At 46.8% G+C, this 133554-nt stretch overlaps 2 protein-coding genes, 3 non-coding genes and 1 pseudogene across 9 annotated transcripts; 5 read left to right on the plus strand and 1 right to left on the minus strand.

The window, feature by feature from the left end:
• The first annotated feature begins 213 nt into the window (after positions 1-213).
• On the plus strand, positions 214-22562 carry DDX27 (DEAD-box helicase 27). 2 transcript variants are annotated; one of them, XM_012467423.3, is made up of 21 exons: positions 214-370; positions 3057-3203; positions 4189-4248; positions 4500-4665; positions 6476-6519; positions 6641-6727; positions 7656-7761; positions 9120-9293; positions 10871-11021; positions 13380-13479; positions 13641-13782; positions 15007-15160; positions 15915-15996; positions 16102-16279; positions 17524-17630; positions 17814-17916; positions 20783-20877; positions 20973-21096; positions 21486-21573; positions 22197-22271; positions 22394-22562. In XM_012467423.3, exons 1-21 carry the CDS (start codon positions 278-280, stop codon positions 22410-22412), a joined length of 2295 nt encoding a protein of 764 aa, XP_012322846.2. In that variant the 5' UTR covers positions 214-277; the 3' UTR covers positions 22413-22562. The 2 variants fall into 2 exon arrangements, with proteins under 2 accessions (XP_012322846.2, XP_064238576.1); XM_064382506.1 differs by lacking the exons at positions 20783-20877; positions 20973-21096; positions 21486-21573; positions 22197-22271; positions 22394-22562 and adding an exon at positions 18035-20775 and having other exon boundaries at positions 237-370.
• A 1686-nt stretch (positions 22563-24248) lies between these two features.
• Positions 24249-55208, minus strand: ZNFX1 (zinc finger NFX1-type containing 1). Of its 4 annotated transcripts, none has more exons than XM_012467427.2 (14): positions 55143-55208; positions 52987-53095; positions 47721-49529; positions 43576-43707; positions 42161-42309; positions 40557-40706; positions 37802-37916; positions 35905-36152; positions 34307-34446; positions 33309-33463; positions 32808-32953; positions 31820-31930; positions 30419-30514; positions 24249-27877 (listed from the first exon to the last, which is right to left on the minus strand). In XM_012467427.2, the coding sequence occupies exons 2-14, from the start codon at positions 53045-53047 to the stop codon at positions 25430-25432; spliced, it is 5760 nt and encodes a 1919-aa protein (XP_012322850.2). In that variant the 5' UTR covers positions 53048-53095; positions 55143-55208; the 3' UTR covers positions 24249-25429. The 4 variants fall into 4 exon arrangements, with proteins under 4 accessions (XP_012322850.2, XP_012322852.2, XP_012322848.2 ...); XM_012467429.3 differs by lacking the exon at positions 55143-55208 and adding an exon at positions 53690-54747; XM_012467425.2 differs by having other exon boundaries at positions 24250-27877; positions 52987-53135; positions 55143-55206.
• On the plus strand, positions 54637-62119 carry LOC105727374 (uncharacterized; annotated as a pseudogene).
• Positions 56354-56447, plus strand: LOC135277125 (small nucleolar SNORD12/SNORD106). Its single transcript, XR_010344724.1, has one exon. It is a non-coding gene; the product is annotated as a small nucleolar SNORD12/SNORD106 (small nucleolar RNA).
• Positions 57393-57483, plus strand: LOC135277124 (small nucleolar SNORD12/SNORD106). Its single transcript, XR_010344723.1, has one exon. It is a non-coding gene; the product is annotated as a small nucleolar SNORD12/SNORD106 (small nucleolar RNA).
• LOC135277123 (small nucleolar SNORD12/SNORD106) lies at positions 57748-57837 on the plus strand. Its single transcript, XR_010344722.1, has one exon. It is a non-coding gene; the product is annotated as a small nucleolar SNORD12/SNORD106 (small nucleolar RNA).
• Positions 62120-133554: the final 71435 nt, after the last annotated feature.

Consider the following 133554-nt stretch of genomic DNA (forward strand, 5'->3'; position numbering starts at 1 on the left):
TTCTCACCCCTCGCATCCTCCTAAAATATTCCCACCTTTTTGAGGCCGGAGACAATGGAATTTGCTTACCTAAAATAAAGCCCTGCCCCTTGATGTCGTCACACGAAACCACGCCCCAGATTGTTGCCTGCGCACTCTTAAGAGGTCGCACCGGGGAGAGCAGCAGGGGCTCTCGAACGGAAGTGACGCATGGCACATGCGCAGTGACGACGAGGAGGTTGCGAAAACGGCCTGACTGCCTGCTGTGCTCGCTTCCGGAAGTTGCTTCTGCGACAACATGCTTGCGGAGCTCGGCTTAATCGGTACCATAGGCGAGGATGACGAGGTGCCAGTGGAGCCCGAGTCGGACTCCGGTGACGAGGAGGAGGAGGTATGAGCACGGTTCTGGTCCTTTGGGTTTCTTTGACTGCTTCCTTTCCCCGGGATTTCTCAGGTCCCTGTCCCCGAATCCTCATCATCCTCTGCCAGCCCGGGAAGTTTCCCGAAAAGGATTTCACCGGGACCCCATGATCTTCCTCAGTTTTCCCGCCACTAGCTTTTCTCCACGTCCGCCTGCTTCTTTGGCTGTGTTGTTCCCTGTCTCCATGTTGAACTCAGTATCCATTCACTGAAGAGATATTTAACCATGTCCTGTGTAGAGCCATAGAGTGGTGAAGTCAGCCCTGGTTCCTGCTCAGGGAGCCATGGTTGTCTGTCATATGTTCATCGAGCCAGTGTTTATTGAATACTTACGCGTGCTAGACCCAGTGTTAAGCGTTGGGGACGTAGCAGTGAACAAGATGAGTGACAGTCTCCTGCAGCGCGTGGTGATGTGGGGACTTGCAGACATTAAGCAGTATGGCAGTTAAAGAGGGATCAGTGTTCTGAAAAAGATGCTTGCCCTTCAAACATTCAGCCCAGATGTTGTCCCCTCTGCACTCTCATCTGTCCACTTGGTAGGTTTATTGGGATGTCCCACGGCCTCTACAAATTCAACTCCTCTGAGGCTGAACTTGTGTTCAGTTCACTGTTACCTTGTTCGCTTTTCAAGCCAGAAACCTTGGAATTGTTCTTGACAGATTTTTCTTCCTCACCGCCTCCAGTGCTCTGCAGGCTAGCTCATGAATCACTCTTAAGCTTCTCCCACCTCTCTCCATTCTCACTGGACCCACCCTAGCTCCGGCCACTGCCATCTCATGCCTACACACGTGCACACTTGCAGTCCAAACATACCTCATCTTCATCTCTTTCTCTTGTCCCCTTCCAGTGTATTTTTTGCTTTATTTATTTATTTATTTATTTTTTGAGACGGAGTTTCGTTCTTGTTACCCAGGCTGGAGTGCAATGGCGCGATCTCGGCTCACCGCAACCTCCGCCTCCTGGGTTCAGGCAATTCTCCTGCCTCAGCCTCCTGAGTAGCTGGGATTACAGGCACGCGCCACCATGCTCAGCTAATTTTTTGTATTTTTAGTAGAGATGGGGTTTCACCATGTTGACCAAGATGGTCTCGATCTCTTGACCTCATGATCCACCCGCCTCAGCCTCTCAAAGTGCTGGGATTACAGGCGTGAGCCACTGCGCCCGGCCACTATTTTTTGCTTAACAGCAGAGGGATTTCTTTGTGATACAGTCACATTAGAGACCTTCCTTGCTTAAAACTCTGCAGCCTGCTTTCCCATGGCTTTCAAGGTCCTTCACGATCTGTCCTTTCCACCTTGACTTTCATTTCTTATGTCTCTCCTCTTCATGACCAACACTTTAGTCTCATTTACTTCATTTTTTTGTTTTTGAGATAGAGTCTTGCCTGTCACCCAGGGTGGAGTGCGGTGGCACGATCTTGGCTCACTGCAGCTTTCACCTCCTGGGTTCAAGGGATCCTCCTGCCTTAGCATCCCTAGTACCTGGGACTACATGCATGTGCCACCACTCCTGGCTAATTTTTTTGTATTTTTAGTAGAGATGGGGTTTCACCATGTTGGCCAGGCTGGTCTTGAACTCCTGACCTCTCAGGTGATCCACCCTCCTCAGCCTCCCAAAGTGCTGGGATTACGGGCATGAGCCACCACACCTGGCCCAATACATTGTTATTAACTGTAGTCACCATGCTGTACATTGGATCCCCAGAACTTGTACATTGCAAAACTGAAGAGTGTATACCCTGGGACCAACATCTCTTCATTTCCACCACATCCCAGCCCTTGGCAACCACCACTCTACTGTCCGTTTCTATGAATTTGACTTTTTTTTTTGATTCTGTATGCATTCTGTAGTGAGAAATGCAGTGTTCTGTATATGTTCATTGGGATGAAGCTTTATTTATTTATTTTGAGATGGAGTCTTGCTCTGTTGCCCCGGCTGGAGTGGCAGTGGCATGATTTTGGCTCACTGCAACCTCCAACTCCCAGGTTCAAGCAATTCTCTGCATCAGCCTCCCGAGTAGCTGGGACTACAGGCGCGTGCCACCACGCCTTGCTAATTTTTTTGTATTTTTAGTAGAGATAGGGTTTCACCATCTTGGCCAGGCCAGTCTTGAACTCCTGACCTCGTGATCCACCCACCTCGGCCTCCCAAAGTGCTGGGATTACAGATATGAGCTACTGCACCAGGCTGGGATGAAGCTTCCTAACTGTGCTGTTCAAATTTTCTACAGATTTACTTATTTTTGGTCTGCTTGATTTATCAGTTGCTGAGAGAGGTGTGACTCTCATTTCCTTCTTCCTATTTTTTTTTTTTTCTTGAGACGTTGTCTTGCTCTGTCGCCCAGGCTGTAATGCAGTGATGCAATCTCGGCTTACCACAACCTCTGCCTCCTGGGTTCAAGCAATTTTCCTGTGTCAGCCTCCTAATCCCACCTGGGATTACAGGTGTGCACTGTCTCACCCAGCTAATTCTTTTGTAGAGACTGGGTTTCACCATGTTGGTTAGGCTGGTCTTGAACTCCTGACCTCAAATGATATACCTGCCTCGGCCTCCTAAAGTGCTGGGATTACAGGTGCGAGCCACCAAGCCTGGCCCTTCTTCCTTTCTGTTGTTCTTTATCTCTGCTCCAAAGTCACTCTGTCTCTTACTTTTCCCAGGGGCCCATTGTGCTGGGCAGACGACAGAAAGCCTTGGGGAAGAACCGCAGTGCTGATTTCAACCCTGACTTCATTTTCACCGAGAAGGAGGGGACGTACGATGGCAGCTGGGCCCTGGCTGATGTCATGAGCCAACTCAAGAAGAAGGTGAGACTGGCAGTGATGGACAGTTCCAGACCTTGGGCTAGTAAGATTGGACAGTGGGTTTCAGGGCCTAGCCCTGACCTGACTGATCATCTGTTTACATTCAGTAGATAGGAGAACTCCTTTGAAAATATCTGGTATCTGGCCAGGTGTGGTGGCTCACGCCTGTAATCCCAGCACTTTGGAAGGCTGAGGCAGGCAGATCATGAGGTCAGGAGTTTGAGACTAGCCTGATCAACATGGTGAAACCTGTCGCTACTAAAAATACAAAAAATTAGCCAGGCATGGTGGTGTGCACCTGTAATCCCAGCTATTCAGGAGGCTGAGGCAGGAGAAACACTTAAACCTGGGAGGTGGACGTTGCAGTGAGCTGAGATCGCACCACCATACTCCAGCCTGGGCAACAGAGCAAGACTCCGTCTCAGAAAAAATAAAATATCTGGTATAGTTTTGATGAGATGGGCACACGGACCACAAATGACTCACTGTCCTTATTTTTTTTTGTCTGAGTCTGCTTGCTGGGGAAGACTCGTCATCTTGATCGATACCAAACAGAGTATAAGCACTTGCCAGATGGTGTCCTGTGGTGTCACTGTGCAGGGTCCCTGGTTCCCACACAGCACAGCCAAAGCTACCACAAATGTCATTGTCATCTGCTTGTTTGCCAAGAGTTCATGGCTTTCTGTGAATCTGGTTAAACTAGGAGACGCATCCAAGTTATTTTCCATTTCATATGCTTCAAAGAGAAATATTGCCTGTCCAGAACAGTTTAATCTAGGCTCTGCTGGTCCTTATTCTGATTGAAATAAACTAGTATTGCCTTTTCAAGATCATCTGGAGGAGATTTTAAAATTTACATATATACATATATATATATATTTTCAGAGAATGACAGATTTTTCTTTTTCAAATTAATTATGAAGTATTTGTTCTCTTATTCGATGTTTCAATGAAAATTTCTTTTTCACCTCTTTATTTTTATCTGCAGAGAGCAGCCACTACATTAGATGAGAAGATTGAGAAAATTCGAAAGAAAAGGAAAACGGAGGTGGGAAGAAAAGTGGCTACTTCTCGTTGTTATGCCCCATACTTTACTCTCACTGTGACCCCAGCATCTCTCTGGAAGCCCTTACAGAGCTGGGGGTGGCTGGGCCAGGCACGCTCTTCTGTGTGTTTGCTGTGAATCTGTACTGAGAATCCCCACAGCCGTCCATTCAGGCTGGAGAGCTTCCTATTGCTGTATTTAGGTTCTGGATTTGTAGAAGTTTGTCATCACCCTCACTTTAATTTTTTCCCCAGGATAAAGAAGCCAAGTCTGGGAAGTTGGAGAAGGAGAAAGAAGCAAAGGAGGGCTCTGAACCAAAAGAGCAGGAAGACCTTCAAGGGAATGATAAGGAAGGCTCAGAAGACGAAGCCTCAGAGACCGACTACTCGTCGGCTGATGAGAACGTCCTCACCAAAGCAGGTAGACGTTACAGTGGAGATGTCAGTAACCGGATGGGAGATCAGAAGCCATGCTCCGTTACTTTGTAGAGTTTCTTCCACTCTTCTGCACAGTTCATCTTAAGATATTCTGCCTGCTATATTGAACTCCTTTCTTTTTTTTTTTTTTTTAAGAAATGTTGGTTGGGCACGGTGGCTCATGCCTGTAATCCCAGTACTTTGGGAGGCTGAAGTGGATGGATTGCTTGAAGTCAGGAGTTTAAGACCAGCCTGGGCAGGCTGGGCGCGGTGGCTCACGCCTATAATCCCAGCACTTTGGGAGGCCGAGGCAGGTGGATCACAAGGTCAAGAGATCGAGACCATCCTGGTCAACATGGTGAAACCCCATCTCTACTAAAAAAAATACAAAAAAATTAGCTGGGCGTGGTGGCACACGCCTGTAGTCTCAGCTACTTGGGAGGCTGAGGCAGGAGAATTGCTTGAACCCAGGAGGCGGAGGTTGCAGTGAGCCGAGATCACGCCATTGCACTCCAGCCTGGGTAATAAGAGCAAAACTCCGTCTCAAAAAAAAGAAAAGAAAAAAAAAGACCAGCCTGGGCAACATGGTAAAACCTCATCTCTACTAAAAATACAAGAATTAGCCGGGTGTGGTGGCATGTGCGTGTAATCCCAGCTACTCAGGTGGCCGAGGCACAAGAATCACTTGAACCTTCTTGGGGAGGTTGCAGAGAGCCGAGATCTTGCCACTGTACTCCAGCCTGGGCCACAGAATGAGACCCTGTCACAAAATAAAACAAAACAAAACAAAAAACACAGATGTGGAGTGCAGTGGTGCAATCGTAGCTCACTGCAAAGCTTGAACTCATGGGCTCAAGTGATCCTCCTGCCTTAGCTTCTTCCTAAGTAGCTGGGTCTACAGGTCCATGGCCCTGCGCCTGGCTCATTTTTTTTTTTTTTGTAGGGACAAGGTCTTGCTTTGTTGCCCAGGCTAGTCTCAAACTTCTAGACTCAAGCAGTCCTCCTGCCTCGACCTCCAAAAGTGCTGGGATTATAGGCGTGAGCCACTGTGCCAGCCTAATCCTTTCTTTTAGGTTCTCTTTTCTCTTGGGATTTTGTTTGGGTTTTTGTACTTTGTAGGTAGTTTACTCTTCTCCCATCTAGCCCCACGCGGCTGCTGGATGCCTCTATGATACAAACTCATTTGGGGTGATGTATTCAGATGGGTCTAGCCACATAGTGGGTGCTCAATAAGTATTTTTTTTTTTTTTTGAGATGGAGTCTCACTCTGTTGCCCAGGCTGGAGTGCAGTGGCACAATTTCAGCTCACTGCCACCTCCGCCTCCCCAGTTCAAGCAATTCTCCTGTCTCAGCCTCCCAAGTAACTGGGACAACAGGCACACACCACCACACTTGACTAATTTTTGTATTTTTAGTAGAGGTGGGGTGTCACCATATTGGTCAGGCTGGTCTCGAACTCCTAACCTCAGGTGATCACCCGGCTCGGCCTACCAGAGTGCTGGGATTTTAGGTGTGATCCACTGTGCCCACCCTGAATAAGTATTTCTTGCAGAAATATATGGTAAAGCATCATAATACAGTGTAGTGATCGAGAGCCTGGTCTTTGGACCTGAGTCACTGGGTTAGCTTTCTCTCTGACCTTAGGCAAGTCATTTCACCACGCTGCCACAAAGTGTCCTCATCTGTGAAATGAGGCTGATGATGGTCACTCTTCAGAGGCTGATGTGTGGCATTGGCACTTAGGACAGCGTCCAGCAGAATGCAAGTGTGTTGTAAGTCTGAGCCATGCTCATCAGCTGTATTTTTTTCCATAGATACACTCAAAGTAAAGGATCGGAAAAAGAAGAAGAAAGGACAGGTGAGCTTGGGCCTGCAGGACAGTGTGCAGTGCGTTGGCAACCTGAAAGGAGTTTAAGGTCATTTGATTTTCTTGGCCCTTTTTGTTGAATTCTCATCTCTCTTTTGGTTTTCTGGTATAGGAAGCAGGAGGATTTTTTGAAGATGCATCTCAGTATGATGAAAACCTTTCGTTCCAGGACATGAACCTTTCCCGCCCTCTTCTGAAGGTAGCAGCTTCTTGTAAAAATTTTTTTTGCAAAAGCAGGGTCTTGCTATGTTGCCCAAGTTGGTCTCAAATTCCTGGCATCAGGCAGTCCTCCTGCCTCGACCTCCCAAAGTGCTGAGATTTGAGCCACTGTGCCTGGCCAGTAGTGGCTATTTTGGCAACCAGGGGATTATTGCAGCCACCCCTAACTGGATTTTCTGCTTCTCTCTTTGCCTCCCTCACCTCTCTTGTCCCACAGTTGCCAGAGAACTCTCTTCAGCAATGAGTTCCATCACGTCCCTCCTCTTCTCTTAAGTCCTTCAGTACCTCCCAGTCTCACTTGGCCTAAAAGCCCAAGTCCTTACATTGACCTACAAGGCTCTGCCCCTTCTGGCCCCCTCTGATGACACCTCCAGGCACTCATTCTGCTCTGGCCACACTGGCCTCCTTGCTGGCCCTCAAACAGGTCAGGCCTCCTCTTCCTCAGGGCCCTTGCACTTGCTGTTCCCTCTGCCTGGAAGACTCTTCCAGAAATCTTTTGGGGTGCTCTCTAACTTCCTTCAGGGTTCAACTCAGTATCCCTTGCTCAGTGAGACCTTCCTGGGCAGCCCTACTGTGAATTGCACTCCCCCACACCCCCCTGCCCCGCCCCTCTGACAGCTGCATTATTTTCCACGGCATTTATCTCCATATGATGTATGTTTGGTTTTTGGTCTGTTTCTACCAGACTGTAAGATTCCTGAGGGCAGGATTTTTATTTCTTTTATTTACTGCTGTGTCCTCAGTGTCTAGAACAGCACCTCACACGTAGTAGGTGCTCAGTGAATGTTTGTGAAATGAATGATTGGTGGGGATTGGCGTGATTACTGCTTGTCTGGAAACCTGCCCTGTTTGTGTTATGCTGAGACCTCCCCTGCTCAACCCTGTCTGACCCAGTCTTTTTTCCTCAGGCCATTACAGCCATGGGCTTCAAGCAGCCCACCCCGATCCAGAAGGCGTGCATACCTGTGGGTCTGTTGGGGAAGGACATCTGTGCCTGTGCAGCCACTGGGACAGGTAAAAAAGGATAGGGACCCAGGGTGGGTGGAAGGGTGTTACCCAGGGCAGGGCTCTAGGTTGACGTAGCAAAAGGCTGGTTTGCTAAATATTCTTGGTTTCTTCAACCATTTTGTTTTGATTTTTTTATTTGGTAGAGATAAGAGCCTCACTTTGTTGTCCAGGCTGGTCTCAAATTCCTACGTTCAGGTTTAAGCGATCCTCCCATGTTGGCCTCCCAAAGTGCTGGGGTTACAGGCATGAGCTACTAGGCTTGGCCATTACATTTTTTTTAACACTAGAAAGATACACTGGTACAATTGAGAGAGTAAAAACTTTTGAATTTTTAACCGTTTTATTTTGAAGTATTTGTAGATCAATGGCAAGTTCCAAAAATAGTGTATAAGGTCTCTTGAATGGTTCAACAATGGTGACATCCCACATAGCTGTAGGATAAAATTAAAACCAGGAAACTGGCAGTGATATAACAGTATTTTCTAGACTGCAGAGTTTTTTTTTGAGACAGAGTGTTACTCTGTCACCCAGGCTGGAGTGCAGTGGCTCAATCTTGGCTTACTGCAACCCCCACCTCCTGTGTTCAAGTGATTCTCCTGCCTCAGCCTCCCCAGTAGCTGGGTTTACAGGTGCCCACCACCATGCCCGGCTAATATTTGTCTTTTTAGTAGAGACAGGGTTTCACCACGTTTGCCAGGCTGGTCTCAAACTCCTGACCTCAAGTGATATACCCGCATCAGCCTCTCAAAGTGCTGGGATTACAGGTGTGAGCCACTGCGCCCGGCTGTATTTTTTTTTTTTTTTAGACAGAGTTTTGCTCTTGTCACCCAGGCTGGAGTGCAGTGGCGTGATCTTGGCTCACTGCAACCTCCGCCTTCTGGGTTCAAGCAGATATCCTTCAGCCTCCTGAGTAGCTGGGATTACAGGTGCCCACCCCTACGCCTGGCTAATTTTTGTGTATTTAGTAGAGGTGGGGTTTTACCATGTTGGCAAGGCTGGTCTCGAACTCCTGACCTCAGGTGATTTGCCTGTCTCGGCCTCACAAAGTGCTGGGATTACAGGCTCCTGCCACCATGCCCGGCTAAGTTTTTTGTATTTTTAGTAGAGTTGGGGCTTCACTATGTTGGCCAGGCTTTTCTCGAACTCCTGACCTCAGAGGATCCACCCGTCTTGGCATCCCAAAGTGCTGGGATTATATATGTGAGCCTGACCATGTGATTTGAAAGCAGAAAAAATATTCTGTGAAAATTAAGTTCCTTCATCTCACCTGACCAGATATGTAGTTTTTCTGTGCTCTGGTGAAAACCTAACCCTGGAGGGAACCGAACGTCTTCTCGTTGCTTCCTTGCTGCCCTTCCCTCCAGGTAAAACTGCTGCTTTTGCCCTTCCTGTCTTGGAGCGTCTAATTTACAAACCCCGCCAGGCTCCAGTCACCCGTGTGCTGGTGCTGGTTCCCACTCGGGAGCTGGGCATCCAGGTGCACTCTGTCACCAGACAGCTGGCCCAGTTCTGCAACATCACCACCTGCCTGGCTGTGGGTAAGTTTCTGGCCAAGGGCTGCCAGCCCCTGAGGGACCGTGGTGGGATGGAGGATGGATGTGCCCTGCCATCTGTGGGTGACGGGTGCCAGGATAGGCCTTTGTATTGATTGAATCCACTTAAAAACTGGAAGACATGTTTTCTTTTTTTTTTTTGAGACAGAGTCTCACTCTGTCACCCAGGCTAGAGGCAGTGGTGATCTCTGCTCACTGCAACCTCTGCCTCTCAGGTTCAATTGATTCTCCTGTCTCAGCCTCCTGAGTAGCTGGGATTACAGGTGTGTGCCACCACACCCAGCTAATTTTTGTATTTTTAGTAGAGATGGGGTTTCACTATGATGACCAGACTGATCTTGAACTCCTGACCTTGTGATCCACCCGTCTCAGCTTCCCAAAGAGCTGGAATTACAGGCATGAGCCACGGCGCCTGGCCCTGAAGACATATTTTCATAGTGCTTTAGGCAGGTGAAATTTGATTGAGACTTAACCAACCTTGACAAATGAAACCTGAAAACTATGAACATTTTTTTCTTGGTACTGAACAAATTTGGGATATAATTTGTGCTTTGTGAGAATAATGAATTAAACATTATTTGGGGCAGCGTTTTTCTGATGGAGTTATATGATACTGTTGCGTAGCCTGCATTTTGCCCTCCTTGTACAATTGGAAGTCAGAAGTGATCTCTGTCTCCCTGTAACCGACTTCATCACTTTCTGCAGCTGCTTCTCTTAGTCCTTGGATGTTTCAGGCATTCTCTTCTTTGTTTTTGAGAGGAAGTCTAGCTCTGTCACCCAGGCTAGAGTGCAATGGCATGATCTTGGCTCACTGCCACCTCTGCCTCCTGGGTTCAAGTGATTCTCCCACCGCTTTCCGAATAGCTGGGATTACAGACATGTACTACCATGCCTGGCTAATTTTTGTATTTTTATTGAGATGGGGTTTTGCCATGTTGGCTGGGCTGGTCTCGAGTTCCTGACCTCAGGTAATCCACCTGCCTCGGCCTCCCAAAGTGCTGGGATTACAGGCATGAGGCACTGTGCCCGGCCCATGCATTCTCTTAAGTTCTTTTGTGTCATCACCATTTTTTATTTTTATACTTACCACAGTTGTACTTACATAATCTGTCTCTCCCATTGTATTGGGAAACCCAAGTGCTTGGGCCTTTGTTTGTCTTTTTTTTGAGAGGCAGTTTCACTCTTGTTGCCCAGGCTGGAGTGCAATGGTGCAATCTTGGCTCACTGCAACCTCTGCCTCCCTAGTTTCAGCGATTCTCCTGCCTCAGCCTCCCGAGTAGCTGGGATTACAGGCATGCGCCACTACGCCCAATTAATTTTGTATTTTTAGTAGAGACGGTGTTTCTCCAGGTTGGTTGATCAGGCTGGTCTCGAACTCCCGACCTCAGGTGATCTGCCTGCCTCAGCCTCCCAAAGTGCTGGGACCACGCCCGGCCTTTTGTTAGCCTTACTCTCTGCAGTTTCCTCTGTATCTGGCCTGAAGCCTGGCCAGCAGCTGATGCTCAGTCAACACCTGTGAACAGCTGACCTGGCCGCCTGATGGGGCTCTGTCCTCTTTGCAGGCGGCTTAGACGTGAAGTCTCAGGAAGCAGCTCTCCGGGCCGCGCCTGACATCCTCATCGCCACCCCAGGCCGGCTCATTGATCACCTCCACAACTGCCCTTCCTTTCACCTGAGCAGCATCGAGGTGCTCATCCTGGACGAGGCCGACAGGTGCTCTTCACAGCGTGGGGCCCTGGGCACTCTCGGGTTCCAAGGCCCACAACCGGCATGTGGACCTGCCACACCACGTTAGTCTTTGTGGCTCTGTGCGTGGTAACAGATCAGCCGCTTGTGCTTGGACCTCAGTCCAGCATTAGCCCATGTTTTCCTGTTTTTTCTTTCTCTCTCTATTATGGTGGTCAAGTGATAAGGCTAGTCAAATATTGGCTCTGCCACTTCCTAGGGAGATTTGGAAATGTTTAGATTCTCAAAACAAAATCTCTTCTTGTTTGTAAATGGGAGATAAGCACATAGGCATGTGATAGTGCTGAGGAGGGAGGAAGTGGAAGTGCCATCGTGGCTCCCACCAGGGCCTCAGTGACTGCGGCAGGGACTCCCTCTCTCCCCCAACCCCCAGCTCTCTGTTCCTCTCATACGTGTGCCATCTGCTTACCTCTTTGCTCCAGGACTGAACAGAAGGAGCTCTTCCTGAACTGGACTGAGGCTGGAAGTAGGGCAGGGGAAGGAGCTTGCAGACAGCCCCAGGGCATGCTAAGGCTGCAGGCCCTTTAACTGCCTGTGATCCTGACGCCCCTCCCTGACTCTTCACCAGCTGGGGGAATGGCAGCTCCATCCTTCCAGCTGTTCCAAATTCCTTGCATGTCCTCTGGTTTTCACAACCCACAGCCCGCCTATAGGCACCGCCTGTCCACACGCCCCCACTTTGCAGCCTCTGTATTTGCCATTTCCTCAGCCTTGGAGCCATCTCCTGCCCCTTCAGGTTTCTCTTCCAGTTGTCACCTTGTTAGCGGGACCTTTGCTGGCCGCCCTGTGGTGGTCCTGCCCTGCCTTACTCCTCCCATCTTGCCTGCGTTGTCACTGAGTGTTCATGGAGTGCCATGCTTCTCCTCCCTGCCTCCCTAGGACACAGTATTTATGAAGGGGTTACTGCTGTATCCCCATGCACAGGGGCGTGTTTAGTATATAGCAGGCGCTCAGTAAGTACTTGTTGAATAACCGATTGGCTGGCTCCCCTAAAACAAATGACCCATTCCTGAGGCCTAAAGGATGAAAAGGAGATCATTTTAAGCCAAGGGGATGCAATCTGGTTTAGGTTTTAAAGGGGGAGGAAAACTATTCAAGTATATCAGTATTTCAAAAGACCAAAAAAGACTGAGGAAGTGTTTGAGATTTGGAAGACTAAGGAGACACGACAGCTCCGTGTGACACCTGGACCTAGACTGCAGCCTGCACTGAAGAGAGAAATGCTGTAAGGGGTTGGGCTTGCTGAAACCATGGAATCCCAGGAATCTCACAGATTATCATTATGTATAAAGAAAAAAAAGGATCTGCTACAGTGGAGTGATCTGGCAGACACCATAGCCAAGTGACCAGCTTCACGCTCATGGTTCTGAACAAACCGTCTGTCAGTGTCTCGTGATGGAGCATGAGTGCAGGGCATAGCTGTGTCCAGCAGTGCTGCCCCCATGAGAATTTCTCTAAATCCAGTTACCAGGAAATAATTAGACAAATCCAGAGTGTGAGAAGGATGAAGGGCCTTTTTGTTCTTTTTTGTTTTTGAGTCAGGGTCTCGCTTTGTCACCCAGCCTGGAGTGCCTTGATGCGAACACTAGCTCACTGCAGCCTCTACTTCCTAGGCTCAGGTGATCCTCCTGCCTCAGTCCCCGCAAATAGCTGGGACTACAGGCACATGCCACCATTCCCGGCTTTCTTTCTTTTTTTTTTTTTTGAGATGGAGTCTCGCTGTGTCACCAGACTGGAGTGCAGTGGCATGATCTCTACTCACTGTAACCTCCACCTCCTGGGTTCAAGTGATTCTCCTGCCTCAGCCTCCCGAGTAGCTGGGACTACAGGCAAGTGCCACCACACCCAGCTAATTATTGTATTTTTAGTAGAGACAGAGTTTCACCATGTTGGCCAGGATGGTCTCAATCTCTTGACCTCGTGATCTGCCCACCTCGGCCTCCCAAAGTGCTGGGATTACAGGCATGAGCCACCGCGCCTGGCCAGTTGAAGGAATTTGAATGTGGCCTGTACTTTAGAGATTCACCCACTCGCAAGTCTTGGGTGTGTTGATGATATAGTTTTGTAAGAGAATGTCCTAGTCCTTAGGAGTTGTGTGCTGAAATATTTTCGGTAAGGTGTTACGACGCCTCAACTGACTTGCCACAAAAAGACAAAGCAAATGTGGCAAAATGATAATTCTTGGTGAAAAGATAAAATAATAAAATAGATGAATCCTAAATGTAACCAATGACAACAGAACAGCAGCCTGTATGCCATCCTGTGTCCCTCACTGTGACTGAAGAGCTCTCTACCCATTTCTGCCGTGTCTTTCCCTGCTCCCAGGATGCTGGATGAGTACTTCGAGGAGCAGATGAAGGAGATCATCCGAATGTGTTCCCACCACCGCCAGACCATGCTCTTCTCGGCCACCATGACAGACGAGGTGGGCTGAGGGACTTCTCTGTGGCGGGTGGAAGTGTGCATGGAGGGGGCCGTGCAGAGGACCCTGGCTGGGCTTGAGGGGGTTTGCCTAGGGTGAGCACTGCTGCTTCCTTCCCCACCACCTCGCAGAGAGCAGAGCAAACCCAGCTTTGTGCTTGGCAGGTGAAAGATCTGGCTTCTGTCTCCTTGAAGAATCCCGTCCGGATATTTGTGAACAGCAACACGGATGTGGCTCCCTTCCTACGGCAGGAGTTCATCCGGATCCGGCCTAATCGGGAAGGAGACCGGGAAGCCATTGTGGCAGGTGGCAGCTCAGGGCGAGCCTGGGCAGGGTGGGCCGGTCAGCTTCCTTGGGCTTGTGGTATCCACGCTGAAGTGCTTGGTTTTTGCCCCTGTGCCTCTGCTGTCCAGTCTTCCTAGCGCAGAGGCTGCACTGCGCTCTTGATCATCTGCTGCCTCACTTCTCCATGGGTCATTCCTTTGCTTTATCGCCTCACCAATCCTCCTTGTGTCCTGTCCAACTCCCAACCACCTGGCACCAGCTGCGGTTGTGCCCCTCAGTCCAGACCACTGTCCTCTGTCGCCTGGATCGTTGCGCAGCCTCTAGTTCGAGCTCTCCGCTTCCACTCAGCCCTTTGTGACTCTGCATCGCAGAGCATTTATGACGATTGCTTGCACAAGGCATTAGTACTTGTTATGTCCTTATTTGAACACCCTGCGGTGGCTTCCATTGGTCTTAGACTAAAATCCAAACATCCTAGTGAGTCTTTTAGGACTGTTCAGGCCTGGCCCGTGCGTGCCCAGGGTCCCCAGCCGTGGAGGCTTGCTTATGGCTTCAGCCACATTTGCCTGCTTGTACTTTTTTTTTCTTTTTTGAGGCAGAGTCTCGCTCTTTTGCCTGGGCTGGAGTGCAGTGGCATGATCTTGGTTCACTGCAGTCTTTGCCTCCTGGGTTCAAATGAGTCTCGTGCCTCAGGCTCCTGAGTAGCTGGGATTACAGGCACTCGCCACCACTCCTGGCTAATTTTTGTATTTTCAGTAGAGACAGGGTTTTATCATGTTTGCCAGGCTGGTCTTGAACTCCTGGCCTCAAGTGATCTATCCTCCTTGGCCTCCCAAAGTGCTGAGATTACAGGTGTGAGCCACCGCACCTGGCTGCCTGCTTGTACTTCTCATTTTAAGCTTGTTCCTGCCTCCGAGACTTCATGTTTGCCATTTCCTCTGTCTAGAATCTTCTGCTGGATCTTCCCATGGATCATCTGCTTTGTCATTCAACCTAATCTCACCTCTTCAGAGAGGCCAGCCCTTAGCTGCTTCGCCCTCCTCCCTGCACTCTGTCTTATGACATTTTTCACCCCCCAGGAATTGGCTTCTCTGTATCCACCCTGGAATTTGAGTTCCACAGGACAGGGACAGTGCCTGTCTCTCCAGTGCCAGGCACAGTGATCACACCTTGTGGATGAGGAGAGGGTACATGTTGAATAAGAGCCTAGAAACAGCTGCCAACTCAATCCTCTCTTCCTGCCAGCTCTGTTGACGAGAACCTTCACTGACCATGTGATGCTATTCACGCAGACCAAGAAGCAGGCCCACCGCATGCACATCCTCCTAGGGCTCATGGGGCTGCAGGTGGGCGAGCTCCATGGCAACTTGTCACAGACGCAGCGGCTGGAGGCCCTCCGGTAACATTTGGGGTGGGGACTGAGGCTCCCACCATCCTTGTGGGGCAGAGCAGATAGAGGGAAGAAGAGGACCCTGAGCATTCTATTAGAGCATTAGAAGGAGACACACAGGATGATCTTGGCCTTCAACATTTTAACCTGACCACTGTGAGGTCATGTCTTGGATGCATTTAGAACTCTGACTTCATAGTCAGAGATGACCCTCATGCCCTTGGATGCTTGTCCCTAGCATGGGAGCTATTGTGTGGGGCCACAGAGGAAGCTGGCTTGGAAAGACAGCACATGGTCTCTTCCCTGAAGCTTCCTGAGAGTGCTGAACATTCCTGGGTCTGATTGAACAAGATTTAGAGTCAAAGTCAGCAGCCATGACTTAGCATCTACTTTGCCAGGCATTGTGCTGTGTGTTTTCCGTGTGATTTCTTGTTTAATCCTCAGAAAATGGCATCATGGTGGTTGGCAAGGAGGAACCCTTTAGAACTCTCCACCTATCCTTGTTCATCAGAGGAGTGCTGAAAGGTGTTTGTTAAAGATAGACGAATTTAAACTGAGACATCTGCCCATGCTGTTAGCAGATACAGAACTATGTTTGCTCTGCATAATTGGTTGTTGAAGAGTGGGTGTAAATACCCCATGTGCTCACATTTAGAATGTATCCCCATTTTAATGCCCTGTTCTGTCCTCTGCTGGCTCAGGGTCTTGTGGAGCATTATTGGGGGAGGTGTCTGGATGAACAGCTGTTTGTGACTGTTTCTAGGCGCTTTAAGGATGAACAGATTGACATCCTTGTGGCCACTGATGTGGCAGCCCGTGGACTTGACATTGAGGGGGTCAAAACGGTGAGCAGACCCTATCTTCCTTGGACTTTTGGTGGAAGTCTTTTTGTCTCTTCGCACCCCTCTTCCCCTGCCAGACCTGACTGATGTTCATTTTTGACCTTCTAGGTAATCAACTTCACAATGCCTAATACCATCAAACATTATGTCCACCGGGTGGGGCGAACAGCGCGTGCCGGCAGGGCTGGGCGCTCAGTCTCTCTGGTGGGAGAAGATGAGCGGAAGATGCTGAAGGAGATTGTAAAAGCTGCCAAGGCCCCTGTGAAGGCTAGGATACTTCCGCAAGGTGAGCAGGCACCGCTGTGGCAGTGCAGAATGGCTCCGGTGGGTGGGTCAAGGGCAGAGAGTGTGATATGGCTGAGAGCGGATGCTTTACAGTTCAGAGCCAGATTTGAATTCCAACCCTGCTGCTTCCTTGCGGAGTGACCCTGTGCGGGTTTGGCCTCACCTCTCTGAGCTTGCCTCCTGTGTGTAGAAGGCAATAGTGACAGAACTGTAAACACAGTGCCCCCACTTAGGTGTAAAATTGGGAAGAGAAGGTTGCTTGGGGCAGAATTCTCAATAACCTCGTCCTCCCCTTACTGTTGGTGGAGGAAGTCAGAGATAGTACTCATTCCTTTTGGGTCCTTTCATTGATTTTGTTCTTCTGATCTGTAGGGGGTCCTATAAAGCATGTCCTCTTTAAAGTATTTTGTTTTGTTTTGCTCTTGAATTCCTAGGCTCAAGCAATCTACCTGCCTCTGCCTCCCAAAATGCTGGGATTACAGTAATGAGCCACCAGCCTTAAAAATTTTTAAAGTTATAAAATATTACATATTTAGCCTGGGCATGGTAGCTCTTGCCTATAACCCAACACTTTGGGAGGCCAAGGCAGGAGGATTGCTTGAGGCCAGGAGTTCGAGACCAACCTGAGCAATATAGTGAGACCCCTGTCTCTAAAAAGAAAAAATTACCTGGGCATGGTCGTGTGCGCCTGTAGTCCCAGCTGTTCAGGAGGCTGAGGCAGGAGGATCACATACATCCAGGAGGTTGAAGCTGCAGTGAGCTATGATTGCACCACTGCACTCCAGCTTGGTCAGAAGTGTAAGACCCTATCTCTAAAAAATGAAATAAAAAGTACATATTTATTGTTGGAAATGTAAATAAAAAAGGCAAAAATGTAATTCCATGTCCAAGAGCTCACCACTGATAGCATTTAGGTGTATTTTGAGATGGTGTCTTGCTCTGTTGCCTGGGCTGGAGTGCAGTGGTGCCGTCTCAGCTCACTGCAACCTTCACCTCCTGGGTTTGAGCAGTTCTCCTGCCTCAGCCTCCCGAGTAGCTGGAATTATAGGCATGTGCCACCACACCTGGCTGATTTTTGTATTTTTAGTAGAGACGGGGTTTCACCATGTTGGCTAGGCTGGTCTCAAACTCCTGACCTCAGGTGATCCACCTGCCTTGGCCTCCCAAAGTGTTGGGATTACAGGTGTGAGCCACCATGCCCAGCCTGCCCTTATTTTTAAATCCTTTTAATTTTCTTCCCTTGAGATGTTGTCCTCAAATTCCGGGACAAGATTGAGAAAATGGAGAAAGACGTGTATGCAGTTCTGCAGCTAGAGGCGGAGGAAAAAGAGATGCAGCAATCAGAAGCTCAGGTGAGGCTGTGAGGAGGGATCTTGTTCACAAGGCTGCTCAATAAACAAGTTGCCGCCACGTCCCTGCTGGTACTGCCCTTCTGAAATGTTTCTCTCATCAGAGCCCCAGGCATTTGCAGGCAGTGGCTTCCTGTGTTAGTAGATACAGGTTTCACGGCACGCATCCTTTTGTTATCACTACAGATCAATACAGCAAAGCGGCTCCTGGAGAAGGGGAAGGAGGCAGTGGTTCAAGAGCCGGAGAGGAGCTGGTTCCAGACCAAAGAAGAGAGGAAGAAGGAGAAAAGTAAGTCAGGGAGGTTCCACAGAAATCTAAACACAGAATTACCCCATAGGATTCAGAAGTTCCATTCCTAGTTCTTTTTGTTCTTTTTTTGAGACGGAGTTTCTCTCTTGTTACCCAGGCTGGAGTGCAATGGCGCGATCTTGGCTCACCGCAACTTCCGCCTCCTGGGTTCAGGCAATTCTCCTGCCTCAGCCTCCTGAGTAGCTGGGATTACAGGCAGGTGCCACTATGCCCAGCTATTTTTAGTAGAGACGGGGTTTCACCATGTTGACCAGTGGTCTCCATCTCTTGACCTCGTGATCCACCCGCCTCGGCCTCCCAAAGTGCTGGGATTACAGGCTTGAGCCACCGCGCCCAGCCATTCCTAGTTCTATACTGTAAAGCAGGGGTCCCCGACCTCTTTAGCACCAGGGGCCAGTATTGTGGAAGACAATTTTTCCACATTCAGGGTGTGGGGGGTGCATTAGATTCTCATAAGGAGTTCACACCCTAGATCCCTCGCATGCACACTTCACAGCAGGGTTCGTGCTCCTATGAGAATCTAATGTCGCTGCTGATCGCACAGGAGGAGAAGCGCAGGTGGTAATGCTCCCTCATCCGCCGCTCACCTCCTGCTGTGCAGCCTGTTTCCTAATAGGCCGTGGACTGGTACTGGTATGCAGCCTGGGGGTTGGGGACCGCTGCTGTAAAGGACTGCAAACAGGGACTCAGATACTTTAGATGCCAGTGTTCTTTGAAGTACTGTTCATAATAGTAAAAAGGTGGAAACAAACTATGTCCATCAATAGGTGAATGGATAAACAAAATTGGGGGGTTTGTGTACACACACAATGGAATATTATTTAGCCACGAAGTTCTGATAAATGCTATAAGAATGAACCTTGAAAATATTAAGCTAAGTGAAATAATCCAGACACAAAGGGACAGATATTGTTGGATTCCACTTACATGAGATACCTTGCTGGGCAGATTCCATAGAGACAGAAGGAGATTACAGATTACTTAGGGCCAGGGGAAGGAGGGGAAGAAGAAGTTATTAGTGGCTGCAGAGCTTCTGTTTGGGATGACGACGGTGAGTAGCCTTCTTGTTAGGTTTTGGAAACAGATAGTGGTGATTGTTGTACAATGTTGTGAATTTAAGTAATGCCACTGAATTGTATACTTAGGATTGGGTAAAATGGCAAGTTTTGTTATGTGTGTGTGTGTGTGTGTGTATATATATATAAAAAACTATAATAAAACATTTTTTTAAAGGTTAGGAAATTCTTAATATAGATTTACTCTCCATCTCCCTTTAAAAAAGACCCAAAACACTTAGTTCACATTATTCTGTGCCTTGCCTTTTTCAATTTTGAAGATATGTTTTATATAGGCCCATATATGGCTGCCCTTTTTATTTTTTTAATGGCTTCATGTTCTTCCATCATATGAGTTGATTTTTCTTTTGAGACGGAGTCTTGCTCTGTCGCTCAGGCTGGAGTGCAGTGGTGTGATCTCGGCTCACTGCAACCTCTGCCTCCCGGGTTCAAACAATTCTCCTGCCTCAGCCTCCCAAGTGTCTGGGACTGACTACAGGTGCGTGCCACCATGCCCAGGTAATTTTTTGTATTTTTAATAGAGACAGGGTTTCACCGTGTTAGCCAGGATGGTCTCGATCTCCTGACCTTGTGATCTGTCTGCCTTAGCCTCTCAAAGTGCTCGGATTACAGGTGTGAGCCACAGCGCCCAGCCAATCATCATTTATTTAACTAATACCCTGTTGAGGGATATTGAGGTTGTTTACAGCTGTTTGCCATCCAGCCTGGGCAACATGGTGAAACCCTGTCTCTACTAAAAATTGAAAAATTAGCCGGACATGGTGGTGCATGCCTATAGTCCAACTACTTGAGAGGCTGAGGTAGGAGGATCACCTGAGCCTGGGGAGGTCAAGGTTGCAGTGAGCTGAGATTCTTCCACTGCACAATAGTAGCCTGGGCAGCAGTGAGAACCCTGTCTTCAAACAAACCAACAAATAAAAAAAAACCCAAAAAACAATCATTTGTCATTACAAACAAGGCATGTAGTGAATAACCTTGTACATATGCCCTTTTACAATTAAGCAAGCATGTATTTGGCTTGCAGGATTGATTCCTAAAAGTGGAATAGTGGGTTAGAGTGTATTTGTATTTCTAGTTTTGTTAGAGGTTGCAAAATTACCCTCCTAGAAGGTATACCAGCAGTTTTAGAAATATTATTTATGTTTGATGGGACAAAATAAGGGTGTATATATGTTACATTTCAGTTAGAAATAGAGTCATAACTGTATTGGTGGGTAAAGTAGTATAAGTGACCTAAATCTTCATCTTTCATAGCAGCAGGTTTGTAATGAGGATCTTAAATGGATTAATTGAGAAATAGTCAAAAAAAAGCATGTTATTTAGTGAGATGGAGGTAATCAGTGGAAGAAGTGCTTGCTGCTTTTCTTTTTTTTTGAGATGGGGTCTCTCTCTGTTGCCCAGGCTGGAGTACAGTAGCGCAATCTCAGCTCATTGCAGCCTCCACCTCCCAGGTTCAAGCAAGTCTCTCTTTTCAGCTTCCCAAGTAGCTGGGATTACAGGTGCACTACTATGCCTGGATAACTTTTGTATTTTTAGTAGAGACAGGGTTTCAGGCCAGGCTGGTCCTGAACTCCTGACCTCAGGTGATCCACCCTCCTTTGCCTCCCAAAGTGCTGGAATTACAGACCTGAACCAGCTTGCCTGGCCAAGAAGTTCTTGCTGCTTTTCATTTTAAGCTGTTATGTACCAATTTAAAATAGGAGCACTTATTGTAAGCTTAAAAAAAGATAAAATCATCCCTCAGATCTTATGTTTTCTTCTCATCCCAGTTGCCAAAGCTCTGCAGGAATTTGACTTGGCCTTGAGAGGAAAGAAGAAAAGGAAGAAGTTTATGAAGGATGCCAAAAAAAAGGGGGAGATGACAGTGAGTGGCCTCCCTTTTGGAGTTTGGGTCCACTCAGTGGAGTGGGTCAGAGTGGCCTGGTGTGTTCCACACTTACCCCTCCCCACTTCCCCCAGGCAGAGGAAAGGTCCCAGTTTGAAATCCTCAAGGCGCAGATGTTTGCTGAACGGGTAGCCAAGAGGAATCGCAGAGCCAAGCGGGCCCGAGCAATGCCCGAGGAGGAGCCAGTGAGAGGCCCTGGTAGGTGGATGGGGAGCCCAAAGGAGCTTGTAGGGAGATTTTCCCTGAAACCTGTGCTTTGGGTCAGGGAGAAAATTTGAGGGATGATGACAATAGCCCACATTATTTGGGTAATTAGTATGTACGAATGTGTACAGCTATCCCTTCATTGGTCTAAGGGGTGTAGTGACCCTGTGGGTGGTGAGGACTAGGATTTGAACACCAGCTTTTCTGACTCTGGAGCCTAAGTCCTTATCAGCTGCTACTTGGAGGAGCTGTTGAAGATAGAATGAAGATAGTCTTTGGATGCCAGAGCATCCACTGAACTTGGAATCATTAGCCTGAACTTAAGGGGATTTAGGAGCTTGGGCCAAAGAGAACCATATCTAACCCCTTCTCTCTGTGCACAGCCAAGAAGCAAAAGCAGGGGAAGAAATCTGTATTTGATGAAGAACTCACCAACACAAGCAGGAAGGCCCTGAAACAGTATCGAGCTGGGTAGGATTTCAAGTCATCAGGGAGCCCTTGGTATTCTAATGGAAGCTATGAGTCTTCTCCCTCCTTCCCTATTCCCATTTCTCACATACCTATAGCTTTATAATATGTAAATTCAAGGGTACCTGTCTGTTCTCCACCCCCCACCCCTCTCAAGGCCACCTGAGGATCCCAAGGTGAGAACAGGAGAAGGATGTTAAGCTAGCACTGTTTCTGCCTTTGAGGTGAAACAGTACATTGTTGGGTTCAGGAATGGAGCTTTCCTTCAGGGGAGTGATAACTCTTTCATCAGGTTCCATCCTACACAACCCAAACTGGCTTGCTCTCAGGAATATGTTGTCCCATGCCACTTTCCCCAGCCCAGGGTTGGGGTAGGGGCAGACTAAGCTCCCAAGAGGTTGTATATACATAAGAAGGGCCTCTTCCAACCTCGTTTTAAAGTTGGGCCCTGAATTCCAAAAACACATGTTGTCAGGTGGAAACACACAAAGGCTTAGAACTTGGGCCCTGAAAATGATGCATCCCAGAGATGCCACTGCTTCATGTAGGAGCTGGGTAGGGTGGGGGTGAGACAACACTGATTTGTTCAACAGCTTGCTCATTTCAGCATCTCATCTTTTTCACAGCCCTTCCTTTGAAGAAAGGAAACAGTTGGGCTTGCCCCACCAGAGACGAGGAGGAAACTTTAAATCTAAATCCAGGTGATGTTGGCTGTTTTGGAGGGCCACAGGTTATGGCTGTTTGGGATTAGAGATAAAAACCTTTCATGGAAAAGGAGCTTCTCCATCCTCATTCTGGTTTTAACTCTCTGATTTCCTTATAGATACAATAGGAGGAAGTAGCTGTTGTGACCTGAAGAAATTCATGGGGGCAGCCCTTAAATCCCTTCCCTGTGGGAAGTTATCCTGGCTGGTCTGTCTTTTCTCCATTTGTTTTTTTTTTTTTTAAATTAAGCCTGTCATTTGTGCATTAAAAAAAAAAGTTTGGGTGGTGGTGGTGGTATGTAGCTCTTTTCCTAAGCCTGTCTGTCAATCTCCCTTCTTGCTGAGTAGCTTTCCTATAATGACTATACTAAATGGAGGTATTTTGGGGAAGAAGAGAAGCCAATCTAAGTGTGTATCTTATTACTCTCTTCCTGTCCCACAGTCTACTAGCCACAAACAACAGTTGGAATGCAGAATCTTTATGCCTGTAGAGGAACTGGGTATGGAGTGAGGAAACTCTTGTTAGAAGTTCTCTTCTACCCTGGGGAATATAGTGAGACCCTGTCCCTCCTGTCTCTTAAGAAAAGTTATCTTCTGTTGATATTCTAGAACTAAGAGCTAAATGATAGCTCAAGAAGTTAGCTAAATGATAGCTCTTAGTTCCAAAACATCAACGAGAAATTTAGCATGAATGCCAACCATGCACCAGGTATTTTGTATGCTGAATAGAATCCAGTCAACTCACTGCACTCCTGTGAGGCAGGCAGTGATAGCCCCATTTTTCCAATAAAGAAACAGAGGCTTAGAAAGACCAACTTTCCAGAGTTGCACAGCTGGGAATTCAGGTTTTCAACTAACATCTACTTGAACCCACACCCCACCTCTTACTGCTCTACTGTGGAAATGCTGCTGGAGAAACAGAAGCCCCAAAAGGACAGAAGGAGCCTTGACTCCGTCAGTTAGTTACTTGCTGCAAAAACCAGATTCCCTTGTGCCCAGGCTGGAGTGCAATGCTGCAGTCTCGGCTCACTGCAACCTCTGCCTCCCAGGTTCAAGTGATTCTCCTGCCTCAGCCTCCCAAATAGCTGTGGTTACAGGCACCTGCTACCACACCTGGCGAATTTTTGTATTTTTAGTAGAAACATGCTTTCACCATGTTGGCCAGGTTGGTCTTGAACTCCTGACCTCAGGTGATCCACCCACCTTGGCCTCCCAAAGTGCTGGGATTATAGGCATGAGCCACTGTGCCTGGTAGAATGTTGGTTCTCCTTTTCTGACTCAGAATGAGATGAAGGCTGTGGGGCCCACCTGGGAAAAGTGTGTATAGTTTATAATTTCAGGGAGTACTTACTGCCCCACCCCCAGCTTAAAAATGGTAAGTTATCCAGTAGCACATACCCTAGATACTAAAAAGTGTGTTCAAAGCTATTCATTCAGGGTGCACGTAAGTCACCAACAGAGGGTCCAATTCAGAAAATGATGGCGCAACTGTGTGATGGAGTCCAGTTCAGACTTACTGTCTTAATACATTTTACAGAAAGGTCATTAGGCTAAAAAAGCCAAGTATGGAACTAGTTTTCATTTTGAAGCAGGGTCTCACTCTTGCCCAGGCTGGAGAGCAGTGCCTTGATCACTGCTCACTGTAACCTCAACCTCCCCAGGCTCAGGTGATCCTCCCACCTCAGCCTTTGGAGTAGCTAGGACTACAGATGTGAGCAACCACACCTGGCTAATTTTTGTATTTTTTTGTGGAAATGGGGTTTTGCCATGGTGCCCAGGCTGGTCTTGAACTCCTGGGCTCAGGAGATCTGCCCACTGAAGCCTCCCACAGTGCTGGGATTACAGATTTGAGAGCCACCGTGCCTGGCCCCAAGGGATATGTATTGCATGTGCATAAATTATCTCTAGGAGGACTCAGGGAATGAACAGTGTTTGCTTCTGGAGAAGGAAACTTCAAGTATACCCCTTTGTACAGGTTAAAGAAATGTTTCTTATCGTGGGTAAAAATGATTAATTCACCAGCTAAATAAAAGTCCTGTATCACAAAAACAAAATCACAGCTTCACTGTAGACAGTGCCTGCCCTATCCCCGTCTTCACTGTCTTTGGCCATCTGAGGTGCTTCTTCAAGTTGAGGATACACGTGGACCACCGATTTTCTCAATCATCGTTTTAATTGGCTTTACAAGCTAAAGTGCATAGTAAAGACAAAAAAAGGAAATACATACATAGGAAAGGGACACTTAGAAAGGACCTGAGATACCTAAATGTCTGTTCTAAGGAACACTGGACTGAGGGGATGCAGATGCAGGCAGCAGGCCTGGGTCTGGCTTCTGGCCTGGGTTTGGAGCCTGCAGAAGCTGCTGGCATGCTAGCCCTACCCAGGCAAAAGCTGCAAGAGGGAGTGTTGGAATGAAGGATCACACTTGGGATTTCAGGGCCTAGGAGTAACCAGCAGTGCTACCAAACCTGTCAGAGAGCAGGTAAAGAAACCTCCACCATGCCAAAGTGCAGGTTACAGGAAATGACCTGGGCCTGCTGCATAAGCCCCCAGATGTGGGCTGTCATATTTTCCCCACTCTGTGACTATGTAACTGGGTCGGGGTGAGTTGAAATCTTCGTCTTATCACATGCCTCCATTTCCTAAAGACAGGGTGCCCAAGGAGGAAAAGAGTGGGTCTTGTGCTCCTTTAAGGGATAAGCAGTCATAAGTAACTCTAGGTCTCTGTTTATTATAATAATAAGAGTTAGGCTGCAAATTAGGGCCTGGCAATTAGAATCGGTCAGTGTCAATGAGCTCATACTCTGTTCCTGGGGAACACTGTAGAAGACATATCTGACCAAGTAAAGACCCAGAGATAACACTAGGTGGCTGGCCCTAGGTGGAAGCCCCAAACATCTTTGAGGGAGTATGTTCACTAATTTGCAGGAGAGAAAAAAGAGGCGAGATCTTTGCTCTTAGTTCTGGAAATAAAGTGCTTACTCTAGCGCAGGGGTAAATCTAGAAACAAATGTGGGCAAGCCCTAAAAGTGGATCCTTAAATAGGTGCAAAGACTAGAAAGGATGATGATGAAAAACAAACTTCAGTTCCTTCATAAGGGAGTTGGCCCCAGTCATTCAGTGGCCAGGGCAAAAGGCAGCGGTGTACCATCTTCCTACATCATCCTCTGGATCTCCTCAAAGTTCATCAGGTTGTTGGCTGTGTTAGACCAGGCAGCGTGCTGGGCTCCATCCATTTCAGAAGCAAGCTGGTTGCTTCTTTCCAGAGTGTGATTTGTGCCACCAATTACTTCCTTACACTCAGGACACGTGCCTCTCTCCATGGCTCCCCCACAATCGCCAATCACATAGATATGGCCATTGCGGCACTTGAACCAGTGACCGCGAGGATAACCTATGGCACTGACAATCTGCACTCGCTCTTCCTCTGAGATGCCCAGGCCAGAGCAGGGAAAGGTGGCTTTCAGAGCTTCCATCTTCTCCTGCACAAGCTGTTCATCCTCTTGGGTGAACTTACATGTTTTCTCAAGGATATTCTGGACACTACAGACCTCTACTGCTATGCTATCTTTCACCTTCTTCCCTGTTATCTTGTAGCGGGTCAGAAGGTTCACCAGGTACGTGAGCCTCTGGATTTCACTTCGGAGGTCACTTAGTTCCTGGCTAGTGAAGCTCAAGCGCTTCTTGGCCAGCCACTCATGGACCTGCTCTAGTCGAGTCCTCACTCTTTTCTGTTCTAAGACATCCATCTTTTTCAGGGAATCCCACAGGCTGGCCAGGTGGTCATAGAAGCTGATGTAATTCTCAACCAGAACCAGGTCCTTCACCGACAGATTTTTCTGGGCTAGCTTCTCCTTTATCGTCAGGAAGTCTTTAGGAAGCAGCTGGTGGAGGAGGCTCTTCCTCTCCAGCAGGGCCTTCAGCCGTTCCTGGCTGGTTGCTATCTCCCCTGCTGAGCCCTGGATCTTTTCCTTGATGATTTCAATCTCTTCTAGCCGCTGTTTTATGCTAGTTCCATACCTCAGGTTTTTGCGGATGGGCACCTGGCAGATAGGGCAGACTTTCAACTTGATGGCAACTTCATCATTCTTTTGTTCATTCATGTAGCGGTCTAGAGCTTGCATCTCGAAGATGTGGCTGCAGTCTTCCAGCTGCACAAAGCGGGCATCAGGCTCATCCTCAAACCCAAAGAATATTTGGGTGACCTCATCCATGTGGCAGATCCGGCATTTATTGGGGCATGGCTCCCCACAGAGACCAATACAGGGGTGGCCACAAGCTAGTAGCTTAGTACAAGGCACACAGCATGGGGGTCGGTTGCAGGGTTCAAAGCAGAGTTTGGTGCACTGGTAGTGCTGGCAGCGCCAGACACAGGGTTCCACACAGGGGCTGCACAGCTCCCCACATTTCTTCTTGCACTGGCTGTGGATACAGCGGTTCTGACAGGTCCGCTGGCAGGGTGGGCACTCGCCGATGCATGGTTCCTGGCACTTGTGTGAGCAAATCAGCAGGCGCTTGCAGGGCTGCTGACAGCGTTCATGGAAACGCCCTTCGAAGCAGCTGTGGCAGGAGCCTGGGCAAGGATGCCCACAGTCCAAGATAGTGCCACACTTGGTGGTGCACTTGGTGGTGACTGGCAGACCATACATGAGGTCTTTCACATAACCACATTTTACCTGTTGGCTATGCCCACACTTAAGTTTTACGGTGACCATTTCTGAACACAGCTGCACACAGTCCTCACCACATGGGTGGTTGCATCTGTGCCCACATCTCAGAAACTTGGAGCAAGGCTCTTGGCAGCAGAAATCTGACTCAGGCACAGAACAAGGGACCATTTGTTCATGGCCGCACCGAGGAATGGTTTTGGGCACCTTCACCTGACAAGGCTGACACTCCTGGAAGCAAACAAGGGGACACCGGTGCCCATCCTGGCAGATAACCTTCTGGCATGGCTTCATGCACTGGAACTCCTTGTGTGAAGAGTCATAAGGGTGGCAGGCACGGGTGCAGACGTGCCCACAGCCCAGCCGGAACTCGCAGGGCAGGCTGCAGCCTCCTTCGGGTACTTTTTGGAAGTCAGAAGCTTTGGATACTAAGGTGTGGGTATCAGGGTGGTTCTGGCAGCAGAGCCGGAGCATGGGGCCTATTTGATTGTTCTCTCGAAGTGTATGAATGATCCTGCTCCACAGGGGCACCTTGGCCAGCATTTGCATGTTTCCAATGCAGTACATTCCCTTCTTGGCTCGGGACAAGGCCACACAGATGCGGTTGGATATCTGCAGAAAACCCACCTTGCCTTCTTGGTTGCTTCGAACTAGTGAGAGGAGGATGATGTCATTCTCTTCCCCTTGGTATTTGTCCACAACATGGACCCTGACGCCAGCAAATGTCTTGGCAGGCATCAGTTTGCGCAGGCAGAAGAGCTGCCCAGTATAGGTAGTGAGGATGGTGATCTGGGAGGGCAGGTATTCCTGGCACAGGAAGTACTTGCACAGCTCTACCACAAAGTGAGCCTCATGCTGGTTCTGATGGCTTTTGCCCTCTTGGATTTCTTGTTCAGGAAAGTTGTGTTCTACAAAGAAAAGGTTGGAAGACACCCCCTGACAGGGAAAAGAAGTGACAGGTTAAAAGGTTCACTCATGGTACTTGTTTTTCTTCCTCTCTTCACACGTACTGGTCACTGTCTCTGCTCCAGAGAGAGACGTTGGAAGGCTTTCTGTCCCCTTAACATCACTATCTTTAATTCTTTTTTTTTTTTTTTTTTTGAGACGGAGTCTCGCTCTTGTTACCCAGGCTGGAGTGCAATGGCGCGATCTCGGCTCACTGCAACCTCTGCCTCCTGGGTTCAGGCAATTCTCCTGCCTCAGCCTCCTGAGTAGCTGGGATTACAGGCACGCGCCACCGTGCCCAGCTAATTTTTTTGTATTAGTAGAGACGGGGTTTCACAATGTTGACCAGGATGGTCTCGATCTCTCGACCTCGTGATCCACCCACCTCGGCCTCCCAAAGTGCTGGGATTACAGGCTTGGGCCACCGCGCCCGGCCTCTTTAATTCTTTAGTAAGTCACTGTGTGATTTGTTTTGGGGCCACAGAAAATATGAAAATAATTATGTCTACTTCAGTTTTCAAGATACTTGTTTGATATTATTTAAAACAGCCAGCTGGGTGCAGTGGCTCACACCTGTAATCCCAGCATTTTGGGAGGCCAAGGTGGATGGATCACCTGAGGTCAGAAGTTTGAGACTAGCCTGGCCAACATGGTGAAACCCCATCTCTACTAAAAGTACAAAAATTAGCTAGGTGTGGTGGCTGGCACCTATAATCCCAGCTACTCAGGAGGCTGAGGCAGGAGAATGACTTGAACTCAGGAGGCAGAGGCTGCAGTGAGCTGAGATTGTACCACTGCACTTCAGCCTGGGTGACAAAGTGAGACTCCGTCTCAAAAAAATAAATAAAAGATAAAACAGGCAACCGCAATCCAACCATCATAGCTGAAAGAACAAGCAGTGATACAATGATGATGATGACGATAGAGCAACTAACTTACTGAGCACTCCACTGTGCTGACTGCTTTATATACATTACTTCCTTCCATACAGTAATGGGATATGGCAGGAGCCATTATTCTTATTGTCCAGAAGAAACTAATATTCAGAATTTAATTTTTTTTTTTTAAATAGAGACAGTCTTGCTATATTGCCTAGCCTGGTTTTGAACTCTTGGCCTCAGCTGACAGAATTTATTTATTTATTTAAGATGGGAGTTTTGCTCTTGTTGCCCAGGCTGGAGTATAATGGTGCAGTCTTGGCCCACTGCAACCTCTACCTCCTGGGTTCAAGCAATCCTCCCACCTCAGCTTCCTAAGTAGCTGGGATTACAGGGTGGCTGCCACCACACCCAGCTAATTTTTGTATTTTTAGTAGAGATGGAGTTTCACCATGTTGGCCACGCTAGTCTGGAACTCCTGACCCTCAGGTGACCCGCCTGCCTTGGCCTCCTGAAGTGCTGGGATTACAGGCATGAACCACCATGCCTGGCCAACAGAATTCTTTTTTTTTTTTTTTTTTTTGAGATAGAGTCTCATTCTTGTTGCCCAGAATGGACAGTGGTGCAATCTCGGCTCACTGGAACCTCCACCTCCTGGGTTCAAGAGATTTTTTTGCCTCAGCCTTCCGAGTATCTGGGACTACAGGTGCGTGCCACCATGCCTGGCTAATTTTTTCGTATTTTTAGTAGAGATGGGGTTTCACCATATTGGCCAGGATGGTCTCAATCTTCTGACCTCGTGATCCACCCACCTTGACCTCCCAAAGTGCTGGGATTACAGGCATGAGCCACCACGCGTGGCCAGAATTCTTCTATAACTTGCTTAAAGTTACATGGCTACTAACTGGCAGAGTTGGAATTAAAAAACACAGGTCCGCATTTCAATTTCATCCTAGTAACCAGCTTTTAAAAAGCTGGCTCTATTCCCTTCTGAAAGGCTTTTTTTTTTTTTTTTGAGACAGAGTCTTGCTCTGTCACCAGGCTGGAGTGCAGTGGCGCAATCTCGGCTCACTGCAACCTCCGCCTCCTGGGTTCAAGCAATTCTTCCGCCTCAGCCTCCCAAGTAGCTGGGACTACAGGCGCGTGCCACCACACCCAGCTAATTCTGTATTTTTAGTAGAGATGGGGTTTCATCATGGCCAGGATGGTCTCGATCTCTTGACCTCGTGATCCGCCCACCTCAGCCTCCCAAAGTGCTGGGATTAAAGGCATAAGGCACTTTTTTTGAGAGGGAGTCTCACTCTGCTGCTCAGGCTGGAGTGCAGTGGCACAATCTCAACTCACTGCAACCTCCACCTTCTGGGTTCAAGTGATTCTCCTGCCTCAGCCTTCTGAGTAGCTGGGAGTACAGGTGCCTGCTACCACGCCCGGCTAATTTTTGTATTTTACTAGAGACAAGGTTTCACCATGGTGGTTAGGCTGATCTTGTACTTCTGACCTCAAGTGATCCGCCCACCTTGGCCTCCCAAAGTGTTGGGATTACAGGTGTGAGCCACCGTGCCCGGCTGCTGAAAGGCTTTTTTCATCTTGAGGAAATTACAGCCTTTTTAGGTTGCTGAAACCATCCAAGAAAGATTGGGTAAGACAGACTCACCTTAATCTTCTCATACTTAAGAACAGAGGGATGATTCTCCAGATCCTGGTAAATGTGGGGGGTCAAAAGGCGGGCAATTTCCGGGCGCATGCGGTGCTGAAACAACACATGTATGTCATTAGAAAATCTAATAGCACCTGCTTTTAGATTGAATGTGGGAGGTGAAAGCAAGAGGAATCACAAGAGGACACACGGACAATTTCTTTAAACATGAGGTTGCTGTTAGAAAATTTAGGGAAGGCCAGGCATGACGGTTCATATCTCTAATCCCATCACTTTGGGAGGCCAATCACGAGCTCGGGAGTTTGAGATCAGCCTGGCAACATAGTGAGACCTAGTCTCTATTTTTCTTTTTTTTTTTGAGACGTATCACCAAGGCTGGAGTGCAGTGGCACCATCTCAGCTCACTGCAACCTCTGCCTCCCGGGTTCAAGCGATTCTCCTGCCCCAGCCTCCCAAGTATCTGGGACTACAGGCGTGAGGCACCACACCAGGCTAATTTTTTGTATTTTTAGTAGAGATGGGGTTTTGCCATGTTGGCCAGGCTGGTCTCTAACTCTTGACCTCAGGTAATCCGCCTGTCTTTGCCTCCCAAAGTGCTGAGATTACAGGTGTGAACCACTGCACCCAGCCTCTACTTTTCTTTAAAAAAAAAAAAAAAAAGAAAGAAAGAAAATCTAGAGATAGAGATTATTATTTGAAAAAAGTAACTGCCCAGTCTGGAGTGCAATAGCGCAATCTCAGCTCACCACAACCTCCCCCTCCTAGGTTCAAGCGATCCTCTTGCCTCAGCCTCCTGAGTAGCTGGGATTATAGGTATGTGCCACCATGCCTGGCTAATTTTGTATTTTTTTTTTTTTTTTTTTTTTTTTGAGACGGAGTTTCGCTCTTGTTACCCAGGCTGGAGTGCAATGGCTCTATCTCGGCTCACCGCAACCTCCACCTCCTGGGTTCAGGCAATTCTCCTGCCTCAGCCTCCTGAGTAGCTGGGATTACAGGCACGCGCCACCATGCCCAGCTAATTTTTTGCATTTTCAGTAGAGACGGGGTTTCACCATGTTGACCAGGATGGTCTCGATCTCTTGACCTCATGATCCACCCGCCTCGGCCTCCCAAAGTGCTGGGATTACAGGCTTGAGCCACCGCGCCCGGCCTAATTTTGTATTTTTAATAGAGACGGGGTTTCTCCATGTTGATCAGGTTGGTCTCAAACTCCCGACCTCAGGTGATCCACCCCACCTGGCTTCTTGTGGTGTTTTAAAACAGAAAATAAAAGGGTGACAAGAGTCATTTTAGTACTATATTATTTTTATTTATATGAGACCTCTTTTGCTGGCAATTGGCAGCTTTCCAGGAGCTTTCCCCTGTGCATTTGGTAACGACAGAGGCCCAGCTTCTCACCTGGTAATTCAGACGGACAAAGGGAATGTTTACTTTCACTAGCCGTTCAAAAAGGGACACCTCAAGGTTGAAGTTCTTGGCCAGATCATACACGTTGGCACTGGGGCGCAGCTGAGAAGAGAAACATGGTTGAGGATTCTCTATTGATAAAGTCTTTTAACCATCCATACTTCCATCCATCCAATCAATCATCAAATGTTTTTCAAGTGCTTCCTGTGTGCCATGCACTATTCCATGTACTCACAGTTTAAGGATTAATAATGACAAGGGTTAAGGATTAGTAGAACTAAAGGTGATATGACAGAGTGCCCCATGGTGGGTTTTTTCTAGCTAGGCCTCTGACCAGTGACATCTGAGTAGACACTAGCATGAAGGAGGTTGCCAGTTCTTCAGTCATTTGAAAAGCAAGCCATAAGGGGGAGTGGAAAGGACAGAGTGGGACACCATGAGCAAATGGGATGAAGTCAGAGAAATAAGCGGAAGCCTGATCAATAAGCCTTTGTAGGCCACTTTAAGGAGCTTGATTTTTTTTTTTTTTTCTTTGCATTTTAGTTTGGGAAGAAGCTTGATTTTTATGTAAGTGCAATGAGAAACCACTGGAGGGTTTTCAGTTGGAGTGTGATATTATCTACTTTTTTTTTTTTTAGATTCACTTTGGCTCCTTTATGTAGAGTGCATTACAGGGTAGCAAAAATGGAAGCAGGGAGACCGAGGAGCATACTGTTGTAATACAGTCCACTTCGAGAGGCCATGGTGGACTAGGTAAATAGCAGAGGAAATGGATGAAATAGATGATGTTGCCTCTAAAATATACCCCAAATCTAATAGCACCTGCTCTTAGATTGAATATGGGAGGTGAAGGCAAGAGAATCACAAAAAGCTACAAGCTTGAGGACTGTTGAAGCAGAGGCCAGGGTCCTCCTTTATAATCCTACCCCCACAGAGAGCCAACTCATCTTATGGGGGATAGGGGGGACTTCTGTTTTACCTGCTGGTGGTCCCCAATCAGAATGAGGTGCTGGCAAGCTTTGCTCAATGTGGCAATGGTATGGGCCTCAAGGACTTCAGCAGCTTCTTCCACTATGACAATCCTCGGCTCTACCTTCTGTAGGATCTGGCGGTATTTGGCAGCACCTCAAGTGAGAAAAGAAGAGTAAGACTCCTCTGAGCTGAGGCAAAGGACCCACAGGGATTCCTCTGGAAATCCGCTTTTGTATTTTCCCTGAACCTGGATCAGTGACTAGCCCTTGTAGTGTTCTGGGTGGTCTCCAGAACATTAAAGCTGTGTTGGTCATTGTTGGAGTTTCAAACTCAGCAGGAGAAAGCGAGTGAATTTCACCAAGAGTTCTCAAAATACAGGTGCTTTCAGTAGCTTTTCATGGTATTTTCCTCTAACCTTCTAACGAAGCTTCTCTTTACCTGTCCTTAGATAACCTGGCACAAGAAGTGAATTTAGACGCAATAGGTAAATTCCTCCACACTTTCTTACCTGTGGTTGTCATTCCTACAACCTGGGCATCTTTAAGAATGTGCAGGTCTTCCTGGAGTCTCAACTCGGCCATTCTTTCTGCTGATGTGCGGTACTGGCGTTCATAGCTGAGGATCTTCCGGCGGGTGTCGGCCTGGTACAACTGTAGCCACAGCCTGGAGAATGGGAAGAACCAAGGAAAACCACAAGATCTTTGAGAAGGTGGAAGAACCCCCTTCAGTATGCCCAGTATATGAAGTGAACCTTGGACCCTTGAGGAACATAGTGACAAACAGAGAGATATACAGAGAGACAAAGAGATCCAGATATACAGGGACCCAAGAATCCAAAATGCTCAACAAAAAGATGTGCAGAGTGGCCAGGAACTAAAGAAAGGGGTGAGATAAAGAAGAAAGGTTAACTATGGGAAGAGAATAAAGAGACATCAAAAACTTCGGGAAGAATTTCTCATAAATTCTCGCTGCACCATCCCTGCCTAATTTTCCTCCTCCTCTAATTCTCCATAGAGTGTTTGTTTTACTAGCAAAATTGATGATGTCACTAATTGCCGTAAAACTTTCCAATGGCTATTACTCTTTTCAAAAAATTTTTCTGTAGAAATGAGGTCTCACTATGTTGCCTAGGCTGGTCTTGAACCCTGGGCCTCAGGTGATCTGCTAGCCTCAGCCTCCCAAAGTGCTGGGATTACAGGTGTGAGTCAGTCACTCTGCCTGTTATCTCTCTGTTCTTTCCTTTCTGACTTTTTATGCCCATTTGTAACTTTTTAATTTGTGGAATTATGTGATTAATTTGTTACCCTGGATAGGCTCTAAGCTCCATGAAGGTAGAGCTAATGTCTATTCTATCCCATGGCTGTATCCCTATCACTCAGCTCAGTGGTGGTGCTCAATCAATAATTAGTTAACATCACTGAAGGTCTTGGAAGTGGACAATGTTCCAGGAACAGGAAAAACTCCCTGGGGAAATTACATGGGTTGGCTGGGTGCCAAACACAGTACCTATAAAGCTGCCAGCGAGAACTGAAGTCCAGCTGCCAAACATCCTCGATCTCACTGGCCTCAGCCTCAGTCATGGTGTTCAGTTTGCGAAGCTCATCCTTCACCCTCTTTTTCATTTTCTTTTTCTGGTTGCGCTGGGTCTGCAGACATTAATACCATCAATACCAATACTGCCTGAGCAGAGGCAGGCTTGGTTTTAAGCCCAAGGTAGGGGCCATAGCACATAAGAAGAAGGGCTGCCATCTCTGATTAATGTCAAGTGTCTTACATTCTCCCCACAGTTCTTCCACTGTAGTGGTAAACAAGGACTCTGGAGCCTGTTTGCCTGGCTTCAAAGTCCCACTCTACCTCTTACTAGGTTGTGGGACCTAAGGCAAGTTACCTAACCTCTGTGTCCCTCAGTATCACCTTCTAAATAGTATCTCTTTATAGAATTGTTGGCTGGTCAGGAGTAAATACATGGAAAGCATTTATACTAGTGTTAGCACTAGTTATCATTAAACAGCTTTGACCATAGCCTGTTGCTTGTTCCTAAAATGTATGCCATGAACATCAACGGGGTTAGGATTTTCTTGTTGAATGCTCTACAACCAGTGCCTAGCAACTGGTGCTTCGCACAGTACTTGGCACAGGGTCTGCTAAAACGGTCCTAATGCCATCGGATCAACACAGTACCTTTAACAAGTGGGTGGAAAGCACCACAAGTGGTGAGAAAGCACTCTTTTCTGGCTGTCACTGAGCCTGAGGCTATGAACCTTTAGAAGAACTGGCAAGTCAGACAGATGTCACTACATAAAGATCTGCCCCCCTCCCCGGCTTCAAAACCAAACAAATTAACCTTTCCTGATGCCCCCTGGGAGATGCTCAATCCATGTTTCTAAGAATTGAGATCATGACTCCACTCACCACATATAGTGATGCTGAACCGAACTAGAAGATCAGGTGCAAAGCTAGCACTCAGGTGAAAACTGCATCCAAAGTTGCCCTTGAAAGTTCTTAAATCATTCATAAGGTTTACAAATTCTTATTTTGAGTCTCTAATCCTCGATCATCATAGTTATGCATGGTAAATACCGAGGACCACTAGGCTCTACCAGAAGGAACAGAGGGAAAGCTATATGAAGACATCTGGGAATTCATAAAATTCTGGCTTTAAGAGAAGTGTCAAATTCCAAGGTGAGTGAAGGGGGAATATTCCAACCAGCCTGGAGGTCTTGATTCATTGCTTACTTTAATCCTCTAAAATCTTGGTACATGTTCACAAACTCATTTGAAATAAAGAAGGTAACACTCCTGAAGGTATTAAGTGCTGAGACTGTTTGACCTGACTCTTATATGCTACATTCTTCCCAGAGTTCTACAGAAGCACTTGGCTACCTGCTTCCTGTCTTTCTAAGTTGGCATTTCTTGCCAGAGGCCCTCTGAAGAACTGTAATATTTATATCCTTGGGAATTACACCCATCTCATACCAGGTGTAGGCTATAATATGGGTACTTAGCTAATTGTAATGATGAAGTGAATATACTGTATTAGAAGTGGGGGGAAAAAGTGGTCAGAACACTCTCAGGCCAGTTTCAACCCAAGGAAGTGAGTTTACCTGCCACTCTCCTATTGCTTGCTCCCGTCCAGCTCCTGTCCCAGGGCCACAGTGGTCTAGCCTCATGGCCAGAAGCATTTTAGCCAGCTCCTGGTCTGCTCCACTCTCTTCCTTTTTTCGCCGCCGAGGCCTCACCACCTCTTCCTCCTCTATTACCCGGTCTGCTTGAATCAGGTCAGCTTCCTCTGCAATCTCGATCAGCGAACTCTCTTCCTCCCCTTCTTCTTCCTCCTCCCCTTCTGCCTGGGCTAAGAGAGAGAAACAGGCAGAACAAAGATGGAAACTCTTGAAGCTAAGGGACAGAAGACGGCACCTATAAGAGCTCAGATGCATGAAGACACTATCAAGGGTTTATGTGAGTGTTTTTGAGAACAGAAACTAGAAGGAATGAGAAGAGAGTTAGGAAAGACTTAGGTATCCTTATATACTTCTTGTTTTACATTTTAAAAAAATCATATGAATGTATGCCTTTCAAAGAAAGGTTTTAGCTGGGCGCGGTGGCTCATGCCTGTAATCCCAGCACTCTGGGAGGCCAAGGCGAGCAGATCACCTGACGTCAGGAGTCTGAGACCAGGCTGGCCAACATGGTGAAACCACGTCTCTACTAAAAATATAAAAATTAGCTAGGTGTGGTGGTGCACGCCTGTAGTCCCAGGTACTCAGGAGGCTCAGGCAGGAGAATCACTTGAACCAGAGAGGCGGAGGTTCCAGTGAGCCGGGATCTTGCCATTGCACTCCAGCCAGGGCAACAGAGCGAGACTCCATCTCAAAAAAAAAAAAAAGATAAAATAAGAAAGAAAGGTTTTACTTAAAACAAATACATATACAATGGAGGGCATACAATGTAAATATGTAATATAAAGGATAATAAAAATATGTAAAATGAATACCCAGGTACCTTCCACCCAATTTAAGAAGAAAACTACCGAATATTTTGAAGACCTTTGTGAGTCTTAACCTGAATTTTATATTGCTCATTTCCTTTTTAAATGAAAACAATGTTACCACATTTATACTGTATCTCTCTAACACATTGTCTAGTATTTATTTTTCTGTAACTTGCCTTTTTTTTTGAGATCATGTCTTGCTCTGTCACTCAGGCTGTAGTGCAGAGTTGCAATCATGGCTCACTGCATCCTCAACGTCCAGCTCAAGCCATCCTCTCCCCTCAGCCTCCTAAGTAGCTGGGACTACAGGCATGGACCACCACACCCAGCTAATTTTTTTTTTTGTAAAGACAGGGTCTCATTATGTTCCCAGGTTGGTCTACAACTACTGGGCTCAAATGATCCTCCTGCCTTGCATTTTCAAAGTGCTGGGATTACAGGCATGGACCACCATGCCTGGCCAATTTGCCTTTTTCATTCAGCATGTTTTTGAGATTCATATATGTTACTGTATATGCTATGATTCATTCCTTTCACTGTTGTACAGTATTTCATTATCTGAATTGACTTAATTGATCTATCCACTGAAGAAATGTTGACAGACATTTGAGTTCTGATTTTTTGCTATCATAAAGTGGTTATGCAAATTTAAATATCCCCAGCAGCAGTGCATCAGAGTTTCCATTGCTTCACATTCTCATCAACATGGGGTTATACCAAACTTCCAATTGTTGCCAATCTGGTGCATATGTAATAGTATCTCATTGTGGTTTAAATTCCTCTAGTTTTTAATGAGCACTTTTCATGTATCTATTGAACAGTAAGATTTCCTATTTTGTGATGTGCCTGTTAAAAATCTTTTATCTATTTTCCTTATATTAAGCTATTTGTCTTTCTCTGAATGACTCACAGGTCTTTATTTATTCTGGGAATTATTCTGAAATATCACTGTTCTGGTCTTTACCATATTCTACCTAAGGTGTGATTCTAGGAAGACATGCACTTCTTACCTGTATTGTTAGGTCCTGCTGGAGAAACACTTTGGGTGAAAGAACCGACACCAAGACCTAGCCACTCCAGCATCATGGAATGCTTCCAGTGCTGGAAGCAAATCCATTCACTATCCTAAGGAAAAAAGAATGATCATTTGTGAGGATTCTATGACAACCAATGTGAAGGCAGGGCCTCTTCAAAGAATCAAGAGCAGGTTGGGGCATGGTAGCTCATGCATGTAATCCCAGCAATTTGGAAGGCAGAGTCAGGAGGACTGCCTGAGCTCAGAAATTCAAGACCAGCCTGGGCAACATGGTAAGACACCATGTCTTTAAAAAAAAAAAAAAAAAAAAAAGACCCGGTACAGTGGCTTACACCTATAATCCCAGCACATTGGGAGGCCGAAGCAGACAGATCATCTCAGGTAAGGAGTTCGAGACCAGGCTGGCCAACATGGGAAAACTCCATCTCTATTAAAAATACAAAAATTAGGCCTGGCGCGGTGGCTAACGCTTGTAATCCCAGCACTTTGGGAGGCTGTGGTGGGCAGACCACCTGAGTTCAGGAGATCAAGACTAGCCTGACCAACATGGAGGAAACCAGGAAACCCTGTCTCTATTAAAAATACATTAGCTGGGCGTTATTGCAGTCTCCTGTAATCCCAGCTATTCAGGAGGCTGAGGCAGGAGAATCGCTTGAACCCAGGAGGCGGAGGTTGTGGTAAGATGAGATTGTGCCATTGCACTCCAGCCTGGGCAACAAGAGCAAAACTCAGTCTCAAAAAAAACAAAAAGCAAAAAAAAATTAGCTGGGCATAGTGGTGCATGCCTGTAGTCCCAGCTACTTGGGATGTTGAGGCAGGAGAATTGCTTGAACTTGAAAGGCAGAGGTTGCAGCGAGTGGAGATTGTGCCACTGCACTCCGGCCTATGTGACAAAGCAAGACTCTGTCACACACACACACACAAAAAAAAAAGGCTGGGTGCGGTGGCTCATGCCTATAATCCCAACACTTTGGGAGGCTGAGGCAGGTGGATCACTTGAGGTCAGGAGTTCGAAACCAGCCTGTCCAACATGGCGAAACCCTGTCTCTACTTAAAATACAAAATTAGCCGGGCATGGTGGTGCATGCCTGTAATCCCAGCTACTCGGGAGGCTGAGGCAGGAGAATTGCTTGAACCTGGGAGGCAGAGGTTATAGTAAGCCAAGATCGTGCCACTGCACTCCATCCTGGGCAACAAGAGCAAAACTCCATCTCAAAAAAAAAAAAAAAAAATTAGCTAGGTGCGGTGGCATGTGCCTATAATCCCAGCTACTCAGGAGGCTGAGGTGGGAGGACTGCTTGAGCCCAGGAGACAGAGACCGCAGTAATCTATGATTATGCCACTGCCCTCAAGCCTGGGCTCAAGACCCTATCTCAAAAGAAAAAAGAATCAAAAGTAATTTCCTTAAAGTTGATAGGCTGTACTATTCACAACAGCAAAGACATCTAATCAACCTAAATGCCCATCAGTGAGGGACTGGATAAAGAAAACATGGTATATATACATCATAGAATACTATGCAGGCATGAAAAAGAACAAGATCTCGTGTCCTCTTCAAGGACATGAATGGAGTTTGAGGTCATTATCTTTAGCAAACTAACGCAGGAATGGAAAACCAAATACTGCATGTTCTCACTTATAAGTGGGAGTTTTTTTTTTTTTTTTGAGACAGAGTTTCACTCTTGTTGCCCAGGCTGGAGTGCAATGGTGCCATCTCGGCTCACTGCAATCTCTGCCTCCCGGTTTCAAGCAATTCTCCTGCCTCAGCCTCCCCAGTAGCTGGGATTACAGGTATGTGCCACCACACCCAGCTAATTTTGTATTTTTAGTAAAGATGGGGTTTCTCCATGTTGGTCAGGCTAGTCTTGAACTCCCAACCTCAGGTGATCTGCCTACCTTGGCCATAAGCGGGAGTTAAATGATGAGAACACATGGTTACACAGAGGGGATCAACACACACTGGGGCCTATTGAAGGGTGGAGTGTGGGAGGAGGGAGAGCATCAGGAAAAATAACTAATGAGTACTAGGCTTAATATCTAGGCGATGTAAATCTTCATGACACAAGTTTACCTACGTAATAAACCTGCACATGTACACCTGAAATCAAAATAAAAGTTAAAAAAAATTAAAAAAGAAACATAGTGCTTAAAAAAAAGTTCATAGGCTGCAAACTGGCATCCCCCTGGGCAACTGGAACATTTAATATGACTTGCATAAAATTTTAAAAATTAAAGGGCTGGGCTGGGCACAGTGGCTCACGCCTGTAATCCCAGCACTTTGGGAGGTCGAGGTAGGTAGATCACGAGGTCAGGAGTTCAAGACCAGCTGACTAACATGGTGAAACCCCATCTCTACTAAAAATACAAAAAAACAAAAAAAAAAATCAGCCTCCTGAGTAGCTGGATGTGGTGGCAGGTGCCTGTAATCCCAGCTACTCAGAAGGCTGAGGTAGGAGAATTGCTTGAACCCAGGAGGCGGAGATAGCAGTGAGCAGAGATAACGCTACTGCACTCCAGAGCCAAGCCCAGATTAAAATCCAGCAGGCTGGTTCCAGAGTTTTGTTCCTGACCAGTATACTCAGCTGCCTCTTATCACAAAACGGAACTTTGCACACTGTGGCAGCATCAGATTATCAAATAGCTAAAGTTTTGAACTGATGCTTGTCCTGGAGGCTCCCTCAAAGTACTGAGGCCAGAGACATATTTGTGTTCCCCAAGATGACCCCTACCTGCACTGGACCATTCATGAGACTTTTCCAGTGCTGGGGTAAAATGTACTTCTCCAGGTACTGTTCCCGTAGGACACCATGCATGGTGCACTCCAGGGTCTTGGCTCCTTCATGAAGCTCTTGCTCCGACTCCTTCATCTGTGTCATGATCTGCCAAGAACAGAGGGAAAGAAATGATGAGGAAATATCATCATCCCCAAAATCAGTAGTTGCTTTAAGGGAAAACAAAGCTAAGACAGGAACAATAAGGAGGGAGAATAAATGAGTAGACTAGTCAAAAAACCAATTTCCCAAAGCACACTATTGTGGTTTTGAAACCAAAGAATTAGTATCAGCCAGGTGTGGTGGCTCATGCCTGTAATCCCAGTGCTTTGGGAGGCCGAGGCAGGCAGATCACTTGAGGTTGGGAATTCAAGACCAGCCTGGCCAACATGGCAAAACCCTATCTGTACTAAAAATATAAAAATTAAAAATTAGCCAGGTGTGGTGGTGAGTGCCTGTAATTCCATCTACTTGGGAGGCTTAGGCACAAGAATTGCTTGAACCTAGGAGGCAGAGGTTGCAGTGAGCTGACGGTGCCACTGCACGTCAGCCTAGACGACAGAGTGAGACTCTGTCTCAAAGAAAAAAAAAAAAGAATTAGTATCCAAAATGTCTAAAAGACTCCTACCAATCAGTAAGAAAAGAAAACAAGTAATGCAGGTTGAGTATCCCTTATGCAAAATGCTTGAGACCAGAAGTGTTTCAGATTTTGAAATATGTGCATTTATACTTACTGGTTGAACATCCCAAATCTGAAAATCCAAAATATGAAACAATGTTGGGCAAGGCATAGTGGCTCACGCCTGTAACCCCAGCACTTTGGGCGGCCACGAGAGGGGGGATCACCTGATGTCAGCAGTTGGAGACCAACCTGGCCAACATGGTGAAATCCCATCTCTACTAAAAATACAAAAATTAGCCAGGTGTGATGGCAGATGCCTGTAATCCTAGCTACTCAGGAGAATCGCCTGAACCCAGAGGTGGAGGTTGCAGTGAGCCAAGACTGTGCCACTGCACTCCAGCCTGGGTGATGAAGTGAGACTCTTATGTTTTTCTTTTTTTTAAAAAAACCACAAAAAAAACAAGAAATAATGTTGGCACTGAGAAAGTTTTGGATTTTGGATGCTCAACTTATACAACAGAAAAACAAACAGGCCAACAATACTGTGGCAGAGACTTCAAGCCTTACAATATCTGTTCTCTTTCTTTTCCTTAGTAATAAAAACTCAGATTTTTGATTGGGCACATTGCTGCCCAGCTAAAAGATGACATTTCCCTGGTCAGTTTGCTCTACCTTGAGGTGCTATGGATGGATGGTATGGGGGAAGGAGCCTTAAGGCATGGTGGGGAGGGGCAGTGTGTCCTTGTCTCTTCTCCATCTTGGATTGTGAAGGCAAAGGTCATACCAAGGGATTAGCAGAATAGAATGCTGAAAGAAACCTGGACTCTCGAGAGCTTTGAGAAGCCTCCACGTCTACCCTGGGCTGCCTACCCAGAAAGCCACTCCTATCTTGTTTAGGTCCCTCTTGAACCACCTCAGATATTTCAGAGCCGGGACTTACACTCATGTAGGCCCTTCGGAGGTGCATGGGGAGGTTTCGGCGGAATTCCCGCTTGTTTCTCAGCTCCCTTAGGGTGAATTGCTTCAGGATTTCACTGTTGCTCCTTCCACCCACCCGTACAATGCTGGTCTTCTGACACCTGTAGATGCCTGTGGAGCAAAGTGGAGCACGGCAGGGTTGAGAGGAGCTATGCTAGGTTCTCTCAGGTGAGAGCTGTGTGTATCTGGGATCAAGTCAGGTCCCTTAGGGAACAAACTTGTGCTTACAGGAAATTTACCCCATTAATGAGTAAGAAGATCCCAGAGAAGATGTGACCTGCAGAACAGTAAAGCGTAGTACAAGTAGAGTACAGGTTCTGGAATCAGACAACTGGGGATCCAACTCTTGACTCTACCAGTTATTGCTGTGTAACCTGGGGCAAGTTACTCAGTTTCTCTCTCTGTGATTTAGAGCTGGCAATATCTCCCATGCGGGGTTACAATCTGGATAAATGAAAGAGCATCTTTAAAGCTCTGAGCTAGGGCCTAGCACAAAGCAAGCACCCAGGAAATGTTATATATTATTCACTCTGCAGGTTTAGTGATTGCTCATATGTTCTAGGCACGTGCCAGGTTCTGAAGATACAGCAGTAGAAACACAGGCCCAGTTTCTGATTTGTTATCATGTCTTTGTCTCTGGCAGAGAAGGTACTCATTAAATAATTAATACAACAGCAATAAATGTAATGAGTACTGGTAGCAGGGGACCTTACCTGGTCTGGGTGGCGTAGGGATCTATTCTTAAGAATCTAATATTTAATCTCCGACTCTAAGAATAAAGATTTATCTAGGTGAAAGTGGGGTATAGAAAAATGAAAAAGAAAAAGCTTGTATGCTTGTATTTATTCATTCATTAATGTTATTTAGTATTTTTTTGAGCGCCTATTATGTGCCAGGATATGTGACTACAGCAAGAAAAGGATCAATCCTCGTCTAGGGTAGAGATACATAAAACAGATTATAAAAAAATAAAAAATGCAAAAGAGACTTCACTTTGTTTGGGGCAATAGAGAATGTCCACTTGAGAAGAGAGATTTAAAGCGGGACTAGAAGAATGAGTAGGAGCCAGCCAGGTTGAATGAGCTCAAGAAGGAGAGGGAAAAAACTATTACAAGCAGGAAGATGGAATGGGCCAATGGAGGACCCAGAGGTTTTCATGGAACTGAAGATAACCAATGTTGCTGGAATTAGGGAGAACAAGGTAAGAAGTAGGAGATGTGATTCACAGTCCAGCTGGGATAGATAGATCACAAATGGCCATGTAAGTGATGATAAGGACTGTCGACTTTGTTCAAAGAGCAATAGAAAGCTACTGAAGCTGCTGATGGTTCAATCATCAGCATCTCGATAGAGAACAAACTTGCCTATAAATATTACCTTCCAGAAACTGGTCCAAAGCATGATTAGTATAACACACAACCAAGATGGGGAACTTCTGGGAGCTAATTTGCCAAACGGACTCGTTGGTCAGGAGGGCCTGAACAATTTTTAGACCCACATAGGTTTTGCCTAGAAAATAAGGAAAAAGGAATTTAAAAATTTAGACATTTTCTAAATAAAGCAATTACTTGGAGCAAAATCTTATTTTTTAAAAAAATAATTAATACATTAAGATGGTTTAAAATCTAAGAAGCATAAATGTTATATTGTGAAAAGTCCCTCTTGGACTTCTGTCACTCAGTTATCTGGGTGGAAGCAACCAATGTTACTAATTTCTTGTGTAACTTTACAGAGATAGTGTTTCTATGCATATACAAACAAGTACAAACGTACATTCTTTTTCTAGCCTTCCTTTTTCTTAAATATGAATAGTGACAGACTATTTTCACCATTCTGCATCTCGGTTTTTTTCACCTAATGTATCTTGAAGGTAGTTCTCTATCAATACATAGGAGAATCCCGACCCCGCCCTCTTGTTTTCTTTTTACAGCTGTAAGATATTTTTTAGCCAGTTTTCTATTGATGATATATATGCTGTTTCTAATCTTGTGGAAAATTCTTTAGAAATACTTTTTATATACATGGTAGATTTGCCTTTGTGACAGGAGGGGAAAACTTACAGAAATCAACATTGGAATAAGAGTTATGGGCTCAGTAGTAAATGGCTATTCATTAATTAGGCTACAAACTGCTAAATTTTTTTTTTTTTTTTAAACAGAGTTTTGTTCTTGTTGCCCAGGCTAGAGTGCAATGGTGTGCATCTCGGCTCACCACAACCTCTACCTCCTGGGTTCAAGCAATTCTCCTGCCTCAGCCTCCAGTGTAGCTGGGATTACAGGCATGTGCCACTACACCCTGCTAATTCTGTATTTTTAGTAGAGACAAGGTTTCTCCATGTTGGTCAGGCTGGCCTCAAACTCCTGATGTCAGGTGATCTGTCCATCTTGGCCTCCCAAAGTGTTGGGATTACAGGCGTGAGTTACTATGCCTGGCCTAAGTTCTTTTGTTTTTCTTTTTTTTTTGAGATGGAGTCTTGCTCTGTCACCAGGTTGGAGTGCAGTGACTCGATCTTGGCTCACTGCAACCTCCGCCTCCTGGGTTCAAGTGATTCTCCTGCCTCAACCTCCCAAGTAGTTGGGACTACAGGTGCATGCCACCACACCTATATAATTTTTGTATTTTTAGTAGAGATGGAGTTTCACCATGTTGGTCAGATGGTCTCGATCTCTTGACCTCATCCACCCGCCTCTACCTCCCAAAGTGTTGGCATTACAGGCATGAGCCACCATGCCTGGCCTGCTAAATTCTTACATTGTTTCTTTCAGGCTGGTAAGGCAGACACTGTCCCCAAAAATCTCAAAGTTGAATGAGGAAGTAATATAAGATAATCAAAGATTTCAATATAGCATGTTAAGTAACAATTTCTTCCTTCTTTTTTAAGGCCCTATGTTGCCCAGGCTGGACTGCTGCAGGGGCTATGTGTACTGCAGTCTTGAACACCTGTCTTCAAGGGATCCTTCCACCTCAGTCTCCCAAGTACTTGGGACTACCGGTATTCGTCAAGACGCCCAGCTTTACATGAAGATTTTTTTTTTTTAAATCATGAGTTGCCATTACTTTAATCAGTGTTTTTTAAAGACTTCTTCCTGTTTGGGTTTTTTTTTGTACATTTTTTTTTGATAAATTTACTCTCCTTTTGGGAGAGTAATTTAGTAGTAGCTATTTTAACTGTTAATGTAAATTCCCACTTCTTTTTTTTCCTTTCTTTCTTCTTCTTTTTTTTTTTTTTGAGATGGAGTCTTACTCTGTTGCCCAGGCTGGAGTGCAGTTACGTGATCTTGGCTCACTGCAACCACCGCCTCCTGGGTTCAGGCAATTCTTCTGTCTCAGCCTCCCAAGTAGCTGGGGGTATAGGCACATGCCACCATGCCTGGCTAATTTTTTTGTGTTTTTAGTAGAGACAGGGTTTCACCATCTTGGCCAAGGTGGTCTCGAACTCCTGACTTCGTGTTCCGCCTGCCTTGGCTTCCCAAAGTGCTGGGATTACAGGCGTGAGCAACCGTGCCCAGCCTAAATTCCCACTTCTAATAATAGTTATGACCCCAGAGTAGAATTAGAGAGTAGCACATGGGAAGAAGGGTGTAGGAAGGTATAGTTCCATGAGAAGTACAATGTGGCAGATAGGAGTCAGGATTATACAGCTAGACTGCCTGAATTCATTTCCTAAACTTGTCACTTAACATCTGTGTGAACTTTAGTACATACTTCCCACCTCTTAAATAAGAGGCTATTTAACCCTTCTTTGCCTTAGCTTTTTTCATCTTTAAAATGGTTTTAGTAATGGTTTCTATTTCACAAGATTGTTGTGAGGATGCAATTAGTTAACATATGTAAAGCAAGTAAAATGGTGCTTTACACATAGTGCTATTACATATTTGATATTATTTAATTTAAAATAATATAAAATTGAACAAATTAATATAAAGCAGAGATAACACATCTCACTACATTTAACCTCTACCAATCTTGTATCTATTACTATGCATGCCAATGGGTTCCTACTGGAAAATCCCTATGAGCAGCTACTTTATAAATAATTTTTATGCCCATTTTGGGAGGAATGTTATTAACTAGACATTCTATTGCAACAAAACCAAAAATTGATAAGTGGTACCTAATTAAACTAAAGAGCTTCTGCACAGCAAAAGAAACTGTCAACAGAATAAACAGACAACCTACAGAATGAAAGAAAATATTTGTAAACTCTGCATCCAACAAAGGTTTAATATCTGGAATCTGTACGGAACTTAAACAACCCCATTAAAAAATGAGCAAAGGACATGAACAAATACTTCTCAAAAGAAGACAAACATGTGGCCAACAAGCATATGAAAAAAATGCTCAACATCAACAGCACTGATCATTACAGAAGTACAAATCAAAATCACAATGAGATACCATCTCACACTAGTCAGACTGGCTATTACTAAAGAGTCAAAAAACATAACAGATGCTAGTGAGGTTGCAAAGAAAAGGGAAAGTGTATACAGTGCTGGTGGGAATGTACATTAATTCAGCCACTGTGGAAAGCAGTTTGGAGATTTCTCAAACAACTTACACTTAAAACAGAAATACCATTTGACCTAGCAGTCCCATTATTGGGTATATAATGGGAAGGAATAGAAATCATTTTCCCATAAAGACACATGTATGTGCATGTTCATCATAGCACTATTCACAATAGCAAAGATATGGACTCAACCTAGATGCCCAACAATGGTGGACTGAATAAAGAAAATGTGGCACATACATACCACGGAATACTATGCAGTTATGAAAAAGAACAAAATCATGTCCTTTGCAGCAAAGTGGATGGAGTTAGAGGCTATTATCCTAAGCAAATTAATGCAGGAACAGAAAACTAAATACCACATGTTCTCACTTATAAGTGGGAGATAACATTGAGTACACATGGACACAAAGAAGGGAACAGACACCAGGGCCTACTTCAGGGTAGAGTGGGACGAGGCTGAGAACCTAAAAACTACCTATTAGGGCGGGGCGTGATGGCTCATGCCTGTAATCCCAGCAATTTGGGAGGCTGAGGCGGGCAGATCACCTGAGGTCGGGAGTTCGAGATCAGCCTGGCTAACATGGTGAAACCCCATCTCTTCTAAAACCACGAAATTAGCTGGGCGTGGTGGCACGTGCCTGTTAATCCCAGCTACTCAGGAGGCTGAGGTAGGAAAATTGCTTGAACCCAGGAGGCGGAGGTTGCAGTGAGCTGTAATCGTGCCACTGCACTCCAGCCTTGAAGACAGAGTGAGACTTCGCCTCCAAACAAACAAAACAACCAACCTACCTATCAGGTACTATGCTCATTACCTGGGTGACAAAATAATCTGTAAACCAAACCTCTGCAACATGCAATACACATGTAACAAACCCGCACATGTATCCCCAAACCTAAAATAAAAGTTGGAAAATAAATAATAAGACATTGTAGAAACCTAGAGCCAAGGTTTTGTCCCTTGCCTATCTTACAGAGCAGATCTTATGTACTCTGAAAAATTTTGTCTTACCTGTTCCAGGAGGTCCTTGAACAATAGCCAGTTCCCTTGTGAGAGCAAACTGCAAGGCTTCCATCTGGGAGTCATCCAGCTTCAGGGCTTCTTTTGAGGGCCACTGGCTAGGATCTAATACATTAATTCTGGGATGTCTCAAGCCCTCAAAATTTCTTAGAAATTCCCCAGTGGCTGAAAGATTCTCTATTAATGGGGTAAAGTCATATCTTCCCCCCATTAGCAAGTACCTTGGCTCCTTCACATGAGAGTCACACTCCACAATATTCCTCTGGAAGGGGACATCTTCTTCCTGGACCTCCTGGAGTCCTTCCAGGACGTGCCTGTAGGCCTCAAAGTATGCAGTTGTCTCCACCATGAGGAAAGAGTCAGAAGGCTGGACCTCTGCTAGCAGCTGTTGGCTCTGCTCGTTGAAGCAGAGCTGGACAATTCCTCGGCAGAGATCTTCCTGCTCCCGGTTAGATACGGTGGCAAAAAGAAATGTCTCAAAGTTGTCCTTGGACATGCATACCAAAGACCCATAGAGCAATCGTTTGGAATTCTGCCAGCGAACAAACTTCAGTGGTTTTGTGTCAAACTGTACCTTGTAGACTATGCCTGATGATGAACACATGGGGGTGATAATCCTGGTGTCAAAGTAGATTCGGATGTCATCAAACTTTCTCTTCCTCAAGCCCTGGTCTTCAAAGCTTTGGAGAAGTTCCAAAATGCCTTCCCGCAGAGGTCTGACAAAATCTTCTCGCAGGAGTCGGAAGTGGGTATCCAGATAGACAGCAGTGCTGTCATATTTTCCAGAAATGATATTGGGGCGAAGGAAGGGCCTCTCATCCAAGTGCACTTCATTGTATGTAGGGTAAATGGGCATGGTTCGGTAGCTCTCAACACGGTCTTCTGCCTCAGGCTGCACTAGAGTGTAGGTGTCCACTCTCAAAGTGCCCTCTCGCCTCTTTTCCTGCAGATGTTCAATGATAGTCTGTACTTTTTCCAGGTTCTTTTCTGTCTCCTCTTCTATGTCAACACCAGAGGCTCTCAGAGCATTAAGAGAGGTTGGCAAGAGAGAAACCAGCATGGAAGTTTCTTGCACAGAGCTAGCAGGGAAGACACTGACAAGGTCCTGGAGGAGGGAGATGATGTTGCTTATATGCTCTGGATACTGGTTTCGAATGTCAGGGATGGGTTCAGTGATCATCCCTACCACATAAGCAGGCAGGCAGACTTTGAGAAATTTGGAGTTTTTCAATATGCCCAGTACATGGAGAATACTCTGGCGATCCATTTTGGAGCTGCAAGCCTTCCGAAGAACCTGGCAGATGAGCTCAAGGAAGTTAGATTTCATGGAAGAATGAGAAAGGAGCTCTTTCAGCCCTAAACTTGTAGCAAGTGTGATGACCACCTCAGATGGGTCTTTCTGCAGAAGACTTTCTAAGAATTTGTAGCCCAGTTTCTTTGTCTGCTGTGGCTGCTCTGTAGGCATCTGGTGGGGGGTCCGCCACTGCTGGAAGTTGTCATTGGACCACGGTGGTCTGCGGTTCCTACACTCCTGGTTGCCATTTCTCCACCTGGTGTCATTCTCCTGGTCATGTCTTTGGCCTCTAGCTTCGTCACTGGCATGCCCCTCCTGGTTCCTCCTTCCTTGATGTATGGGCCTGCCTACGGCCCAAAATCTCTGTTCCCTCTGCCAGTAAGGAGCAGGATGGTTGTTGGCCCTAGGATGCCTTCCAGCATGGCTGGCTCCTCCTCGGAGAGCATTGGTTGGTGGGTTACTGGCCTGATTTCTAGCTCTTGGTGGTAACTCTCCATCCACAGGCCCTAAACACAATGAAATATTAAGTAAGCACAAGAACCAAGTTCTGTTGGAAATTCAACAGAATAACTAAAGAGCTCAGGTTTTATATGATGAGAAAAAAGGTTTCTACCAAGTCATGTAATAAATGAAAGATAATTATTATTGTCATAGAGGTTAGGAAAATATTATTCTTACAAAGGATGCAAAAGGGAAAAGGAATAAACATTTGTCGAGTACCTGATACATGTTAAAAGAACAAATACATATAGCATGTCTCACTGCTTCTAATCTCATGTCAGTACCAACTAACAGTCAGAATGTGAGTTTAAGGGCCAAACTGACTTGGTTCAAATCTTGGCCTGGCCAATTCCTTACTATATAATCTCGGCCAAGTTGTATAATTTCTCTAAGTCTCAGTTTCTAGGTTTTTATAAAGATTAAATGTTTATAAAGTGCTTAGTATAGCACTGGATACACTAAAAACTTTCAGTAAATGTTAGTTATTACTAGGAGCAGTAATTGGGAATACACTATTGATTCTAAGGGGGCCACTGGTTCTACCACTAAACAATTATCACAGCCAACAGAGACATTAAGTGAAATAAAATTATAACAGGAAGTATTACCCGAATGCTGTCCAGCATTAGCAAATGCAGTTTGAATGGGAAAGAGAAAGGTGGGCTTTCCTTTACCAAGATGTTTTTGAGCTAAGAGACTGTGAAAGAAACTGAAAAACGAAACTCCAAGTTTTCCTCCTTTCTGTAGCATGACTTCATCCCTAAAGTACTTACCAATTACCAATCCTTTTAGGAAGCAGGAGGTGAAGAAAGGAGTGGTGAGGGCATACCCAGTACACATGAGAAAGTTAGTATCACTCTGTGGATGAAGCCAAACTTGTCTTCCTTGATCTGCCCCACATATCATAAATAACCTTGCACAACATACCGAAAGTCCAGTTTTTTTTCACTTTCCTTCCTGCTAAAACTGATTCTGGGGCTGACCCAACTTAAGATGTGGAGATTTTAAAAACAAATAAATGATGACTGTATGCAATGATTTGATAAAAAAGTTATAAAAACTTTAAATGCATGTTATATTTGAGATGATTATATAATTTCCTGACATCAGATACTAAATCCATTTATGTACACTTTTCCTTGTTTTGCACTTTGTAGAGAAAATTTTAATGTGACCACATAAAGAAATATCTGATAAACTATAAATGATGTACAACTGAACTTTAAATTTTTATAAATGTTAGTTACATATTTACTTTCAAACTATCCCCCAAATCAGAAAAAAGTACTACTTTCAATTTTTTTTTTTTTTTGAGACAGAGTCTCACTTTCTCCCCAGGCTGGAATGTAGTGGCACGATCTCAGCTCACTGCAACCTCTCTACCTCTCGAGTAGCTGGGACTACAGGCATGTGACACCACGCCCAGGTAATTTTTGCACTTTTAGTAGAGATGGGGTTTCACTATGTTGGCCAAAATGGTCTTGATCTCCTGACCTTGTGATCCACCTGCCTTGGCCTCCCAAAGTGCAGGGATTACAGGCATGAGCCACTGTGCCTGGCCTACTTTTAATATTTTTATCTGATTAGAAGACTCCATGTCTTGGAAGAATGGAAAATTGTATCACTTCTTATTCTTTCAACATTCATGCCCAGGCATGGTGGCTCATGCCTGTAATCCCAGCACCTTAGGAGGGCAAGGCAGGCAGATTGCTTGAGCTCAGGAGTTTCAGACCAGTCTGGGCAACATGGCAAAACCCCATCTCTACAGAAAATACAAACATGAGCCAGACAGGATGGTGCATGCCTGTGGTCTTAGCTACATGGGAGGCTGAGGTGGGATGATTGTTTGAGCCCAGGAGGTCGAGGTTGCAGTGAGCCAAGATTGTCCCACTGCACTCCAGTCTGGACAACAGAGCAAGACCCTGTCTCAAAACAAAAAAAACCAAAAAACAAAAACCATTCACGTAACTCATAAGATGACACAGTTTTTCCTCATTTGTCCCACAGAGCTAAAACTCTTTGAAAGACACGTTACAAACTTACGGAAAAACAGGAATCCATTTGGTTGTTCAGTTTTAGAAAGCTCTGAGTAAGCAGAATAATTCCTTTAGTAGAGTGATGCTCTTGGAACTAATTTGGCTTTGGTGACTAGGACTCATGACGTGCACTATCCAATACAAAGCCATCAGCCACATGTAGATGTTATGTTTGTGAAATGTAACTACTCTGAATTAAGACATGTAAAATACACATGAGATTTTGAAGGTTAGTACCAAAGATTGCTAAGTATTACATTAAAAATTTTTATGTTGATAATATCTTAAAATGAGTATTTGAGGGAAATAAAAGTAGTATGTAAATTATTAAAGTATTATAAACTATATTCAATTATTATAATCAAATAACATTTTGGTTATACTGCATTAAATAAAACATTAAATTACTAAATTTTATTAAATTGTCATTAAAGTTAAAAAATAAATTTCAAGGCCAGGAGCAGTGGCTCACGTCTGTAATCCTAGCACATTGGGAGGCTGAGGCAGGTGGATCACCTGAGGTCAGGAGTTCGAGACCAGCCTGGTCCAACATAATGAAACCCCGTTTCTACTTAGAAACACAAAAATTAGCTGGGCATGGTGGCAGGCACCTGTAATCCCAGCTACTCGAAAGGCTGAGGCAGGAGAATTGCCTGAAATTGGGAGGTGGAGGCTGCAGTGAGCTGAGATGGTGCCAATGCACCTCAGCCTGGGCAACAGAGTGAGACTCCATCTCAAAATAAATGAATAAATAAAATAAATTTCATCTGTTTCTTCTTACGTTTTAAAATGATGTTTCTAGACAATAAAAAATTATGCTCTTGGCTTACATTGTTTCTGTTAGATGCTGCTCTACACCATGTGTTATTTCCCTTTCTGAAACTCTATCACTGTTTTTGTTAAAGTGAACTGTACCCATTCATCAATTCTCTCAGGAAAAGTGGAGGGCTGGCTGTTTTTCAGAGTAATTCATGCTGTAATTAAGAAGTCATCCTTTCTTTTTGAGACAAGGTCTCTTTCTGTTACCCAGGCTGGAGGGCAGATCACAGTCCAGGGCAACCTCTGCCCTCTGTACCCCACCTTCCTAGGGTTCAGGGGATCTGCCCACTTGAGCCTCCCAAGTAGCCTAAGTAGCTGGGACTAATGGCACACAGCACCACACCAGGCTAATTTTTGTATTTTTTGTAGAGACAGGCTATCGCCATGTTGCCCAGGCTGGTCTCAGTCTCCTGGGCTCAAGTGATCCTCATGCCTTGGGCTCCAAAAGTGCCAGGCTTATAGGTCTGAGCCACTGCATCCAGCCATAGTCATTCTTTACTTGAGAGATGCAGACAATCTTAGGTAGGGCCTGCTCATTCATAGGGAGGCTGATTTCCTTCTCTTATTACTAGAATTTCCTTCTCATTAGGTAGGAAACCTTGCTTACCTCTGTGGTTGGTATGGGGATTCCTGGGCCTGGCATCCAGATGAGGTCTTCTCTCCTCCATGTCTGAGTCACCCAAATTCTTCCACGTTACTTTCTGTTATCTGGAAAACTGCACATGTTGAATTATCAGTGTCCTTGAAACACAGCATCTAGCAGGAAAAACCCAAACACCATCAAGCCAGTCCTTCAGCCTTTGTTAACATATTTTGTTAACTAAGGGTTAAATGCAGATTTTAATCTGGAGCACAAGTGCTCAACTCTGTGAATGCTCAATTATGATATAAAATATTAAGTTCACAATTTACCTGATTTCAAGAGATCAAATTCCCCTTTCTTTTACCCTTGCACTTTCCTGGGGTAGAGGAAATGTCATCAGTTCCCATTCAAAACTGCTGTTTGGTTTACGCCTTTAGCCAAGTTACTTAATCAGTTGCTAGGTTTCATTTTCCTCTCCTAAGAGGCGGAGATTTAGCAAATATTGTTGCCAGGGCAAAAAGGTTTTGCCAAGGTTTTGTTAATCCAAAACCATGTACTCACCACCCTATCTGGCATTTATATAACATATCTGCCACTTATATAGTACCCAATAGGTTGCAGTATCCTATAGTTTATAAATAGTGAGCAGTTATCCCCTTATCTTATTTTTGTAATGGAGCCAAATGATTAAGCTCTCCGCTCTACTGAATCAAGAGAAAGAAATTACATGTTTCAATAATCAGGAGGTTTGGCAACTATGAGGTGCTATTTCCTCAGGACCAGCTAGAATTTGCAATTCGTTCTTCCTCTTCATTCTTCTATCTTGATGATTTTTGACACTGGTCCTACAAGAGGAAGAGGAAGCCCCTTTAAGGGAACTTCTCAACCCAACTCATACACATTGTGTGGGCTGGGGCTCAGGAAACAGTGGGTGACTCAGAGTCCTCAGGAAAGGGATTTTTGAGACTGTCCTTACTGAGTTTTAAAATATTCATACTTGGAAACTGTGACTACATTTAGCATTATATGACGGGCAGCTTTCATTCTCATCAGAAAAAGGAGTCCCTTTTCTTCGCCCTGGGAATATTTCTCACGAGTCCCTTCCCTCATTTTATCAAACCCAGCCCTCCTGGCGCAGGCTCAGTATTTAGAATTTGTTTGCTTATTTTTAATTCTCCGAGGGGAAAATTCCTTCTTCCTCTTGTTGAAAAATATTAAAATAGAAACCCTAGAAAATTTAAAAGAAACTAAAGAAAGGAAAAAAGAAATGTTAGAAAGAAAAGGCAAGGAAAGGAAGGGAGGAGCAGATAGGAACAGGAAATGCGGGGATCAAAAACAGACTGAAGTGTTGTTTTGGGGGGAATCAAGGCCTAAAGGACAAGAAGAAAATCGGTGATGGTCAAGACGGCCTGGGGTCAGAATGAGAGGGGCTGGTTATCACCAGGGTGGGATGCAGGAGGCTGAGGCCGGAGGTAGGGCTGGGTTTGGGGAAAGTCTCCAGGGTCCTGGAGGAGTCCCTGACCCAGGGGGCCCACTTTCCCCGATGGAAATATGACGGGGTCAGGGAGCGCCAAGGCTGTGAGGTGGTGGGGTTATGGGGGCCTCCCGGAGAGGGTGGCAGCGAGCAGCTGGTGGTGCTGAGTGGGGTGCCAAGGTGCTCTGTAGAAGAGGGAGATGGATAAGGTGACAGGAGGTGAGGCCAGAGGGATGAGGGGGGGTGAGAGTGGCAAAAGAGAGGGCACAGAAAGGGGAGGGGGCAGAGGAGACAGAGGTGGTGAGGGCAGAGGCAGTGATGGTTTCGGGGGTGCTGGGGGGAGCGACGGGCCAGCTGAGGGGACGGGGACGCTAAAGAGAGTACAGGGAGCCGAGGGGGCGACAGGGCGCTGAGAAGGGCCAGGGGCTGAGTGGGTGATGGAAATCTGGGGTTGGGGGTCTGAGGGGGCGATAGGGCGCTGAGAGGCGCTCTGAGTGGGTGATGGGGGCGCCGAGGGCTAAGAAGGTGACAAGGCTCTGAGTGATGGGGGTCGGGGGGTTGAGGGGGCGATGGGACGCTGAGGCGCCAGGGGCCACTCGGGGCGGGTGACGGGGCTTCTGGGCAGAGGCAGTGGCGGGGGGCGCGGCGGGGCAGGGCAGGGCAGGGCAGGGCAGGGCAGGGCAGGGACAGTTGCGGGGCCACTCACCCAGCTCCAGCGCGTCCACTCACTGCCGCCGGTGAGTGCTGGGGCTTTGGCCCAGGCAGGTCGGTGGCCCCGCCCGGCGCCGCGCACTTTCGGTTTCCGTTCCCCGCAGACCCTGGGCGGAGCCGGGCGGGCAGCCCAGAGAAGAAGGAGGAGGCGGGAGCCCCGGGTAGCAAGCGCGAGGGCCTGGCCCAGACACGGCCGGCGCCCCCGCCCTCGAGGCGGGCGTCACCTCAGCTACCCCCGAAGGCGGGGCAGGAGGGCTCAGGCGGGCGCGGCTGAGGTGAGCGGACCGTGGTAGGCGGGTTGACTGCGCCCAAGGTCTTTGCAGGCCTCGGCCGGCCCCGGAGGAAGGGGGACCCGGCGAAGGGTTTAATGAGTGTTAAGCGCGACATGGCGGCGAAGCAGACCAACCCAGGCGGCCCAGCGTGTACGGGGAAGAGGGCGGGGCTAGACGCGGCCTTGATAACTACTAGAGCGCCTCGAGCTGTGCGGCTCGAAACTACGTTTCCCAGGGGGCCCGGCGCAGAGCGGGCCGGAAAGAGAGCGCCTCCGGGTCCAGTGCGCAGGTGCAGGAGCCATAGCTGGTTATATAAAGGAGGTCCAGGGGCAGTTCGTTCTTTTGCGTCTGCGGTGCTCGCACAGTGGTGGTTCTGTGGGTTGCAGCCACGCTTCATACACCATCGTCTTGCCCGTGGGTTCCCGTTTTGTGTGTGGTGAGTGGGAATTCCATGTTCTTAGTCCGAAACTTCTGGTCCTTCTTTTCCTTCTTTGTGCTGTCGCCTCTGCGGCCGACCCTGGTCTCCCTCTCGTGGCTTCTCCGGCTCTGACCCCAAACAGGCCTTAAGGGTGTGGGAGAGGCCGGGCGCGGTGGCTCACGCCTGTAATCCCAGCACTTTGGGAGGCCGAGGCGGGCCGATCAGGGGTCAGGAGTTCGAGACCAACCTGGCAAACATAGTGAAACCTAGTTTCTACTAAAAATGGAAAAAAAAATTGGTTGCAGGCACCTGTAATCCCAGTTACTCGGGAGGGTAAGGCAGGAGACTCGCTTGAACCCGGGAGGCGGAGGTTGCAGTGAGCCGAGACTGTGCCATTACGCTCCAGCCTGGGTGACAGAGCGAGACTCTCAAGTAAAAAAAAAAAAAAAGGCTGTGAGAGAAATGAGTTAGAGCTAGAAAAGCCAATGCCTTCTGCACAGGCTTGAGAAGCCTTTGGCTGGTGTAAATGATGACTTTCCACTTTTTTCCCCATCAGATCGACAATGCTGAAGTCTTAAACCATTTGGCCAGTTAGTTCTGACACACCGGCCTCAAAAGGCCCCGCCTTGTTCATTTCTGACCTTGGGAAGATGGCGGTTGACTCCCTTTATTTGTTGGTTCACAGGTTAGAGCAGCCAGAGGAGACAATGGATTTTGGAGGAGGGGGTCACCACTGGGCCTCCCAGGAAACTACCTGCAGACATCTACAACCTTCGATCTCCTGAGTAAGCCTTAGTCTCCTATGGGCCTATTGTAGAAAACACGTGCTTTGAGAACCTTCTAGGTAAAACGTGGGATTTAACAAATTAAAGCATTTTCTATTGAGCACCTGTTCAGTATTTTAAAAATTGTCCTGAATGTTTTATTCTCGCAGTTTACCTATTGGACCTAGGTTTCTGGTGAAGAAATAGGTTTAAGAGGAATGCCTAAAGTGGAAGAACCTTGTTAGTGAAAAGATATCTTAACATTTTAATGCCACTTAAGCATATTTTTGGATTCCATTCTACCTGTGTGCTTGGGCACTTATATTTCCAAGTGGATGATATATTGACATATTTTGGAAAGCCAAATGTGTTTTTCTGTTGAACTATCCAACCAATGTCCTGCTGCACAACTCTTTTTGTGCTGGAGTCCAGGAGTGAGGCATTTAACATCTGGACCACATGGGAACACATTTGAAGCTTACTGTTCCAGATTGTTCTTTTGTCAGCTGTTTGTGGCAACTTGTGTTAAAATGCAACCTTTTGGCACTTGCTCACTTAGCAGCTCAGTAAATGCCAACTACTTCCTCAGCTTTATCAGCCACACTGGCTTCTATCATGGGCCTATACTCAAATAGAATGTAGGCACCAAAGACAGGGGTGTTTGTTTTGGCTACTAAATTATTGCCAGCTGCAGGATAGAACACAGAAGTGCTCAAACACTGAATGCACATTGGCAGATATGAAGCATACCAACCAAATCTTACTCCTCATTCAGGGCTTTCAAAGAGCTTCCTGGCATATATGATGACTGAACTTTTTTCCCCAACAGATCGACCGTGTTGATCTAACTTCTCTAAGCCAGTTTCTGTCTGATATGCCAGCTTGAGCAGCTCTTCTGTCCCAGCTTCCCTGGGCATCTAGCTGACGGGAGCTCATTTTTCTGTTTTTTCATCTCAGGTTTGCTGTTGGCCAAAACCAGGCTTTGATTGGACCAGGATGAATCTGGGTGTGGGAAATAGAATATATATGTAATTGGTAAGTGGTGCCAACCATCTTGCTTGGCTGACTAGGCATAGGCTCTATGGAGGGGGGTGGTAGCTGCTTTTCAGTGTGGGTTTGTCACCCTACTTGTGTGACTCAAATGTGGCCTTTGCAGCTGATGACACAGCTTTTTTCCCCGTCAGATCGACCCTGTTGATCTCTACACTATTGGCCAGTTTTGTCTGATGCATTGGCCCCAGTAATAACTTTTCTGCTTATCTTTATCAGAGACTTGCTTCTTGTTCATTAGAATTGGGCTTACTCTATTTTTTTCTACCATTCAGGTAGCTTATTTTGACCTGTTATCTTTCTATAGGTTGAGCCACGTGTGCCAGTGTGTTGTCAGCTTGATCTTTGCTTGATTCATTCTGCCTTGTAACAGGTGAGGTTTCTGTTTTCTAGCTGTCAACCCCAGCCAAATGTGTCCAGTTGGGCCTAACTTCAGGACCCGGTTCCAAGTTGGATGTAAAGCTGGGAGAATAAGTCATTGGCCTGTTGGTACTAACAGGTCTTTGTTGGAAATAAGAGCTCAGAGTTGCAAAGAAAAGCACTTCAACAAAAGATTTCTCAGCAAGGCAAATTTGCTTCTACCAGAGGGTGCACTCCTGGCCACAGAGCATGCCGAACAAAGGAGGGAAGGGGTTTTTACCCCGAAAGGAGAACTATTCCCTGCTTCTGTGTCCTATCCCCATTGGTTGGAGTGGGACCACACAGTCTAAATTAGTCCCGATTGGCTATTTTAAACAGGAGAGGTGTAGGCTACAGCAGCAGAAAGGGCAGTTTCTGCAGGAAAGTGGCAAGTGTTTACAGAGAGTGTTGCTAGGAGCGAGGGGGACTTTTCCAAATAAGGAACAGATGCAGGTTATAGGTTGGGATTGGTGGGAGAAGTTTCACTGTTTTTAGCCAGGATGGTGTTGATCTGCTGACCTCAGTTGATCCACCCACCTCAGCCTTCCAAAGTGCTGGGACTATAGGCATGAGCCACTGTGCCTGGCCCCATCTTATTACTTTACAGGTAATATCAGGGTGTTAGGCTTTAAGCCTATTCTGCCCTCTGGGGAATGGGATATTGGTTTTTTCTTACCATTTCTCCTGGGTTCCTTAACTGTGTATGAACTGGAGTGACTTGAAGTCTTCCTCAATTTTTTTCCTACGCATACATTGGGATGAATTATTTTTCTTCTGCGGTGGTAAGTACATTTAAGGAAGTGAGGAATCCCTTTGGGCCAACATGTAAGACAGCCGCTGACCTCCCTATTCTTCTGCTAAGGCTATAAGTGAGTGGCCTTCTCTCTTTCTCAATCAGAGCATTCTCTTTTGAAGTGACCCACTCTTCTGCATGTGAAACATTTGGTTTTCCCTCTTTGTCCTGCACTGTGACTTCCAGGTTTCATTTGCCTATTCCCTGGTATATGGTTTAGTTGCTGGTGGCCTAGAGGATTTATTAAGTTTTATTTCCTCGTGTCCCCTATTGCAGAGTTCCCTGTTGTAAGGTGGACAGCATAATTTTTGCCCTTTGTTTCTGCTTCTCTTTGTCCCTTCTTACGCTTTATGAACGTCTAAGTTTGTCTATGGGATGGTCTTTCCAATTTTCTGTCTTATGTAGTTTTTTTAGAGATGTCTGGCCAACTGTTAGTAACAGAATGAAGCTTTAGCATCCCTTGCCCCAGTGGGTCTTGCATCTCTAAACATGCTTATTTTCTCATCTGTTCTTTAAGCCTATTTAGGAATTCCATGGGTCCTTCTTCCTTCCTTATAGTTGTTGAATGCTTGGGAAATATTCTGGGTACTGACTCACAAATTCCCCTATTATATCCCTAAGGTCTTAACATTTTCTCAGTGAGCTGTATTGTTACTGTCCCATTGGAGATCTTTGGCCAGGAATTTTTGTTCTGTAGCAGGAACATTTTGACCAGGAGGCTGTTCACGTTCCCAGACTACCATAGCAGCCCTATGGAACGTGGTGGTTCTCTCAAGAAGAGAATGCCTAAAATGGACATAAGCTTGGCCCAAGTATACAACTGGGATCCTAAAAATTGATCAATTTGATCTGCTACCCCATAAGGGTCATCTCATAAGGGCTTGAGTTCTTTTTTTAGATTTTGGACTTGGTTAAGGGGGCATTTATGAAGCTGATGCCTCTTCTGGGAAGCCAGTGCCTCATTCCCCAAGGGGCACTTCCCTTGAGGGGAAGAGGGTTGGGGCTGATTCCTTGGAGGTGGAGGGGAAAGGGAAGTTCAGAATATCCTTCTTACATTGTTCCTTTGTCGTATTTCATGCTCAGGTTCCCCTGAGGGAGGCACATGCTTGAGTATGTGGCTAAGGGAATGTGGGGCATTGATTCAGGATTCTATGGGGTAGGGACTGAGTAGGGGCATCTTGTATGCCTGCTTGAGGCAGGGGATTTGATGGAGTCAGCTGGTCTACCGGGCCCCATGTTAGCAGGCTGTTTGGGGGTAGAGACCTTACTCCTTTAGAGGAGCTGGCTTCTGGAGATTTCTTTCCTTTTCCTTTCTCTACATGCTCAAACTACCCCCCAGCCACTGGAGGTTTCTTGCACTCTTCTCCTTTTGCTTTATCGTTCTCTGACTGCTTCCCTGGAGGGAATATTTCAGGTCCCTCTTAGCGTTGGTGTGTTGGTATAAGCCCCAAGACAGGAATCCACCATAAGCTGTATGAGGTGACCACAGAACTGGAGATCCAGACCCAACACTCAATTGTGCATCTCACACACTTCAACCTCCAGAATGTCCCAACCACCAAGAAAATACTTTGTCGTCCCCGTGACTTTTCTTACCTTAGTCTGTGGAGAGTGACCTGGTCCCCATGGTATGTGAGGATCCTTTCTGCCTGTGTTGTTGAGGGTGGGACCCAGTCTGTTTGTGAGGCCACCACAACAAGGTAGTGGGATGCCTCTCAAGAGAGGTGGTCACTGGCCCCTCCTGACGGAGAATGGGGATCCTGGATGGGCCGCCAATTTGTTGGACATACGAGCTCAGAGTTGCAAAGAGAACGAGCACTTAGACTTGAAAGATTCGTCAGCAAGGCAAATTTACTTCTGCCGAAGGTTGCTGCTCACACTGAACAAAGGAGAGAAGGGGTTTTTATCCCTAATGCAGCTAGTCTCTGCTTCTGTGTCCTATCCCCACTGGCTGGAGCACACAATCTAAAGTAGTCCTGATTGGATAATGAACAGGTGGTTTACAGGTTAGGATTGGCAGGAGAGGTTGTTTACAGAATGGGTAACTAGGAGCAGGAAGGTATGAGGGTTAACCTTGAGAACAAAGAATAAGGAAGTTAAAATTTGAAGAGAAACCCATTATATAATGGTCTTGTAAAGGATGACAAAGTGACTGAACATTGGGTGAAGCTAATTTTCCTTGACAAATGCACTTAGTAAGATAAGGAGCTCAAGTTTAAGTTGGGATTCAATTGATCGTACTTGTGTACTTGTATAAGATTTGTCATACTACTGCCATGAGCCACCCTCAGCTCCTGGTTACATGGCCTCTTAACATGGCAGCTTTGTCAAAATGAGCAGACTCAGGAGAGACGGACACAGCAGACAGGTGTTGGAAGTCTACACCTTTAAGTCCTTTAAGAGAAAGTAGCACTACTCCTTTTCTGTGTCTCTTGGGGACACTTACCTCTGTCTGGTCACATGTCTGGAATTTACAGCAGATAAGCATACTGTGGTCTGAGTCACCATGATTGTTTCTGCTGACCTTTACAATAAGTCGTGCTAACACAAAAGCTATTTTGCCAAATCTCTGTGTTGCATCATCCTCCAGTTTGCATAGTGTCCTAGGAAGGGGAATAAGCAGATTAATAGGTGTGGCTCCTGATAATTCAACTTTTATAAAAACTAAAACCTCAAAACCCACAGAAATTGTAGTTCATGTCGGTCAATGATGACTCATCTTAGAAGAATTTTTTTTTCTTCCACCCTCCCCTCAATAATTTTGTTTATGGATGTGTAAATGTGCATAGTTCCCTAAAGTCCAACATTCATGACTTCTTGCATATAACGATCCTTATGAAGTCATTTTGCGATAAAGGTTAAAACATTTTGACAGCACAACATGGGCTTCAGTAAAGTACAGACTTAAAGTTGTCTTAGACATTGGAGGTTTCCCAGCTCCTCTGATCAATATTTTATTGTATACCAAAGTGGATGGACTTGGAGTGACCAGGTCTTAGCCACATACATGTTTTCATACCCTAAACAAGAAGCACTATAGTCCAGAATGGAGCACTGATAGCTTTTCTAGAAACTGATGGTGGAATATGAGAGGAGGCCTCTGGAAAGAAAAGGACAGACCTGTGCTTCCATGAAAGTGAAGATCTGGCTGAATCAGTTCGACAAGGTTGTTGTGGACATAGCTGTGCCCACCTGGAAGAATCAGTCATTGTTAGATCTTGGGGAGATTTCTAACTTCTTACCTGGACAAAGAAAATAAAATCTTTTAAATCAAAATGCTGTTGTGTTTGTTCGTTGGAGATAACCATTGAACAGGGATAACAAATAGCAGTTAGATATTTGCAGTTTCATTTGGTTTTAGGTTTTTGAGGGGAGAATTGCTGAAGTGGGCAGTTGGTTTCTGCAGGCAAAGCATGGCATTCCACAGGTGTTAAGTGCCTTGTGATTGGCTTCTGCATTGGAAACCTAAGAATAAGCAAGCACACTTGGGCTAGAAGTTCAACTCCAGGTGCAAAGAAGCAGAGGATATGCTTACACCTGCTCAAGGTTGTATGTGTTATCATGGGTATTAGACCTGTGGTTGCATGAGGTGAATAAGGGTGATTTGGGCTATGCTATTTGTGTTTATAAACTTCATAGGAAATTGCAAAAACATACTGCATCATTTATCAATATGTGCTGAATATTTTGGTTTTATTTAATACACATTGAATAATTTTTTAAATACCTTGAAATACCACCTCAAAGATAGGACTGTCAGTTTCTAAAATGGCTCCTGGTATTGACTCAGAATCCCCTCCCCTTAACTAGTCTGGACCTAGTGTAACTTCTGAGACTTGCTACCTCTTTTTCTCATTCTTGGCTTGCTCACTTTTAATTAAATGGCTATGTCGGGAGAAGCCAATGTAGCAAGCAACTGAGGGTGAGCCATTAGTGTGGGAGTGAGCAACCATGTGAGTTTGTAAGCATATTTTTCCAAAGCGGAGGCGTGATGACAACCACCCCAGAAAACCCCTTGAAGATGCCCGTGAGAAACTGAGCAGGACCCGCCCAGACTCTGCTTGGATTCCTGACCTATGGGAAATGTATTTCAAGCCACTACGTTTTGAGGTAACTTGCTACAAAGCAGTAAATTCTGAATTCCATAATGAAATCCCCACTCTAAAGGTCTTGAGAGCATCTCTATTACCTAAGTAAGTCAGCTGACGCTTCTTCAGTTTCTCAGCACAGCATTCAAAGCTGTTGGTTGGCTGGCCAACAACCTGCATTTTCAGACTTGTGCATTTGACTTAACATTTCCAAAGCTGAATGCCTGATCCTTTACTCCCCTAACCCCAATCCCTGCAAATCTGCTTCCTACAATCTTCCCTCCCCAGGTATTGGCAACACCAGCAGTCCAGTTGGTCAGGAGCTGTACAATCAACCTCATGTACCATGTGAAACCCTTGGCTAATCCTATTGGTTCTATCTTCAAAATAATCTGAAACCCACACCCTCTTAGTGTCTTCATTGCTGCCATCTTGGTCCAAACAATCATCAAACAGGCTTTGCTCCTGTAATGAATTCAGAGGCAACCAGAGCGATCTGTCAAAACCTGAATTAGGTTTGGAGTTCTCTGCTCAGTAGCCTCCAGTGTCTCCCCACCTCACAGGAAAAGCCAAAGTATCAGGTCCTATGTGATTTTCCTCTTCCCTTAACCTCTAGCTTCATCTCTTCCCTTTCAATCTGAGTCAGCCACATGGGCTCCCTGACTTCTCTATTCCTTTAGGATTACTCCAACCTCAGCATCTTAGCACTTGTTTTTCCCTCTGCCTGGAATGACCTGCCCTAGACCCCCAGAGCTTTGCATGGGCCCCCTCCCTTGTGTCTTCAGGTATTTGCCCAAATTGCCCCTCTGGGGACCTATCTAGTCATCTTCCCTATCACTTTCTATTCCCTTACCTTGTTTTTGATTTATGTTTTTAAAATAGAGACAATCTGTGTTGCTCAGGCCGGTCTCAAACTCCTGGGCTCAAGTGATCCTCCCTATTTGGCCTCCCAAAGTGCTGGGATTACAGGCGCAAGCCACCGTGCTGGCCATGTTTTTCTTCATATTACTTATTGCTTCACAAGTATGACCTGTGCATATACTATATACATGCATGTGTATATACATATATGTTTGTGTGTGTATATATATATAGTGTGTCACACAGCTGGTAAGTGGTAGAGCCAGCATTTGATTCTGTCAGTCTGGCTCTTGTAGTTGTTTTTTTTTAATTTTGAGACTGAGTCTTGCTCTGTTGCCCAGGCTGGAGTGCAGTGGCGCTGTCTGGGCTCACTGCAACCTTCGCCTCCCAGGTTCAAGCGATTCTCCTGCCTCAGCCTCCTGAGTAACTGGGATTACAGGCGTCTGCCACCGTGCTCCTTAATTTTTGTATTTTTAGTAGAGGTGGGGTTTCACCATGCTGGCCAGGTCTCAAACTCCTGACCTCAAGTGATCCACCTGCCTCAGCCTCCCAAAGTGCTGGGATTACAGGTGTGACCCACTGTGCCTGGCCTGGCACTTGTATTTGTAACTCTTGGCTTAATTGCAGCATGTTACTTAAATGCAGTCTAATGGATACAGGAAGGAGATAATTTCTCACTCTTAAAAGCTCAAATGCTTTTGCTGGACTTCAGAGTTGAGATACCACTGAGGTCACAAATGGCCCAAATACCTGCCAGCTAGGGGTCAGAGAAGCCCCCTGGAGAGCTCCCAGCCACACCCATAGTCTTGGCTTTGCTGTTTCTCTGAGCTCCAGAGGCAGTTGTAGGCCTCTAATGATCAAACCACTTGCAAGCCATCTCTCTAGCTTCAGCTCCCACCAGTCCCACCAAACATTTGATGCTTTAGTCTCATTTTACCTCTTTGTCTTGGCTGAAAGTTTCTTTCCTTCTATAAGCTTCAGTTTCCTCATCTGTAAAATGGGGTTTATTGGATGCTTGACACGTGCTGATATTGTGCTATTATCTCATTTAATCTTTACCCCAACTCTTATTACCCTATTTTTTTAATTTGAGACAGTTTCGCTCTTGTTGCCCAGGCTGGAGTGCAAAGCCGTGATCTCAGCTCACTGCAGCCTCCGCCTCCCTGGTTTAAGTGATTCTTCTCCTCAGCCTCCTGAGTATCTATCTGGGTTTACAGGCATGCACCACCATGCCCAGCTAATGTTTCGTATTTTTTTTTTTTTTTTTTTTTTTTTTTTTTTTTTGAGACGGAGTTTCGCTCTTGTTACCCAGGCTGGAGTGCAATGGCGCGATCTCGGCTCACCGCAACCTCCGCCTCCTGGGTTCAGGCAATTCTCCTGCCTCAGCCTCCTGAGTAGCTGGGATTACAGGCACGCGCCACCGTGCCCAGCTAATTTTTTGTATTTTTAGTAGAGACGGGGTTTCACCATGTTGACCAGGATGGTCTCGATCTCCTGACCTCGTGATCCACCCGCCTCGGCCTCCCAAAGTGCTGGGATTACAGGCTTGAGCCACCGCGCCCGGCCATGTTTCGTATTTTTAGTAGAGATGGGGTTTCTCCATGTTGGTCAGGCTGGTCTTGAACTCCTGACCTCGGGTGATCCGCCCACCTCGGCCTCCCAAAGTGCTGGAGTTACAGGCGTGAGCCACCATGCCCGGCTACCCTATTTTATAGATAGGAAAACTAGGCTCAGGGAGGTGTAGTGACTTCATATACCTTGAAGGTGGTACTTGAAAGCTGGGATTTGAATTAGTCCTATCCTAGGCCCCTAATTTGCAAGACCTTTGCTTAAGACCTTGACCAACTGCATGGGTAAAAGCACAAGCATGGCTGGGCACCGCAGCTCACGCCTGTAATCCCAGCACTTTGGGAGTCTGAGGCGGGCAGAACACGAGGTTAAGAGATCGAGACCATCCCGGCCAACATGGTGAAACCCCATCTCTACTAAAAATACAAAAATTAGCTGGGCATGGTGGTGCGCACCTGTAGTCCCAGCTACTCAGGAGGCTGAGTCAGGAGAATCGCTTGAACCCGGGAGGCAGAGGCTGTAGTGAGCCGAGATTACACCACTGCACTCCAGCCTGGTGACGCAGGGAGACTTTTGTTTCAAAAAAAAAGCAGAAGCATTTCTGGGAAGCTGTGGGAAACAAATGAGATTCACAATGTCTTCCAGAATTTTAGCTGAGAGGTGGTGATATTGTCTCCCCTGTACCTCACTACTCATTTTCTGGGAACAGAGCAGTTTTACAAATGGTTTGGAGCTTGGGCTTAGTCCCAGCTCCTGGCAAAAAACAGTAACTTCCGCAGATCTCCTATCTATAAAGCGGGCATACCATGTCTTTCCTTCGGGAGTTGCTGTGAGGATCCAATGAGACAATGTGTCCTCTAAATGCTTGGCTGCAGGGTAGGTACTCAATCAGTAATAGCCATCTTCATCTGAGTGAAAAGAAATGAACTAGTGATTGCGAAACAACTTGGACAAACCCCAGAGACACAATGCTAAGTGAGGGAAGCCAGCCTCAAATGGTTACGTGCTGTGTGATTCCATTTATTTGACATTCTGGAAAAGACAAAGGTATGATGATGGGGAGCAGCTGATGGTGTTGCCAGAAGTTAGGATGGGTGGCAGATGTGGATGTAGAAGGATCACACAGAGAAGTGTTTGGTGTATCATGATTGCAGTATTGGTTACATGAATGTGTACATGTGTTAAGATTCATAGTACTGGGTCAGGCACAGTGACTCAAGCCTGTAATCCCAGCACTTTGGGAGGCCAAAGCAGGTTAGGCCAAACCTGAGGTTAGGAGTTTGAGACCAGCCTGGCCAACATGGTAAAACCCCATCTCTACTAAAAGTACAAAAATTAGCTGGATGTGGTGGCCAGCACCTGTAATCCCAGCTACTTGGGAGGCTGAGGCAGGAGAGTCGCTTAAAGCTGGGAGGTAGAGGCTGGGCAACAGAGTGATCCCTCTCAAAAAAAAAGAAAACAAAAACAGATTCAAAGAACTGTACAGCAAAATAAAAAATAGTTCTGTTGTATGACAATTTTGATTGATTGATTGATTGATTTTTGAGACAGGGTCCGCTCTGTCACTCAGGCTAGAGTACAGTGGCGCAACCACAGCTCACTGCAGCCTCGACCTCCCGGGCTCAAGCAATCCTCCCACCTCAGCCTCCTGAGTAGCTGGGACTACAGGTGTGTGCCACCACACTCAGCTAATTTTTAAATTTTTGTAGAGCTGGGGGGTTTCACTATGTTGCTGGGGTTGACCTTGATCTCCTGGCCTCAAGCGATCCTCCTGCCTCACTCTCCCAAAGTGCTTTTTAAAAATGTTAAAAACAACATAGGTTCTGAAGTTAGACTTGGGTTCAAATCCTGGTTCTGCTATGTATTAGCCATTGGCTCAATCTTCTTTTTCTTTCCCTAGGTATTGCCTGCCTGTCTTCCTCTAGTAGTGGCGACAATTGCCAGAGAAGATGGAGCAGGTCCCCCCAGGACTTGCAACTCCAGCCTGTGTCTGCAGGCTGTAGGTACTGATTTCTCCAGCTCATGGCGAGAGGCCTTCCTCTTGGGCCCGGAAAGAGGGAAGTCCAAGTCTGTCTGGCAGAGGTGTTGCAGATGGGCAAGTTTTTCAGACACTGCAGCTAGCACTTCTGGGGCTGCAGCAGGTACGGGCTTCTGACACTGTCACTTCCAGACTCCTCATGCAACAAATGACCCCTAAACAGATTTATCGACAATCTCTCCATCCTAAGAAGTCAGTGATCAGTTTTCACTTTTGCACATTCCCTTCTGTCCCCATTATTTTCCCATAGTAGGGCAGCTACTACCTGCATGGTTGGAGCTTCCCATATATATTTTTTAAGACGGAGTTTCACCATGTTGGTCAGGCTGGTCTTGAACTCCGGACCTCAGGTTATCCGCCTGCCTTGGCCTCCAAAGTGCTTGGATTACAGGTGTGAGCCACTGCGCCCGGCCAAGCTTCCCATTTTTAAAGAGGCCAGAAATCTTTTAAAGTTCTTTAAAATGTTGGCAGCCTGTTCCAGTTTTATAAACTGAAGACTGAGCAACACACATGCATGGGCCTCATATGGTCTGGAGGCCACTAGTTGGAGACCTCTGTAGCTTGAACTGTGTCTCTTTCAGCACTGTTCTTGTCATTCCTGAGCTGAAATGCCAGCTGAAACATAGAATGCTCAGTTAAATTTGAATTTCTTCTTTTCTTGGAGTCTTGCTCTGTCGCCCAGGCTGGCACGATCTCAGGCCACTGCAACCTCCGCCTCTCAGGTTCAAGTGATTCTTATGCCTCAGCCTCCCAAGTAGCTGGGATTATAGATGTGTGCCACCATGCCCAGCTAATTTTTGTTAAATTTGAATTTCAGATAACAAGTAATTTTTTAGTGTAAGTATGCCCCATGCAATATTGGGGACATAGTAAAAAGTTACTTGTTTACTTCAAATTCTGATTTAACTGGGAGTTGTATGTTTTTACTTTCTAAATTGCCCCATTCCCAGAGCACCTAATTTGGGATGATGGCATTCATTTTTTTTTTTTTTTTTTTTTTGAGATGGAGTTTCACTCTTTTTGCCCGAGCTGGACTGCAGTGGTGCAATCTTGGCTCACTGCAACCTCTGTTTCCCAGGTTCAAGTGGTTCTCCTGCCTCAGCCTTCCAAGTAGCTGGGATTACAGGCGTCCACCACCACACTAGGCTAATTTTTGTATTTTTAGTAGAGATGGGGTTTTTCCATGTTGGCCAGGCTGGTCTTGAACTCCTAACCTCAGATGATCCACCCACCTCGCCTCCCAAAGTGCTGGGATTGTAGGTGTGAGCCATTCTGCCTGGCCGAGGGCATTCATTCTTTAAGATGCAGGCTCCGTGGACCTCATACCTTAGTGATTTCCATATTATTTGCTGACTTGGGTTTTTCCTGCAAAATTGGGGGAAATTGAGGTTTGTGTAGTTTCCTGATGGCTAGTTTCCCTGGCTTCAAAGCCTGGGTGAGTGGAATTGGCAGAGTCTGCGGCCCACCTGACCCATCCTCTGATCATAATTAATCACAGGTATTAATCCACATATTAATTAATCACAGGTCTGTTTAGAAGGTGGCAGAAGCAGACCATCTTGGGCTTATTTATATCTTTTTTTAAAAGAGAGAAAAGGAGAAATCTGGATTCTTTCCCTTGTCAGCCTCCTTTAACCAAATGGTCTTTTGCTAAAATAGACTGGCCCGACTGTGTAGGTGGGAAGGGTTGAGATGGGAGTGGGCCAAGTGGGCGAGAACATTTTTTTTTTTTTTGCCCTGATGTTAAAATTGCAGCATATGCAGTCTTCTGCCTCTGCCCAGGTTGACCTGATGATTTTAGAAGCAGAGAGGCTGCTTGTTGAGTGTGCTGGTATTTATAATAGTGTACATCAGGCTGCCTCAAACATCCCTCACTGTCGTACCTTTTAGCCCACTCTAATGTACCTCTCTCAGTCTGATTTCTCCCCACTTGAGTTACAATAATAATAGCAACGACTGCCTTTTAAAAAGGTTCCTACCAGGCTTCAGGGTAGGTACTTTACATGTTTTATTTTTATTTATTTTTTGAGACAGAGTCTCACTCTGTCCCCCATGCTGGAGTGCAGTGGTGTGATCATGGCTCACTGCAGCCTCGAACTCCTGGGCTCAAGTGAGCCTCCTACCTCAGCCTCCTGAGTAGCTGGGACTACAATAGCTGGGACTACTACTGCACCTGGCTAATTTTTCTATTTTTTGTAGAGATGGTGTCTCCCTTTGTTGCCCAGACTGATCTCTCCTGGGCTCAAGCGATCCTCTTGCCTCAGTCTCCCAAAGTATTGGGATTACCGGTGTGAGCCACCGTTCCCGGCCTTATACGTTTTAAATAATTTATTCCTCACCTCAAGTAAGTGAGGTAACATCCCAATTTTACAGACAAGGAAACAGATTGGGCAGAGGAAGTGACTTGCCTCAGACACATAATAAATGGCCCTGCCAGTGTCTTCCTTAGTGCTTCCAGATCCCCTTCTCACCCTTGTCCTCTCTGCTCCTCTCTGTTCAGTGCTTCTGGAGCATGAACTGCATTAACAGTTCCTTGTCTGGTGGCCTCAAGGTTCCCTAGGAGGCAGGGAGTGTGAGTCTGAGATACGTGTTCCCCTTAGGCACATTCCCCTCTGGCTGCCTTCCTCTGTCTAAGGCCACAGACCCTCAAGAGCTTCCCCACCTGACTTTCCAGGCTCTGGTAACTGCTTCTTGCCCACCCCATCAGGTGTTAGGGGGTGCTTTATGGGTCAACACTAGCTTATGTGGTTTCCTTATATTCTGGCCGTACCCTTGTTATTCTCAAATTACACTCTGATTGACCTATTCTCTATCCAGTGGGTTGTGACTATCTAGAGGCAGAGTTGGGATTTGAACCCCAGGACTTCAAAATAAGCTCTGTGCAAATGGCCTCCCAGAGCTGCCTGCTGCTTTCTTCTGCCAGGCCCGGCATCTCCATTCTGGCATGGACCATGGTCTGCTGTCATTTCCACAGCAATTGCAAGAAATTGCCAAATGCGTTCAAACAGGTGAACGACCCTGTTAAAAATGAAATAACAACAAAAGCAATTTCTTAATTAAAATTACAAAACAGCTAGGCGCGGTGGCTCACGACTGTAATCCCAGCACTTTGGGAGGCCAAGGCGGGTGGATCACGAGGTCAAGAGATCGAGACCATCCTGGTCAACATGGTAAAACCCCCATCTCTACTAAAAATACAAAAAATTAGCTGGGCATGGTGGCACGTGCCTGTAATCCCAGCTACTCAGGAGGCTGAGGCAGAATTGCCTGAACCCAGGAGGCAGAGGTTGCGGTGAGCCAAGATCACGCTGTTGCACTCCAGCCTGGGTAACAAGAGCGAAACTTCGTCTCAAAAAAAAAAAATTACAAAACAGAAAAAAAAAAGATGTCACTCTTGGGGGAGGCTGGGTGAAGGGTACTTGATATTCTACATAGTATTTTTGCAGTTCTCTGTGAATCAATAATTATTTCTAAATGTTAAAAAAATTTTTTTTTGTTTTTCTTTAATTTTTTTACGCTCAGTATAGAACTCAAAAAAACTTTATTACTAAAGCAGAAAAAAACAAACAAAAAACAAACAACAACAACAAAAACCAAAGCAGAAAATGTGGTCCACTGTTGAAGGAAGTACAGAAGGATAAAAATAAGAAAACATTGACACAACTCACTCCACTGTTGAACCTTATTTTGTTTTATATACTTCTAGGTCTTTTTTTTTTTTTTTTTTTTTTTTTTTTTGAGAAGAGTCTTGCTCTCATCTCCCAGGCTGGAATGGAATGATGCCTTCTCAGTTCACTGTAACCTCCGCCTCCCAGGTTCAAGCAATTCTCCTGCCTCAGCCTCCCAAGTAGCTGGGACTACAGGTGCCCACCACCACACCCAGCTAATTTTTGTAGTTTTAGTAGAGATGGGGTCTTGCCATGTTGACGAGGCTGGTCTTGAACTCCCGACCTCAAGTGATCCACTTGCCTAGGCCTCCCAAAATGCTGGGATTACAGGTGTGAGCCACCATGCCCGGCCTATAGTGCTGTTTTGTAACATCTCTCAGTTAACCATCTCCATTTTTTCACATCAGTAATTTCCCATTTTTCCTCAAAAGTCCTGTACAGCTGGCAGGGGATATGTGTGACAGGAGGCCATTTGGTCCTTCAGGTTCTTCCAACCTAGCACCACCCTTTCTTCCCCTTTACCACAGGAGCTTGTCCTGGAGAATGCCACACCTTCTGGATTCATCTGAGTGTTGCCTCCTGGGGGTGTTATTTCATTTGTTCCTCTGTATCCTGCATCTTCTGTAAATTGGAGAGTCAATCTAAAGGCTTGTTAAGATCAAGTTAAATATTTTGGCAAGAAAGCATCATAGATGATGATGCTGTGCGTATCAGGTGACATCACATTTTATATTTAGTGGACAAATAAAGTTGTATATATTTATGGCATACAACATGTTTTGAAATATGTACACTGTGGATGGCTAAATCAAGCTAATGAAAATATGCATTACTTCGCTTTTTTTTTTTTTTAAGAGACTGAGTTTTGCTCTTGTTGCTCAGGCTGGAGTGCAGTGATGCAATCTCTGCTCACTGCAACCTCCACCTCCCAGGTTAGGTTCAAGTGATTCTCCTGCCTCAGCCTCCCAAGTAGCTGGGATTACAGGAATCCACCTCCATGCCTGGGTAATTTTTTGTATTTAGTAGAGATGGGGTTTCACCATGTTGGTCAGGCTGGTTGAACTCCTGACCTCAGGTGATCCACCCGCCTTGGCTTCCCAAAGTGCTGTGATTACAGGCGTGATACTTCACATTTTTTTGCGATGAGAACACAAAATCCCTAGAGCAATTTTTAAGTACACAGTATGTTGTTATTGACTATAGTCACTGTGATGTACAATAGAGCTCTTGAAGTTACTCCTCCTCTTTAACTGGAATTTTGTACCCTTTGATCAATATCTCCTGAACACAATTTTTTCTGCTCCTCTCCATGACTATGACTTATATGTGTAGATGCCACATAGAAGTGACATCATGCAGCCTGGGCAACAGAGTGAGATTCTGGTTTTGTTTCTTTGTCCTTTTTTTTTTTTTTTCTTTGGAGACTGTCTCACTCTGTGGCCCAGGCATGATCTCAGCTCACCGCAATTCTGCCTCCTGTGCTCAGGTGATCCTCCTACTTCAGCCTCCTGAGTAGCTGGGATTACAGGTGTGCACCACCACACCCGGCTAATTGTATATTTTGTAGAGGTTGGTTTTGCCAAGTTTCCTAGGCTAGTCTTGAAGTCCTGGGCTCAAGCAATCTGCCTGCCTCGGCCTCCCAAAGTGCTGGAATTTCAGGCATGAGCCACCATGCTCAGCTGAGACTCTTTCTACAAAATAAAAAGTAATAAGAAAATTAGCCGGGCATGGTGGTTGCCTATAGGCCCAGCTCCTCAGGAGACTGAGATGGGAGGATAACTTGAACCCAGGAGGAAATAAAGTAGGGCCAGGTGTGGTGGCTCATGCCTATAATCCCAGTACTTTGAGAGGCCGAGGCAGGTGGATCACTTGAGGCCAGGAGTTCGAGACCAGTCTGGCCAATGTGGTGAAACCTTATCTCTACTAAAACTACAGAAATTAGCCGGTAATGCATTCCTGTAATCCCAGCTACTTGGGAGGCTGAGGCACAAGAATCACTTAAACCTGGGAGGCAGAGGTTGCAGTGAGCCGAGATCACACCACTGCACCCCAGCCTGGGCACCAGAACAAGACCCTGTCTTAAAAAATAGGGAGATGGAAAAGAAAATTACTGGAGGGTCATTGATTACAATATTCAGGGAAGGCTTCTCTGAGGATGTGACCTGTGAGCCAAGATCCGAAGGATGAATAGGAGCTGGGTACAAGAACATCTGAATGGGATGAGCATTCTGGGAGTGCAAACAGAAAGTGCAAAGGCTCAGAATGAGAATGAACTTGGCAATGCTACACAGAACATTCTTCTTCAACTACTGATAAACTTGTTCATGATAAACTTGGCCCCAGACACATAAAAACAGACATCAGTTAAACACTTACCAGGCCTGAACTCATGTTAAAGTAGAATAAAAATGTAAAACTCCACACATTTCCATAAACACTCAACATGCTTTATTTGCTTAGGAGGAATTTCCCTCATCTCTAAATCATGGGGCTCCAGTTTCCCAAACTCTCTGCCAGGAAGGGAAACTGAGCTGGAAAGTTAACCATCAGAGAAAGTTAAGCACCTGGCTTCACCCTGAGCTTTATCATTTATCAGTGGAGCCAGCTAGACATTTGGCTGAAAACGGGAAAAATAACTTACCTGTGTGTCTAATGGTTCCACGTGCCTTTTGGGTTGGGTGGCATCCAGAAGCAGCTGGAAAAATTCCAATTGTATCAGGCATTCATCTTTTCTCTCTGACTGTATCAGGGAGCAGTAAGGTACCCATGTGACTTCCTAGCCACTCAGGAAGTCACATAAGTACCTTACTGCTCCCTAGCTCTGTCTTAAAAATTTCTTTTTTTCTTTTTCTTTTTTTTCTCTTTTTGAGATGGAGTCTTGCTCTTGTTGCTCAGGCTGGAGTGAAATGGTGCGATCTCCGCTCACTGCAATCTCCACCTCTCTGGTTCAAGCAATTCTCCTGCCTCAGCTTCCAGAGTAGCTGGGATTACGGGTGCCCACCACCATGCTCAGCTAATTTTTTGTATTTTTTAGTAGAGACAGGGTTTCACCATGTTGGACCAGGCTGATCTCGAAACTCCTGACCTCAGGTAATCCACCCACCTCAGCCTCCAAAGTGCTGGGATTACAGGCATGAACCACCGTGCCTGGCCAAAAAAATATTTCTTAAGATATAAACACACACAAAAGGCAAAAGGAAGGCAACTTGGAGAAGTGGCTAGATCACCATATTGGACTTCACAGAATCTGGGTTCAAGGCCCACTTCAGGCACTAACTGACTCAGCCCTCTCATTTGTAAAAATTTACGCCAATTTATTACAAAGTGGCAGGTACTTTTTAGCTGTGTGACCTTGGGCAAGTGAGTTCACAACTCTGAGCCTTGTCTTACCTCTGAAAATGGGCATTAGTAATATTAATTTGTGGTAGACACTGCTGGTTTCTACCCAACAGCTGTTTTCCCCTTCTGGGTCCTTGCTTTTCCTATGTCAGAAGCAGGTGAAGCCATACCCTCACCTTCCCAGCCTCCTCTGAAACTAATGCATGCAACCTAGTTCTGGCCAATAAGACGCATGGGAAAATAGGCTAGGGAGCTTTTGTATGTAGTGCCCGTGAATTTTTGTTTTCACATGATTAATAATATGATTTCATGCAGTTATTAGTAGATGGGGCTAGGCCAGGTGTGGTGGCTCATGCCTGTAATCCTAGCACTTTGGGAGGCTGAGGTGGGCAAATCACCTGAGATCGGGAGTACAAGACCACCCTCGGCAACATAGTGAAAACCCGTTTATACTAAAAATACAAAAATTAGCCGGGCATGGTGGCACATGCTTATAATCCCAGCTACTTGGGAGGCTGAGGCAGCAGAATCGCTTGAGCCCGGGAGGCAGAGGTTGCAGTGACCTAAGATCACACCACTGCACTCCAGCCTGGGTGACCGAGCGAGACTCTGTCTCAAAAAAACAACAAAAAAAGATGGGGCTAAATAGAAAGGCCCAGAAAATTTAAAGCATATGTGCTGCTGTATAAGTTGGAGCAGTGCTTTTGATCCTTCTCAGCAAAAATGCTGATTCTGGTTCAGTAGGTCTGGGGTGGAGCTTGAGAGATGTTCCTAAGGAGGGCCATTTAGTTTTGGCTGATCCACCAGTTCAACAAATTCTTCGAGGGCCCAGGATCTCTCCCACTTTGCTTCCTGTCATCCTGGGTGGTTGGTGTGTCCTCCTCAGGCTTGTTGCCTTAAGGTCACAAGGTCAAGAACACAACACCAGCGACCACTCTCAGACATGACTCAACTTTCAAAGGAAGAGGAGCACATCCCTTTCCAGGCATCTCTCTATTAGTGGGGAAATCTTTTCCAGGAGCCCCCTTCTTCCAACCCCCACCCCTTCCCCCAGCCAATGACTGCCACATGGCACAAGCCAGGAGAGCCAGGAGTACCATTTTAATAGTCTCCCCCCGCCCTGCCCAACCGCCAGCCACAGTGTTGCCCCAGAAGGCCCTGCAACCTTCTCTTCACATCTCATTGGCCAGATGTGTGTCATGTGCTCAAGCTTACGCCAGTCATTGGCAAGGGGAGTAGAATGACTGATGGGCTCAGACTAGAAGTCTCAAAGTGAGGTGCTGGGACCAGCTGCACCTGCATCACATCAGCTGGGAAACTTGTTAGAAATACACATTTTGGCCTGGCGTGGTGGCTCACGCCTGTAATCCTAGCACTTTGGGAGGCTGAGGTGGGTGGATCACCTGAGGTCAGGAGTTCAGGACCAGCCTGGCCATAATGGTGAAACCCCATCTTTAAAAAAAAAGAAAAAAGAAAGAAATACACATTTTGGGGGCACACCCTAGACCTACTGAATTAGAAAGTCTAAGGATGAGGCCCAGCAATGGGTTCTAACAAGGCCTCCAGATAATTGTGATACACGCTAGAATCAGCCATCCCTGGCTGTGCATTGGAATTATCCAGGGAACTCTTAAAGCTACTGCTAGATAGACTTCAGAATGGTGGTTCCCTCTGCAGGATGCACTGGAGTATAGACCCTGAAGAAGTGTGATCAACTTGTGGTTTGCTTGGGAGTTTCTTGGTTTTAGTACTGAAAGTCCTCTGTCCCAGAAAATCCGCTCAATCCTGAGCAAATTGGATGGTTTGTCACCTTGCCTTGATGGCGCAAGCGGGAATTTTCTAGGGTGTTGAAAATATTCTATGCCATCATCTGTGTGGTGGTTGCATGGGTGTACACGTGTAAAAAATAACAAGCTGAGCCAGGCACTGTGGCTCGAGCCTGTAATCCCAGCACTTTGGGAGGACAAGGCAGGAGGATTGTTTGAGCTCAGGAGTTTGAGATCAGCCTGCCTGGGCATCGTGGCAAGACCCCATCTGTACTAAAAATAAATTTTAAAAAACTTTAGCATTAGCTAGGCATGGTGATGTATGCCTGTAGTCCCAGCTACTAGGGAGGCTGAGGCAGAAGGATCGCTTGAGCCCAGGAGATCGAGGCTGCTGTGAGCTGTGACTGTGTCCCTGTGCTTCAGCCTGGACAACAGAGTGACTGTCTTAAAAAAAAAACCCAGAAAACCAAGCTATCCATTTAAAATTTGTGCACCTTACATATATTACTAAATGTACATCATAACATTTTTTTTTTTTTTTTGAGACGGAGTTTCGCTCCTGTTACCCAGGCTGGAGTGCAATGGCGCGATCTCGGCTCACCGCAACCTCCGCCTCCTGGGTTCAGGCAATTCTCCTGCCTCAGCCTCCCGAGTAGCTGGGATTACAGGCACGCGCCACCATGCCCAGCTAATTTTTTGTATTTTTAGTAGAGACAGGGTTTCACCATGTTGACTAGGATGGTCTCGATCTCTTGACCTTGTGATCCACCCGCCTCGGCCTCCCAAAGTGCTGGGATTACAGGTGTGAGCCACCGCGCCCGGCCACATCATAACTTAAAAAAATACTGGTGTCCAGATTGTATTCCAGATTGACTAAGTCAAAATCTCTGGCAGAAGATCCCAGGCACTGGTATCTTGGAAAGCTCTCCTGGCGTTTCTCACGTTCAGCCAGGTTTGTGAATGAATACGATCAAATCTCCAGGGAATTCAAGTGAAGATTCTGATTCTGCAGGTCTGGGTGGGCCTGAAATTCTGCATTTCCACCACACTCCCAGGGGTTGCTGATGCAGGACCATGCTCCGGGTAGCGAGGGCCAAGCCTGGTCAATGTTTACCTTCCGGAGCAGGCAGAGGGGCGCTCCCCTGAAACACCTTGGTGGTCTTAGGAAGGAAGAAAGTGGGGCTCATGGGGGACTAGCTGTAGGGCAACTCCCCTGGCATTCAAAGAATTAAGGCTTAAGGTGAGGTTAGAAAAAAACAACAGAAGCTCACACCTGGGCAACCACACAAATGCAAAAACTCAGACATCTGTTCCCACCTCCCTGACTGACCATGTTTACCTAGGTCTTGGCTCTCCTTCCTAGCCAGAGTCAGGCCTGAGTACCCCAGCGTGGGCTTAGTCTGCTTCTTCTGAAGTTACCCAGGAAGCTGCCTCTTTGGAGAAGCCAGTGCCATGTCCAGAAGTGCCCTCCTCCTCTGCCCTGCAGACACCATGGAGACTGATGACAGGGCTGCCAGCTGGTTTAATTACCCAGATGGGAACCTGGCAGGGGGAGCCTAACCTTGACAGAGATTAATGACTCCATTATCTTCCCTAGGCTATCGTCCTGTGCTGGCCCCAGTCCGAAATGTAGATATAAGGTGCAAATAAAGTCCTTGTTCTGAGGGAGCAATTTTTCGTTGTCTTCAGATGAGAATCTGCCCCCAGAAACCCTTGACTCAAATCCAGGAAGTATCTTTTTTGGAATAATGACCTGGTTGGTTTCCGGGCATGTGACAAGTCTCCTAAAGGCTGGGCAGAGGCTTGCAGGCAGAACCAGTATTGCTTTTTTTCCTTAGACTCGTAAGTAGTATGTGCGTGTTGTAAACAGCTTACAGTGACAGCTCTTGTCTCCTTCCCCACTCTCTGGCGGTAACTATTATAATTAACTCTTTGGTGTGTAGTCTTCCAAATATATTTCTTTTTTTTTTGTTTTCTTCTTCAGATAAAGTTTCCTCTCAAACTATTGGGGTATAATTGAAGTACAGTACATGGCACATATTTATTTATTTATTTGAGATGGAGTCACTCTGTCACCCAGCTTGGAGTGCAGTAGTGTGATCTTGGCTCACTGCAACCTTTGCCTCCTGGCTTCAAGTGATTCTCCTGCCTCAGCCTCCCGAGTAGCTGGGATTACAGGTGCCTGCCACCATGCCTGGCTAATTTGTGTATTTTTAGTAGAGATGGGGTTTCACCATGTTTGCCAGGCTGGTCTTAAGCTCCTGAACTCAAGTGATCAGCCCTCCTCAGCATCCCAAGGTGCTGGGATTACAGGCGTGAGCTACTGCGCCTGGATGGTGGCATGTATTTAAAGTATATAACTTGATTGCTCTTTAGAATTTTTAAATTTTATTGTTTGTAGAGACGGTGGTCTCACTTTGTTCCCCAGGGCTGGTCTGGAACTCCTGGACTCAAGCAGTCCTCCCACCTTGGCCTCCCAAGGTGTTGGGATTATAGGCATGAACCTCCAAGCCCAGCCCCAATTTGATTACTCTTGACGTAGACCCATGACACCATCTCCCCAACTAGGAGAGAGCACATATCCATCACTCCCCAAAGTTTCCATGTGTTCCTTTACGATTCCTCCCTCCCTGCATCCCCTTCACTACTGCACAACTTCTGTCACTAAAAATTAGTTTGTGTTTTCTTGATTTTATATAAATGTAATCATGCAGCATGCCTATATATATAAATACATATATATACTTTTGCTGGGCTTCTTTCACACAATATAATGATTTTGATATTCATGTATGTTGTAGGAATCAACGATTTGTTGCTTTTTATTGCTGAGTAGTGTCCCACGGCACGGATATATCACAATTTATCCATTCATCTGTGGATGGACTTTTTAAGTTGCTTCTAATTTATGATGATTACAAATAAAGCTGCTCTGAACATTTGGATACAAATCTTTGTGTGGACAAATATTATAGTTTCTCTTGAGCAGACACCTAGGAGTAGAATGACTGAGTTATATAACATGGTAGGCAGGTTTAACTTTTCAAGAAACTACCCAACTGTTTTCCAAAGTGGTTTATCTCATTTTGCATTCCCATCAGCCCTGGATGAGGGTTATATGCAGTCCACATCCTCGCCAACCCTGTGATGATCAGTCTTTCTAATGTTAGCCATTCTAATGAGTGTAAAGCAGTATCTCATTGTGATTTTAACATGCATTTCCCTAATGCCTAATGCTATTTAAGATCTTCTTATGTGCTTATTGGCCATTTGCATTTGTTTATTTATTTATTTTGAGAAGGAGTTTCACTCTTGTTGCCCACACTAGAGTGCAATGGCATGATCTTGGCTCACTGCAACCTCTGCCTCACAGGTTCAAGTGATTCTCCTGCCTCAGCCTCCCAAGTAGCTGGGATTACAGGTGCCTGCCACCATGACCAGCTAATTTTTTTGTATTTTTGATAGAGATAGGGTTTCACCATGTTGGCCAGGGTGATCTTGAATTCCTGATCTCAGGTGATCCACCCACCTCGGCTTCCCAAAATGCTGGGATTATAGGTGTGAGCCACCATGCCTGGCCTGGCCATTTGCATTTGTTATTTTGTGAAATGTCTGTTGAAAATTTTGTTGCTCTTTCTTTTATTGGGCTCTTTTCTTATTGTTGAGTAGTAAGGGTTCTTTGTATATGTTAAATGTGTAAAATGCTACATTTTAGGTACAGTGGTGTCCTCAAAGTGGGACTGATGGTCAGGGGAGGAGTTGGCCTCTAAAATCCCATCCGTGGGGAAGATGAGGTTCAAACTCCAAGATAAAAACTCTAGATAAAATTCTAAGTTCTGCTGTGGAGGGCTGTTGTTTCTTTCTGCCCAGCATCTACACCCTTTCTGATAACAACTCACCCAAATGTTTTTGAAGGAGAATCATTCTTCCACCATTTTTAGTCCCTGTGGTTTGGGTGAAGAGGACCCTAAACCCTGGCTCCTGTTGAGGGGCATGACCTTGGCCTGGCCAATCAGCCTCTTCATCTTCCTGGCTCCAGAACGTGCATGCAACCCAGAGGGATCCAATGGGATTCAACTTTAGGACTTTTGCTGAAGTGATTGGAATAAAGGTGTTCTCTTTGCACTGGTCTCAGCTTAAATGCCACCTGCTCAGAGAAGCCCTCCCTGACTTGCAGAGGAGATGAGGCACCTCTGACGTGCACACCTAGCTCCCAGATCTTTCATGCACAGCACTTATCACAGCTATTAACTATATGTTTGTGTGATTATCTAGGTAATATATTTCTGCCCTCTAGACTGCAAGCTCCATGAGACTGGGGACTGCATCTGTTTTGTTCACTCCTGAGTCCCCAGCATCCGTACAGCCTATCTGTATATTTTGAAGGTGATGATGACAGGATTTGCTGAGGAATTGGATGCTGGATGTAGGAGAAATAGAAAGTTGAGACTTAATTAACACTTGTTGAGTGACTGTAGGAAGCTACATTTGTACATGAGAAAACTGAGGTCCAGAGAGGTGAAATGACTTTCCTCACATCACACAGCAAGTCAGGAGCAGAGCTGGAATGTGAATTCAGGGCTGTCTAACTTCACAGCTTGTGCTCTTCCTCACCACCATAAATGCTTTCTTGCAAACCCAACAGAACCTTTTCACCACAAATACTGCTTAGGCATGGCAGATACCTCTGAAATAAGCTGTGTTCATTATTGCTTCATGACAAATTACCTCTGAATCTTAATGGCTTGAAACAACATTTATTAACTCATGGGTTTCTGTAGGTTGGGATCCAGTGTGGCTAAGCTGGATCCTCTGCTCTGGGGCCTCTCATAGGCCACAGTCCAGGTGTTGGCTGGGGCTGCATTCTCATCTTAAGGCTTGACTGAGGAAGGATCTGCTTAGGGAAGGATTTGCTTCACACCCTCTTTTTCACTGGAGGGATTGAGTACTGAGCTCCATTCCTTGCCACATGGGCCTCTTCCTTGGGCAGCTCACAGCCTGGCACCTGGTTTTATCAAAGGAGTGAGGGAGTGGGAAAAAGTGAGCATAAAGGAAGTCATGGTATCTCATAGCCTTATCATGGAAGTGACATCCCATCACGTTTACCTTATTCTATTCATTAGAAGTGAGTTACTAGGTCCAGCCCACACTTCAGAGAAGGAGCTTACACAAGTGAAAACAAGGGTGTGAATGCCCAGGTCAGAGGGAGTCATCTGAGAAGCCTGACTACCACTTAAACTAAGTCTCTTTCTCATGTACCTTAACTTCTAGTCAGGAGGAATGCACAAAAAGCAAACAAATAAATAAAAATGCAACACATCAGATGATGAATGCTTGCAGAAAGTCATGTGGAGGGGGTTAAGGAGGACTGGGGGCAGGAGCAGACTAAGCATTTTTACTTTATATCAGGTGGTCCACAAGAGACCTCAGTGAGAGGGAGATATCTGCATAGAGCGCTGAAGGAAAAGAAACAACAAGCAAAGAGGATACAGGTGAGAGCATTCCAGCAGCAAGAACAGCAGGAGCAAAGGCCCTGGGGCACAAACCTGCCTGGTGTGTTCTAAGAGCAGCCACAATCAATGTGGCTCCAGTGGTGTCAGCAACAGAGGGAATACAAAGACACGGGGTTAGAGAGACAACAGAGCAGCCGGGCGCGGCGGCTCACGCCTATAATCTTAGCGCTTTGAGAGGGCGAGGTGGGCGGATCAGGCTGGCCGACATGGGAAACCCCATCTCTACTAAAAATACAAAAATTAGCAGGGCGTGGTAGCAGGTGGCTGTAGTCCCAGCTACTCAGGAGGCTGAGGCCCGAGGATCACTTGAACTCAAAAGATGGAGGTTACATTGAATTGAGATTGCACCACTGCACTCCAGCCCAGGTGACACAGAGAGACTCTGTCCCCCCCACCACCAAAAAAAAAGAAGTAAAGAAAAAGAAAAAAAAGAGAGATAACAGGGCATCGGGTCATGTAGGTTCTTGTAGTGCCACTGAATTAAATGAGAAAATATTGGAGGTTTCTGAGCAGAGGAGGGGCATGATCTGACTTAAGTTTAATTGAATCCCTGGCTGCTGGTTGGAGGACAGACTTTGGGAGACAAAGGTGAAAGGAAACAAATTATGAGGGTTGTTTTTACCTGGTTCAAGTGAGCCACGATGGATATTTGAAGAATTTGCTAAGGGTGACAACACAGAAGAACCCAGGCCACTCCAAGATGTTTGACCTGAGCAACCGGAAAGACAGAGCTGCTAGTAACTGATTTGGGGAAACTATGGAAGGAGAACATTGACTGGGAACAAAGGATGAAAGGCCCTTTTATTTTATTATTTTATTTTGGGGTGCGTGTTTTTTGTTTTGTTTTGTTTCTTGAGACAGGGTCTCACTCTGCCACCCAGGCTGGAGTGTGGTGGCACAATCATGGTTCACTGCAGCCTTGACCTCCTGGGCTCAAGAGATCCACGCACCTCTCCTGAGGAGCTGGGACTATACATTCATGCCGCCACACCTGGCTAATTTTTAACTTTTTTTGTAGAGACAGGATCTCCCTATGTTGCCCAGGCAGATCCCAAACTCTTGGCTTGAAGTGATCCTCCCATTTTGGACTTCCAAAGTGCTGAGATTATAGGAGTGAGCCACTGCGCCCAGCTGAAAGGTGGCTTTGGAGCTGCTAACATCAAGGTCCCTGTGAGACATCCAAGCATAGATACCCAGTTGGCAGTTGGAGACTAGAGTCTAGACTTCAGGGGAGAGGTCCAGGCTGGAGATGTAAACTCAGAAGTTGTCAGTTTATTAATGTTTAGAGCCATGAGACTGGATGAGATGGGAGAGAGGGAAGAGACCCAAGCCTGAGCTTGGGCTTGATTAATTCAAAGCCACAAGATGAGGAAGAATCACCTGAAGAGACTAAGAAGTTGCAGACCGTGAGGTAGGAAGAGAACTAAGAGAAGAAAGTGCTGAATGACAAGCAGCATCATGGTAGCTGGCCTCGGGAGATGGCCCACGGAGAACCGCACAGTGGTTCACACTCTTGCTTGGCCCCTGCCACTTTCCTCTGGGCTGGCACTATGGAACCAATAAAATGAGGCAGAAGTGACAGCCTGCCTTCTGAGGCCAGGTCACACGAAGCCTGGCAGCTTCCATCTTAGTGTTTCTGAATGCTGCCCTGGGATAAGCCAGTTGCCATTAAAGAAGCTGGACTACTCTGAGCCACCATGAAATGAGGAAGCCCAAGCTAAGCACGTGGGAAGCCCAGTATGGATGGAAGAGATGGCCAACCAGGGCCATGGTTGTTTCAGCCATCTCAGCTGAGGCACTAGCCACGAGAGTGAAGAATTTGTTTTAGACATCCAGTCCAATCAAGCCTCGAGATGACTTTGGCTACAGCTGCTTTCTGATTGCACCGGCATAAGAAACCCTGAGGGAGAAGCCCACAGGATTAGGAGAGATAGTGACGCAATGTTGTTTTAAGCCTCTCCGTTCTGGGGTGGCTCATTCTGCAGCAGTAGATAATGGAGACAGGAGTTCATTGCAAGGGAGACTGATCAGTCTCCTGCCCCACCACAGAGCACAGCCCTCTTCACCCAGATCCATGGAGAGGTGGCTGAGCAGACCTCTGCTGGGCAGTGCGCCACACTCTGAAGGCTCCCCCTTTCCTGGCTCAGTGGCGAGAAGAATGTTTATCTTTGTGCCCAGAGAGCTGGCAACTGCCAAGTGCCCTGCTGGCCCCAGGGCCCTTACAAAAGTACTGCAGGGGAGATTTTTCTGAGAACTGGGTCACCGGTTTCTTAAATGCTTCAAACCTGGCAGAACAGAGAAACATCAGATAAAGGAGACTGGAAACTTCATAGGAAGCCACTGGTCTGTGTCATGGGGACACACCATGGTTGGGAGTGGCTGCCTGCCCTCTCTGGACCCTTATGTCATAGGGACCTCCTCTCTTCTGGGGATCTCTCTTTCTTTGTAAGTGTTTGTAAATCTTTCTTTGTAAACATTTTGGAAAATACACATTAATCAGGCTGGGCATGATGGCTCATGCCTTTAATCCCAGCACTTTGGGAGGCTGTGAGTGGACCACTTGAGGTCAGGAGTTCAAGACCAGCCTGACCAACATGCTGAAACCCCCGTCTCTACTGAAAATACAAAACTTAGCCGGACATGGTGGTGGGTGCCTATAATTCCAACTACTCAGGAGGCTGAGGCAGGAGCATCACTTGAACCCAGGAGGCAGAGGTTGTGGTGAGCTGAGATTGCGCCACTGCACTACAGCCTGGGTGACAGAGACTCTGTCCCCCACCTCCTAAAAAAGTACACATTAATTGGATACACACACACACACACACACACATATATAAAACATATATATATATATATGTATAATAAAATAAAAACAAGTGTTCCTGGCAGGGCACAGTGGCTCACATCTGTAATCTCAGCACTTTGGAAGTCGGAGGTGGGCAGATCACTTGAGGCCTGGAGCATGAGACTAGCTCACTCATGGCTCACTCAGTCTTCCAAAGTGCTGGGATTACAGGCATGAGACACCACACCCAGCTAAGACAACCGCTCTTACCAATGTATTACATCTCCTTCCAGAGATACGCTATGCATATGTCTACTAAAAATACAAAATTAGCTTGGCATGGTGGCGCATATCTGTAATACCAGCAACTTGGGAGGCTGAGACAGGAGAATCGCTTGAACCCAGGAGGCAGAGGTTGCAGTGAGCTGAGGTGGCGCCACTGCACTCCAGCCTGGGCAACAAGAGCGAAACACCGTCTCAAAACAAAATGACAAAAAAAACAACAACAACGACAAAACCGGAAAGGGCAACTTGCTGCAAATACTGTTCTGCACCTTGCTTTTTCACTTAACAATATATTTGGGAGGACTTCCGTATCAGTAGGTAAATAACTGCTTTATTATTTTAGGAAAATGCATAATATTCCACTGTAGGGATGGACCATCATTCACGTAACCAGCCTTTATTGAGGGACGTTGAGGTTGATGTCAACCTTTTGATATTATAGTGAAACAGCAAATAATCTTGCACTCATGTTTTCCTGCACATGCGTGCCTCTCTCAGTAAAGATTCCTGAATCAAAAGATGTGTGCTTTTGTCATGTAAAGATTTTTCACTTATTCATTTACTTTTGAGACAGGGTTTTGCTGTGTCACCCAGGCTGGATTTCAGTGGCACAATCATGGCTCGCTGTAGCTTGACTTCCCAGTCTAAAGTGATCCTCCCTTCTCAGCCTCCCAAGTAGCTGGGACCACAGGTGTGTGCCATCATGCCTGGCTAATTTTTAAATTTTATTTTTAGTAGTGACAGGGTCTTCCTATGTTGCCCAGGCTGGTCTCAAACTTCTGGGCTCAAGCAATCCTCCTGCCTCAGCCTCCCAAAGTACTGGTATTATAGGCTGTGCTTTTGTAATTTTAGTAAGTATGGACAAACTGAGACTATTGATGTTGTTGTTAGCAGACTTCGTACTTAAGTGCCCCTTTCCCTACACCTTCCCCAATTCTATCCAAATAAAAATCAACATTTTTGATCTCTGCTGTGGAATTGGTAAGAAATATATCTCTGTACTTTTACATTTGAAATATATTCTTCGGAGGTTGAGCATCTTCATATGCTTAATTGTCATGGCAACCAGTTCTAGCCTTTGTAGTGATTTCTTCTAGTTGTTTATTTCTAAAGAGCTAAATAATGTTTGCATGCAGCCATTCATTGATTTATCAGCATTAGACATTATCTATTGATTTTTGCTCTAATACATGAGGATTTAGTTCACTTACAGGGTCATCCTTGCATCTTCTCTGTCTTTCTACTCCTTCCTTCTTTTTTTTTTTTTGCGATGGAGTCTTGCTTGGTGCCCAGGTTGGAATGTAGTGGCATGATCTTGGCTCACTGCAACCTCTGCCTCCCAGGTTCAAGTGATTCTCCTACCGCAGTCTCCCAATAGCTGGGATGACAGGTGCCCACCACCACACCCAACTAATTTTTGTATTTTTAGTAGAGACGGGGTTTCACCATATTGGCCAGGCTGGTGTCAAACTCCTGACCTCAGGTGATTCGCCTGCCTTGGCATCCCAAAGTGCTGGCATTATAGGCATGAGCCACCATGCCTGGTGTCTTTATTTATGAAAAATTTTACTGGCTTTCCATTTATGGTAGTGATATCTTTTTTTCGTTCCTTATTAAAATGGACTTTATTTTTTAGAGAAGTTTTAGGTTCACAGTAAAACTAAACAGAAAGCTTAGCGTTCTCATATATTCCCTGCTCCCTCCGCCCTTCAGTTTTCTCCACTGTCAATGTCCTATGCCAGTGGTACATCATTTGTTACAATTGATGAACCTTCACTGATACATTGTTACCATCCAAAGCCATAGTTTTCTTTAGGGTTCACTTTTGGCTGCACATTCTAATGGTTTAGACAAATGTGCAATGTCATGTATCCACCATCATAGCGTCACGCAGAATAGTTTCACTGCCCCCAAAATCCTCTGTGCTCCAACTATTCATCCCTCCCTCCAGCCAAACCCCAGGAAACCGCTGATCATTTTACTGTCTTCATGGTTTTGCTTTTTCCAGAATGTCATATAGTTGGAATCATACAGTATGTACCCTTTTTCAGGTTGTCTTGTTTCACTTAATAAAATGCACTTAAGTTTCTTCTATGTCTTTTTGTGGTTTGATAGCTTATTTCTTTTTAGTGCTGAATAATATTCCATTGCCTGGATTTACCACAGTATATTTATCCATTCACTTCCTGAAGGACACCTCGGTTGCTCCCAAGTTTGGGCAATCATTAATAAAGCTGCTATGAACATCTGTGTGTGGGTCTTTGTATGGACATAAATTTTCAACTTATTTGGGTAAATACCAAGGAGTATGAATATTGGATCACATGGTATGAGTACATTTCACTTTGTAAGAAACTGCCAAACTGTCTCCCACAATGACTATACCGTTTTGTTTTTCCACCAGCAGTGAATAAGAGTTCCCGTTGCTCCACATCCTCACCAGTGTTTAGGATTTTAATCCTTTGAATAGGCGTGTAGTGGTGTCTCATTAGTATTTTCATTTGCAATCCTCTAACAACATGTGATGTTGAGCATCATTTCATATGTTTATTTGCCATCTTCTTTGGTTGAGGAATCTGCTTAATTCTTTTGCCTTTTTGTTTTTCGTTTGTTTGTTTGTTTTTGAGACAGAATTTTGCTCTTTTTGCCCAGGCTGGTGTGCAATGGTGCAATCTTGGCTCACTGCAACCTCCCCCTCCTGGGTTCAAGCGATTCTCCTGCCTCAGCCTCCTGGGTAGCTGGGATTACAGGCACACGCCACCAAGCCTGGCTAATTTTTTTGTATTTTTAGTTGAAATGGGGTTTCACCATGTTGGTCAGGCTGGTCTCAAACTCCTGAACTCAGGTGATCCACCTTCCTTGGCCTACCAAAGTGCTGGGATTACAGATGTGAGCCATGGTACCTGGCCTCTTTTGCCTATTTTTAAACGAGGTCTTTTGTCTTCCTGTTATTGAGTTCTAAAAGTTCTTTATATATTTTGGACAGCAGTTTTTTATCAGGTGTGTCTTTTGCAAATAAATTTTCCCAGCTGCGGGTTTGTCTTCTCATTCTCTTGAGTGATGCAGCATTTTAAAAAATAAAATTATTTTGAGTTTAAAAAGCAAGTCCATTTGGCCAGGCACAGTGGCTCACACCTGTAATGTCAGTACTTTGGGAGGCCGAGGAGGGTGGATCACAAGGTCAGGAGATCGAGACCGTACTGGCCAACATGGTGAAACCCTGTCTCTACTAAAAATACAAAAGTTAGCTGGGCGGTGGTGCGTACCTGTAGTCCCAGCTACTTGGGAGTCTGAGGCAGGAGAATTGCTTGAATCTGGAAGGCAGAGGTTGCAATGAGCCAAGATCGGGCCATTGCACTCCAACCTAGTGACAGAGCAAGACTCCATCTCAAAAAAAAAAAAAGAAAAAAAAAAGCAATTCCATTTAAAGAGAAACATCCGGGAAATAATAGCCAAGGTGGTAGGAATATGGTGAAAAAAATGAGAGTCCCAAAGGGACTCAGGGTTGGGCAATACTAATGACACATAGAGCCTGATTCCCTGGCAATTATTATGGCCATTACTACTATTTTAATAATATTAGCAGTTACTGTTGATATTTTTGCTATTGTAATTAATAGCAATGTGGCTATTACTGTTATTATTGCTATAACAATACACCATCGTTATTCTATCATAATACAGTATATTTCCTTGATGACCTCCGTATCGCCCTGTTTTCTAATGGGGAACTCTGCCAAGTTGTTGAGGTTATTATGACCATTATCTTGGGATTTCACCACTACAAAGAGCTGCCCAAAGTTTGGACGGTACGAATCAGGGTGTTACCAGTGCGATGACAGGTATGAGGTGGGTCCGAGGAGGGATCCGGTCTGGGAGCCTCCACTTCCAACTCAAGGCAGACTGTACAGGATCTGTCCCCGTTGGCGTCCTGGTACCCAGCCTGAGCGCGGCCACGGGCCTGCGTGGCGTGGAGCAGATCCTGTCCCTGTGGCTCGCCCTGGCCGCGGTGGCCGCGGAGGCCTGGGAGCGGGGTCCGCCGGGCTTGCTCCAGCCCTGGCAGGGCTGCGCCGCGCCGGGCCGCTGCTGCCCCGGCCGTGACCCGTTGTGTGTCGCCCGCGTGCCCCCGCGCTGCTTCTGTGACCAAGCGTGCGCGCGGCGCGGGACTGCTGCTCAGACTACCCGCGGGTCTGCCCAGGTGCACCCGGGAAAGGGCAAGGCACTAGAGGAGCGCTCCGAGCGGAGGGGAGCTGGGGAACGGGATGCGCGGAGGAAGGGAGCCCAGCACCTAGGGGTGCTCTGGGCTTGGAGGGGGCACACGAGCATGGGCGGGGCGCTTGGGGACTGGAAGGGTGCGCCGCGGGGCAGACGGAACGTAGAGGCGTTCGCGCGGGCAAGAAGGGACGCAGACGCTCAGGACCCAAAGGCTGTGGCGTTGCGAGAGGAGGAAGACGCGCAGGGTATGAACCTCGGCGCGTTCATCTCGGGGGACCTGAAGGAGAGGGACTCGTGGAGAGTTGAGGGGTGTTTTGGAGGCGAAGCGCAAGGACTGCGCACAGGACTTGAAGGACGACAGGAAGGTGGGGGACTCGGCCCAGGTACGGGACGCAGCGGGTGGAAGGGAAACGGGCGCAAAAGGCGCAGGCAGGAAGGAGAGCACCTGGCGCGAGGGAGGAAGGGACGCACGCGGTGAGGGGTGGGCGGTCGTGAAGCTTGGAGGGCTTCGAGGGGAGGGAGGCGCTTGGGTTGAGGTAGGGTGCCAGATTTCGCAAATCAAAATACAGCACACCCAGTTAAACTCGAATTTCAGATCAATCTTTCTAGAGAAAAATTTGTCCTAAATATTGCATGAGATATACTTACACTAAAAAATTATTGGTTGTTTTTCTGAAATTGAAATCTAGGAATCCTGTATTTTACCTGAGAGCCCTAGCTGGGGGATGGGCGTGGGGCCACAAAGCTGCGAGGGAGGAGGCGGTCGTAGGCTTCTTTCGGGCGGAGGGGTCACAAGGCGAATAGAGAAGGTGACGAGAAACCGAGTAAAGGGCTGATACTTGGAGTGCAGGGTTGAAAGGATGCTCAAAGCGGAGGCGGAACGGGCTGAGTGATTCCAAGACTAGGGTGCTCAAGCTGGTTAGAACTCCGGCAGGCTGGGCCAGAGGCCGAGGGGCCTGATAGATACGCAGGGCGAAGTCCCTTTGTGGTTGGCGTGTTGGCCTTGGCCACCAAAGGAGTTCAAGCATTCCTGGTAAAGGCCCCTCCCGAGTGGTAACCAAGGCGCTCTGAAATTAGGAACTATTTTAGTTGAGTCATTAGTGGAAAGGACGCTGCCTCACCCCCCACTCCCTTCTTCTAGAGATGGAGTCTTGCTCTGTCACCCAGGCTGGAGTGCAGTGGTGCGATCATCACTCGCTCCAGCCTCGAAGTCCTGGGCTCCAGCGATCCTTCTGCCTCAGCATCCCAAGTAGCTGGATGACAGGCACGCACCACCATGCCTGGCTCTCTCTCCTTTTTAAATCCCAGAAGTAAAGTTTTCATACCCACTGGAGACAAAAATCTCTAAATTCTGTCACCCTGTAAAGTGGATATGACCCAACTTTCTAATGTCAGGGAGGAAAGTGACTGATTGGGCTCCTCTACCCTGTGATATCACTAGCGCTTCCTTCAGGAATTTATGTTTAAAGCTTAAAAAAAAATTCATAATGGGTGAGGCACAGTGGCTCATGCTTGTAATCTTAACACTTGGAGAGGCTGCGGGAGGATCATTTGAGGCCAGGAGTTCACGACCAGCCTGGGCAACATTGGGAGACCCAGTCTCTAAAAAAATAAAATAAATTAAAAATTAGCCTCAAGTGGTGGCGCCTGCCTGTAGCCCCAGCTACTCAGGAGGCTAAGGTGGGAGAATCTCTTGAGCCCAGGAGGTTGAGGCTGCAGTGAGCTATGATTGTGACACTGCACTCCAGCCTGGGTGACAGAGTGAGGCCATGCCTCAAAAATAAATAAATATACCTTGAGCTTTGTTTCAAACCTGAAAATAAAATAAATAAAAATGTAAGAGACCTAACATCTATTAATCAACTACCCCTCTGTGCCCAGGAACTGGGCTGGATGTCTGCTTGAAACTAAATACATTCTCCCAGCCCTCTGGGGTTCAGGTATGTAATAATGTCCCCGTTTAGCAGCCAAGAAAAGCAAGGCTCAGAGAGGGGAGGGCTTTGGCCAGTCAAGGATTCCCAGCCGGTGGAAGACCTGGGTCTGATTCTGAGTCTTCTAGCTCCTTGCTGCCAAGAGTCACCAACGTTGGAAAATCAGGCAGTGGTGAGATGTAATTTTGGATGTGGTGTCTTCTCAAGCCATAGGCAAGTAGGAACTTCCAGATTAAATTTAAGGAAGGACTGCCTGGGAGTGCTTTTGTTCGGGTTGGCTTTCCGCATTCAGAGCTCGCGCAGCTGCAGGTCTGTGCAGATTGGAACTGAAGTCCTGGGTTAGCACCACCCACAGGGGCTCCCCTGCCACAGCGCAGGAGTGGGGGCCCCAGGACGGGGGGTCCAGGCAAAGGCATCAGTGATACTTTCCCACAGTCTGACCGACGCCTACAGAATCACACAATGTCATCCTCTCCCAAGAGGTTTCCTTTCTATATGGAGCTAGGGCTGGAGGATCCAGGAGCCTCAGCTTTGCTTTCACCTTTGTTTTGCTATTTTGGGATCCGCCCCCTTATCTGGGGGAGGGTCTTGTGAACAGGCTGAGGGAAAAGTTCACTTTCCACCTCCCAGGGAAGCAGGCAGGAGGGGATGTGGGGACCAGTTAGGAGGCAAAAGATGGAGAGAACTCTTTGCTTTATCCATGAACTATTTTTAGGAGATTAAGTCGACCGCCTTCAGTGATTGAGTGTATGTAGTACAGGGCGATTTTGAAGATGACTTAAAATACAAGCCAACAAAATCCCCAAACAACAAACCTAACATTTACTAAATACCAAGTGTCAGGAAGGCACTATTTTAAGTGCTTTCAGTAAATTGTCTCATTTAAACCTCATAATAACTCTGTGGAACAGTGTTATCATGTCCATTTTACAGATGAGGAACTAAGGCCCAGGGAGGTTAAGTGACCTGTTCTGGGTTGCACAGCTATTAAACAGCAGATCTGGGATTTTTTGCAACCCAGCAGTCTGACTCCAGACATCAATATTGTGTGGCAGCTCAAAGGTGAAAGAGACTCAAAAATGTTAGGAGAGGGAAGGTTGACTTTACAGGTGAAAGGGGACATCTTGACATCTTCCTCCTTTAGTTCAGTTAAAACTCACTTTCTTTCTCTTTCTTTCTTTTTTACTTCCTTCCTTCCTTCCTTTCCTTTTTTGAGACAGGGTTTCACTGTGTCACCCAGGCTGGAGTGCAGTGGTGTGATCATGGCTTACTGCAACCTCTGCCTCCCAGGCTCAAGTGATTCTCCATCTCAGCCTCCTGAGTAGCTGGGCCTGCAGGTGTGGGCCACCATGCCCAGCTTTTTTTTCTTTTTTTGCTATTTTTTTTGTAGAGATGGAGTTTTACCATCTTTCCCAGGCTGGTCTCGAACTCTGGGGCTCAAGCTATCCTCCAGCCTCAGCCTCCCAAAATGCTGGGATTACTGGTGTGAGTCACAATGCCCAGCCTCAATTAAAATTGGTGGCCACCTGCTGTGCCCAGCTCAGCTAGGAGCACTGGGGCTGGAAGCAAGGCTGGAGGTCTGGTACCCCTCAAGCTTATTGTCTATTTTTGGGAGGCAAGGTAGTTGTGAAAGGAATAAATAATTTCAGTCTGAGCAAGGTGAAGCTTGGAAATGATTGGTGAGGATGGGGTGGAGGTGGGGAGAGAGTGGGGCTGGAGTGATTAGTAAGGCCTTGAAGGATAAACATCGCTACATTTTCCAAGTTATTTACAGAATGTTACCATGTATTTTATACTTCTTAAATCTCATCTCAACTCTGTAAAGGTTGATGTCCCCACTTACATGTTTCCTGTAGAGTTAGTACTCTTAGGGTTGTGACACAATTTAACTTAAACTAACAAGGACATTTATTGGCTTACGTAACTGAAAGACAACCCAGGGATTCTGGAGCTTCAGGCATGACTGGATTCAGGGGCTGCAAGGATGTCATCAGGACTCTATCTCTTTCCATTCTTTGGCTTTTCTTGTGTTAACTTCATTCACAGGCATGCTGTCACCAAGTGGTAGCAAAGATAGTGCTCAAAGATATTAGCTCTAAACTGCCATCCCTAGTGGATTGAGAGAGCATCTTTCCCCAGTTCCAGTCAAAATCCCAGGGCTGGTTCTCATGGGCCCAGTTTGGATTAAATGCTCATTGCTGACCCAATCAATCACTGAGCCTAGGGAGAAGGAATATATCAACTGGCCATGTCGGGGTCACATGCCTCATACTAGGAATGAGAGGGTGAGATCAGCCCTGTCCAAACCATGTGGATTGAGAACGGGGAGGGTTTGGGTCCTCAAAAGAAAACTGAGGTGGTGTTACCAGAAGCTGCGGAAAGGAGGCTGGGAGGGTATTACAGAGCTGTGGGAGACTTCGTGCTTTGGGGAACTTTGGGTAAAGTGTGCTGAGACAGTGAATAGGAGGAGGGTGCAGTAAATAACTGTGGATGAGTGGCAGGAAAATCTAGATTTTGAGGTGCTGAGCTTAGGGGGTCTCCATCTGTAATCCACTATCAAAAAAGGCCTTTTGTGAACTCCCCCAATAATTGATGGGAACCACTGAGGGATTTCAGGGGACAGGCCAGAAATGTATTCTAGAAAATCCTTTTGGTAGACAGTGAGGAGGGCAGATGGTAAGGGGGCTGGGCAGTGAGGTTCGGAGGAGAAAGTGGGGTTTGGATAATGCAGAAAGACATTCCTTGCCTGGGCACGGTGGCTCACGCCTGTGATCTCAGCACTTTGGGAGGCCGAGGTGGGAGGATCACAAGGTCAGGAGTTTGAGACCAGCCTGGTCAACACAGTGAAACCTGTCTCTACTAAAAATATGAAAATTAGCCGGGTGTGGTGGCACGTGCCTGTAGTCCCAGCTACTCAGGAGGCTGAGGCAGGAGAATTGCTTGAACCTGGGAGGTAGAGGTTGCAGTGAGTCGAGACTGCCATTGCACTCCAGCCTGGGCAACAGAGTGAGACTCCATCTCAAAAAAAAAGAAAAGGAAACAAAAGATCTTCCTTGATGGGCGGGGCCTGTCAGGGTGGGGTGCAGCGATTCTAAGGGGTCTGAGGGAAATGTGGTTGGACTGCGGCAGGCTCAGCTGGCACGATGTTATCTGGGTTTTGAGGACTCAGTGAACAGCCTTTAATACCCCCTCCCGCTTTCAGTAAGGCAGGGAAGCTAGAATTTCTCCGTTAGGAAAAGGGGGCCGGGCTTTGCTTTGAGAAACACCGCTATCTGGTGGTGCCTCTTTGCAATGTCAGCCTGTGGTTGTATTTCCTTTGTTGTTGCCAAGGCAAGATTTGCTCACTCAGTGTTCACTGGCACGTCACTTCCTGAGTTGCTGTGTGCCAGGCTCTGGGCTTGGTGATGGGACACAGCAGGGAACATGACAAATGAGGACCCCATTGCTGTGGAGCTGATGCTCCAGTGGAGGAGGCAGACATGGCGCCAATAACCACAGATGTCCTGAGTTTGTGATCCTGGGCCTATGTGAGGGGTGATGATGGTTCCCTCTCGTGTGCGTGCTGCCGGTGAGACGGGCTGAACACGTGCAGTGTGGTGTCTGCCTGCTTATCTCAAACTCTCTCACCTGCCTGGTGGGCAGCGCAGAAGATCGTGGTGGACTTCAGGGCTCCCTCTTGGTCCGGCTGTCCAGCTAGTGCCTGAATCTGGTCTGCAGTCTTCCTGCAAGGATTTTTAGACACTTTGTGAATTCTTCCAGTGACGAAAAACTCATTGTTTTAGCAGCTTGTTCTACTGTAGATAATCCTTTCTCTACTGGGAAACTGCAGGGACCATCATGTTTCTGCCCTCACCCCCGACTCAGATGGACAGGCAGCCATCCCTTTGAAACCTTTGGTGTGACCATGTCACTCCTCTGCTCAGAACTCAGCAATGGCTTTTCATCATGCAAAGAATGAAATCTGAACTCCTGGCTGGGTGTGGTGGTTCACACCTGTAATCCTAGCACTTTGGGAGACCAAGGTGGGTGAATCATTTGAGGTCAGAGGTTCGAGACCAGCCTGGCCAACATGGTGAACCCACATCGCTATTGAAAATTCAAAAAAATTAGCTGGGCGTGGTGGTGGGTGCTGGTAATCCCAGCTACTGGAAGGCTGAGGCAGGAGAATCGCTTGAACCCAGGAGGTGGAGGTTGCAGTGAGCCAAGATTGCATCACTGCACTCCAGCATGGGTGACTGAGCGAGACTCCGTCTAAAAAAAACACAAAAAACTGAACTCCTTACAACAGTCACCAAGGCCCTGAATGCTGTCTCTGTCCCGTCCCTGTCTGATGTCACTCCTATCACTTTCCCTCTGGCTTATTTTCCTGCAGTTACACTGGCCTCCTCACTGTCCCTCTGATATCCTACCTTCCTGCCTTGACCCTGCCTCAGCGACTTTGCACTGCCTGTTCTCTGTGCCCGGAGTACTTTCCCTGAGATTCCTACACGGCTCCATTCATCACCTCCTTGGGGTCTCTGTTCAGATGTCCTTTGTCCTTGACTCTGTCTAAAATAGCTTATTACCCCACCCTTGCCACTCTTTGTTTTTTTCTTTTTTCCTGCCTCTCCCCCAACCCTTGCCACTCTTACCCTGCTGTTTTTCCTCAAAGCACGGATCACTAGTTGAAATTACATGGTTACATGTTACTATTTATTGTCTGTTTCCCCAGTGAATGTAGCTCCTCGAGGGCAGGGGCTATACCTGCTTTGCTCATCTGTGTTCCCAGCACCCAGCCCAGTGCTCTGCACACAGTAGGTCCTAAATTGTTGTTGAATGAATGCATAAAGACTGCTGTACTGAACATTTACAATATGGCCAGTGCTTTGCATTCACCATTGTAACAAATTCGAGACAGTGGTTTGAACTCAGGTTATCTTGGATCAACTTAGGGATTCTGCCTTTTTTTTTTTTTTTTTTTTTTTTTTTTGCTTTTATTGCCCAGGCTGGAATGCAATGGCCCCATCTCGGCTCACTGCAACCTCCGCCTCCCAGGTTCAAGCGATTCTCCTGCTTGATTACAAGCAGGAGTAATTGCCTGAGTAGCTGGGATTATAGGCATGCGCCACCACACCGGCTAATTTTGTATTTTTAGTAGAGATGGGGTTTCTCCACATTGGTCAGGCTGGTCTCGAACTCCTGACCTCAGGTGATCCGCCTGCCTCGGCCTCCCAAAGTGCTGGGATTACAGGCGTGAACCACCATGCCTGGCCAGGGGATTCTGCCTCGTAAGCCCCAGTGGGCTCACCCCTGAGCTGGGTTTGACAATAGTTCAAACACGTTAGGAGTTGGGCTCCTGGCAAGTGACTGATGGTACCCCAGAAAGGCATAATGGAAAACAAGGGCTCTATTCACAGAGGTGGGGGCAGCAGTATAGCACAGGAGGAAGTGGTGTAATGGAGCCAGTGAGAGCAGGATCCACAACCAAGGGTCCCCTTCCCCAAAATGGGGGACAATAAACAGCTTAGCTGCACTCTCCTCCTGCCCTCTGTCTCTCTCATCCCTGCTGGTGTTCCTTACAGGTTCAACGCTACTGGCAGCCAGGGAGAGGCTGGGAGATGCACAGGCTTGCTGAGGGCTGAGTACAAATAGGGAGTGCAGAGCTTCAGAAGACTATGGTGAGAATTAAATGAAGTCACGTATGTGACTTGCTTGGTTTAGCACCCAAAGCACAATGAATGGGGTTATTAGGTGGATGATGAAAGCAATTGATCATTCTTAGGTTGTCACACACTGGATTTCTTCCTCCCTCCTCCTTCCTGCCCTCCCTCTTTCTGTTTCCTTTCTTCTCTTGTTTACCTTCCTTCCTTTTCCCTTGCTTCCCTCTGAGCATTTCAATTCTGCTAAGATGGGCAGATTGGAGGACGGTTTGCTCCAAGAAAAAAAATTTAAACCTCTGAGATTTATGCAAAGAATATGTGACTTCCTAACATGCCAGAGGCCCTGCTGCTTGACTTCAGCACAATAACGCTGTTCCTTCATCAACGATGCATGCGATTAATTCCCCCTTCTCATTTTCACGTTGCTGAACTAGGACATGCCTCATAGCTGGGAGCGCTTTTCCTGGAGACAGACCTCATCTTTCTTGTTAAACGTTGTGTCTCCAGCACCCAAGACAGTGCCGGGCTCTCTGCAGATGCTCGATAAATGTTTGGGGAACGAATGAATTAATTCTGACAGTGGTAGCCGCCTTGCATGTGCAGGAAATGTGTGTGTGCCGCTGCCGCTGACAAAACTTGCTGGCACATCCGTAGGAAGTCTCTCATCTCACTGGGGAGGTGCCCAGATTCCGTTTCTGCCAGACCGCCTTTCCCTGTCTGATTTCCTCCAGTCCTGACTTGGAATGAAGAAGTGGCGCTCCCAGGGGTGACATCAGAAAATACCACCTGTGGTAGACACGTGGAGCGCCCCAAGGATGGGGACCCCAGCATCTTCCCTTTGTGATGATGAAATATTTCAGACATACACCAATGTAGAGAGGTAATACAACAAACCCTCGGGGAAAGCTAAGAAACAGACCTTGACAATTGCCACTGGAGTGCCTGTTTCCCTCCTGTGGTCACCTTCTTTCCCACTCACCCAGGAGATAACCACAATGCTGAATTTGACATTTAGACTTCGCATGCATATATGGATGTGTGTGTGTTTATGTACATAAATATACACAGTACATTCTTTTTTTTTTTTTTGACACAGAGTCTCGGTCTGTCACCCAGGCTGGAGTGCAGTGGCGTGATCTCGGCTCACTGCAACCTCTACCTCTCAGGCTCAATCGATCCTTCTGCCTCAGTCTCCCTAGTAGCTGGGACTACAGGCGTGCACCACCATGCCTGGCTAGTTTTTGCATTTTTCTTTTTTGGTAGAGATGGGATTTCACTATGTTGTCCAGGCTGGTCTCAAACTCCTGGGCTCAAGTGATCCTTCTGCCTCAGCCTCTGAAAGTGCTGGGATTACAGATGTGAGTGATGGCACCTGGCTGCAGGACATTCTTGTGATTCACGGTAGTTATGTTCTGTAAAGTTGCCATGAATACTGAATTAACCAATGGCCCCTATGAGAAATATGTACACACATATCTCACATAGATTATACTTTTTTTTTTTTTTGAGATGGAATCTCGTCCTGCCACCCAGGCTAGAGTGCAATGGCACGAGTTCAGCTCACTGCAACCTCCGCCTCCTGGGTTCAAACGATTCTCCTGCCTTAGCCTCCTGAGTAGCTGGGATTGCAGGCACACGCCACCATGTCCAGCTAAATTTTGTATTTTTAGTAGAGATGGGGGTTTCACCATGTTGCCCAGGCCGGTCTTGAACTCCTGACCTCATGATCCACCCACCTTGGCCTTCCAAAGTGTTAGGATTACAGGCGTGAGCCACCACAGTGGCCAGGTTATGCTTTAGATCCTAAAAACAACTCATCCTGGTCAATTCCATTTTCTTCATTTTACAAAAGAGTGTTAGGAAGTGTTAAGGGACTCCCAGAGGCTGCCCCATTAACAGGTGCTGGAGTTGGGATTCAAACCCCAGCCAGCTGGCCCCGGGCTGGAGCTTCTTGCGCTACACAGACCTGCCCCGACTGTCTTTGTCCACTGGTAATGTCCTTATGAGACTGGAACAAGAAGACAGAGTGGGTCCCTGTTTGGCTTCAGCTTGGAATGTGCACATTGAGCGACTCACGTTTTTCACTAATCTCTGCTTGTCTGTGAGTAGCTACAAATGTGCTGCAAGTATTAATTTTAGGGTTAAAAATAATTTTAACAAACAAGCAAAGTAGCAAATACAGAATCTGTGAATAATGAGGACTGGCTGCATATGTATGTATTTGCTATACCCGTAATGAATGCCTAAATACTTTATAGTACCCTTTTGCAGGTTTAAAAACTGTATATAGGCTGGGTGTGGTGCTCACACCTGTAATCCCAGCACTTTGAGGGGCTGAGGTGGGTGGATCACTTGAGGTCAGGAGTTTGAAACCAGCCTGGCTAACATGGAGAAACCCTGTTTCCGCTAAAAATACAATGAATTGGCCAAGCATGGTGGTGGGTGCCTGTAATCCCAGCTATTCAGGAGGCTGAGGCAGGAGAATTGTTTGAACCCAGGAGGCAGAAGTTGCAGTGAGCCGAGCTCGCACAACTGTACTCCAGCCTGGGCGACAGATCCAGACACCATCACAAACAAACAAGACCGTATATAAAAAGCATCACATTAGACGGGTGAATCCTTTTACAAGTAATTTATTTCCTCTCCAGGTTGTCCACAGTGTAGCTGTGGTTCATTTTCACTGCTGTAGAGGGATAGTGTTTATTAAGCAGCTGCTATGTTCCAGGAACAAATACTTTATATTGCATATTTGGTTGAAACTTTAAGGCCCCTTCCCAATCAGTTAGATACTATTCTTATTCCCATTTGACAAAAGAAGAAATTGAGGCATCAGTTGCCCTAAGTGCTTAGGAAATGTTTATTGAAGGAATGAGTGATGGAGGCGACCTAAGTGATCATCAATAGGATGACTGGATCAATGTGTAATTCTAAGTTTAGGTGGACATACGAACAGCTGTCATAGGGAAACTTTCAAGGAAGGCATAGACTCAGGTTTGTAAGATTTCTAGCACTGGGTGTGGTGTTTTGGGGATTCAGCTTGTGAGGAAGTTGGAGAAGACCTGAATGCTGGCCAGCTAAACCCCACAGAGGTCTCGCTTGAAGACACCACCTTCTCTTCCAGCCGTCTCCTGTGTTGTGTCAGAGTGGAGTGGCTGGAGTCGTTGTGTGAGGCCCTGCCAGGCCTCCTACCGTGTATGCCGGAGGCGTGTCCTGCAGGAGCCGAGGAATGGGGGTGTCCCCTGCCCCCTGCTGGAAGAGCAGGCGGGCTGTGTGGAGTACTGGAGCCACCAGGAATGGAGTGCCAGCAGTCCTTGAGTGAGTGGGGGTGGGGCCCAGGGGTGGCTTTCAGTGGGAACCGTCAGGCTGGACTGCAGGACCCTCCATGAATTCCTGGGTGGGGTCTGAGTTTGGGGTGGGGCTTTGCCTGCCTTTGCCCTGATCCCCCTTCTCTTTTTGTGAATGAGTTCAGAAGCTCTGACCTGCACCGGGTTTCTCAGTCTTCTTTCTGCTCCTCTTCCTGTGTGAATCAGTCAGGACTTTGGATGCAGGTGACAGGAGACCCAACTTAATCTGAACTGAGCAAAAATGGCTGGCTCCTGTGACTAAAATTCCGAGGACTGCATTCAGGCATGGCTGGATCCAGGAGCTCAAACAATGTTGCCAGGAATCTCTCTCCATATCTTAGCTCTGTTTCCCTCTCAGTTGGCCTCATTCTCAGGCAGGCTTTTCCCTGTAATGGTCTTTGACAGCTTCAGGCTTCCCTCCAACCAGCCTAGCAGCTGAAGAGAAGACCCCTTTCCCCATAGTTCCAGCAAATATCCTAGGATAGAGTCTCATCGATAAAATGCTCCCTTTGAAGCTGCAAAGGGGACTCAGCCCCAACTGAATGAGAGTAGAGAAGGGGTGTTCTTATAGGAAGATTGTGGAGAATGGCTGCCTGGCAGGGAAAACAACAGATGCCTGCTGCATTGTTCACCCTGATCAAGGTCGCTACAAAAAATAGGCTGCTATTTTTATCGCTACAAAAAGTGGTGATGCCCATTTTATTTTATTTTTAAATTATTTATTTATCTTTGAGACAGAGTCTTGCTCTGTTACCCAGGCTGGAGTGTAGTGGCGTGATCTTGGCTCACTGCAACCTCCGCCTCCCAGGTTCAAGAGATTCTCCTTCCTCAGCCTCCCAAGTAGCTGGGACTACAGGCGTGTGGCGTGTACCACCACGCCTGGCTAATTTTTTGTATTTTTAGTAGAGATGGGGTTTCACTGTGTTAGCCAGGATGGTCTCCATCTCCTGACTTTGTGATCCACCCGCCTCAGCCTTCCAAAGTGCTGGGATTACAGGCATGAACCACTGCACCTGGCCAGTGATGCCCATTTTATAGCTGAAGACATTGAACAAGAGAATGAAAGTGATTTTCCTAAGGGGTAGAAGACAAGCAATAGGACCAAGATGTCCTTTCCAATCTCTTCCCATGCTTCAGCCTGGTGGGGAGGGAAGGCTATTCTGAAACACAGATCCCACCACGCCCTCACTCTCCTGTTTTAAGTTCTTCAGTAGCTGTCCATTGTCCTCTGGCTGAAACCCAAACTCCTCATGGGGCGTATAGATTTCACGTGTGCTGGCTGTTGCCTTCTGAGACCTGGTTTCCCTGCTCATTCTGACTGTGTTTTAAAGGATCAGCCTGGGTGTGGTGGTGAGCACACCTGTAGTCCCAGCTACTCGGGAAGCTGAGACTGGAGGATCATTTGAGGCCAGAAGTTTGAGGTTTAGTGAACTATGATTGCACTACGAGACGAGACATTGTCTCTAAAAATCAATCAACCAACCAACCAACCAATTAATCAATCAACCAATCAATCAAAGGGTCATTCTGACTGTTATGTGGACAGCAGACTGAAAGTGGTCAGAGGGAATCAGGGACCCCAGGGAAGAGATGGCTGCAATGGGTCAGGCAAGAGATTATGGTGGCTGAACTATGGAGGTGGCAGTGGGTGATGAAAAGTGGGAATATCATTTCCTCGGCCTGAAATGTTTCTCCCTACCCCCTGCCACCCGCATCCAGGCATTCCTGGATCATCACTTCCTGTAAAGATGTCAGTTTCCCCCAGGAAGATCGGGAAGATCACCGTGACTTGCTAATATGTGCCAAGTACCTCACCACATGACCTGACTCTGTGAGGTCAGCGTTACTATTCTCTTCTTACAGACAAAGCTGAGGCTCAGGGAGGCTACAAAGCGTGTCCAAGTCACATGGCTATTGACTATAGAACCAGGATCCTCCCAACCTGATCACCTACCTACAATCTTTTGTTGTATTGTTCTTTTTTTTGAGACAGGGTCTTGCTTGTTGCCCAGGCTGGAGTGCAATGGTGTGATCTCGGCTCACTGCAACTTCTGCCTACTGGATTCAAGCAATTCTCCTGGCTCAGCCTCCCAGGGAGCTGGGATTACAGGCATGCACCACCACACCCAGCTAATTTTTGTATTTTTAGTAGAGATGGGGGTTACACCATGTTGGCCAGGGTGATCTCAAACTCCTGACCTCAGGTGATCCTCCTGCCTTGGCCTCCCACAGTGCTGTCAGAATGTAATAAGATGATATATGATGAGCACCTGGCTCATAAGTGCCCAATAAACAGCAGCTGAATTATTTTCCTTGCTCACTATTCCAGCCACGAGGCTCTGATCTTTATGACTGATCCCTTGAACCTGCTTTCAAAACATCTCACCTCTGTATTTGAGTGCTTGTCCCTTCACCATAGCATAAGAGTAGTAGCTGAATCACAGTAGCTAACAATGTCCAGCAAATTACAAAGGGAAGAAATACTCGCTGAGCACCTTCCTTGTGCCAGACCCTCGACCAATGTTATGTTACATTCTGACAATCACCCCAGGATGTAGGTACTAATATTATCTGCATTTTGCTGATAAGGAAAATGAGGCTCGAAGAGGTGCAGAAACTTGATCAAGGTCACTCAGCTATAACAAGGGGAGCTGGGACTAGAACCTGGGCTTAGCTGGGGCCCTCCTTACTGCTCTAGGTGACACCAGAAGTACCACTACAGCTGTTGGAAGAGGGAAGGGAGACTGTGTGTTAGGGATTCCTAAGGAATCACCAACCTCTTGTGAATTGATTATCAATTATCCTCTTCTGTGTTCTCCTCTGTTTGAACTAGAAAGGAAGAAACTTGGAAGCTGGCCCAGTAAAATAATTTTATTCATTCATCTATTCATCAATCCACCCCCATACCTCCTTTCTCCCATCTTTCCATTGTTCCATTCACTCATTCATCTGTTCTCCCATCCATCCATCCGTCTATGCAGCTACTCGTCCATCTAGCCATTTCCACTCATCTCTCTTCACATCCCTTCTTCCATTTTTCTATCTTCCCATCCATCCAGCCATCCATCTATCCATCCATTTCTTTATTCATTCACCTATCCATTCACCTGTCAACTCTCCATCCATCCTTTCCATTCACCCTCTCTTTCACCCATCCATTCTTCTACTCATCTCTCTCTCTCCTTTCTTCCATCCTCCCATCTTCCCACTTATCTACCTTTTATAATCCATTCCTTCTTCCATCATTTCAGCTATCCATCCATTTATTCATTCAGTCCTTGACTTTAAAATTTTTCTTTTCTTTTTTTTAAATTATTTAATTTTTTGCCTTTCCAATGGTGCTGATAGTTTTTGATTCTTTTATCTTTTTTTTTTTTTTTTTTGAGATGGAGTTTCGCTCTTGTTGCCCAGGCTGGAGTGCAATGGTGCAATCTTGGCTCACCGCAACCTCCACCTCCTGGGTTCAAGCAATTCTGCCTCAGCCTCTCAAGTAGCTGGGATTACAGGCATGCACCACCATGCCTGGCTAATTTTGTATTTTTAGTAGAGAAGGGGTTTCTCTGTGTTGGTCAGGCTGGTCTTGAACTCCTGACCTCAGGTGATCTGCCTGCCTTGGCTTCCCAAAGTGCTGGGATTACAGGCGTGAGCCACTGAGCCTTGCCTATCTTTTTTTTTGGGGGGTGGGGCAGGGACAAGGTCTTGCTCTGATGCCCAGGCTGGAGTGAAGTGGTGCGATCATGGCTCCTTGCAGCCTTGATCTCCTGGGCTCAGGTGATCATCCCCTCTCAGCCTCCCAAGTAGCTGAGACTACAGGTGCACACCATCACATCTGGCTAATTTTTGCAGGATGAGGTTTCACCATGTTGCTCAGGCTGGTCTCGAATTTCTGGGCTTTAGCAATCCTCCTGCCTTGGCCTCCCAAAGTGCTTGGATTACAGGCATGAGACACTGCTCCTGGCTAACTAACTCTTAAAAAAATCATTCACTTATTCATTCAGCAAATCATTCATTCAAAAAGAATTTTTGAAACCACTATACACCAGGCTCTGGAATCTCAGAGATAACTATGGTCCTGTTTTCGGCACTATAAAGGGCACTGGTAGAGATCATCTACCCAGTTCAAAGATCCTAGAGTCTCCTTAGGGCCATCCTGTAAGTGACTTGGATACCAGCGGTACCGAGCTTGGTGTCCCTATGGTGCCATAGCCTGGGATGCGGTCCTACCTAACTCTGTTTTCTCCTTGACCCACAGTCCCTGCTTTGATAATCACAGGCAGCTATGGGAAAGAGCGGGAAAAGCAAGATATTCCCAAGAAACAGGCAACAGCAGGTAAGTGAAAATCAATGAACTTGAAGTCAAACTAAAATTTGCGAGCATATTTCCTTGAGCTAAATTTATTTATTTTTCTTTTTATTTATTTATTTATTTTTTGAGACAGAGTCTTGCTCTGTCACCAGGCTGGAGTGCAGTGGCACAATCTCGGCTCACTGCAACCTCCGCCTCCTGGGTTCAAGCAATTCTTCTCCTCAGCCTCCTGAGTAGCTGGGACCACAGGCGCGTGCCACCACACCCGGCTAATTTTTTTGTATTTTTAGTAGAGATGGGGTTTCACCGTGTTGGCCAGGATGGTCTCGATCTCTTGACCTCATGATCCGCCCGCCTCGGCCTCCCAAAGTGCTAGGATTATAGGCGTGAGCCACCTTTCTTTCTTTTTTGTTTTGGAGATGGAGTCTTGCTCTGACACCCAGGCTGGAGTGCAGTGGGGCGGTCTCAGCTCACTGCAACCTCCGCCTCCTGGGTTTAAGCCATTCCCATGCCTCAGCCTCCCAAGTAGCAGGGGTTACAGGCACGAGCCACCACACCCAGCTAATTTTTGTATTTTTAGTAGAGGTGGGGTTTCTCCATGTTGGCCAGGATGGTCTTGAACTCCTGACCTCAGGTGATCTGCCTGCCTCTGGCTCCCAAAGTGTTGGGATTACAGGCGTGAACCACTGCACCCTGCCCTAAATTTCATTTATCATGACTTTCACTTACTTTGATAACATCCATATCTCCCCATTTCTCACCCTGTTACATCTGCAAGCTCATTACCATGGATGTCTTGTTTTTGAGATGGAGTTTCAGTCTTGTTGCCCAGGCTGGAGTGCAATGGCACAATCTCAGCTCACTGCAACTTCCGCTTCCTGGGTTCAAGTGATTCTCCTGCCTCAGCCTCCCGAGTAGCTGGGATTACAGGGGCATGCCACCACACCCGGCAAATTTTGTGTTTTTGGTAGAGATGGGGTTTCTCCATGTTGGTCAGGCTGGTCTCGAACTCCCGACCTCAGGTGATCCATCCACTTTGGCCTCCCAAAGTGCTGGGACTACAGATGCAAGCCACCGTACCTGGCCCAACATTGATTTTTAAGTCCTCAATAATTAGTCTCCATTCAACTTTATTCATTCATCCATTTATTCAACTTTGATTGAGTGCCTATTATGTGACAGGTACTGTGCTAGGCCTTGGGGCTGTGGCAGGGAACAAAAAAGAAATACTTGATCCTCATTGAGTGGACAGTCTAGTCAGGGAGAGAGACATGTTGGAGCCCAAGTACCATGGAGAAGATGAAGCAGGGAAGGGTGGGGTGCCAAGGACGTCCTCCCTGAGAAGGTGACGTTTGAACTAAGATCTGGAGGAGAAGATCTGCGGGGAGGGTGTGCCTGGAAGAGGGAAACAGCAAGTGCAAAAGTCCTGGGGCAGGACCTGCCTAGTGTGTTCAAGTATCAGCAAGAAGGCAGGTATAGTTGGAGTGCAGGGAGAGAATAGGAAATGAGGTTGGAAAGATAACGGGGCAGGAGGTAGATCCCGTGGGGCCTGTAGGCTGTGGTGAGGAGTTGGGCACTTTCTCTCATGCTGTGGGAGTCATGGTAGGTGTTTTTTTTTTTTTTTTTTTTTTTTGAGATGTAGTTTCGCTCTTGTTGCCTAGTCTGGAGTGCAATGGTATGGTCTCAGCTCACTGCAACCTCTGCCTCCTGGGTTCAAGCTATTCTCCTGCCTCAGCCTCCCAAGTAGCTGGGATTATAGGTGCCTGCCACCATGCCTGGCTAATTTTTGTATTTTTAGTAGAGATGGGGTTTCACCATGTTGGCCAGGTTAGTCTCAAACTCCTGACCTCAGGTGATCTGCAGGCCTCGGCCTCCCCAAGTGCTGGGATTACAGGCATGAGCCACCGTGTCAGGCCCATGGTAGGGATTTTAGCAGAGGAGTGGCACAATCTGACTTAGGTCTTTGTAGGATTCCTTGGGATCCTACTTGGAGAATGGATAGAGGAGAAGCAGAGGGGTAACTCAGGAGACCAATGAGGAGGCAAGGGCAGTGGTCCAGGCGAAGGAAGAAGGTGATTTGGACCAGGGTGGTTTTGGCGTACCTCGTGAAGGATGGATTGTGTGGATTGGCAACAGATCAGCGTGTTGCAGGATCGCAGAGCTGAGGTCAAGCTTCCAGGACAGCGCCTGGCACATGATAGGTACTCAGTAAATATCAGTTGAAAGAATAAGGTCTGAACTAAGTCAGTGGCAATGGAGATGAACAGGAGAACTGAAAGAGATAGGATTCTTTGGATTGCAAATGACAGAAACTTAGCTCAGATCGCATCAAGTGAAAAGGAGAAGTATTGGTTTAGATAACTGGGAGGGAAGTTCTGAAATGACATTACTTCAAGCTGGACTGGCACCAAGAGTACATGTAAGGCTGTCAGAGCTGGCTCTTGTCCCCTCTCTTTCTGTCACTTGCTCTATGGGTTGGCTTTATTCTTAAGCAGGCTTTTACCCTGTGGTGGTCAAGATGAGCATCTTGGAGACATTGTGGGGATAAGCAGCCCCACGTCCTCCCAGTTCGGTAACCCCAAAGGTGTCCTCTCGGAAGTCTCCATGGATCATATCTGGAGGAGTCTCTGATTGGAACTGCTTGGATCCCGGGCCCATCCCTGAACCAGTCATCGTGGCCAGGAAGATGGGAAACTCTGGCCGCTCAACTCTAATCATGTGTCTGCCTTAGTGGCAGCTGTGGGGGCCATGGCCAGGCTGGCTGAGTGATGACCCCTCCAAGACCATAGAGAGATGGCAAGAATTTTCCAAACAAACTGCCAAAAGGGGAAGAGAAATTGTGTGGGGAAGACGCAATTTTCAGTGATCACAGGCATCTGGTAGGACACAGATACCCGAGGGGCCATAGGGGCAGATCAGAGAGGAAGGGACTAGGGACGGGCTTTGGGCTGCACCTGAAAGAAAACCGTGGGGCCCTCTGGCCACCAGGGGGCAGCAGCTTCACATAGAGTCATTCCCGAGTCCTTGACGTGAGCGTCTCCTCCAGCAGGGGGTGCTATTTACTGCTCCTTGTAGAAAAAGTTGGGCAGAAGTATAATTTTGGCAAATTCTGGGTCTTATTTCAGATACCCTTGAATGCGGAGCTTCTCTTTTAAATAATTTTCATTGCAAGTCTTTTTTTTCTTTATGTTTTGAGACTGAGTCTCACTCTGTTGCACACACTGGAGTGCAGTGGCATGATCTCAGCTCACTGTAACCTCTGCCTCCCAGGTTCAAGCAATTCTCCTGCCTCAGCCTTCCGAGTAGCTGGGACTACAGGTGTGAACCATCATGCCTGGTGAAGTTTTGTAATTTTAGTAGAGACAGGGTTTCACCATGTTGGCCAGGTTGGTGTCGAACTCCTGACCTCAGGTGATTTGCCAGCTTCGGCCTCCCAAAGTGCTGGAATTACAGGCCACTGCAGTGAGCCATCATGCCTAGCCTTGATTTTTTCTTTTTTCTTTTTTTGGAGGCAAATCTTTTTAATAAAATAGGATCTTTTGAAAAAATGCAGTGGAGTGCTTAAGAGTATCCCTTTAGGCTTATTCTCAGCAGAGATGGTTCCATTTTCGATCCCACTGCTGATTAGCTGTGTGACTTCGGGCAAGCTGTCTCTCTGATCTTCAGTTTCCTAATCTGTAAACTAGGGGAAACACCTACCTTGCAGGTGTTCCATATTCTGTTGGTCTCAAAGATTTATTTAACATTTGAAAATTGAGCTGGATATAATTCTAGGAGTTGGACTTAACAGTAAAGAAAACAGATTAACATTCCTGGAATTGTGTAGCCAGCGTTCTAATGGGGAAGACAGAGGAAAAATAAAACATTCAGTCTTTTGGATAAAGTGCTTAGAACAGGGTACATGGTAAACCCTCCATAATGTTAACTTAAAAAGCAGGAGCTGAGTCTTGCTGTATGCAACCTGTTGAGGCCAATTGGGCTACACAAGATTTCTGTATCAGAGAGAAATTGTACCACCTGGTCCTAAGAAAGGGCTGGGCACACACTAGGTGCTTCATAAATGCTCATGGGTACTTGGGGTGGTATATCCCTGTGTCGCTGCACATACTGTGTCCAGTTCCAGTTGGGGTCCATTACAGGGAGCTGCAGGCAGGTGAGGGCACCTCATGCCCAGTGGACAAGGTATCTGACCCAGGGCCACATGGTCTGCATGAGGTTTGAATGGCCTGCCCAGGATGCCAGGAGCCAGCGCTGCTACGGGGATGGCGGTGGGGCCCAAGGGTGAGTAACGGGACTTGGGCATGGGCAAATGTGGCTGTAGAGCCCAGGGCATCTCTGCTGCCTGAGACAGCACCCCAGGAGAGAGAAGCTGCTCTTTGATCAGGGCGGGGCCCAGCAGGGTCCCAATCCCAGTGTCCAAGGAGACCAGCCAATTAGGAGCCGGGTCCTGCCACTTCCAGTGGTGTAAACTTGGGCAAATCTTATCACCTCTCAGATCACTAAGTGCCTCATCTGAAGATGCAGATAACGAGAGGAATTCCCCATTGGGGAGGGACAGAGCTAAGTGAGATGGTGCAAGATGAGGACCTGGGACAGCTTGTGACATCCAGAAGGTAGCCAAGAAAAGAAAGCTCACATGGTTATTGAACCCTCACGAGTCCCTTAAAGGCCAAGTTTAGTTACTCTCATTTTTTTTTTTTTTTTTGAGATGGAGTCTCATTCTGTCGTGCAGGCTGGAGTGCAGTGGCACAATTTCAGCTCACTGCAGCCTCTGCTGCCCGGGTTGAAGCTATTCTCCTGCCTCAGCCTCCTGAGTAGCTGGGATGACAGGTGCCTGTAATCCCAGCTAGTTGCCACCGTGCCTGGCTCATTTTTGTAGTTTTTAGTAGGGACGGGGTTTCACTATATTGGCCAGGCTGGTCTTGAACTCCTGACCTTGTAATCCACCCACCTTGGCCTCCCAAAGTGCTGGGATTATAGGTGTGAGCCACTGCGCTCAGCCTAGTTACTCTCATTTTATGGATGAGCAAACCAACTCAGAGAGGCGCTGTGACTTGGTCAAGGTCACACAGCAGGGTTTGACCCAGATTTGGCTTACATTATCCCTCTAGACTGCCTCCCACTGGGGCAGGGTATCTTGGAAAGCACTTCACGCATTCTAATTATAATACTGGCTTACACTGATCAAGTGCTTCCTATGGGCTGAGAATTATTCCAGGCTCTTTATACTCCTTCATTCATTCAGTGCTGAACATGTGCTAGGCACTGTTCTGGGCACTGGCGAGTCTGCAGTGAAGAAAACAGCCCCGGTCCCTTCCCTCGTGCAGACAGGAAGATCCCTTCCCTTCTGCCAGGAGGAGATGGACATTAGACAAGTGCATCTACAGTTTGTCAGATGGGAGATTAGTGTTAGGAGAGAGAGCAGAGTGAGGGGGATGTCCTGGGGGTGTTAATTTGTTTTTCTTTTTTGGGTCTTGCCCTGTTGCCCAGGCTGAAGTGTAGTGGTGTAATCGCAGCTCACTGCAGCCTCAACCTCCTGGGCTCACCTCAGATCCTCTCACCTCAGCCTCCCAAGTAGCTGGGACTACAGGATGTACCACGATGCTTGGCTAATTTTTGTATTTTTTGTAGAGACAGGGTTTCACCATGTTGCCCATGCTGATCTTGAACACCTTGGCTCAAGCGATCTGCCTGCCTCAGCCTCCCAAAATGCTGGGATAATGGGTGTGAAGCACCACGTCCGGCCATTATTTTTAAAAGCCTGTTCATGGAGGGCAACAGAAAGGAGGTGATAAGATATTTGGGTAGACATCCGAAGGAAATGAGGGAGGAGCCATGTGGATCTCTGGAGGAAGAGCTTTGCAGGCAGAGGGACGGCGAATGCAAGGATGCTGAGGAGAAAAGAGGCCACTGTGGCAGGAGCAGAGTGAATGAGGCGGCGCGTGGAAGGAGGTGAGGTCACACTAACATACACACAGAATGCCACTGAAGCACTGCAGGAATCTATCATGGATACTTTTAGAATTTCTGCTTTCCAGACGAGTGGACTGAGATACAAAGAGGTGCCCAAGGTCACATACGTAGCAAATGGCAGAAACGAGATTTGACTCTGAACTGCTCAGACCCCCCAAGCCAAGCTCTAAAATCTAGTCTGGAGTGTTTCTCATTGAACGCGCTTTTCCAGTGCAGAGATCATTATACTGTTGGAACTTGAGCTGTCCTGGGGTCTGTGCAGGGAGTTCTACCATTGAGGGTGTTAATTTCTTTCTTTTAAACATTAAGCAGTCCTGCTCACTCTAAACTCAGAGCAGGGAGTGCAGAGGCCAGTTAGGGTGTTAGGGACAGATGCATCTGGACAGGAGGCATTGGGACCACACAGATCTGGGTTCAGATTCCACCTCTGGCCCTGACTGGTTGTGTGACTCCGGGTAAACCCTGAACATGACCCTGACAGCCACCACCACAAATGATTGTAGGGAGGGTCTTGAGCCCTTTGCACAGCACCTGACCCCTTGTAGATACCCACTAGTGGGGGCTGCTGTCATTATGTCTAATCTGCAGAATAGATACAATAAGACCTATTTTGTGAAAATGAGATGTAATGGATGTGATGAACCTGGCACATAATAGGTGCCCAGTAAATACATGTGCAACAATATTATCACACTATAGGGTGGCCCTTCCTGCCAGCCTACCTTCTAACCTCCCTCTCACTTACCTGTCCTAGACCTGAGATTCCACTGTTAGAGATTCATTCTTTGGGATAGGCACTCACATTTTACAGCTTCAGTTTATCCATCAATCTTTGGAGAAGCCTTTCTAGCCTTAAGACTCTGATTAATCCCAAATTTCTCTTTCTGGACACAAATCCTCTGGGATGTGAAACATGGTACTTTGGCAAGGCTGAGATGTGGGTCCCAGGGGCCACAGTCCCCACCAGGAATGGGAAGGGACAGAAGGAGAGTCAGGACTGTGCCTGAGACAGGCGTCTCTCCACACTCCCCACCTGGGGCCAGGCTGGCAGAGCAGGTGACGGAAGGTCTGATGGGGGCATGAGCTCACCAGGAAGGACTGGCAGAGCAGGGGGGTCCATGCGAGGAGAGGCATGAGCCACCAGCCGGATTCTTTCCACGGGCAGCTGTGAGAGCGGGCGTGCCAAGGGCATGGGCCTGGAGAGGGATTAGCCTGTCAGTTGGGAATTTTTGGAGGGTTTATTTAGCTTGAGAAGTGTCCCTGAGTTTGGGTCAAGCATAAGGAACACCTGCCATGAGCCACTCACCTACTGTGCGCTGGGTACTAAGCAGGTGCTTCACATGTGTGTTCACAGTTAGGCCTTAGGAGCCCTTTTAGACAAGGGACATGAACTCCGTTCTATAGAGTGATGATGGCAGTAACAACAGCAGCTTTAAATGCTATCACTTGTAAAACACCTATTATCTGCCAGGTACTGGCTTAGAAGCTTCCAACAGTGCCTAGCACCACCGTGGGAGGCACTCAGTTTTTTTTTTCTTGTATTTTGACTGGGGTCTTGCTCTGTCTTCCAGGCTGGAGTGCAGTGGCACGATCTCGACTCACTGCAACCTCCACCTCCTGGATTCAAGCCATCCTCCTGTCTCAGCCACCCAAGTAACTGGGACTACAGGTGCTTGCCACCATACCCAGCTAATTTTTGTGTGTTTTGTAGAGACACAGTTTTGCCATGTTGCCCAGGCTGGTCTGGAATTCCTGGGCTCAAGCGATCTGCTTACCTTAGCTTTCCAAAGTGTCGGGATTACAGATGTGAGCACTGTGCCAGGCCCAGTGTTTGTCATTATTGATATTATTTTGCATTATTATTATTATTTGAGACGGAGTCTTTCTCCGTCTCCAGGCTGTAGTGCAGTGGCACGATCTGGGCTCACTGCAACCTCTGTCTTCCAGGTCCAAGCAATTCTCCTGCCTCAGCCTCCCGAGTAGCTGGGACTACAGGCGCGCACCACCAAGCCCAGCTAATTTTTGTATTTTTAGTAGAGATGAGGTTTTACCATGTTGGCCAGGATGGTCTCGATCTCTTGACCTTGTGATTTGCCTGCCTCAGCCTCCCAAAGTGCTGGGATTACAGGCATGAGCCACCGCGCCCGGCCCAGTTTCAAGATTCTTCTGCCTCAGCTTCCCAAGTAGCTGGATTGCAGGCAAGTGCCACCATGCCCCACTGATTTTTGTTATTTTTAGTAGAGATGGGGTTTCATTATGTTGACCAGGATGTTCTTGAACTACTGACCTCAAGCAATCTACCCGCCTCAGCCTCCCAAAGTGCTGGGATGACAGGCATGAGCCACTGAGCCCAGCTGGTTATCTGTTATTATGATCCTTTTTATTTTCTTGGTGCACAACATCTGACGGCCTCCCTACCAGTATCTCAGAGGGGCAAAGATGATTGATATCCCGTCTTCCACTGAGGAGAGGGAGGCTCCTGGAAGCCAGGTCCCAAACCCCACCTGATTCCGGAGCCTGTGTTCTTAGCCACTCCCCAGTGTGGCCTCTCAACAGAGGAGGAAAAGGGGGCACAGAGCAGTTAAGCAACTTGCCTGGGTTTGCCCAGCAGGGATGTGATGGCGCTACCTCCCCAGACCCTCGGAGCTGATGCTGGAATGCCCCTGTGGCCTCTGAGGATTGCTGGCTCTGTGGCCATCCCAAGGGTGATTTATGAGGGCTCAGGGCCCATACACTTTTAGGGCCCACAGAGACATTTTAATTTTAATTTCTTTTAAAACCAGAAGAAAAAAACTGGTGATATAATAATAATAATAATAATAATAATAATAATAATAATAATAGCGAGTCACAAATCCAGCCTGGATTTTACTCATCTTTATACAGGGCAGTCACAAGCTAAGAGGAAGGGCTCCTAAAAGCAAACGTCCCTTGAGCCTAGGAAAGCCATCTTTTCACTGAGCCAGCCCCATCTCTTGCAGGAACAAGACGTTGCTGTGGCGATCGGCCGGCCACCCCCGGTGCGGAGGGACCTGGGAGAAGCTGGAGCAGCTCCAGCCTTGTTCCTGCCCTGCGGTCCACAGCCTTGTCTCCATCTAGCATCCACGCCCCCTAACCATCCAGAACCCCTCTTTCCAAAGCCTCTGGGATGGCAGAGCAACTGCAGGGCTTGGGATCCCACAGGACCAGTGAGTGGGGAGAAGTCTGCAATTTTGAGACTGAAGGAACAAGGCTTGTCGTGTTGACACTGAAAATAGCTTTATGCTTCCACTCAGTGCCAGCTGAGTCACAGCCCTACTGACATCTCCCGCCCTTCAGGGTTTCCCAAATTTCATTTCCCAAACACACGCTCCTGGCCTTTGCCCTATCTATTCTCCTTATCGTACACTTGATTTTTTAATGAACTCTCCACTTCCTTCCCGCCCTCCCTCCCTCCCTCCCTTCCTTCTTCCTTCCCTTCCTCCCTCCTTCCTTCCTTCTTCTTTCTTCTTTGTTTTGGATGGAGTTTCACTATTGTTGCCCAGTCTGGAGTGCAGTGGCGCGATCTTGGCTCACTGCAACTTCCACCTCTGCCTCAAGTGATTCTCCTGACTCAGTCTCCCTATTAGCAGGGATTACAGATGTGCACCACCACACCTGGCTAATTTTTGTATTTTTAGTAGATACAAGGTTTCACCCCATTTACCAGGCTGGTCTTGAACGAACTTACTCCCTTCCTTCCTTCCTTCCTTCCTTCCTTCCTTCCTTCCTTCCTTCCCTCCTTCCTTCCTTCCTTCCTTCCTACAGTCAGTGGCTCATGCCTGTAATCCCAGCAGTTAGGGAGGTCGAGGCGGTGGGTCACTTGAGGTCAGGAGTTTGAGACCATCCTGGCCAACATAATGAAACCCTGTCTCTCAGCTAAAATTAGGTTTTGAAATAAAATAAAGAAAGAAAGAAAGAAAAAAAAAGAAATCCTGTCTCTACTAAAAATAGAAAAATGAGCCAAGCATGGTAGTGGGCACCTGTAATCCCAGCTACTCGGGAGGCTGAGGCAGGAGAATTGCTTGAAGCTGGGAGGCGGAGGTTGTGGTGAGCTAAGATGGCACCATTGTACTCCATCCTGGATGACAGAGTGAGACTCTGTCTCCAAAAACAACAACAACAAAAAAAAAAATAAAAAAAATAAATATAATGGAAACCAAGAAAGTCCACTGTTGCCTGCTCAAGATGCTGAGCATGAAGCCTGCTCTCCTGATTCCAACAAGAAACTAGCAAGTGTGGCGTGATAGGAAGAACACACTCATAGCCAATGGAGACTTGCTCCTTGACAAATTGGAAAAATTATACTGGAATCCCGGCACTTTGGGAGGCCTAGGTGAGTAGATTGCTTAAGCCCAAGAGTTTGGGACCAGCCTGGGCAACATGGCAAAACCCCATCTCTAAAAAAAAAAAAGTACAAAAATGAGCTGGGTGTGGTGGTGGGTGCCTGTAGCCTCAGCAATTCAGGGGGCTGAGGTGGGAGCATCACCTGTGCCTGGAGGCAGAGGTTGCAGTGAGCTGAGATCCCGCCATTGCACTCTAGCCTGAGCAACAGAGGGGAACCCTGTCTCAAAATAAATAAATAAATAAATAAAAGACTTAAAAGGGTGCTAATTTTCTTCCTTTAGGAGTCAGTTGTCATAAATATTTTTTAACAGCAAATTCACGTACCACGCTATTCACCTATTTAAAGTGTACAGTTCAATTGTTTTCAGTATATACAAAAAATTGCACAGCCATCACCACAGTCTAATTTAGAGCGTTTTTGTTCCCCTCTGAAGAGTCCCGTACTCATTAGCAGTCTCTCCTTGCTCCGACCCCTCTAGCCCTCAGCAACCACGAATCTTTTTTTGTCTTTATGGATTTGCCTATTCTGGACACTTCACATAAATGGAATCACACATTGTGTGGTCTTTCGTGACTAGCTGCTTTCACTTGGCAGAATGTTTTCAACGTTCTCCCATCTTGTAGCACGGATCAGTACTGGAGTCAGTCATTTAATGCTGCATCCGAGTTCGGGTAAAACCACGTAAAATATGAGTCCCCCACTTCAGGAAGCGCCGCTGTAATGAATAAAGAACCTTTTGGGGGAATCATAGCTCAGTCTCTTGCTAGTTCCAAGCGGGCTGGTTCAGGCTTCCCTGCCATGGTGTTGGGGGAGGAGGTTTCTCTTTCAGCTGTCCTCGGGACTGGGTGGGAACTGGTTCAAACGTTACTGCTACTCTATCCTCCTTCCTAAATCAGGACTCTGGGTGCTCCTGGGAATCACTGTCTGTTCCTGCTCTCTGGGAGTGTGAATGAGTCACTGGGTGAGCATGTCAGCAGCACCTGTGTGTGCTGGTCTGGGGTGAGAAGCCTGGGCCAAGGGGCAACGGAGGGGAGAAAGAAGCAGGCAGCCACAAGGTCAGCAAGGGGCTGCTCGACTCGTACCCCGCAGCCAGCATGCCCTGCCTCTACCCGTACACTTGCTTTGGCTGCAGGAAGCTGTTTGAGGTGGAAATCGTTTGATATGTGCAGGCGCTGTCTTCCCAAACACGCCGTGCTCAATGATTGCCCCAGCTCCGCAGTGTAATACTTTTTGTAGTTCTTGGTAGCTCCCAACGTTTTCAGCCCCTCAATAGTGTAGTACTTGTTTTAATCCTCTCATGGATTGTGTGAGGTAGGTGATCTTTTCCCCATTCACAGACGGGAAACTGAGCCTCAGGATGGTCACATGACTTGTCCAAGGTCTTATGATCAGGAATCGTTGGGACTGGGATTTGAACTGGAGTGCAAAGCCTGCGCTCTTGACCAAATAGGAAGGCAGAGGCTGTGGTGGGGAGCAGCTTGGTTATGGATACGCAGAAGGCAGAACCGTCTCTTGTGTACCACGAAATGGGACATTTACCTGGGTACTCCCTTTGGAGTGTGTTACTGGAGCTTGAGCAGAGACTTGGGGAGTCTTCTGGGGACGAGGCCAGTAATGTGTTGGGGATGGAGATGAGGAACGCTCAGTGTTATGTTTTGGAGCCTTGCCCTATACCTGAGGACCTCCAAGTCTTTCTGTTAGTCAAGACCCTTTGGGAAATGAGTGAAAGAACTCAACTCAACCAACTTGAGCAAGGAGAATTGATCGACTCGTGTAAAGAAAATATCCAGGATAAGACTGCCTTCAGGTATGGCTGGATCCAGGGGTTTAAAGGTTGAAGCTGCTGCCTCACCTCACAACCCTGGTTCATATTCCTGAATTGATTAGGGGGTAGGGTAGGGGGAATGCTCTGTTTTGGTTGGCCGGTGCTGGGTTAGGTGCATATCCTCGGAAGTGGAGGCATGGTCAGTCCTACTTGAACCACATAAACCAAGAAGGAAACCTGGGACCGTTGCCTCAGAAGCAGTGGGAATGGATGCTGAGCAGGTTTCAGACCACAGGCATCCTCCTCGTGGGTGGTAGAGAAGCCGCCATTCACCTCTCTGGCTTTGCTGCCAACTTGCCATGGGACCCTGAGCAAGCTGCTTCCCTTTTCTGAGTCTGTTTCCCCATCTGAACAGTGGTGATCTTTAAGGGCTCATACAGCTCTGAACTGCTGAGGCCGACGGGTTTTGTCTAGCCAACAGCTTGGCATCCTAGCTTGACAGATCCAAGCTATGACTTAGGAGTGCATGGCCTTCAGAAACCCTGGGGTCGGACCTGGGGCTGGGCGCCTGGCCTCTTGTTCTTGCACATCCTGGCAGGGTACAGCCTGTGATGTGGGAGGGAAGGGTTCTAAGGAGGGTTCTTTGCACATCCCCAGCATTCTCCGTCTATAATTGGCTCCAAATGCAATGATCTCATCCCTGAACACTGAGGAAGAAAGGGTGGGGGTGAAACAGCTCGCTGGCAGCATCTGACAGTTTGTGACTAACCCGCTTCCCTCCTGAGGCAGGGAGAGACTGTCCGCTCTCTCGAAGACAATGTACAATTTTGAGAAAAAAAAAAAAATCTTGGTAAATAGATTGAGGAGGCTCTAGCCTCTTGAGCTATCGGGAGGCCCAAGGCATTTCTCCTCTCTGCCCAAACCAGGTGTCTTTTTGACCCTGGCTCACAAGTCAACCTGACCCGTGCTATTACCATTCCCCAAACTTTTCCCATCAAACCCTGGCCGGGAAGGTTGTGAGTGTAGCCAGTCCACCAAGCAATTTGTCCCTTATGGATTCTCAATTGAGTTTTGTGGCCGGCTGAAGCTTGTTTAAATGCCCATACATTAATTTTGAAAGATGAGCTCCTAATCAACTTTTAAAAAGCTTGTCACAGCACCATCTGTTTGGCGTTTGTCACTATTGCATTACATAAGAGGAAAGACATTTTTAAAGAATGCGGCTACATTTAGTAATTGGATCGCCGGAGAGGAGCCAAGCCGGGGCGGATGGCACCGTGATTCAGAAATGCCACGGACCCTTCTCTGGGGTGTGGCGGCCTCCCCAAATTCCACGCGGTCTTGGCAGAGACCTGAGTGCAGCCCAACTTGGGAGACAGGCTTGAGGTGGCTTCTCTTTCTCTTGCCTTGGTCTTCCTCTTATTTTTTCCATTTGTTCTCCCTCACCCCTTGCCACCCCAGTGATTAGCAGTGGCCAAGTGGCTTCACTTCCCCGAGTCCCTGTTTCCTCATCTGGACAATGGGATTCACAAGAGCACCATCTTACAGCGCTGGTGTGAGGTTTAGATGCATTACTGCCTACGGTGCCTGGCACGTGGTGAGTGCTTTATGAGTATTGCTATTTTATAAAGCTATGTGTGATGCATAGTAGGTGCTGTATAGGTGTTCATTTTCCTTCCTTTTCCCCTTCTTTCCATTTAGTTATTTATTTAGAGACAGGGTCTTGCTCCATTGCATAGGCTGGAGCACAGTGGTGCAAGCTCGGTTCACTGCAGCCTTCATCTCCCAGGTTCAAGTGAGTCTCCCACCTCAGCCTCCTGAGTAGCTGGGACTACAGGTGTGCACCACCATTTTTTTGTATTTTTTGGTAGTGACAGGATTTCACTGTGTTGGCCAGACTGGTCTGGAACTCCAGCCTAGTCTGGAACTCAAGTCATCTGTCCGCCTCGGCCTCCCAAAGTGCTGGGATTACAGGCGTGAGCCACTGTGCCTGACCCCTTCCTTCCACTTAATTCAACAAGTTCTTAGGAAGTGCCCACGTTTGAGGCAGAGCTGGCTTCATGCTTATGCAAGGCCGTTTGCACAGGGCCCCAGCATGCTTTGCACTCAGAAGCAACCTGAGCTTGGTTTAGTGTTCTGCTGTCGCTGGCTTGACATTCTTAACTTTTGAACAAAGGGCCCTGCATTTTCGTTTTGTACTGGACCCCACAAATTATGTAGTCGGTCCCATCTGGAGGTCTAGAATGATGTTATGTTTTATTTGACCATCCGATATTGAAAATAACAATGGAGTCAACATGTTAAAATCAGGAGAGTTCACACAACAGTCTGGCTTATTTTAGAAAATTAGAACATCTTGCCACTGTGAGTCTGCATTCCCACGCACTGCCACACGGACTGGAGCTGGAGTCCTCTACACAGGCCACGTCCGCCACTGTCCCCACCACTCCTGGAGGCTTTGGACTGAGTCTCTTTGCCCATTTACAGAGCTTCCAGCATGAGGGCTGGGATGATGGGCTTTGCAGCCAGGTATGTATTCAGCTTTACTACTACTATTCAATCATCTCAGTAACCTCTCTCTTATGGTAGTAAGGATTAAACTAGTTAACATATGCAAAGCATCTGGAATATGTTGCACTGTTACTGCTACTGTTCTGCTCTATCCTGGTGCAGAAGCTCAGACCCCAAGTATGAGAGCTGCCCCTCCAGGAGCTGGAAGCTGCACTTGGCCGCTGGCTGTGAGAGCGTCTCCACCTGCCATCCCACACAGCATCCCTTGTCAGTTTTCACGTTCTTTCCCTTTACCTGCAGCACCAGAGTTCACACCTTGGGCCCGCCCTCCTAGCACTGTTTTGAGGGAAGGGCCTTCTGTCCTGTAAATAGGCTGGGTCATTCCTGCCTCGGGGCCTTTGCACCCGCTGCACTTGCTTCCTAGAATCCTTCTTTTCCCATAGCTTTGCTCGGCCGTCTTCTTATTTTGGTCTAGCTCAGATGGTACTTCCTCAGGGAGGCTCTTCCTGATCACCTAAGAAAAGTAGCCCTGTCCTCTTTCCCTCCTCACACACATGCACCTATATTATTTTCTTCCCAGAATTGGTTTGTCATGTATCTCCCAGAGGACCAGGTCTTCCTTGGTCACTGCTATGTCACCAACACTTAGGCTATTGCCTGGCACGTGGAAGGTGTTCGATAATTATCTGTTGAATGAATGAAGGAAGGAAGAAAAGAACTCATCAACTCCTCATGACTACCCTGTAAAGTAAGGACAAGAGATCTGAGTCATGGAGAAGGGACTCCTCAAGGTCACACAGCCAAGAAGGGGCAGGAACGGCAGTGAGGACCCAGGTTTGCTGCTTCTACACCTCCTGTTCCCCCAACCCCCCAGGTGGGAAGCAGGATGGATGTTTTGGATCTTTGGCTCACCCAGCCACCCAGAACGGGTCAAGTATGCAGCAAGGTCCAGGACACAGCATCTGAGGGTGGTGAGAGCGAGTCAGCCAGGCAGCCAGGAGGCAAGACTGTTTACAGGGACTGGCGGCTGTCACCATGACAACCGGACAGCCTACAGCTTCCTGCGTCACCAGGGACGCAGGTTTGCTCTTGGCTGGGATGCAGTGGGGACAATGGAGGGGGGCGGGAAACATGGGGACCCTAAACACTCAGTCTGGGGGAAGGGGGTTCTCATTTCTGGTTTGCTTTTTTTGAGATGGAGTCTCACTCTGTCGCCCAGGCTGGAGTGTAGTGGTGCGATCTTGGCTCACTGCAACCTCTGCCTCCAGGGTTCAAGTGATTCTCCTGCCTCAGCCTCCTGAGTAGCTGGGATTACAGGTGTGTGCTACCACGGCAAGCTAATTTTTGTATTTGTAGTAGAGATAGGGTTTCACCATGTTGCCCAGGCTGGTCTGGAACTCTTGACTTCAAGTTATCCACTCAACTCAGCCTCCCAAAGTGCTGGGATTATAGGTGTTAGCCATGGTGCCTGGCCGGGAGTTCTCATTTCTGAAAATTGCTTGAAGGCTGGGAGGGCCTGGTGAGGCAACGTGTGTGTGTGTGTGTGTGTGTGTGTGTGTGTGTGTGTGGTGTCTGGGCTGTGTGGAGTCAGGCTGCCTGGGTTTGAGTCTCAGCTTTGCCTCTTCTGTGTCGTGGCATATGGGCAAGTGAGTTAACCTCTAAGTGCCTTAGTTCCCTCTAATGTAAAATGAGGTGAGTGGTAATACCTCGTAGGACTGTTATGAGGATTAAATGAGATGATACTCTCATGGCACTTACCATGTACCTTGCATTGTTCCTTAATTCTTGGCATCAATCTGCATCTGACTCTGGGTTGCCTTCCTGCTGGCGTAGTGGGAAATTTGGTCTCAGTCATCCTCAGGGATCCCCACTTCCCTGGCCTTTTTCATTCATTCAACAAATACTTTTTTGTTGAACACCTATTCATGCTGTCATGCTGCAACAATACTGCATGCCAGGTATTGTTCTAAAGGCTGAGACCATAGCAGTGAACAAAGCAAGCAAAAATCCCTGCAAGAGTAGAGCTGATGCTCTAGTGAGGTAGAGAGGCATCAAATATGCCATGAAGGAAAATAGCTATTATATCGGATGATAATAAGTACTAAGAAGGAAAAGAAAGCAGGGCTGGGAGATTCCAGCTGTAAGGGGGATGTTGCAATTGTAGAAAGCAGTGGGGTTGTGAGTGTGTCAGGGAAGGCCTCACTGAGAAAGTGACCTTTGAGGACAACTTGAAGGAGGTAAAAGAGGGAGTTAGGCGGTTATTTGCAAGAGCATTCCAGGCAGAGGGAACAGCAAGTGCAAAGGCCCTGAGGCAGGAGCACGAACATGTATGTGACTGTGTCGTGTAGTCACATCTCTCGGCGCGTCTGTGTGTGTGATGTTATGTGGCACACATTGGTGGCATAGAGGTAGTTATGCCTGTACACACACACAGGTGGCAATGCACACACATGTTTCTTCATGTACAGGTTTGCTGTATTCAGTCACAGAGGCTGTGCCTGCACCATTCAGGGAGTGCCATTCACACAGATTGCAATGAAATGGGACCTCCTGGAGCTGTGCAGTGCAGTGGTCCTGAGCATAGATATAAGTAAATTGATGTAAAATATCTGTGAAAATGTTCATATGTGTATGTGTCTGGATATTTAAATATAAGTGACATGCAAATATGTGTATATGGATGTCTTTATTTAAAATGTTGATATTTCATTCCTCATGGACTTTTGCATGAATATTGATTTTTAAAAATATTGCATTAGATATTATTTCTCTTGATTACTCAGTTTTTGGGTGCATCTTACATATGCATCAGAGGCAAGTGCCTTACTCTCTTTACGGTGGTCCTCACCCTGCCCAGGGCTGGGCAGTGAATGTGCAGGAGGCAGGGATGAGGCAAAGGAAGCCTCTCCTGGCTCCTTCCAGCATCTGGGCTCATCAGCACATGACTAGAATCCAAACCCAATCTGAGCACATTTTGTTCCTTTAAAACAATATTTATTGAGTGCTGACTGTGCGCCAGGGACTCTGCATACATTATTTTATTTTATCCTTACCACCATCTCTGGGGGTAGATATTTGCTCATTCAATTGAACAGACATTTGCTTAGGACCCACTAAGTGCCAAGGGTACAAGCTGGCATTTGTGCTGGCCTGGAAGCCACTCGCAATTTTTCTGGTAACAGCATCCCAGTTTTCCTTTAGGGAACCTAACCTCTTCCCTTTACTGTCCAAGTGGTTCCACCTGGGCCTTCTGTACCTGCCCCTCAGACTCCAGGGGTGGGTGTGTGATCCAGGTCACCCAATCAGCATTCTCCATCCCTCTTGCTCCTATAACTAGAGATTAGTTATAGGATGAGTATCTGACCCAAGCTGGTCCAATCAGAGTGAATCCTGGAATTTTTGTTGCCCTGTTGGGAAAAAGAGCTCCCTTTCCATCAAGATTTCTAGCCGTAAGAATTCTATAACCCTGGAATTCCCAGGGAGAGTCCACTACAAGGAGAGAGAGAGGAAAAACTCATCCCTTATGATATCTTGAGAGGCCCTGGATCCAGCCACACCTGAAGTCAGTTGCCCTAAGATTTTTCAATTCTACGAGTTTATACTTGTTTTTCTTTTTAAAAAACAGTTTGAGAAGGTTTGAAATCCTGAAAAGCTGAAATCCTGCGCTTGGCATCTTGGTGCATTATCTCCTTTAATTCAGAGATGAATCTCGTGGGGAAGGGGCTGTGATTGTAAAAGAACTGATCCTCAGGGAGGGAGGTGACTTATCCAAGGTCACACAGCAGGTTAGTAGTTGGAGCTTGAATTCAAGCCCAGGTCTCTACTCCTGAGCCTTTCTGCCATTCCACACGGTCTCAGCTCTGGACAAGAGGATCTGTGTGAGTATTAGTGAAATAGACCTGAGTCCTGTTATGGCCACTGTTTTGCTCTGTGACCTTGATCAAGTCATTTCGCCAATATGAGCCTTAGCTTCCCATCTGGAAAAATGGTAGTGCTTACTCCATCGTGTTGTCATGAGATGATCCATGTAAGTAAAGTACTCAGAACAGGGCTAGACATGTAGCAAGGAACATAAACCATTATTACCATGGCTCTCTTTTTTTAGATTTTTTATTTCATAGATTTTTTGGGGAATAGGTGGTGGTATTTGGTTACATGAGTAAGTTCTTCAGTGATGATTTGTGAAATGTTGGTGCACCCATCACCCAAGCAGTATACACTTCACCCACACAGTATACACTTCACCCACGCAGTATACACTTCACCCACGCAGTATACACTTCACCCACGCAGTATACACTGAACCCACGCAGTATACACTGAACCCACGCAGTATACACTTCACCCACGCAGTATACACTTCACCCACGCAGTATACACTTCACCCACGCAGTATACACTTCACCCACGCAGTATACACTTCACCCACGCAGTATACACTGAACCCAAGCAGTATACACTTCACCCACGCAGTATACACTTCACCCACGCAGTATACACTTCACCCACGCAGTATACACTTCACCCAAGCAGTATACACTGAACCCAATTTGCAGTTTTTTATCCCTCACCCCCTTCCCACCTTTTCCCCCCGAGTTCCCAAAGTTTGTTGTATCATTCTTTTTTTTTTCTTTTTGAGATGGAGTCTCACTCTGTCACCCAGGCTGGAGTGCAATGGCGCTATCTTGGCTCACTGCAACCTCTGCCTCCTAGGTTCAAGTGATTCTCTTGCCTCAGCCTCCTGAGTAACTAGGATTACAGGTGTGTGCCGCCAAACCTGGCTAAGTTTTGCATTTTTAGTAAAGACAGGATTTCACCATGTTGGCCAGCCTGGTCTTGAATTCCTGACCTCAGGTGATCTGCCCACCTTGGCCTCTCAAAGTTCTGGGATGAGCCACTGCACTCGGCCCATTGTATCATTCTTATGCCTTTGCATCCTCATAGCTTAGCTCCCACTTATGACTGAGAACATAATGTTGGTTTTCCATTCATACCATGGCTCTCTCTTTGAGGGAAGAAAGGGGATTCAGGGGGCTCCCCGGCCACCCCTCTCCCATCCTTCCTGATGGCCACAGGCTCCCAGCAGCCCTTGATGGCACCTTCATCCATCTTCAGCCAGACACACAGAACTGGCTCGCTTACCCGGGAAGCAGGCACTTAAGGAGGTGCTTCCCCGGTTTCTCTTTTAATTTTCGTTACATAAATTTCACATTTCCTGGAATAGAGAACTTGAACGTCTGGACTCATTTGGAAATCGAGTCAGCAAAGGGCCTCATTTATATTAATGGGGACTCGAATCTGACTTGAGACAAGGCAGAGACAAGGATGGATGGCAGCGGCTCCCAGGCTGAGTCCTCCAGGCTGAGCTTAAACGCTGCCTTGAGAAGCAGATGCCTCCAGATTTAGGCTGGGGCTGTTCCCATTGTGTGGGGGGCTCCTGGATACAAGGGCAGTGTTGACACCCCTCTCCCACTGAAACTTTCCCAATGGCTGCTCACTGCTGCCAGGGGAACTCCAGCCCGCTTGTCCTGCTTAACAAGGGGCTGCATGATGGACCCCTGCTAGCCTCCCCGCTCCTGCCCACCATTCTGCTCCCTCATACTTCTTTAGCCCAGCTGGCCTCCTGAGAGCATTCCTGCCTCAGGGCCTTTGCACGTGCTATGCTCTCTGCCTGAAAGGTTGTTATCCCAGCTCTTCCCATGGCTAGCTCCTTCCATGTCTTGTCTCACAGTCACCATCTCAGGGAGGCCTTCCTTGATTGCCCATCTGGAGGAACAGTTTCTCTGCATCACACCCATTTCATTTTCTCCATCACAATAAGCAATAGCTTATATTTTCTTGTTTACTTATTTGACTATTTATTTATTGGCTGTCTTTCACATGAGAGTATAAACCCCATGAGAGCACAGACTACATGTCTCATTCACCTTTGTTCCCCTAGGATCTGGCTCAGAGAGACAGATTTCTTAAGCACCCTGATAAATATTTGTGGAATGAATGTTTGTGCTCATTCAGCAAACCCTTTCTGAGTGCCTGCCTGGTGCCAGGCTCTATTCTGGGTGCTGGGAACACAGGTAAGAAAAAGACAAGAGGCCAGGTGTGGTGACTCACGCCTGTAATCCCAGCACTTCGGGAGGTCGAGGCAGGTGGATCACTTGAGGTCAGGAGGTCAAGACCAACCTGGCCAACATGGTGAAACTCTGTCTCTACTAAGGATGCTGGGTGTGGTGGCATGCACCTGTAATCCCAGCTACTCAGAATTGCTTGAACCTGGGAGGTGGAGGTTACAGAGAGCTGAGATCGTGCCACTACACTCCAGCCTGGGTGACAGAGTGAGACTCTGTCTCAATTAAAAAAAAAAAAAGACAAGATTGTTGCCTGCATGGAACTTGTGGTCTGGCGCAGAGAGGAAAACACCATAGTAATGAACATTTATTGAGCGTGACAAGGATTTTACAAAGAGACATCACATTTCATCCTGACTACAGCCCTCAGAACTAACTGTTACTCGTACCAGTTCATGAAGCAGAGAGAGGTGAAATGACTTGCTCAAGGTCAGACAGCTAGAAAACAGGAGCCAAGACCGTGGCCAGGCCATCCGGCTCCCCGCTCCGCTGGGTTAACCAGCTCACTGAAGCCACTGGGGGTTAAAGCCTTGTACTGTGAAACCTGTAATGCGGGAGCTCAGAAAAAGCACCTGATCTATTAGGTTGGTGCAAAAGTAATTGCAGTTCTTGTCATTGAAAGTGATAGCAAGAATCACAATTGCTTTTCACAACCTGATAGCTTTTGACAGGGGAAAGGATGAGCAAAGCCTCCTGAAAGATGCAGTGGCTTAGCTGTGTCTAGAACTTATTTATTTTTAACTTCACATTATAGCTTAAGAACTTTTAATATCTCCACACTGTCCACAGTTAAAATTTTAAGTAATGCATATTATTCCAGTGAGAGGCAGCATCATCCATCATTGTTGGGGAGTTTTGTGCTTGCAATTTTCAGGTTCTCTTTAATGCTTTGAGGACCAACTCCCTGGCTTACTGGAGTAATGTAGCGCTCAGGTTTCAGCTCCTCCCTTTACTTGGCTCTGAGGATTCTACATTCCTGGAACAAAGGGCATCTCCAAAGTCACCAACATGGGACATAATGGATAACTAGAAGTCCCTGCCCCCTCCTCCATCCCTGCCTTGGTGCCAGGTGAGATCCCCACCCCAAGAAGGGCTGAGCTTACATTATCTCCAGCTCAGCGGGTCCTTGGAAATTAGATTGTTTTAAGGAAATAAAGAAATGTGATATTTCAACAAGACACTAGGAACAGTAGCTGCCTCTGCAGAGGGAAACTGGGTGGCCAAAGGATGGGGTAAGAAGGAAATTTTCAGGCCAGGCACGGTGGCTTACACTTGTAATCCCAGGACTTTGGAAGACTGAGGCGAGAGGATCCCTTGAACTGAGTCCAGGAGTTTGAGACCAGCCTGGACAACATGGGAAAACCCTGTCTCAAAAACAAAAAAAACAAAGAAAAAAGCAAAAAAAAAAAAAAAAAAAAAAAACACCAAAATTAACTGGGTGTGGTGGTGCATGCCTGTCGTCCCAGCTACTCAGGAGGCTGAGGTTGGAGGAATTCCTGAGTCTGAGTGTTTGAGGCTGCAGTGAGCTGTGGTTGTGCCACTGAACTCCAGCCCGGGTGACAGAGGAAGACCCTGTCTCAAAGGATAAAAGAAAAGAAGGAGATTTTCTTGCAGATCCTTTTATATCTTTCCCATTGGGCACCACATGAAATTATTACTGAGTAAAAAAATTAAAACATTTAAAAACAAAATGTAGAAGAAGTTAATGTGTTATTTCTGCATATCAGTCTGTGGACTAAGCTTCATACGATGCATTCATTTTCTTCACTTCAACAATGTGGGAAGCAGCTATTATTGCCTCTGCCTGACAACTAAAGAAACGGCAGCCTGGAGAGGTTCACATGTTGTATTAGCATCAGAACCGAGACTCCACTGGGTGCAGTGGTTCACGCCTGTCGCCTCAGTACTTTGAGAGGCTGAGGCAGGTAGCTTGCTTGAGCTCAGGAATTGAAACCAGCCTGGGCAACATGATTAGACCCCATTTCTATTAAAATAAAAAATACAACAATTAGCCAGGCGTGGTAGTACACACCTGTAGTCCCAGCTACTTGGGAGGCTGAGGCAGGAGAATTGCTTGAACCCCAGAGGTGGAGGTTGCAGTGAGCTGAGATCGCACCACTACACTCCAGCCTGGGTGACACAGTGAGACTCTGTCTCAATTAAAAAAAAAAAAAAAAGAATCAGGAGTCTATGCCAGGCCTTCTGACTCGTCCAGGGAGTCTCCACTTCTCCACATACCTCTTCCTTCACCGGCGGAAACCATGCTGAGGTGTGGATGGGGATACCTTAATAGTCATCACCTACAGTAGTGTGGTCACATGTTGCACTGGTGTTATGCAATCTGGGCTGTCCCTGGCCTGCTGCATGACCTTAGGTAAATCACGAAACCTCTTGGGCCTTGGCTCTGTGGCAGCTGACCTCCAAGATGGCTCCAGCGACTCTCACCTTCCAGCATTCACTCCTTTGTGTGGGCCTCTTCGGCAGTGAATAGGGCTCACCTGACAACGGGGTATTTTGGAAGTGATAGTGTGTGTGACTTCTACGGCTAGATAAGAAAAGGATATTCTAACAATGGAATATTATTCAGTTTTTAAAAGGAAAGACATTCTGGCATATGCTACAACATAGATGAACATTATACTCCATGAAATAAGCCAGCCACAAAAGGTTACACATTATATGATTCCATTTATATGAGATACCCAGAATAATCAAGTTCATGGAGACAGAAAGTGGAGTGGTGGTTGCCAGGGGCTGGGGGGAGGAGGAGTAGAGAGTTACTGTCTAATGGATATGAAGTTTCAGTCTGGGAATATAAAAAAGTTCTGGAAATGAATGGTGCTGCTATTTGCCAAAAAATGTGAACATACTCAAGATCATGGAAGTGCACAGTTAAAAATGGTTAAAATGATAAATTTTATGTCATGTGTATTTTACTGCAACAAAAATCTTTGGGGAAAAAGACATTATGGCTCCTCTCCTTCTCTTGATTTCTCATCCTGGGAGAAGCCAGCACCTACATTGTAAGGACACTCAAGAAACTCTGTTGACCTTTGGGGAGAAAAAAAAAAAAGAAGAAACTCTGTGGAGAGATTCATGTGCTGAAGAACCGAGGCCTCCTGCCGTAGCTCCACAGCAATTTGCCAGCATGTGAGGGAGCCATCTTAGAGGCAGCCCCTGCGGCCCAGTAAGCCCCCAGAAGATGTCACTCTGAGACAGAATCTCGCTCTGTTGCCCAAGCTGGAGCGCAGTGGCACAATCACAGCTCACTGCAGCCTTGAACTCCTGGGCTCAAGCCATCCTCCCACCTCAGCTTTCCAAGTAGCTGGGACCTCAGGCGTGTACCACCATGACCGGCTAATTTTATTTTTATTTTTGTAGAGATGGGGGTCTCACTATGTTGCCCAGGTCGGTCTCAAACTCCTGGCCTCAAGCGATCCTCCTGCCTCAGCCTCCCAAAGTGCTGGGATTACAGGCATGAGCCACCGTGCCTGGCCCCGGCTGATGTCTGTCTTGACTGCAACTTTACAAGAGAGTCTGGAACCATCCATCTAAGCCACTCTTAAATACCTGTGCCAAAGAAACTGTGTGAAATGTAAGTGTTGATTGTTGTTTTAAGCTACTAAGTGTTAGGATACTTTGTTACACAGCAATGGGTAACAAATACAGTTCTTCATTTGTAAACTAAGGATTGTGGTAATTTCACAGTGTCATCGGTGATGATAATTTCATGATGACTCCTCTGATGATGAATGACTTCATAGTTTGTATTTCTTAGGGTTGTTGCTAAGAAATTAGCAAATGCTAATTAGTGCTTGGAGCAGTGTCTGGAACCCAGTAAATGCTGAATAAATATTAACTGGTTTGATTTTATGTTCTTTGTGATTTCTGGTGCTGTGAAATGCTGAGCCTGAACAATAGATCCCTTTTTTTTTTTTTTTTTTTTTTTGAGACAGAGTCTCACTCTTGTCACCCAGGCTGGAATACAATGGCATGATCTCAGCTCACTGCAATGTTTGCCTCCCAGGTTCAAGCAATTCTCCTGCCTCAGTCTCCCAAGTAGCTGGGATTACAGGCATACACCACTACACCTGGCTAGTTTTTGTATTATTAGCAGAGACAGGGTTTCACCATGTTGGTCAGGCTGGTCTCGAACTCCTGACCTTAGGTGATCCTGCCTCAGCCTTCCAAAGTGCTGGGCTTACAGGTGTGAGCCACTGTGCCCGGCCTAGATCCCCATTAAGGAACATAACTAGGCCCCAGGCTGCAGTGGGATAATAGAGATGGTTACAATGAGAGCTACTGTTATTGAACACTCACTCAATGCCTGTTCATAAACCCTTCATAGCCTTCCATTGAAGCTTCAGAAGCAGCCTCTTGAAGTAGATGCTATTATTTCCCCATTTGATAGACTAGAAAATCAAGGTCCAGAGAGAGAAAATGACGGGCCCTAAATCGCACAGAAAAGAAGTGGGGTAGCCAGGATCTGAACTCAGATGTTTCAGACCCTAAAGTTTCTATTGTGAACCACTAGGCTGAACTGCAGCTTGACTCCCCACCCCCGACCCCCACTCGCAATGCAAAGCTTGTCTTTTCAATTTACCAATTTCTTGCTTATTAGTATGAAGTTTATTGCCCACACATCTGAATGGAATCATTTGTTCCTTCACTTCCCATCTGCAGAGTGTCAAACTCCTTTGCATTTGGGAGGCTGGAGAGTAGATTCCCTTAGAAGTTTGTTCTTGTGATTCAGGTGCCCTCTCCCAGGCTATCCCCTTCAATAGCTAGGATTGGGAATAAGAGTGCACACACGTACAGAAAAGTGCAGAAACATCTGTCTGGCCTTAGTTCCCTGCAGTGTCTCATCAGAGGTGGTTCCATTAGCCCCAAGCCTTTACAGCCTGGCACCTTCAGACCCGCCACCAGCTGACCCTCCTAATATTTGCTGTGGGGCCCTGTGGCCCTCAGGGGGGCCAGGTCCTCAAACAGGCAATGAGCTCAGGACATGGGCATCGCCACACCTGCTCCTCTCCCCAAGGAGCGGGGAAAGCCGTGCAGCCACTGACAACATGGCCTTTTATGAGCTTGAATCTCGTGTGCGTACTTGTGTGTGGGCAGGAGAGCAGACAGGGACCCAGCCAAGGCTGACAGGGGTCAGAGGGAAGGGCAGGGGTGTTTGCAGGTGCCTGGGATGTGGCAGTGGCTGAACTGGGCCTGTGTGCCTGCACATCATTGTGTTTCAAGTATTTTTGACCGTTAAGTTGCAGGAAGAAATATATTTTGTAGCATTACCTGTAATACGCACACACAATTGACATGAAAGTTTCATGAATCTGTATTTACCTTTTATGAGCAATGCATGCTGACCTTGATTCCATTCTAGTTTATTCTACTCCAGTCTATCTCATTCTTTCATTACAAAATTGCTAGTCATGACCCATGAAACATATGTCAAAAGCCCAAAATGCAGGGGTTCATGATCTGGGTCTACAAATTTGTATAGAATAAAACTATATAATTTTATTTTCACTGACCTCTAGTTGAAGTATAGCACTTCCTTTAGGTATGACTATAGGCAACAAATCATAGTAATGTGTTCCAGTGACATTGTCACATACACAAAAATCACAGGCTGGGAGTGGTGGTGTGTACCTGCAGTCCCAGCTACTCAGGAGGCTGAGGTGGGAGGATCGCTTGAGCTCAGGAGTTCAAGGCTGCAGCGAACTATGATCATGCCATTGCACCTCAGCTGGAGTGACAGAGTAAGATCTTGTCTCTAGAAGAAAAATCACAGACTGTTTTGTATCTCATTATGGTTGTTGCAGATGTCTCAAAATAACGTAATCTTCACGACCTCAAAATTGTGGTCATTACTATACTTAGTGCTAGATCTTTTTATTTATTTATTTGAGACAGGGTCTTGCTCTGTTATCCAAGCTGGAGTTCAGTGGCTCAGTCATAACTCACTGGAGCCTTGAACTCCCGGCCTCAAGTGATCCTCTTGCCTCAGCCTCCCAAAGGGCTAGGATTACAGGTGTGAGCACCAGGCCTGGTTATTTAATTTGTTAATAAAGAAGCACTTGTATTACTATGTCACACATCTAAAATATTTTGATAATTGCATTTCAGTAGGTTTCCTTTGCAACATATGTATTTGGCTAAGTGCAGTGGCTCATACCTATAACCCCAGCACTTTGGGAGACCAAGGTAGGAAAATTGCTTGAGGCCAGGAGTTCGGAGACCAGCTTGGGCAACATAGCGAGACCCTGTCTCTACAAAAATTATTGAGACCCATCTCTAAAAAAAAAAAATAACTGGGTATGGTGATGTGCGCCTATAGTCCCTGCTACTTGGGAGGCTGAGGTGGGAGGGTAACTTGAGCCAGACAGATCGAGATTACGGTGAGCCATGATCGTGCCACTGCACTCCACCTGGGTGACAGAGTGAGATCTGTCTCTTAAAGAGAGAGAGAGAGAGAGAGAGAGAGAGAGAGAGAGAGAGAGAGAGAGAGAGAGGAAAATCCCTTATGTATTGACATTTAAGTATTTTTCTGAGTCTCAGAAGGGGGTGTGGGTTTCATCAGACTTGTGAGAGGGTCCATGACACAGAGTTTGGGAGCTGCTTCCCCAGTGGGTCCTGATAAACAATTCATGAAATGCTGCCCCACGCTGAAAGCTCCTGGGGGGCAGAGCTCTGGAGTCTTGAACCTCGAGCCCAGTGTGGAAATCACATTGGTGGCCAATGTTTCCATAGCACATATGGTGCCAGCCTATGTACGAGGCCTTTTGCATGGATTATTTCTTTTAATCTTTACACCAACTCTTGTGTGAGGGGTACTATTCTTAGCCCCATGTCTCTGTCTCTTTACCCAACTTCATTTTTCTTCTTAGCACCAGAAGTGTCATATATTTTTATCTGTTTATTGGCAGCCTCCCCCACTGGGATGTGTGTCTCTTGAAGGCAGGGATTTGCTTTGCTCAGTGCTTCATCTCCAAAATATCAAAATATGCAAGACTTAAGGGGATACCAAAAACTCAGGAATCATGCCATGTCACATAACATGTTCACACACACACAACCTCAGAAATCAAAATAAGGAATATTTTACTGCCTTTTTTTTGTAAGGGAACAGGGTCTCGATCTGTCACCCAGGCTGGAGTACAGTGGTGTGATTATGGCTCACTGCAGCCTTGAATTCCTAGGCTCAAACGATCCTCCTGCCTCAGCCTCCCAAGTAGCTGAGACTACAGGCACACGCCACTGCACCCAGCTAATTTTTGTATTTCTTGTAGAGTTGGGATTTAATCACGTTGCCCAGGCTGGTCTCCAACTCCTGGGCTCAAGTGATCCTCCTGCCTTGACCTGCAAAGTTCTGGGATTACAGGCATGAGCCACTATGCCCTGTCTGGTAATATTTTAAAAAATAAAAATTAATGCCAAAAATCCATAAACAAAATATCAAAATTTCAAATAAAGTTAGGATCCAATTCCCCGTGTGTGTACATTACTGCCCGGATCTCCTTACCCTATTCCTTGTCCTGAGGGGCTTAAAACCTAACGGTTGCTGAAGTGAATTAGCCTCATTCTGCAGATGGGGACATTGAAGCAAGGGGCCTAGAGACTTCCTCGGTCGGTGCCAAGAGCCAGTAAGTGAAGCAGTCAGGATTTTGAACTCAGGCGATCTAGTTCCAGACCCAGCTTTCTTTAACCCTGCACAGCCAGCCCTGTGAATTATCATGCTTGATCCTTTTGGTAGTGCTAGTAACCTGGTAAAATCAGATAGATTTGAGTTAAAACCCCAATTTTGGCCAGGTGCAGTGGCTCACACCTGTAATCCCAGCACTTTGGGAGGCCGAGGTGGGCGGATCACTTGAGGTCAGGAGTTTGAGGTCAGCCTAACCAACATGGCAAAATTCCATCTGTACTAAAAATACAAAATTTAGCTGGGTATGATGGCACTCACCTGTAATCCCAGCTACTTGGGAGGCGGAGGTGGGAGAATTGCTTGAACCTAGGAAGTGGACGTTGCAGTGAGCCGAGATCATGCCACTGCACTCCAGCCTGGATGACGGAGCGAGACTCTGTCTCAAAAGAAAAATCCCAGTTTTGCACCTTCCTAGCTGGGTGAACTTGGGCAAGTCATCTCAGTGCTCTGTGCACAGATTAAAGAGGGTAGAGGGGACTGGAAGGGGATCAGAATGGGGCTACATCATTAGGTGGGCCCACAGTGGGTGTGTTTGAGGAAGAGTGGAGGACTGGAATGTTAGAGCAGAGCACCCTTGGGTGAGAGCAGTGGGAGACGAAATAGAGACGCAGGCAGAAGCCAGTGGATGTAGGGATTTGCAGACCAAACCAGGGACTTTGGACTTTATTTAACGTGTGACAAAAAGCCTTTGGAAGCTTTTGACAGCAAAGTGACATGATCAGACTGACAGCTTGACAGGATCCCTGTGGCCATTATGTTGAGAAGAACCTGAAAGATCAAGGGCAGAAGTAGGGAAGCCGGTCTGGATGTGACTGCAATGTGAAGGCAATAGACAACAGTGGCATGGCCCCAAGTTGCAGCAGTGGAGGAGGGAGAAATGCAGATCCCAGATCTATTCTGAAGGCAGAGCCCAGAGGAA

Source organism: Aotus nancymaae, unplaced genomic scaffold (assembly GCF_030222135.1).
Source record: "Aotus nancymaae isolate 86718 unplaced genomic scaffold, 86718_ANA_hifiasm-v0.15.2.pri h1tg000029l, whole genome shotgun sequence".
Lineage (NCBI taxonomy): Eukaryota > Metazoa > Chordata > Mammalia > Primates > Aotidae > Aotus > Aotus nancymaae.

Bases quoted from the DNA above. Each gene is read 5' to 3' on its own strand.
- DDX27 (XM_012467423.3), top strand. From the start codon at position 278: ATGCTTGCGGAGCTCGGCTTAATCGGTACCATAGGCGAGGATGACGAG. The intron at 15,997-16,101 runs GTGAGCAGACCC...TTGACCTTCTAG, and splicing joins ACATTGAGGGGGTCAAAACG to GTAATCAACTTCACAATGCC. The intron at 17,917-20,782 runs GTAAGTCAGGGA...TTCTCATCCCAG, and splicing joins AGAGAGGAAGAAGGAGAAAA to TTGCCAAAGCTCTGCAGGAA.
- ZNFX1 (XM_012467427.2), bottom strand. From the start codon at position 53,047: ATGGAGGAGAGAAGACCTCATCTGGATGCCAGGCCCAGGAATCCCCAT. The intron at 40,707-42,160 runs GTAAGTCCCGGC...TGTTCTTGGCAG, and splicing joins TCCGAAGGGCCTACATGAGT to ATCATGACACAGATGAAGGA. The intron at 33,464-34,306 runs GTACTGTGTTTG...CCCATTCTCCAG, and splicing joins TCTCGCTGGCAGCTTTATAG to GCTGTGGCTACAGTTGTACC.